General features: G+C 43.4%; 1 protein-coding gene across 2 annotated transcripts; it reads right to left on the bottom strand.

Annotated features, from left to right (window-relative positions):
• Nucleotides 1–23,841: 23,841 nt before the first annotated feature.
• On the bottom strand, nt 23,842–78,510 carry LRIG2 (leucine rich repeats and immunoglobulin like domains 2). 2 transcript variants are annotated; one of them, XM_056867532.1, is made up of 18 exons: nt 78,382–78,510; nt 50,603–50,674; nt 48,357–48,431; nt 47,557–47,691; nt 46,482–46,625; nt 45,483–45,626; nt 44,299–44,442; nt 43,913–44,056; nt 40,528–40,608; nt 39,836–39,907; nt 39,628–39,696; nt 36,669–36,832; nt 34,769–35,089; nt 33,547–33,828; nt 31,600–32,049; nt 30,417–30,567; nt 24,954–25,231; nt 23,842–24,319 (listed from the first exon to the last, which is right to left on the bottom strand). In XM_056867532.1, exons 3-18 carry the CDS (start codon nt 48,425–48,427, stop codon nt 24,090–24,092), a joined length of 2,880 nt encoding a protein of 959 aa, XP_056723510.1. In that variant the 5' UTR covers nt 48,428–48,431; nt 50,603–50,674; nt 78,382–78,510; the 3' UTR covers nt 23,842–24,089. The 2 variants fall into 2 exon arrangements, with proteins under 2 accessions (XP_056723510.1, XP_056723509.1); XM_056867531.1 differs by having other exon boundaries at nt 24,954–25,238; nt 30,418–30,567.
• Between the last annotated feature and the right edge of the window lie 65,669 nt (nt 78,511–144,179).

Below are 144,179 nucleotides of genomic sequence, written 5' to 3'. Positions count from 1 at the left end.
CTTTTTCAGAGCAGTTCTTTAGTGGTAGGAGTTAGGAACATTAACATACTTGCCCAGTTTCTCTCTCAAAATGGCCTGGGATCACTCGATTCACAAGAGATATCTACCATTAAACTCTTAGGAATCACTCTATAAACTTTAGAGCTATTTTCCCTAGAGAGCTGGTTATGGATCCTCTCCTGATCCCAAACCCCAAAATGTGTTCCTTTTCATTTCCGAGGAGACATCTTCTGCCAGGCAGCTCACGCAGCTGTTTCCAAGCTCTGCCTGTTAACCTCTCTCTCAGTCAATCAATGTTGGTTCTTAATTGTCAGGGTTCTAACTGATATCCTCAGAGTTCTATTTGAGCTCCCTGTCAATCACAGGGGTTCTATGACTGCGACAACTCCCTAGAATGCAGCTGTCCATCACACATGCTCTCTCAGCATAATCTACCTCACATGTGAGGTGGTTTATAAATAACGTAAATTAATAAAATGGAGGGCGGGAGAATGATATAAGGCACTTTGGGTCCCCATTGGGGAGAAAGATGGTGTACAAATAAAGTAAATAAATGTCAAAAGTTTGTTGTTGCTCTGGCTTTCCCATGACTCTTCTCAATGTACTAGCTGGAGATCTCCTGCTGTTACAACTGATCTCCAGCCGACAGAGATGAGTTCACCTGGAGAAAATGGCTGTTTTGGCGATTGGACTCTATGGCATTGAAGTCCCTCCCCTCCCCAAACCCCTCCCTCCTCAGTCTCCACCCTAAAAACCTCCCGCCGGTGGTGAAGAGGGACCTGGCAACCCTAGCCATTGCATGTTGCATGGGAAGTTGAGTTGCCATTTAGCCAGCCTGGTCAACCAGTTCCCTGCTTTATGCCAGGAACTGCACAAAACACAATTTTATAGTCCTGGGAATTTAAGGTCTGTGAGAGCAGACAACAGGAAGCAGTGGGCATGAACTGCAATGGGAAGCATCCAAGGCTAGCACTGCACGTCAGTATATATTACAGACTTTATTAGGCCCAGGAACTTGACATAAACCAAGGTTGAAGTGTCTGCAGTAAATATAGATGATTTGGTGCTTGTGAGAAAAACCCTGCTCCTGTGTGGTCTTGGGACTGGTACAACTGCTGGTATTGTTCACAAAGTGTCTAAGCATGTTGTAGCTGGGGAAGTAAATAGCACATTTAAAGAGGCCTTCTGGCATCTCTCCTTGGCAGGGATGGTGTTACTCAGTATTGTTCAGCAATGACAACAAAACATGCCTTTGCTGCTGGAGAGATTTAAGGGCAAAGGTCAGAATTTACTTTCCTGAAGCATCAAAGTCCTATAAAAAGCATTAAGGATTTGATTTTTTGCAATTCCAGCCACTGAGTGTGCAAGCACATGTAAAATCAAGGAATATGATGTTGGGCATGGAATAAGAGAGATTCAGCTTTCAGGGAAAGTAAAATATCCAGCCTTTGGGGAACACAGAGGCTTGAAAGTATCGGGTACTGTAGTTTCCAAAACAAGGAACATGGAGGGACAGTAGTTTTCCAGTGGGTGTGAGATTAGTGCCCTGTCTTCTGATTGACAAAGCACAATCAATAATGCAAAAATAGTTATAGGTCACAGAATCCAGCTTTTTTGGAGCACTATTTCAATATCTTTCCTCCTTCTAAATGGGAGAATTCCTCCATCTAAATGGGAGCAACCCTAGTTTCATGCATGTTTGACAATAATGAATAAAGAAAGTACTGGCTTCTTGCAACAGTGAGTGGAAGTGTGGATGATGGATTCGAAGTGGCCTCTTAACTTCTGCATTCTCATTTTACTTCAAGGTACCACACACATGCAGGGGATCCAAACGCTCACTCACAAGGGCACTTGCTGCTGTCTGAATGGAGTCAGTCCCCCTCAGGGATTTGGTGCTGACTCCTCCTCCATAATATGTTATTTCCCAGCTTGTCTGTTTGTGTGCATTTTGTGGCACATTGCTTCTGGGTAAATATTTCAAAATTTTGATTCTATTTTGTGGTATAGATAGGCTGGAGAAAAGGTTATGCTCAATACCCTTCATAGGTAGGGTTGCCAGGTCCCTCTTCACCACCGGCGGGAGGTTTTTGGGGCAGAGCCTGAGGAGGGAAGGGTTTGGGGAGGGGAGGGACTTCAGTGCCATAGAGGCCAATTGCCAAAGCAGCCGTTTTCTCCAGGGGAACTGATCTCTATCGGCTGGAGATCAGTTGTAATAGCAGGAGATCTCCAGCTAGTACCTGGAGGTTGGCCACCCTATTCATAGGACTCTTTGAGAGAGGGTGTGTGGCTGAATAGCACAACATCTACTTTACATGCAGAAGGTGCTGTTCAATCTCAGCAGGATTTCCAGCTAAAAGCATTAGGGAATGGGTGTTGTGAAAGGCCTCCACCAGAGAGCCACTGGCAGCTGGAGGAGACCCTTTGACAGAGCAGTGCCAGGACACAGTGGAAAGCAGCTTCATGGAATCAAGAATGCAGTAATGACTAGAAAAGAAGCATTTGCATAATTCTGACCATGCAGTAATGAAAGTGATTGGTTGATGCTTTGTAAACAGTCAGTGTGGTGTAGTAGTTTAAAACTAGGATTTATAAGATCCCTATTTCAGTCCCAGCTCTGGGCCAAACTAGATGACACAACATCCCCAGGTTTGGCCTGGCCATTTGCTGCATTGTTGAAGAGTGAGTTCCCACAGGGGAACTCCTTTGAACAGTGCTACAGGGGCCTGATTCCAGTCAGGACCACCGTGACATGGGGGAGCAGGGGCTCCTGCCTTCCCTGAACTGTTTTTCTGACTTGAAACAGCATTGGTGGGCATGCTGAACACCATCAGTACCATTCTGTGTCAGACAAACAGCTGGGACAGGGAAGGCAGAACTCTCCCTTGCAACAATGGTGCTGACCAGAACCGGCCCCCTGTGGCACGGTTAGAGTTCCCCAGTGGGAACTCTCTCTACAAAATGATGGCATGTCCCTGGAGTGAACTCAGGGATGCTGTCTTGTCAAGCTGGCTTTCAGGCAGGAAGCTTACTGAGTGACTTTGGGCCAGTTACTCTCTTTGACCTTAACCTACCTGACAGGGTTGTTGTGAAGATAAATGTACACTGACTTGCACTCCTCAGAAGAAAAAGGGGGTGAAACTGTGACAGGCAGATTTAAGATTTAGGTATTTTATTGTACTGTAATGCCCTATCTTCTAAAACCAACCAGCCACCACCACATGCACAGGGCTACCAGATCTGACATCATAAACAGTGTTAATCCCCTTTCAAAAACAATACCTTATTCTATATTTGTAGTACACAGACGTGTGCTCCAAGGCAATACATAGTGGAGTGGTTGTTTATCTAGAATTGGGTAAGTATGAGCCAACAGATTAATTGTGAATGCAATGCATTTTACAATACCACTAGAACAAAACACTGGTGTTTATGGGCACACACACACACATTTCCGGCTAGACTATTTTACAACACTAAAAATTATCTTACATAAGCTTGGTTATGCAATCTCCATTTGGCATCAGTTAGACAAATGGCCATTTCTCCATATGTGTAGAGAGATGTTTAACGAAAACCATACCTCTGAGACAACTTAGGTCCCATATTACTTGAGTAGGAATGGACTGGAAAGATTAAGCTTGAGTGTGGTACCAACAAGAATGTCAACTAAACATGCTTGTTTGGGAGTTTACATTTTACATGAAATGTAGAATAGGGCAGGAATCCTGTCTCCCCAGATTGACCAATATTAGGGATTTCCTTTCTAGGACTCTACGTAGGACGACACCGTGACCTGGATAGCCCAAGCTAGCCCGATCTCATGAGATGTCAGAACCTAAGGAGGGTCAGCTCTGGCCAGTATTTGTATGGGAGACCACCATGGAAGTTCAGGGTCACTATGCAGAGGCAAGCAATAGCAAACCACCTCTGAGTGTCTTTCGCCTTGAAAACTCTACAGGGTCGGCATAAGTCCTCCGCAGCTTGACAGTGAAAATAAATGAGATGTCATATTGATGTATGGTTAGAAAACTGAAGTAAGGAAGGACATACACAGAACTGTCTGTGGGGTAAATTGTTGAGAGAAAGCAATTATCTTCAATACATAGTGGATGGGCCTTTAACTCCTTGTTTGGGATATGCAAAAGTTCTCTGGTCCCAGGAAAGGTTTTGGGCATGTTACTTGCAGAGAAAATAATTTGTAATGAATGGCATATACACTAGTTAAGCTAACTCCCTAGTCCCTTCCCCTTTGATATTAAAGTGTGACATAAGAAACAGAATATATAATTATATACAATATTGGTCAGAGAAGTTATTCTCCTTTCCCATACAAAATATATCTCTGTCTTGGCCATTGTGTATAAATATGTGAAGATGCAGGGCAGTTTCCACTGTAGTGTTCCTGAGGTTTTGGCTGTATTCAGATGCCACAAGAGATGTCTGTGATGAGGATGAGCTAGAAATCCTTTGGTTTGCATGATCCCTTCTTCCCCCATCCCCACGTTGTGCCAAGACTGAGGTTGAACTAATTTCTTCAGTTTTCAAACCAGGAAGACTTCGAACCAGGCTTAAACCATAGTTTAGATTCTTGGTTTGTAGCAAAGACACAAACCGCAGTTTGTTGAGGCATCTGAATTCCAGTGTCACAACAAACTGTGGTTAGTTATATTGTCGAAGGCTTTCACGGTCAGAGTTCATTGGTTCTTGTAGGTTATCCGGGCTGTGTAACCGTGGTCTTGGAATTTTCTTTCCTGACGTTTCGTCAGCAACTGTGGCAGGCATCTTCAGAGTAGTAACACTGAAGGACAGTGTCTCTCAGTGTCAAGGGTGTAGGAAGAGTAATATATAGTCAGAAAGGGGTTGGGTTTGAGCTGAGTATTGTCCTGCAAAAGTATTGTCCTGTAAGTATCAAGATAATGTGCTAATGAGGGTATGGTATGTTAATATGGAACCATTGTATCCTGAAGTGATCTGTTAATGTGTGTAATCCAAAGCTAATCTGTATGGCTATTGTTGAATGTTGTCTTTGTCTGGAGGTTTTTCAGGGCAGGAAGCCAAGCCTTATTCATTCTTAAACTCTCCTCTTTTCTGTTAAAGTTGTGCTGATGTTTATGAATTTCAATGGCTTCTCTGTGCAATCTGACAAAATAGTTGGTAGAATTGTCCAGTCTTTCAGTGTCTTGGAATAAGACCCTGTGTCCTGTTTGTGTCAGTCCATGTTCAGCCACTGCTGATTTCTCAGGTTGGCCAAGTCTGCAGTATCTTTCATGTTCTTTTATCCTTGTTTGTATGCTGCGTTTTGTGGTCCCGATGTAAACTTCTCCACAGCTGCAAGGTATACGATATACTCCTGCAGAGGTGAGGGGGTCTCTTTTGTCTTTTGCTGATCGTAGCATTTGTTGTATTTTCTTGGTGGGTTTAAACACTGTTTGTAGGTTATGTTTTTTCAAAAGTTTCTCCATCCTATCAGTGACTCCTTTAATAAATGGCAAGAATACCTTTCCTATGGGAGACTGTTTTTCTTGAGTTTTCTGATTTTTGTTTGGTTTAATGGCCCTTCTGATTTCATTCTTGGAGTAGCCGTTTGCTAGCAGTGCGTGATTTAGATGATTAGTTTCTTCCTTGAGAAACTGTGGTTCACAGATCCGTCTTGCACGGTCCATTAATGTTTTGATTATTCCTCTTTTCTGTCGGGGGTGGTGGTTGGAGTTTTTGTGTAAGTAGCGATCTGTGTGAGTTGGTTTCCGGTAGACCTTGTGACCTAACTGAAGGTTTGTTTTACGGATGACAAGGGTATCAAGAAATGGGAGTTTACCCTCAATTTCCTTTTCCATGGTAAACTGAATGTTTGGATGGATATTATTAAGATGGTTTAGAAAGTCCATTAATTTTTCTTCACCATGGCTCCAAATGGTAAATGTATCATCTATGAACCTGAACCAGACTGTAGGTTTGTAAGGTGCTGATTCTAATGCTGTCTTTTCAAAATATTCCATGTAAAAGTTTGCTATTACTGGACTGAGTGGACTTCCCATAGCTACTCCATCAATCTGTTCATAAAATTCTTGATCCCATAGGAAATAACTTGTTGTCAAACAATGGTGAAATAAGGCTGTTATATCTTCTGGAAAAATCTGGTTAATCAATGAGATTGTGTCTTTTACTGGAACCTTGGTAAAGAGGGATACAACATCAAAACTGATTAATATATCCTTTGGATTGAGTCTTAACGGACTGATTTTGTTGATGAAGTGAGTTGAATCTTTGATGTAAGCAGTGGTTTTTCCAATGTGGTCCTGTAGGAGGGTGGTCAAATATTTAGCTAATTCATATGTTGGGGAACCAATGGCACTCACGATGGGTCGGAGTGGAACGGAATCCTTATGAATTTTAGGTAGTCCATATAATCGTGGTGGTTGTGCTTCAGTCTTGCATAGTTTTCTGTGTGTGTCGGGATGAAGAGTGGAATTCTTGATCAGAATGCTAGTTTTCCTGGTAATTTTGCAAGTTGGATCTCGTTTTAGTTTTTTGTATGTGGCAGGGTCCAGAAGTTCCTCAATCTTCTTTTTGTATTCTTCTGTTTTCATGATCACTGTGGCATTGCCTTTGTCAGCTGGTAGAATAATGATTTCTGGATCTGCATTGAGGGTCTTGATGGCGTTTCTCTCCTTGCGTGTTATATTGCTAGCAGGGGGCTTTGCTTTTCGTAGAATTCTTGCTGTCTCTCCTCTTATTTCCTCAGCATCTTCTTCAGGTAGATTACGAATGGCAGATTCTACATTTGCAATGATGTCTTCCACTTTAAAACTTCACGAGCTAACCGCATTTATGACCATCTAGAACGGGCTCTCTTACGAGAGAGAATTCACACTACCCGCAGAGAACTTGCTGCCACAGACAAGGAGTTGTTTTCCTTACATATCAATACTAGCCACAAAATGAGAAGCCATGATTGGGACAAGATTGATAATCTCACCTACAGAAAAATGGAACAGGGGTTAACCAGCCATACTTCCAGACAGAAGCAAAAGTTTAACAAATTACAGGAAAGAAGACAGAACAGTCCAAAATTTGACAACAAACGGATTATCTTCAATCTGACAGACCGACAACTCTCACCTGAAGAAACTTCCATCTTAGCTAAGGGAGGAAACTTTGCAGTCACTCCCACCCAAATTCCAGTGGAAGACATCATTGCAAATGTAGAATCTGCCATTCGTAATCTACCTGAAGAAGATGCTGAGGAAATAAGAGGAGAGACAGCAAGAATTCTACGAAAAGCAAAGCCCCCTGCTAGCAATATAACACGCAAGGAGAGAAACGCCATCAAGACCCTCAATGCAGATCCAGAAATCATTATTCTACCAGCTGACAAAGGCAATGCCACAGTGATCATGAAAACAGAAGAATACAAAAAGAAGATTGAGGAACTTCTGGACCCTGCCACATACAAAAAACTAAAACGAGATCCAACTTGCAAAATTACCAGGAAAACTAGCATTCTGATCAAGAATTCCACTCTTCATCCCGACACACACAGAAAACTATGCAAGACTGAAGCACAACCACCACGATTATATGGACTACCTAAAATTCATAAGGATTCCGTTCCACTCCGACCCATCGTGAGTGCCATTGGTTCCCCAACATATGAATTAGCTAAATATTTGACCACCCTCCTACAGGACCACATTGGAAAAACCACTGCTTACATCAAAGATTCAACTCACTTCATCAACAAAATCAGTCCGTTAAGACTCAATCCAAAGGATATATTAATCAGTTTTGATGTTGTATCCCTCTTTACCAAGGTTCCAGTAAAAGACACAATCTCATTGATTAACCAGATTTTTCCAGAAGATATAACAGCCTTATTTCACCATTGTTTGACAACAAGTTATTTCCTATGGGATCAAGAATTTTATGAACAGATTGATGGAGTAGCTATGGGAAGTCCACTCAGTCCAGTAATAGCAAACTTTTACATGGAATATTTTGAAAAGACAGCATTAGAATCAGCACCTTACAAACCTACAGTCTGGTTCAGGTTCGTAGATGATACATTTACCATTTGGAGCCATGGTGAAGAAAAATTAATGGACTTTCTAAACCATCTTAATAATATCCATCCAAACATTCAGTTTACCATGGAAAAGGAAATTGAGGGTAAACTCCCATTTCTTGATACCCTTGTCATCCGTAAAACAAACCTTCAGTTAGGTCACAAGGTCTACCGGAAACCAACTCACACAGATCGCTACTTACACAAAAACTCCAACCACCACCCCCGACAGAAAAGAGGAATAATCAAAACATTAATGGACCGTGCAAGACGGATCTGTGAACCACAGTTTCTCAAGGAAGAAACTAATCATCTAAATCACGCACTGCTAGCAAACGGCTACTCCAAGAATGAAATCAGAAGGGCCATTAAACCAAACAAAAATCAGAAAACTCAAGAAAAACAGTCTCCCATAGGAAAGGTATTCTTGCCATTTATTAAAGGAGTCACTGATAGGATGGAGAAATTTTTGAAAAAACATAACCTACAAACAGTGTTTAAACCCACCAAGAAAATACAACAAATGCTACGATCAGCAAAAGACAAAAGAGACCCCCTCACCTCTGCAGGAGTATATCGTATACCTTGCAGCTGTGGAGAAGTTTACATCGGGACCACAAAACGCAGCATACAAACAAGGATAAAAGAACATGAAAGATACTGCAGACTTGGCCAACCTGAGAAATCAGCAGTGGCTGAACATGGACTGACACAAACAGGACACAGGGTCTTATTCCAAGACACTGAAAGACTGGACAATTCTACCAACTATTTTGTCAGATTGCACAGAGAAGCCATTGAAATTCATAAACATCAGCACAACTTTAACAGAAAAGAGGAGAGTTTAAGAATGAATAAGGCTTGGCTTCCTGCCCTGAAAAACCTCCAGACAAAGACAACATTCAACAATAGCCATACAGATTAGCTTTGGATTACACACATTAACAGATCACTTCAGGATACAATGGTTCCATATTAACATACCATACCCTCATTAGCACATTATCTTGATACTTACAGGACAATACTTTTGCAGGACAATACTCAGCTCAAACCCAACCCCTTTCTGACTATATATTACTCTTCCTACACCCTTGACACTGAGAGACACTGTCCTTCAGTGTTACTACTCTGAAGATGCCTGCCACAGTTGCTGGCGAAACGTCAGGAAAGAAAATTCCAAGACCACGGTTACACAGCCCGGATAACCTACAAGAACCAATGTGGTTAGTTACTTTCTAAACCAGTTAGATTCGAGTCCAGTAGCACCTTAAAATCCAACAAGATTTTCAAGGTATAAGCTTTTGAGAGTCAAACTCCCTTGGGAAGCTGCTGGACTCAAATCTAACTGTTCTCCTGTAGACCAACATGGCTACCCCTGAAATTTTCTAAACCAGGAGGAGTCTTAGCGCAACACACAGCAGGATGAGAGAGGAAACCAAAGAAACCTGATGAGTTCTGATTTATTCAGACATTCCATTATTGCAAATTATTTTGTCTACAAAATAACCCAAAACTTTGAGTGAATACAACATTTGTCTGCACAAATCCATGTTAATTAATTGCATTCCCTAGCCCTGTTCAGATCACCCACCCACACGTTGGCTGATTGTGCAGGGAAGGAGAGTGGACATGAGTGGGCTAGCCCTGCTCCCTCACCCTTATGAGCAATTCCCAAGTGGTCTGTATAACGTGAATGCACAGCAATGTTACACCAATTAGAGGGGTCTCCTTTTATGGGGGAAATTAGCTGATAGAGCTTTGCAAAAGGTTGGTATGGGGAATCTTTCAACCTATTTTTATGGGGATGAGTGCACCAGTGGAAAAAGTTCCCAATAAAGAAGCTTTTATAAATTTTAAGGGTTTTATTAAAAATAATCAAATTTGTATACACACTCAGAAAAACACACACATCCCGATACAGACAGAAATAGGAAAATAAAGGTAGGAGGAGGTGGACACAAGGATTAGAGGTTCCTAGGGGAAAGTACTTTTACTGATCTGGAAACTGGGGCCAGATAGAGGAAGCTGCATGGATCCAAGTAACGACCAGCGTTTCTTCTTCCCAGGAAAGTAAAGGAAAACTGTACAAAAGGGAAAACACTAGCAATTTGCCATGGCAAACGGGGAGATATTTATACCCTAAAGAGGAGTTGGAGGTATGGTTTCACTGCGCCTGGCAATATCTGGTAATAGCCTGTCATTGCCAGTGGACAAAAGGTCTGATTGCTCTTGGTGAGTTTAGGAGAAGGATGGAGAAAAGAACAGGAGGTGAGGTGGATCAGAAACAATGCCTAGATACTTTGGACTAAGTACCCCTGAGCATTGGCTATAGATTTTTAGATAAAGGTGAGGTCTGGGAAACTATCTGTCAGGGTGAGTCAGAGGGCTTCGCTAGCAACTTGATGAGTTTATTTGTGTCCTTCCCTATTTTCTGAATGGAGTTCTGTCTCTGATGAGATTAGTGAGGTGTGCCTTATCTGCTGCAGGAGAGAACTAAACAAATGCTGAAGAGGTCTGTCTTTTGTCCCTTTTGTTTCCACATTACACCTGATGTCCTCCCAAGGGGAAACAAGCAAACAACCTGAACTTGCCCAGTCAGCTATGTAGCTTGGCACCCAAGATGGATGCCAGGAGACCCCTTTTGTCTCTGGCTATACAGCAGTGTTCCATCCCAGCACTCTTGCTCCAGTCCTGTACATTTTGCCTGGTGTACCAGGGTAGCCTGAGGCTGTCAAGATGCCACAACAGCAGAAGTAGCTGCGCTTATAGTCCATCTCCATGATCAGTGATGCGAGGGAGTGTATGCATGGACACTTCCTTCATATGTTCTTACTGTGAAGACCACTGGGCAGCCATGCAGAAGCAGTGGTGGGGGCAGTGTGTTCATGCCTACTGTCCCTACTCATGCGATCAGTCAATGTGCAGATGGTTGCCTGTACGGGACTACTCTTTAGCCTTATTCAGATGGCTTGGGAAATCTGAGCATTCTCCCTAGCACTAGACTTGTGCTAACCTTGATACAGCCTATGGTATTCCACCCAGGATTATGTTTTCCTTCCATCACTAACAGGAGATGTGTACTCCAGTGGTAGAGAAGGAGCACCTGCATTCAAGGAATTCAAAGTAAGAGATCATCACTAAGGCCATTTATGCTTTGAAGGGTTTGCTGCTCTGCAGGCGCACAGTTTTCTGATCCCAATCTTAAAAGCCCAATGCATGGGGGCTTATTGCACTGAAGAAATCCCAGGAGTAGGAGGAGTAAATTTCATCAATGAAGAAACCCAGCAAAAATGCGGACCATCAGAATTCCTCCCCCCTGTATATGCTACACTTTTTAATTGACTGCCAAGAGGTGCTGACGGCTGGCACCCCTTGTCTGCCCTTGTCTGCCCCATGGACAACAGAGAGGACACCTATGAGGCGGGGAAGGGGGAAAAGGCAGTGGTGGCAACCATGGGGCAGAAAGTCTCTAGTGGAAAGTCTCTAGGGGGGAGCCGCAGCGTTTTTTGTACTTTTTTAACGGTTCTGTTTTAATGCTAAAATATTAATAAATTAAGTGCTTTATCATTAAAACAGCACCGTAAAACAAAACAAAAAATGCTGAGGCTCCCCGCTGGAGACTTCCCACCCCATGGCTAATGCTGCTGCATCCCTAGCCTAGCAGCAGGATGCTTACATTTGATCATCTCTATTCCCAGAGATGTTAACATCCTGCTGGAACTGACCAGAGAAGGCGCCTATGGAGAGGGGGAAGCCAACTCCTTTCTCGACATCTTTACACCAATGGCAAAAATGGCTTCCCTGGGAGGGCTTGGATGAGAACGGGACAAGCAAGAATGGGCAGGGGAAGAAAAACACGAAGTTGAGAGTATTCATGGAAATTGCGTCGATTAGCTTCACTTTGGGATTGAGTCAAAATGAAAATTTGTGATAAAAGAGGTTCCTGAAACCACAGGACAAGTGCAGGGCAGCTGCTCAGTGACCTCTGAAGGACAGAAACATTATAAATAACTCAAAAGAAGACCCGGGGCAGTTCTGTGGGGATCGCGTGGATAATAACTACGTATAAATGGCCTAAGGCAGGAAGAGAAACTTTCAGTAGTGCAGCAAGCCTAATTAGCTTCAGAGAAGTTCTGTATTCCAATGGCCATCATTATCTGAATCTTCTCCAGATGGGTCAATCTTTAGCAAGTATTTAACATCAGCATTTTGCATCAGGGGTTTTATAGCCAACATCAATATTTTACTGTATTTGGCAGCTGGCTTGCAATAGCATTTAGTAAATTTTGCACCAATTCCAGCTGCTGTTTAACTAATCTAGAAATGCCCTCTTGAGTAAGACACTTGACACATTTCAGTCGTGAAACTGAAATATTAAATTATCAGGAGAAATTGGATCCCAAAAGGCTCTCACCCCCTGATTTTTCCAAATTTTAACTGCACTTCCTTGCAAGTGTGTGACATTTTTTTCTCCTTTTAAAAACAGAACTACACAAATGCTCTCTGCATAAATAGTACGGTGAAGTTTATGGCCTTTAAATTAGCCCCTAGCAGTCATAAAAGCCCCAAAATGGTGAGAGGGAGGGAGAAAGAAGATGCTGCCTGTCCCGATTCATGTCACAGTTTCTATTCATCAGGTGTATTTGGTAGCTGAATGAATACATTCTATGTGTCAATTGTGTAAGCGTTGTTTATATTTGCGGGGGGGGGGGGAATCCACTAATGGAAACATGCCTTTGAGAAAAGGTGTCAATCGGTGAGTAGAAATTGCATTTTTACTGTACTAAAAGCTGAAGAGGCAAACAGGCTGAAGGAAAGATGACACTGAAATTCTGCAGACAGGTGGAGGGCATATTCATTGGTTAGCATCAAATCAGTCACAGGCCGTCGAGGGAGGCCGCAAAGTCTCTGTTGGATGCTTGCAATGATCAGAATCCTAGGAAATACGGAAATAAGACTGCTCCAATCCAAGATCTCATCAGCAGTGGCAATCATTCCCATCCTCTGAAAATGCCCTACTGGGTGTTAAATGTATTTTTGTTCTCCTGTTGTTTTACCCCCATGCTGCACTTACCAAAGATGGATGCAAGCTGTTACATAAGCATGGCCATCAGAATCCATCTAGCCCTTTGACAGCTGTATCTATAGTGCGAGTGCGCCATCTAGGGTCACCAGGCTGCACAGGGAGTATTTGCATTCCATAGAAGGGGGTGCCATTCTTACATGTAACAATCCACACATCAAGAGAAGGAGCCTGTTGCTGTCAGACAGTCCCTGCCACCTGTAGAGACTCATTAATGCCAGAGCATTGCTGTTCAGATAAGTTTGCAAAGAGGCCACATGCTGTTTAGGGAGACAACATTAAGCTCCAGCAGCCAGAAATTAAGGACAAGAGAAATGGGCTCTAATGTAGTATCTAATTATCTTCCAGCCACCAAAGAATTAAGGCAAGGATTAGATAAAAACAAAACCACTAAAAGAGGCAAGCTATTAGGGAACTCTGGTTGAGGAAGTAATTTTTTCACTGTGCTGTCCCTCCCTCTCAGAAGGCCCAGATCTTTCATCTCGGTCACACTAGGATGTTAATGTTTAAATATGCTTGGCTAACTGAGGCTGTTAAGTAAGCATGGCCTTATTTTCAACAGGTTTGGGTTTCCTTTTTTAGCCTCATCAGTAGCTGAACAATATATATTTTATTTAGATTTATAGGCTTTATTGTCTGTCCTGTTCAGTGAGGGGCAGACCAAAGTACTCAGTGCTTGATTCACATGACATTTTGAAAACCCCGGTTTACATATTATTATTATTATTAGTAGTAGTAGTATTTGTGTAGTGCTTTCAGTGTTCACAAATCTTCACATACATCTTGTAATACAAAAGGTTGTAACTCAAGGATCAAATTAGCCTTCTCTTGGAAAAGTACTTGAGAGAATGGTGGCTTATTGTTGGGAAATCGAGGCTATGGATCGTTTGATTATGGCTATGTGAAAGTCAATTAAGGCACACTCACACAATGAACAGACAAAGTCCTTTGTCTTAATAAAACAAACTTTACTCACTATGAAAATAGGGTAGGGAAACTGGAAGTTAAAACAATAAATCTTTACTACATTTCTAGTTTCCTAAACTTGCCATAAAAGCTGGCAGGAATCTAAACTTAATCACATGGCATCTCTAAGAGACAGAAATGCTCCATCCTCTCTGTATGAGATCCGAAAAGTAACTGGTACTGCTCTTTCTACTTAGAGTAATGATATGCAAATTATTAGTACGTGACCAAAAGCATGTTTACAATTGATTCTCACTGACCAATAGCTAATTGACACATTGGAGATTACATTACCTTCTTGAACTGGTTAACATCAATACAATCAATTTAACCCTTGGCTGTCTGACATATAACGAAGCTTGCTATACCAAACACTTATCAACTACAAACATTTCTTGATGGAACTGTCTCTAGATTCTTTTCAGTTTGGTTTCTTACCTAGGTATGGGACAGAAACTGCCTGCCTGTCCCAATGAATGATCTTTGGCGGGAAGGTAACAGTAGATGTAAAATAAAATAGGAATACAGGAGGACCTTAGAGACTAACAAAAACACAGCATAAATTTTCATGAGTCAGAATTTAATTCATCATATGAGGCCTCCCCTAGCATTGAATTTGATGAAGTGAGCTCTGACTCACAAAAGCTTATGCTGGAATAAATTTTGTTACTATTTTTTTGTTTAATTTTGCTGCTACAGACTGACATTAGTTACTCATCAGGAATTATTAGCAGTGGGAGTGTGTCCCTGTTGATTCTTCAATGGCTTTTGGTACCATTGAACGTTGTAGCTTCCTGTGCTACCTGGATGAGATGGGCTTGGGAGGCATTCATTCATGCATGCATGCATGCATGCATTTTCTTCAGTTTCTTACTCCCCCCACTCCCGGTAAAACCAGGCTCAGGGCAAATTACAGCATTAAAACAATACAATCAATAAATCTAAAAACCTTTAAAACAATACATCTTCAGCCTAAAAACACAGCAACATTTGATGGCACTAAATACAAGCTCACCAATAAAGCAGATATAGGCCAGCATTGTGTTGGAAGGATAGGTCACAGCAGCTGGGAGTCAAACTGAACTAGCCCAAAATCCAGTGCAGAGAGGGTTTCCCCCCCCCATAAACCAGAACTGAACCCAAATCTAAAATCTCTTCGGTGCCTTGAAATAGAATCAAGCCTCTAAATACAGATAAAAAATAGGGAAGCTCTGAATCGGAATCAGTAAAAGGCTTGACGTGGGAAAAATACACTACATCTTAATCCAGACTCGATAGATGTGTTATGGATTAAGACTAAAACTGACTCAGGAATAAGTACACAGTCTGTTGGGCATAGTACTTCCCTTGAAAGAGCAGGAGCACAATCTGGATGGTGCTCCTCGATTCTTCAGGTGACAGATGGTGACCAGGAATAGTTTTACCAGTTCAGCTGAGGCTGTTCTTGGAAAAAGCAAACCTGATCATAGATGTACATGCATTGGTAACACATAGCCTGATTACTGCTATGTGCAAAGCATGAGGTTGCCCTTCCTTTGGTGCAAAATGCAGCAGCTACGATGCTAACTGAAATCTAGCAGAACAAACTTAGAAGTTAAGTGCTTTACCAACTGCACTGGCATTCAGTTTGCTTTTGATAGAGTTATACTGAACAAAGGTTACCTGACATTTTGAGTACTCCCTCCCCCTTAGTACTTGTGGGGCCTAGAAACATGTAACTTCTAATTCCTATGGGGAAAAACTTCAAGAAAAGCTATACTCCATTATTGTGTTACAAATTACTCATAGAACCTAAATTTCGTACTTGTTCCGCCTATTATCTTTGATACTCTTAAAGGTTTCCGTCTTCAGCTGATTGATCAAAACACAGGACCTCATTCTCATATCATTCATTTTATTAGTCATTTTTGCTGGATTGATGGTTTTGACTTGTCACATGCGTTGGGTCTTTGCAAATAGAAAGGCAGAGTAAAAAGGGGGAAAGCCTCCTAAATAAATAATAAAGGCTGTCCTGCAAAAGAGGGTCAGTATTATTATTTTATCTGAGAGAAGCCTCCTAGATGAATTTGTTGCAGAGGTAAGAACTGAATGGCAGCTGGGGGTGGTGGTGGCGGGGGGACGGACAGCCACAGTTACACCAGTTTCTAAAGCATAAAACCCATTTTCACAAGTAGACACATTTTTCTAAATCACATTATACAAATACACTCCCCTAATTCTCTATACTTCAGCATAACTGAGATCTATTTTGCCAGACAAAGATGCACTTTTGGCAGCGAACTTCAGAAACAAAAGGAAACAGGGACAACAGTTACTTATTGATAAATTGCTTCAATCTGCTCGAGGTTCAATTTGTGTATTTTGTAATGAGAATTAGATCACAATTCACACACACATGGTGATTATGAGTTCCAAATGCTTGAAAAGAGAACCTTTTTTTTAATTGACAAAAGTCCAGGTGCGGCAGGTGAGCTCTGTGTGGCTTTGGTTTCAAATAAAATTTGGGTTTGATTCCTATTGTCTTCTGCATGGATAAAGCACATGGAGGCTGGAAGGATGCTACTACCTGTCTGCAAAAAGCTCTTAGCAAGTGAGGCTGCAGCCAGCTTCTAGTGAGGGGAGGTTGGTATGACATTTGGCAGCAGAGGCCTATGCCCTACAGGAAAAGCACCATTCTGACTATGGGTGCTGCCACAAAACCTTTCCGTGGGTGGCCTCGAGACTCAGCTCTGCACAAGCAGCAAAAAAACCAGGAGGTACATGCCCAGATGCCTCTTCTCTTTTTTACAAGCAACACCCGGCAAAGTGAGCGAAAAACACTCACACATAAACCGTTGCTCCCTGCAGCTATGCAGTCCTGCATTTCCAGAGCTTGTACAGACACAACCTGCCACTTTATAAGGCAGGAAAGAAAGATGGGATTTTACTCAAGGGTTAGGGCAGAAAAAGCTAGAAGAGGTCATAGCAGAAGAGCGTTAACCCAGTAGAATGAGAAAAGTGAGAGGGAAGAGTGCTTATCATAATGCATTCTGAACCACTGCAGTCCTACTGGCATGGGGCAGGTAACAGCTTTTACTTCTGCTGTTGTAAAATACTGAGGAGTCTCTTGTTCAAAGAACATCATATCACTTATACCCCAAGGTCGACTCAGCCTTCCATCCTTCTGAGGTTGGTAAAATGAGTACCCAGCTTGCTGGGGGTAAAGGGGAGATGACTGGGGAAGGCACTGGCAAACCGCCCCATAAACAAAGTCTGCCTAGGAAACGTTGGGATGTGATGTCACCCAATGGGTCAGGAATGACCCGGTGCTTGCACAGGGGACTTTTACCTTTACTTTCCTCCAAAGGCATTCAGGGTGGCCTACATGAATTATGGATGATTATTAGTTATCCGTTGGAAACCACAAGGAATGTAGATGGGCAAGTATACTCTGTTATTGGATGACCTTAAAACATATTTAAAAAACTTAAGACAAGTTCTTAGTAAACAAGCAGATTAATTCTATGCCTATCCTATTCACAGCCTCAGTTCAAAAGGTGGCAGACATGGATGTACAACTCAGAAACATCTGATGATTTGGACGCATGTAAGTGAACCATGAATATCTGGGTTGTAGGGCCTGCACTTGTTAGTCTAGGGGGTTTACTGTCTTTGCAAATAAGTGTTCTCACTGTTATCAGCTGAAAAGGTCCAAAACATTATTATTCCCTAGATATAAAGCACACACATTTTAAAAATGAGTGACTAAAGGTGTATCAGCTTGAATTTGACAGAAAGTAATTTGTTGTTCCAGATGGAATACAGAGGAGGGAATAAAGCTGTGGTAAATAAATACTCAATTATCAAATTCTGAATGCCTACCACAGCTTACGCATGCATGCAGTTAGCATAATCAGAAATGGAATCATTCTGCTTTGAATTGTGAAGCATCCTCCCAATGCTCGCCCAGCAGTCTTTTTATCCTCTTTCATGAAGAGTAACCCCAAGTACGTTTTAAACTTAGTATGTTGTTTGCATGGATCTCGTTGCCGGCTATTACTGAAGCCCTACAGCAATGCTGTCTTGTCCATGCCTTCTCACACTCTTCTCAGAAAAACCCAGGACCTTTGCAACAGCATACTTACATTTGATTCTTTGGAGACCCATAGGTAACTCCCTTGGTGACTGGGTATGTGTGTGTGTGTGATCTGCACTGCTACTTGCAGCAGGGTTGGATTAAAAGGGCGTCCACAGCTTCACCATGAACTGATAATTCTGGACCCAGGACAGCTGTCTGAGTTGGTTGGCTCTGGTGAAGACAGAAACTAGAACTGAAAGTTCACCTTTCCCTTGCTTCCAGGAGGTAAAGGTGCTGAGGGGTCTGTACTAGGGCATGTGCAGCAAGCTCACTAGCAGCAACTTATTCCAGCTAAAAGCAAAGATGTTTATTTGGATACAAAAAAGTATGAAGGGACAGGTGTGTGCATGTTGGAATAAGTGGAGATCTAATTAGGAGGTCAAAAAGGACTCAAAACCTATAAATGTAAAAATGAAAGCATGAAGTTCCTTGGACACATTCCCTAGCAATGTAAAATGCCTTGTTGCGGGTGAATGAACTAGCCCCCGCTTTGCTCTTTCAGTTAACCTTCAGGAACAGAAAAAGAAGAATAGCTTCAGATCTCTATTTGCAGATCTAAGAACTGGCACCCTGTCGTCCATTGGCATAATTCCCATGGGGAACTAGTGGAAGGTCTTCCCCTCACCTGGTTAGGTAAGGATTCAGGGACCAGCCTAAAGGTGTGGTGGAAACCATTCACAGGTCATTCTGCTAGGTCACCCGGTTATATGTACAAGCAGACAAGCAGACCTCTCACACATCAGGACATCTGTGACCCTCTTCCCTGGATGTGATACCTACATCCCCACTGAACATTCCTGCCAGATGGCAGCAACACCCTGGGGGCAGTTTCATTTTAGATAAAGAAAAGGATGGGGGGGGGGGTGACAGGTTAGTCACTGCAGATATTTTGCTACCCTCTTAACAGCCCAGGTGGTCTCTCCCTTGATGTAACTTGCTAACATTTAACATGGAGAAAAAGGTCACTTCAGTATTCAGCAATTAAGGACTGTTTTGTGATCTGCACATTCATTAACCTTATGATGTGTATCAAGAACTTTTTTATATAGCTAGTGGCTACAGGTGATCATTCTGCAGAACATGGTGAACCAACGAGCCCATGCCCATTGTAACAAGTGGTTAAATTTGGTAATTAGTCCTGGATGAAGTTTGGTAGGCTATGGTTGAAAGAAGGCTAATTAGCAAGCAAAACTAATGCAAAGCAGAGGCTACTTGTAAATCACAACTCTGCTATACCTGCAGGCAACACACAAGATGTTTTAGTTGCATGGCAGTCAGCTTTTCCCCTGCAATCCTGTTCCACTTGAGTAGGAAATTCAGGGCAGAATATGACCTTGCACAGTGACATCAATAGTGTTGGTTGCTTTCTTGATATTGAGTTTCACTGCATCACACAGCACATTACAACATCTATGTGCTGCAAGCCAATACATTCTTTAATAGTCACCCAGTTGGCAGGATTCATACAACTGCATTACAATAAAGAGAAGCCTTTGCCATAGACCCCAACATTCGTATAAAGAACTCCTAGATGTAAAGTAAAAGCACATGATGCACTTGTTTCCCTATCATGCAGATTATGAACTCAGATTCAGATACCCATTCTGGGACCTCACTTTATTTAGAACACTATCCAGAGTTTAGCACTCACTGATATATAAGCTTGCAGAACCACATGTGGACTATTCCTCTCTGCATATGCCAGAACATCAGGCACAGATGAGTAAGCTACTCTCATCCTTCTAATACAGGTGCAAGGCTGCAATGTCAATGATCAATACCCAAAGGTTCTTTTGCTTTTATTTGGAAGCAGCTCACTGCCAAGCCAGTGGGCTTCCTAGAGGCACTTGGCTGGCCACTGTGTGAACAGACTGCTGGACTTGATGGGCCTTCGTCTGATCCAGCGTGGTTTTTCTTATGTTCTTAAGGATAAGAATCCTTCACATTCAGTCTCTTTCCAGTTACTCAGCAAGCTGAAGGCAGCCACTTAACACAAATCCAAAGGAACTGGAGGAAAGGGTGATAAGCGTTGTGCATATTCACACTGGACTCAACCAATGGTAGCTGTAGCTCAACAGAACCTGAGCTACGTGTCTTCTTTCTCTTCTTCAGAATACTCCCCCCCATCTCTCTCTCTCTCTCTGTGTGTGTGTATGTGTGTATATATATATATATATATAAACCCAAACAAGTTGACTGTGTGTAATTTTATTGACTGAAGGCATATTACAGTAGACAAACATATTACTCATGCTATACAAAATATACATTCTGATAATTGAGAAAATATAAAAACATACAAGGAAAGGACAGCTGCAAGCAAGGAACCATTGATTTGCACTGGCCTAGAAATGTCCAACTACACTTACTTTGGCATTGTCAAAAAGAGGAGCATCTGTGAAATAACTTCCCTCCCTATGAGCTAAGACACAGATTTCTTGGAGGAGAGAGAGAAAGAGAGAGATGACGTATATTTCAAAATAGGTGCTCTTGCTCCAATTCCAAAGAAAATTCCTTACAGGGCCTTTAGTCTGGGAGGAGGTGCTCACCTATAAGTCCAGGTGGCCTTCCAATGCACATCTGAATGCCACATTTCATAATCAGTAAACCTTTCCTCTGCAACTCACCTCCTCATGAACATGAATGTAACCCCAATCCCACAATATGTCTAAAGGTCTTGCCAAATTGACAAATCCATTCCTTCCTCTAAACCAGGGATGTCAAACATAAGGCCTGCAGGCCGGATCTGGCCCCTTGAGAGATCTTATGCGGCCCGCAAGGCAACCACACTCCCCCCTCAATCTGGGCTGGCGAGGCATGACCCAACCAAGTGACATTTATGTCATATCCAGTGTTGAGTTATGTCAGTGTTTGAATTATGTCATATCCAGGGGTGTTGAGTTTGACACCCCTGCTCTAAACCTTTGTGAATTATTTCACATGATGACCTCTCAGCTACAGCTGGGAAAGAAAACACAGTGACAGGGATTTGGGCTGGCATGTTTGTATTCATCCATGTTTGTATTATTTCCGTGTATTCATCCATGTTTGTATGATTTCCATTTTTAGAGTGAGCATTCCACCCCCATTCATGGAATGGGCAATCTAGATCCTGATATAGTTAACTCTGGTAGTGCACACAAATGCAAGATAAAACTCTCCCTCTGGATTTTCCATGGGTAGCTCTAACTTGAGGCTTTTTCCTCCACCAAGAGCTCATGTACAAGAGCAGCTTTACATTAGGAATGTTTTAACTGTCCTAGAGGCATGCACTGCTGAACATGCAGAATCAGCAACATGAGATTAGCACTGCAGAGTCCTCCTCCCTGGCTGTGTGATTTCTAACCACAGAATGACATTCTTTTCACTTAGATTACAAAATACTGATTAATACTACACTGCCTTCTCCCCAAAGACACGAGGCAGGTCAGTTTTAGTTACTGCCTTAAAGTACTTAGTATTTTACAACAGATAGCACAATCCCTTCTTCTGCACAGCTCGATCGCCTTGAGTCGAACATCTGAAGCTGAAGTGCCTGCACTATCTGGACGACAGGTTGGTTCTTCCCTCTCCTCCCCAATATTGCAAATTCAGTATTTTCACTTGTTCTGCCTTAGATCAGACACAGGCTGTCACATACAATACAGCAGCAAGCAGCTGGGAGGGAAGGTAGTGAGCAGCAAAAATACATTCAGTGCTTTGAAGCTAACACCTGACAGAGATGAAGGAAGAAGCCTAACCCCCACCCCCATCTCACCATGCAAAAAAGAAGTTGGGTTTCTTGGGGACTGCAAGCTGATTTTGATTTGGAAGTTTCAGATACCCCTGAAGGCCTCTGCTTGAAACGGGGGAAAGACCTGTACGACGTTTGGCTCCAGTATCTAACAGGACTAAGCGGCATGCAGGTTGGCATCTTCCACTGCTCCCCCCTCCCCCAAGGCAACTGGGAACCACAAAAGGAGTTTTCATCTATATAAGCTTTGGTACCTGCCTGGCTGCTCAGAGTAACTGGGACAAGTCCACTGGGAAATTGAGCATTCATAGGTAAAATAATACCATTGTTTCCAGCCAGAACTTTCTGCTTCATGTAACAAGACACATACAGCCATAAGAGAACACCCAGCTCAAAAAAGAAACTCGCTATTACAATCAGCCAAGCCTGATTGAGTCAGCTGTATGCAAATTCCTCCAAATGACTGGAATCACAATTTCCCTGGCAGGTCCTTCCGTGTCCACGTCTTCTTAGTGTAAAATGATATGGTTCAGATGATGTCTGTTACTGGACTGCATGGAAAAGCCTTTGAGCTACACAGAACTCAGGATGTGGCTAATTTGCATACACATACACATATATATGGCAGTTTTCACAGATTTTGCTGGAAGATCGCAAATGGCTAATAAAAATGCCTGTGATGCTGTATTTACAGCTTCTGGGATGTCTTCATGCTGCTGTCCAGAACACTCAAGTGTCACATCAGCAACAACTAATAGTCTAGCCTCTCTTCTTTAACCTGAGATTAGTCTTCCTTTATCTGCTGCCGTTTATCTGCTGCCTTGGTTAGGATTTTGGGCCATGGCTATTTCACTTTGGGACACAACAGCATGCTATAAAGTGTGACAAATTCCATTCTGCTGCTGCTGTGCCACCTGGGATGATCAGGAGATTCTCTATGGCTAATCCCAGATGTTCAGCCAATCAATTCTTAGGACCATTTCAGACATACTTACTCATCCCTTGATTTCTCAGAGCTGCAAGTGCAAACAGACCCCATTGAAAAGCACTGTTTTCGAGGCACCTGCCAACCTGTGATGGCATGCACACACACCCACACACTATATCTTCAGTTCAACAAATGATCAACATGTATGGGTGGACCAGCATTAGCCACAATGCAAACTGCAGGATCTTTACCTGCCTTCTAGGCATCAGCCTCAAAGACAGGGCTGTCACCCTGCAACTATGATGTTTAGGAAATGACCTCTCAGCCTCAGAATTCCAACGAGCCATACAGGTAACCTCCCAAGCCATGCATGGCCCACAGCTGCCGTACACCTGACCCTGTTTAGAGCCGAAGGGCTGATGATTCATCATGTGTAACCTCCTCTTTCCACTAAGTTTCTGTCCATACTCATGACTAACAACATGCAGACACCCATGAAGAATACTGAAGAGGATACTGTGATAAAGCATATTCACGGTATGCAAAACATGATGGTACGAACTGGCTCATTACGCCTTTAAATCCTGGGAAGCTGAATTATTTCCAGTCTCCTGCAGAGTGGTTGGCAGATGCCAGACTGTAATTTTTGGCCTAACAGAAATTTTACATTTCAGCCTGACAATTGTGTGTAGTGTATACAAAATATTTATATTATGCAAATGTATTTACAGCTGAAGTCCTTTCGCCAGAGAACGAGTAAATAAATTTTGTGACTGTACACAATGAGGCAAGTTCCTGTTCATGGTCAGAAGGACCAGAAGGTTTATGCTTATGATTGTTGAGGGACTTTGCAAGGAGGCTCTTTAAAGGTGGTTTCTTTGGCAGGAAAGAGAACGCGAAGCTTTCATGGGACTGTTCCCCATGCAACAAAGGCACCTTGCATTAGCAATTCCTCCCCTCAGAGTAGTATTTGTTCTTTTCTGTCCACCATTCAGTTTGCCATGACAGCTGAGCCTTACAGAAGAAAGGACTTCCATTATTACACTCTTTGCTTGGGGCACTAGTCACTGGGCTGGTCTGCTCAGACTCTGTTGCAAGCACGGAGCATCTTTGGCCATGAGGCAGATCCTGAGGTAGTGAAGACATTGTCAACTGCTTCAGACTTGCTGCTAAGGCTTCCTATTTGGATGCCACTTATGTCGTTTCATGATATTCCTGTATGTTCCGAGTCCTGTTAAAATCAAAGTTATGTTCATGCGGCCTGTGGTGAGGTCGGGGGGAAATAACCGGCTCGTGGTCATTCTCTGCGATGCCCTCATTTTGCAGAGCTTGTGGCACCTCGTGGGTCTTGGGCTGAGGGGAGAAATGGGGGTGTGGCATCCCAAGATCGTTATTGATGCCCCATAACGGCAGCTGAAAAGGATCTGGAAAGAAATTAAACGAGGTCTGAATTTATGACAAAAGCAGTGACACCAAGGTTCTCCATGATTGGCAAGATTTTTGGCAGCATCACACATTCTTAAGACAAACGGCCTCTACTGAAGGTACACCTCATATAACAAACTACTATCATAACCAGTGTACATGTGAGAATAGTCATTCCACAGACATTACATCAGGGGTCCCCAACCTTTTTGAGCCTGTGGGCACCTTTGAAATTCTGACAGTGTGGGGGGTGCAGCCACAAAATGGCTACCATAAAATGGCTGCCATAGGAGGTGGAGCCAGCCACAAAATGGCTGCCGCAGCTTAGGTAACATTCCCCCAGCTTCTCTCTTTGGCTTTAAGCCTTATGACTGGCAAATGGAATTTGGCTGCTTAGACACTGAAATCCACTGAGGGACTTGGCTGCTTAGACACTTAGACACTGAGGGACTTGGAATGAAATAAAATGGGCTGTTCTTAATCAGGAAAGTTAACAGACCTGCTCAGTAGGCCCTGTGCTAGACAACCCCTCAGAGACTGGATTCGTTTTATCTGTGGTATAGCACACCCAGGAGAAAATGGAAATAATTTTAGCATTAAGATATAAGAGCGGTAGAATAGCACAGCACTTACCGGTGTTACAGGGTTGGGGGCAGGGTTTCCTCTCATGCATTCTGTCATGATTGGTAAGGAAGACAGACATGTCTCTGTCAGCTGAGATACTGTCCATAGCAGGGGCTTCATGCTGCGTGCACATCGAGTAGGGCTCTTTGGACATCTGCACCATTAGGCTGGACAGCGTTTGATCAAGTGGGTCTTCATCAGTGATGTATGCATAAGGACAATATTCTCTGGTTCTGGAGTAAATGTTGGCATTGTCATAGCAGTCTGAACAGATCACCAATGGCCCTGTGCCTCCTAGGGGAAGAACAACAGAGGTTATGTTAGGATGCTATGAGGGAACACTCGTCACTACAGAAGCCCCTGCAAGCTGCAGGAGTGCAAATATCAGCATTAATATCAGTAGACTGGAACTAGATGCTTGGAAACCAACTCTGCAGGCATAAAAGAATATCAGCGACAAGGTGTAGTGGAAAAGTTAAGAAACCAGGTAAGTAGGCACTTGTATGAGCAGCAATGGTAGAGGAGGCCAGACAAATAAAGTCCCTTCTTACTATCACAGCACGCTTAATACTCAGCCTCACAACACAGGGCTTGGCTTTTAAAAGTGAAAACATACAAAAATACTTAGAAAGCTAGGAAAATACCCAAAGAATGGAGAGCAGGGGAAATTCAGTATTTTACAATGAATGTCACATGTGCAACTGCTTGCCCACTGTGCTGATATCTTAATGCTGTAAGTTCACTTGAAGCTCAGGAAGCAGAGATGGAGAAGCTTTAAGGATGTGGCAGAAAAGTCCCCTTTTTCTACTCGCAGGTACTTTGATGTTACAGGGAAGGACTATGTTAGGGCAGAAGGGCAACATGTCAAAGAAGAGGAAAAATATCCTTTATGACCTTTATTTTTAAGAAATAAATGGACAGTACTCACAATGGATGGAAGTAAGCAGTGGGGTCCCACAAGGATCTGAATTGGGGCTGGTACTATTTAATTGGTTCATAAATGATCTGGAACTAGGGGTGAATAGTGTAGTGGCCAAGTTTGCAAGTGACACAAAATTATTCAGGATGGTAGAAACCAAGGATGACTTGAAGAGCTCCAGGAGGATCACCACAAACTGGGTGAGTAGGCAATTATGTGTTAAATGAAATTCAATGTAGTAAGGGTAAGGGATACACATTGGGACAAAAAATCCCAACTTCAAGTATAGGCTAATGGGGCCTGAACTTGCTGAGACTGAGAGGGGGAAAGCTCTTGGGGTCGTAGTAGATAACTCAATGAAAGTGTCAACCAAGTGTGCTGCAGTAGTAAAAAAGGCAAACTCTATGTTGGGGATTATGAGGAAAGGGACTGAAAATAAAACGGCTTATATTATAATGCCCCTATACAAATCTATGGTGCTGCCTCAATTGGAATACTGTGTGCAGTTCTGGTCACCGTATCTCAAAAACGACATCGCAGAGCTGGAAAAAGTACAGAAGAGTGCTACCAAGATGACTAGGTGGTTGGAGCATCTTCCCTATGAGGAAAGGTTGAAGAGTCTGGGACTTTTCAGTTTAGAAAAGAGATGATTAAGAGGGGATATGATAGAGGAATAGGAGCCCCGTGGCACAGAGTGGTAAGCTGCAGTACTGCAGTCCAAGCTCTGCTCACGACGTGTGTTCGATCCCGACAGAAGTCGGTTTCAGGTCGCCGGCTCAAGGTTGACTCAGCCTTCCATCTTTCCGAGGTTGGTGAAATGAGTACCCAGCTTGCTGGGGGTAAAGGAAAGATGACTGGGGAAGGCACTGGCAAACCACCCCGTAAACAAAGTCTGCCTAGTAAACATCGGGATGTGACGTCACCCCATGGGTCAGGAATGACCCGATGCTTGCACAGGGGACCTTTACCTTTTACCTTTATGATAGAGGAATATAAAATTATATATGGGGTGGAGAGAGTTGACAAAAGAACTTTTTCTCCCTCTTCCCAAATTCAAGAACTTGAGGGCATCCAATTAAGCTGATGGGTAGGAGACTCAGGGCAGACAGAAGGAAATACTTCTTTACACAGCGAGTGATTAAAATGTGGAATTTCTTGCAAGAGGATGTAGTGATGTAGTGAGGCCACAGGCATAGACAGTTTTAAAAGGGGATTAGATAGATTCAGGGAGGATAGATCTACCGGTTGCTACTAGCAATAGTGACTAAAGGGAACCTCCACATTCAGACCAGTAAGCCTCTGAATCACTTGTCAGGCATTTGCTTTTGTTTTTCTTTTTGCCTATGGCTGTTAGGGCTGCTCCTCCCCCTTCTTTGTCAGAGAACATGCAGATCAGCAACTACTTATATAAAAAACGTTACAAAGCTGCTCTTAGAGGGACTTCTGGGGGACAGGCGACAAGAGCTGGAGAGCATCTGGTTTAGCCCAACTTAAGGGTGACAGTCCAAATGTTTCTAATTCTCAAAAGTAGGGATGGACAGAACTTGGCAAAAAACGAGTTATTTGAAGAGACTGAAGAGCCATAGGAAAAAATGTATATGAAAAGGTCATTTGGAGAAAGATGCAATGTGTAGGCGTTTATATGCTAATGCCAAGAGCCCCTGAGCTAACATTGCTGAGGTAACCAGGTCAGTTTTTCACTGTTTTAATATGCTGCATGGGTAGTTTCCATGCTATCGTATTCCCTACTACTATGTATGGGTGTGAAAGCTGGACATTGAAGAAAACTGACAGGAAGAAAGTAGAATCCTTTGAAATGTGGTGTTGGAGTGTTATGGATACTGTGGACTGCCAAAAAAACAGATCAATGGGTTATAGATCAAATCAAGCCTGAACTGACCCTAGAAGCTAAAATGACTAAACTGAGGCTATCGTATTTTGGTCACATTATGAGAAGACAAGAGTCACTGGAAAAGACAGTCATGCTAGGGAAAGTTGAGGGCAGCAGGAAAAAAGGAAGACCCTATAAGAAATTGATTAACTCAATAAAGGAAGCCGCAGCCCTCAATTTGCAAGATCTGAGCAAGGCTGTCAAAGATTAGGACATTTTGGAGGACTTTGATTCATAGGGTCGCCATGAGTCGGAAGCGACTTGATGGCACTTAACACACATGGGTAGTTTCATTGCCTGCCAGCCCAGTGCAGCAAAACTGGTTGTGTCATAACAGGTCAACACTTTCCTCTTCCTTCCACCTTTCCAAGTAGGGCTTCATTTCCCTCACTCTGAATGATGGAAGGAAGAGGAAATGGTTCCCCTTTGCCTGAACAATCACACTTCCAGTGCAATACATCAAAGAGAGTGGCTGGAAAGTGCTTCCTCTCCCTGAACAGATGAGTTCATACCAACTCCCTTGAGTACCTCAGGGAAAAAGGGAGGGGACCTTTTCAGGGGACATTAAAGTGTTTAAGAAACAGCTCTGATTTAGCACCAGTACAAAGGTAATAGTAGCAAAGTTAATGAATAACACAGGGAAGCTATCAAAAGGCAAGAAGGATTCTTTTAAAAAGTGGGGGTCTTGTCCAAAAACAGGTGCACAAACTTTCATAAGACATTGGTAAGATAAGAATTTAAGGAGCATATTGGTAAAAACAAAACCTCCCCACAGTGTTTCTTTACTGCATCACAAGCAGGAAACCAGTTTGGGAGGTGACTGGATCATGTTTGCTCCACTGGATTTTATCCTCTAGGGTTCCATTTGTAGTTTAACAAATGGCTGTTAGGCAGCTGGGAGAAGCTACCCAGGGATTTGAGGAACCATCACTGTGCTGATGACATCCAGCTTTATTTGTCCTTTCTGGCAGATCCAGGAGTTTCAGCAGATTCTGTTAAGTGTCTGAAATCAGTGACTGAAGCTCAGTGCACATAAAACAGAGATTAACCAAATTAATAAGCAAGTCTGTGCTTTTCCTGCTCTACATTGGGTCAAACCCTCCCCTCCAGGCTTAGGTATGCAGTTTCAAACACTGCCCTGCACATGGGCCTGCTTCTGAATATTCAAATAGTAAGTGTCCATGCCAGCTGCAGTAAGAAAACCAGTTTTGCTATTGTCATACGTGCCTTTGTAACTAGACTACAGTGACTGTGCTCTATGTGGGGTTATTCTGGAAGTCAGTCAGAAATTTCAGTTGGTCCAAAACATGGCAACATGCTAATTAGTTGGTATCACCTTCACATTATATCAGTGTTTACAGGGGCATAAGCTCCCAGTTACTCCCAGTCCAAGTTCAAGGGGCCCTACAAGAGTTGGGACCAGAGCACCTTAGAAAAGGCCTCTTCTCATCAAATGAACATTCCTAGACTCCTAAATCATCTAATGGCTCAGGGCGTCTTATTTAGCTGAAACAGTGTTGGCATCCAGAGGGAACAGGGCCGTTCAGTTGTGAAGTTCCACCGCCAAGTCCTGCATGGCTCACTCCCATTTAGGAAGCACGTGAAGACCTTTTGTTTCATTATGGGCGAAAACGCATGGTCACTTTATCCTCCTTTAATCCCTGTTTCAGTCAGGATTCAGCCAGGATCGAATGCATGCGTTTCGCCTAATGTGCGTTCAATCCTGGCTAAAACAGGGATTAAAGGAGGATAAAGGGACCTTGCGTTTTCGCCCTATGTCTTCAGTTGTGTTCTGGATCTCAAACTGATTTATCATTTTAAATGTGAGTTTTTGTGGAGTTTATATAGTAGTTAGCCACCTCGAGGATCCAGAAAGGGATGGAAGGCGGTTAGACTCATTCATAGAAAATGGCACATTCCAGTTCAGCGGCAGTATGCTAGTAAACATCACCTGAAGGTGGAAAACCAGGGGAGTTTAGATACCTTCATGACCTGTTTGTGGGCCTTCTGGGAGCACCTGCTAGTCACTATGAGATACAGAACATAGGACTAGATGAACCTTTGGGCCTGATCTAGCAGGGATCTTTATCTAGCAGAAACATGATGAACACAGAAGGGTCATCGAGGAAAATAGGCATAAGCAGGGGACTGCAAAGAGTGGTACTGAACAGGGAAACTGAAGCTCAATACACATAAAGCAGAGATTAACTGAAGTCTGTGCTTTTCATGCACTAGATTGGGTCAAACTCCCTCTCCTCAAAGCTTCTCTCTTTTTAGGGAGACAAGTAATATCAACTGCCTTAACTGGGGGTTAGACTTGCCACTTAATGGAATGAAAGCTTTGTAGAGTACAGTGGTTGGCCACTGTGCGAACAGACTGCTGGATTTGATGGGCCTTGGTCTGATCCAACGTGGCTACTCTTCTGTTCGGATCCACCGCAGGATCTTTTCAAAGCTACGGCATAAGTAATCTGTGTTAAAAGATTCTATACACATTCTTGCTCAAGAAGTGTCTTACTGGAACAGAGGAAGGTCCATCTAGTTCAGAATTCTTTGGAAGATTCCCAGCAACCAGCAGGCACTGAGTGAACTGCCAGAAACTGGCCAGTGGACAGATAGTAGAAAGCAGCCATTGACCCTCTAGCGAAGGGATCCAGACTTACCCTCTGTGCCTTTGTGTGCATAACCACTGGCAGGAGGCATCAGCTGCTGATTGCTTCCTGCCTCAGAATTGCTGTAGCCTTCCTGTGGCTCAGACAGAGTCCCTTGGGAGGATAAGTAACTAGGAATATCAGCAGGCAAATTTACCTCCTCTGAAAGAGAAATAAACAACCACCAAACAATAGCAGTATACCACAAACATCACTATGGCAACAAAGCTATCAAGGTAATAGATGTCCATCAAGATGATGATAACAGGGTATATTGCCAAGGGAAGTAATCTTGCAGAATACAAAGGAGAGAGAGGCTACCCAGTTAGGACAGAAAAACAAATTTTTGGCAGTATTTTCTACTACTACATTTTATGGCATCAAAAATGGCTACAATTACCCACTCAATTCAACACCCCTTTTGTTCAACCATAATAAAAGCAATAGTCTGCAGAATTGTACCTCCACCATTACAGAACACCGATAAAAGCTGCAAGATACAAGCTACCAGACCGCATCTTGCCTATGCTTATTCACTGATCTGCGGTGTTCTCCAGTCACACCCTTTCCTGCACTTTGCTCACTTGGGTGTTTACATGGTAAATGTTTGGAGCAGAGGTTACCTATGCCTGCATTTAATACAGAGGTTTTGGCATTTGCATATCACAATGTAACACGGAGAAGAAGAACAGTTGGTTTTTATATGCCGACTTTTTCTACCACTTAAGGAAGAATCAAACCAGCTTACAATCACCTTTCCTTCCCCTCCCCACAACAGACACCCTGTGAGGTAGGTGGGGCTGAGAGAGCTCTAAGAGGGCAGTGACTAGCCCAAGGTCACTCAGCTGGCTTCATGTGTAAGAGGGGGAAACAAATCCAGTTCACCAGATTAGCATCTGCCACTCATGTGGAGTGGGGAATCAAACCTGGTTCTCCAGATTAGAGTCCATCGCTCCAAACCATGGCTCTTAACCACCACACCACGCTGGCTCCACAAGAAACTAGCTTTACTCAGGTGCCAGACTTTATATCAAACCAAGCAGTTATGAAAAACATCCTCCCATACCGAGGAGTCTCCCATGCTGCTGTGTGCTCTTTCCACCTACCCGTGGCCTGAATGATGCAGACTTATCAAAACAAAATACATTGATGCTAATTAAACAACGAACAAATCTAAGTCTGAAGGCTCCCAACCTGTGTTAGTTATGCTGTAGTCTTCACTCTTCCTCCTCATATGATAGATAACAATAACCCATACCAGAGAGGTGCCCACAACACAGCAAACCACAACAATAATCACAATGCCAACTGTTGTCCAGCCATCATCTTCAATTCCAATGCCATTCTGGGTTGAGTCGCAGTTTGGCGGGGATATGACATGCAGGTAGATGTGACCACGCTCTGTGCCAAGCGTATTGGATATAATACAGGTATATTTCCCAGCATCCTCTAAGCCAGCATCTACAATGATAAGCAGCTGGTTGGCGGCAGCAAAGAAATGCCGCTCTGTTACGGTCAGGGGCCCGTCATCTTTGGTCCAGTTTACACGAGGGGCAGGGCTGCCACCAGCAATACACTGCAACACAGCCGTTTCTCCTCGGGCCACAGTCCTGTCCTCCAGGGGCCTGACAAACGAAGGTGTTTCTGACAGAAAGAGGAGACAAGTTTAAAGTTGTTTAATCACACAAACACACAATGAAGCAGCATCAACACATATGGCAGACTGTGATTTTTGAAGTCTGACTTCACAGAATATAGATCATGATGGGTAGCTGTGTTAAGTCTGTCAATACCAGTGGCAAAGAGCAAGAGTCTAGTAGCACCTTAAAGACTAACAACATTTCTGGCAGGATAAGAGCTTTCGTGAGCCACATCTGAAGAAGTGAGCTGTGGCTCACGAAAGCTCGTACCCTGCCAGAAATTTTGTTAGTCTTTAAGGTACTACTGGACTCTTGTTCTTTTCTACTGCTATTAACAGAATACAGATCATGGACAAAAGTGAGGTGCTTTTGCTTTAAAATCCTTTGCACTGTACGTAACTGGGCAGGGGTATTCTGTTAAATTTAACTGGACAAAGCTGAGAGGAAGGAACCAAAGCTAGCAGGTACTGGATAGAACTACAAGGAAAAGAGTCACACCCAGGAAAAAAATTCCTTTAAAGAACGTTTTTCAGGGGGCATTTTACCAATTCTACTATTTTATTTCTTACTGGTCCTTTGCATTGCCTTCAAGAAAATGCTCTAAAGCCCTCCATTGTTTTCCGTGTCGTTTTTTCTGGTCAAAGCAATTACATAAAGCTCCATACGCATCACTGCCTGATGGGAGATGCAAGCACCAGCTTTGTTCTTTCAGCAGTGAAGCACAATAGAGACAGCAAAAAACCAGACATTTTTCAAATTGTCCAAGATAAAGTAGGTCAGCAGTAGGCAACGCTCTAAAAGTATTTGCCATAGGAACATCATAACTTTTTGGGGAAATATTAGACTAGCTTCTTCCTACACTGCAACTCTAAGTAAAAAAGAAAAGCTTTTTAAAAATGAAGCAGTTAATATTCATTGGCATGCTTGTTTAGAAACCTACCAAAAACAGTTCATTGTTAACTCAATTCAACGAATTATGAAGGCTGTTCAACTACTCCCCCCATTATTTATTTATTTACTTTATTTACAGCCCACCTTTCTTGCTGAGACTCAAGGAAGATTGCACAATATAAACAATGTAATCAGACTGCATAAGTCATCCAATAAAGAATGCAGTAGGACTAGGACTGCAAAAGTGAAAAAAACAGTACAAAAAGGAAAAAGGTTTCAGAATTTGAGAACCGATCTCAGGCTTCCCCTCACTGTGTGCACAAGGAAACACCTAAAACAATTACATCCTGTAGTTATCTGAAAGTTAGATCTCCTTAAATCTCAACTGAAACCACTAAAGGAAAAAAAATAATATCCAGGGGTGATTCCACGTTTTGGTTTGGTCTCACATTCTACATAGGTGAATTAAACTGGGTACAAGGTACATGAACTTGAGGCCTGCTTCTGATTTCACTGCACATAGAAGACAGAAAGTAATATCCAAGCAGGCAACACCACTGGCAAAAAAGCTATTCTAAGCACTTTATGAAGCCTCTTATACTCCGGTTACCTAACACGGTCAAGGTTGCATTTGCCGATAGACCTCCGGCCACGTTTTGGGCCATGCAGCTGTAGATCCCCATGTCTTCCATTTTCACATTTGCAATGAAGAAGACATCATCTTCCGGCATCACATGCATGCGCCTTTCACGAGCAGCAGGGAAGTCCGTGCCTCCATCTTTCTGCCAGGAAATCTGAGGCGGGGGGTGGCCTTCTGCAGCACACTCCAATTTAGCCATGGCTCGAGTCCGGATAGTTAGATCCATAGGGGTTTTCACAAAAGACGGTAGCTCTGAATGAAGAGACATGTTAGAATTAGCAAGCTGTACAACAATTCCTGCTGATGGGAATGGGTACACAAGCTTACTCATTTAAGGCTGTTTCAATGAGGTGTGTTTCTGAAAAAAAATCAGGTCTCTATACCAAGCTACCATAATTCCACCACTTTTTAAAAAATTACTTCAGACAAACTGTTTTAAAAAGCACAATCAGGTTGCAGCAAGCTTGCAAATCCTCACTGAAAGATAAATATGTTTGTCTTCTTGGACCATCCCAATCCAACCCTCAAGAACTCTCTGTCTGCCCAGCTAACATTCTTTAATGCTGGTTAGAATGGAGTATGATAATGAAGGTATCTTCTTTCAGGCAAAACGAAAGTCAAAACATGCCACAGCCTAGACAACCTCACTGGGCAGATGTGGTTAGGTTAAGGCATGCCGGTCTTCTTTATGAGAACCCTGCTGTGATACTTCCAAATACACAAGGGAATAATTAGGATCCTGGTTTACTTTTCGTAAACGCACAGGAGAGTCTGACCCAATATAGCACAATAAAATGGCTGAAGATGTTTCTTTGACACAGTCCCAATTCCAAAGAGGTCTTTGTGAGGGAGTTTTGGCAACACAAGCAAATGGATTGCAGCTGGTTCAAGCATTTCCATTTCCCAAAGGAAAAATACTCTTTGGGGAAATGCTGCTGTTTGACCAGCAACTGATCACAAAGTACCTCGGAGGACTCTCGACCAAGAATATTTACAAAGGGTTTCTACACCAGCTATCAAAGCTCTACGTTTAAAACCGCTCTCTAGAACAGTATATTCCAAAGAGGGAAAAAGTCTTGGAGCTTTCTCCACTTGGAAGATGAGCATTCACTGCAAGGGTTTGTACAAACTAATTTCCAAATCTTTAACCTTTTTCCTGAACGGAAACAAAAACGAAAACATCACTGCATACCATTGACAGTCAGCTTGGCCTTGTTGGAATAATTGGATCCAAAGTGGTTGGAGATGATACACTGATACTGTCCTTCATCCGTAAAGTTCACATTGAAAACATGCAGGACAGTCGTGTACTCCAGAACTTCGCCATCTTGTTGCTGGTACCTGGCAAAATTCTGTATGTCCGCATCATATAGAATTTCACTGTCCTTCCTCCAGGTGGTGGATATAGGCGAATCACTGCTGCTCACTGCCTTGCAAGTCAGGGTAACATTGGTGCCTCTAAGTGCAATGGTACTCTCAGGGTGTACTTGGATCTGCGGCTTGGGAAAGTCATCTGTGAAAAAGAGATCAAGATTAGACTGGCTCTCTCCTTCAGCCTGTGATGCAACTGGAGTAACAAGTACTGCCTGGGACGAACTGTAATGCTATTCAGTTGTGTTCAACTTGTTCTCACTGCTAGTTCCTCAAACTGCTTTCACACCAGATCTGGCTTATGTGGGTATGAAGCTGTGAAGCAGGACTATGTGAATGTTAGAGCATAAAAAGCAGCAAGAAACATGTTCTAAGAGGATGATGGGACTTTGGCAGAGATCCTTTTATCTCATCTTTGTGGAATGTGATAAAGAACAAATTCACTGGAGCACAGTTATGCAAAGTTCTCTACGGCTTGAAGCTTTAGCCCCAGTTTAGAAAAAGGGTAGATAATCATACATAGCTTCTTCTTTCTTGCCAGTGGTTGGTAACTTACTATATGAATAATAATCTTCAACAAGCATGACATACTGCCCTGGGCAATATGAATTCTCTTGCCCAATGACAATTTAGGTTTCTACACGTCTTCCTTTCTTCCTTCCTTCCTTTCTGCAAGCATTATGTATTGTGTGTATGCACTTTTTTGACAGAAATACTGGAAGAAAGAAACTTGAAAATAAAAGCCTTCATGATGCTGGAGGTACCTGATTCTGTCCACTTAAAGACAACTCATGTCCTCAACAATTCTTATGCTACCATCTCATTCCATGAAATAGCCAAGAAATATCGAAGTAAACCTCTGCAGCAATTGCACAATTTGACTCGATGGTTACAAACAAAAATGAGAGCACTACAAACTATAGATAGAGGCTTCAGCACTGCATGAATTAAGTTCAAAAGGGGGGATTTACAGTAGGCTAGTTAGGTAATCTTTTTGGACTGAGTGCCCAAGATCTGCAAATTCCACCTGTGAAGACTGGGTGGGGAAGAGAACTGCAGACAGAGAAACATCAACAAAGACTCTGGTTTGAAACCACCAAGGCTGTGCCAAACAGGACTACGGAATGCTCTTCCTCACCCAAGATGTTTATACTTCTGAGGGAGCTGTAATTTCCAACACGTATGGCCAAACGGCAGGATGCTGGACAATTCAGTTTTTCCAGACAGTGCTGATTCTCCACTCAAGGGAAAGAGGGAAGCTCTTTTCAGGTAGCACCACTAAGACTTAACTTGCTTCCTATGTTTCTGGACCATAAAACCCTCTTCTGCCCCCTCACACACCCCTTTTGTTTGCCAGAATAAGAACTTCGGACACTTTCCCACATATTACAGAGTGACTACCATGACCCCACAGTTTTCATGGTCCTTGTAAAATCCTGGCTGGCTATGTCACTGAAACTTGAAAGGGCATTCCAAGTTAATCCATGGAATCTGAGTATGATTTCTAATATACACGAATGATGAGCATGAATATTTCTTACAGCAGAAAGGTCGTATCCATGTGCTACATGAACTGCTAGGCATCATAAGCCACAGAAGAAAAATCCATTCAACATTCAGCTAGCAAATCAAGAAAATCCCATCCCTTTTTTCTGACTTCCTCACATAACCATTTTCAGACGAGGGATCCATCATATTTTAAAAGCCACTAAAGCACACACCGCAAACTAAGTCTTCGGGGTCCACGTTGAGGATGTTCTGTCCAGCTAGCCATTCTGGGTGAGAGCAAGCCACACTGACAGCATCCTGTAAATGGTGCTGGGTCAGCCATGGGACCAGCCACTTCAGCTGGCAGTCACACAGTAAGCTGCTGGTGTTCAATCCCCTGAGAATATAAAAGCGAAAGGAAAATTAGTTGCCGGAACAACTTATCTCATTTGCAATCACCAAGCTTCTCCATTGCCCTGGCCAGTATACCTGCTAAAGTGTTTAGCCCACCTAAAAGAAATCCAATGTCCTCAAAAAATCTCAAGCTAACATCTCAATAATGTATCTTTGATCTGCACCGTGAAATATCCCAGTTATATTTTGAGTAGCTCTGGTGTCCACTGATTACAGCACATCTCCCTTACGTTCTTCTCATTTCACTGTGTTCACAAACCGTGGATGGTGCCAGATAAGCAACAGCGGCTTGGTAAGATTTGCTTGAAAGTCATTTTATATCATTTTCTAAAAGTATATAGCAGAATCATACTTTCTCCCAGTGGTATTATACCAGGAACAGTAGTTTCATACCAAAAACAAGCAAGAGAGGACAGAAAGCTATGCACCAAGGAAAAGGGACATGCTTCATTCTGTTGGGATCACAACATTATATTATAATCTAATGATCTTATCTAGGGTGCCAAATAAGGAGACCACAGCCTTGTAAGATCAAATACAGCATAAATATATGATAAAAATAGACTCCAGATCCACATTACTTCTAGTTACAGCCTCACGTCCATTAATCTTAAAATTACGTTTAATATTAGTTTAAGATTTACAATATAGCAAAACATGAAGTTGTGACTAATTTGACCTTTTGTCTGTCTTGTCTTAGATGTGATACCTCAGAGAGCGCACAAATGCCCTGTGATGCATCATGCACATGTCTTTGGTCAGTTGTACAATGAATTCACAAAACCTCAAAACAAGAATTCTTTGGTGGTGATGAAATGCAGACTAATCAAAAATCTGAAGCTGCCATAAAATTTGAAGATTTTTAGAAATGGCTTCTGTTTTGAGACTCATTTTCAGAATAAGTGGTAAAAAGCCACAGCAGGCCATTTTAGTCTCTGGTCCCAGGATGACTTCTCTTATGTAACAGACTTCTCTTATGTAATAAACCCAAGAGACAGTGAAAAAAAATCCTTCAAGTGATTAATACCTGAAGGAGGTGTTGGATACTCAATCCCTTTCAGAGATGAGCTTTTAAAAAAAATTCTTCCCCCCCCCCACCTTTCTGAATACATTTGGGAAGAATCAATTAATTGAATAACTGTTTTAACCAATTACAATATTAAAACACTTCATTTTACAGAGTTCTGATAGGATTCTGTTTGTGAAGGAAATAAAAGCTACGGTTCTGTAGATCACGAAGTAGAAAACTTTGCCTATCTCCCAATCACATAAGAACTTAAGAAAGGCCATGCTGGATCAGACCAAGGCCCAGCAATCTGTTCACACAGTGGCCAACCAGGTGCCTCTAGGAAGCCCACAAACAAGACAACCGCAGCAGTATTCTCCTGCCTGTGTTCCAAAGCACCTACTATAATAGGCATGCTGCTCGGATCCTGGAGAGATCCACATAAGGCTTTATATGATCCTGGGGATTCACATAAGGTTTTATATGAGAAAATATTATAGAACTATTATCCACAAGAAATTGATAGGTTTAGTAGCACTCAATTAGACCACACTCCCTTCTTAACTGCACAGAAAGCACTGTGACCTCTGTCATCCTGTAATACACAAGGTAATCTCTCATTCTCTTGCAATGCTAGAACTCCTTGTTTTTCTTTTCTGAGCCTGTCATTTTTGACTGCCGTGTTTTGCTTTTCCCATTCATGCATTATTGTCAGGAATGAGTGCCACAAAACCTATGAACAGGCTTACTAGACACCCTACTAGCTCATCACAATAAAGATCCACAGTGTTCAAAAAGAAGGCCTGCTGTGCATGCGATAAACTTATTCCTGAGTCTGAGTACTACTGTCTGAAAGCATGTTGAGGTAAACTAAAGAAAGTTGTATGGATCAGCATTTGGAGTGCAAGGGCCTCGAGAAGGGCTGATGTTCTGTATTTGGGCAGAAATTGACACGTTTGAGGATCTTCAACTATGATAAACTGTTGTTCAGTCACCATGCTTGAATATGGAATTCAGGGTGGAATATGGAACTGTTAAGAACCACAAATTTTTCAAGGAGTGATTTTCTCCCCTGCCCCATCTTGAATTCATCTATTCTCAACTTAAAGGTTGAGGCTATGCCATTAATCAAGACTGCAATATAAAGTAAAATGTCCAAACCCAATTTTATTAAACCAGGAAAATCCTGACTCCTGTTGCTGTAGAATAAGTGTAGCTTGAGCAGTCAAACTGCTGCTTTAGACAGAAAAAACCCCCTAATCTAGACCACTAGAAATCACAACCAGGTTTTGCATAGTTTATGGTACTAATGAGAGGTGAAGGTTTAAACAGCACTTTTTTGGGACAACAGCCTCAATTATAGTTGCTCCAAAGTATTAGTTATGGAAATATATAAAAAAATGAAACTGAAGGACAAAACCTTTATACTGATATTAGTATTTTTCTAATTGAACATTTGAGACAGGTGAAATGTTTCATAGCATCTTGGACTCCATTAGTGGCCAGCTACTCTGCAACTTAGCAGAAAGAGTGGGAAAGCATGTGAGGCCCTTCCCAACTCCCTCACCCATATGCTACCTGCCCCTCCACCAATACCTAGCCCCTATGAAGAAGAGGGAGGGAGCAACTGATGAATTGTCTACTTTCATCACAGTTTGCATTTAACGCTTGACTATTTTTGATTTATTGTTAGCCACTTTAACTATTATCAAATAGAAAAGCAGGGTAAATATAAATAAACACAGGATCAATAGGTAAGACTATGTACTTACAGCTCCTTAAGAAGAGGCTGGTCAAAGGCATGTTCTTGAATAGACATTATTGCATTGTTGTTCAAATCTCTGCAAGTTAAACAAGAGTTATGCCTGCATGAGAGTTCATTTTAGACAGCACCTTTGAGAATTAGGACATTTCTGCATTTTTGGGGGTGGGGTAGGGGGAAATGTCACTAATAGAGAAAAGGATGTAAAAAATACTTACAGGCATTCAAGAGCCTGAAGACCAGAAAATGCTTTTTTTGTGATGGTCTTAATCTGGTTTCCTTGAAGAATCCTAAAACACAATCCAAAGTAAGCCTTAACATTGAAACAAGTCACAAATGTTCCCAAGCAAAACAATATCAGGTAGCATGAATAATAAATGTGCAAGTAGCTTTTCTAGGTGGATGTATCATCCTTTTGGAAGTCAGCTTCTCATTCTTCCATTCCTCTCTTTACATTAAAGGACAGGGAGAAAGAGTAGTGCATACACAGCTACCAATTAAAGACCAGAAAAATATGTGGGAAAGGAAACGACACAGAAGGCCCTCTTCAATCCTTTCTTATCACATCTGATTACAGGACATTTCCCCTATAAATTCAAAGCCAAAAGCCTTTAGAGCAGTGTCTAAAAAAGCAGTTAAACCATTCCTGACAGCCTTACCTCATTAGGTAAGAATGAGCCTGATTTTGTACCTTATTTAAAGAATTTCTTTAAATAAGACATCCATTACTGAAATTTGTGCAGGCTCAGCTTCAACATTTCTTAATGAAAGGATGATGTGAAATGTTACTAGAACTGCTTTCAATTCAGACTGTCACATCAGTTTTCAAAGATTTTCCTATCAACACACATGCATTGTGAAGACTTTCCATTCTAGCAGACATGTCAATCCTATCGCTTGTAAAGCTTACAATTTATTGAGTCTGTCAAGTCCTACAAATGCTTCATTTGTGTCTTCTATGGCCCAGGAGATCTCATTATTTCTCAGATCTCTAAAAAATAAAACAAAAAATACAATGAGTATGAAAACTTAAAAAAAATACATAAGCAGAACTGTAGCACCAGATAACTTCTTTTGCCTTTGCAAGATTTGACATTTTTATAGAGCTTTTTGAAATCTGAAGTCTCACAGTTGCAAAATCCGTACACACATACACACAAACTATTTTACCCAATTGGAAAGCTGAGTGCTGCTTCATGGGTTCCAGCTAGCATATGAATCCTGGCCAAAAAATAATAATCCCATGTGACAATGCTCCTCACAGGGGCTGTAACAATTAGGCATATCAGGATACATGCTGGCCAAGTTACGTAGGATGTGGGGGAGGTAGTTGTGAATTTCCTGCATTGTGCAAGGGGTTGGACTAGATGATCCTGGTGGTCCCTACCAACTCTATGAGTCTATGTAGTAGTTTTGGTCTGTGCTCACATAGCGTTGTTAAAATATGAAGTGGCTCTAAGGTACACAGAAAGGTACTGGAATGAAACTGGTCACAGAAAGCCAGAGACATGCTAAGGAACCTGAGGCAGCAATATTTCCTTCCTGACTGTGGAACATTGGTCAGTCTAAGTGAACAAACGACAAAATGGGACAGCCTCCTAAATTGACTTATGAATTGAGTTAATATTGTTAGCAGACTGTTTAATCTTCTTGAGTTGCAAGCTTGGAATAATGTTAGCATAGTACGAGATTATGTGTAGGCTGGGTGAAGAATCGCTGGGCACAAAAGAGTAGTTTTTCAGAGTGAAGTGTGGGTGGTTCTGCTCACAAATCCTGTTATCACTAATGGGATTTCTGTTTGACCTCTGCATTACACTTCAGCTCTTAGTATACAAGAGAACGATGCTGCTAAACTAAATTCAGCAAGTCCTTGTCCAGGAAGAGGAAGATACTTCATTAAGGTATAATAGATTCAGCAGTGCATTTCCTTTACACAACAGGTCATGAATTTATCAGAACAACAATTCTCACTTGCTTTTTATAGCTGAGTGAACACAGGAATTTAAAGCTTAGCCAGCGTTTTATCAGCAAGAGTGCACATATAAAACAATCAATAGAATGTTTTAAAATAAAGGAGAGTGGCACTCTGACACTATCCATAGGCAATGGATCATACTTCCCCAAAGCAGAGAACAACATGCCACACTATTAAACAACAACTCCCATTTGTTGCATTAATGCTGTAAAATCAAATGAGAGTTTGGCTTTGAAAGATCTGCAGTGCTAGAGACACGATCACACTAACTACACAGAAATCTGTGGAGCCCAACGCCTGGCCCAATGGCTAGCTCATGATGGGCTCCAGATACTGTTCAGTAAGTCCTCCAATGTTTAATCATTATGGCTTAATGCTCAAGCCCCACTGAACTATGGAGAAAAGTTAAGACCCTCTGGCATCACTGCCCTGTAGTAGAGACTAAATCTCCCATATCTATGTTTGTACTTCTCATTTTAAAAGATTTACTTCTATCCCACTTCTCTGCCTGAAACCAGCCCCCCCTCCCCCAAGGTAGCTTATGTTGCAGAGCCACAGAAATACAAACATTCCATAAAATGACCACCTGTCTGGACTTTGAAACCATTGCACTCCTGTATCATTTGGCACTAACAGAGCAAGAAACAATTAATTCCGAAAACCTAAAGGAGAACTTTATTGGGTAGGCCTGTGGAGCTTGCTCTTTGTACTTGGTCAGATGTGAGTGCTTACAATCATATGAATCTAGGAAATCTAGCAATGCTAAACTAAGGAAAAAATCTAGGAAACAAGCAATGCTAAACTAAGAAGTACGGCTATGAACTGCCCAACACCAGTTAAGATCCCAAAGGCCACTAATTTACTTTTCCTTTCTGTGATATTTTATGCCTAGAAGGTTAGCATCAAGCAATTCATTTCAAGTTTGTGCGAAGATTAACAGAAATGATTGCTTACATAGTTTTCTATGAAGACAATGACTATTTGGGCATGTTCTAAACGAATCAACAGATTAAGGTTACAAATGCTAAGACAATTTAAAAGAACAGTCAAGTTTGCAAAGAAAATAGAAACATTCTACGGTAACTGTTTTGTTCACTCCAAATTGTACAGCACACACTCTGCTCCCCACACATATTAACGGGTCATTTAGCACTCACTCAGCTTATCCATTCAAACTATTTCCAACGAAGTCTTTGCTGTTTGATTCAAAGCTACAACACAATATCCAATCCACTACACATAATAGAGTGAGCTGAAAATGACTAGGCCAGGGGTCCCCAATGTGGTGCCCATGGGTGCCACAGCACCCGTTGACACCTTTCTTGGCACCCATCAAGTGTTTTTACTAAACAGATGGGGCAATGTGGGGCTCTTGCCTGGCAGGGCTTCTGATTGGCCTCTGAATATCTTACTGGTTGTGCAGATTAAAATGTTATTTCAGCTGCAGCGGCCACCAGTGTGTTGATTTTATTCTCTCTCATTCAACTTCTGAAAATTACCCCTTTTCTTTGGCTTTTTGTGTGCGCTGCTCCACCTACTATGGCAACCCCCTTCTGGCTGGTTTCTGCACCACCTCCTGTGGCAGCCACTAATTTGCGTCCACGTGTCAGAATTCAAAAGTTCCCACAGGTGCAAAAAGGTTAGGGATCTCTAGAATAGGCCTAAGGTGGAACTTACAAATGCTCCTTCTCAGTTTTTCCAGTGTCACTATTACCTTAAAGCAAAGTTCTTACAGATACAAAACGTATAAAGGCATGTCCTGCCTTGAGAACCACCTGTTACAGGTCTCATGAGAGTAGGCTGTTTTCAGGCCAAGTATTGATTGTAAAGTTACAGAATGGTGAACACAGAAAGGTGGGGAATTGTGTTCCTGCTCAATGTCAATGCACAACACAATGTCAATCGACAACACAAACATATGAGATCACAAAGCAAATTTAAACTACAATTACTCTGCTATCAAGAAGGAAAAATGTTGTATTTCATAGTAGCCGCACATTACTTTTTATGTACTAAGAAACTCAAAAAATAACCTTCTCAGACAGAAGTATCGCTCTTGTACAAGAAAAAAGCAACTGTGCATTTGAAACACTATAAAACTGGGCAATTGGAAAATAATAGTAATTTCTCAGCAAAACTGCCTTGCTATCTCTCACATAAAGTTAGTACCTTATGCTTGGACCATTTTAAATAAGTGGTAATAAGGCAGAACCCTTTCTTAACACCACAAGAATACGGCAGCTCTCTACTGAGAGACAGAAATTATAATTTCACTAAGTGATTTTTTTCCCATTTTGTCCTTTAAATGATGTGCACTTACAAAGTTTGCAGGTTTGAAAGTCCCTTAAAAACACCATCCGCAATGTGACTGACTCTGTTATCACTCAAGTTTAATCTCTCCAATAAATTTAGGCCAATGAAAGCAGATTCATCCAGGCGGGTCAGCTGGTTGTATGAGAGATCTCTGAAATGAAACATGCACAATAAAGAGAAAACATTCCAATACAATCAGAATGTGGAAATGCAAGAAAAATCAGGTTCATTCTAGACGAAGAAAAATAAATTTGTTCAAGATATTAAATATATAATAACCCCTAACCAGGCTTCAGAAAAATCATTCTTGCTACTAATTTTACTTCAGTTCATTATGGGGGGGGGGGGGGGGAAACAGTCCAGTTAGGAGGGGAAAGAAAGCCTAGTACTCACAGTTCAGAAAGCCTTTGGCAGAACTCCCATGCATCTGGACTGATCTTGTTAATGGCATTCTGGCTGACATAGAGCTGTTGTAATGCCCTCAAGCCATACAGCCAACCCTTGTTTACTTCAGTCAGGTTATTGTGCTCCAGATCTCTGGAGAAACAAAAGAAATATGTTATGACACTTCCAATGAACACTACATTTTAAAGCACCTTCTTGATGAGGAACGCAACACAATTTTACAAATATTAAGACATTTAACTCAAAAGCCACATACATTACAGTTGACAAAAGAATTAAATGGCTGACTTGAAGAGCAACAAACTTGGAGAAGATGACCTAATAAGTATTTGGCAACTCAGTTCTATTTCGTCGTTCTAGGTGTTCGAGAACCCAAGTCTCAGTTCTATGAAAATTCCAAGGTATGTAACAGAGAATGAAGTGGTAAATATAATTACTGTCTCCAGCAAAACAAAAGGCGAGAATGGTCCGATATAATTATGGTCTAGACACTTATGAACAAATCCCAAATCAGTCATGATCAGCGCTATTCATATTTTTCGGTCTTGTTTCTATAAACGGAAAGTACCAGCAACCAACTTTATAACACAGTTTGGAGAATGAATAAGGTAAGGACAATAAGGCACCAGTCTTGTACTTATGGAATTCCACTTTCTGCATTGTTTACAATACATCGTGATTTATAGTGCACTGTTTTTACTTCTTGTAATCCTAGTCCTATTGCATTGTTTACTGGATGTCTATTTGACTTCATTGTTTTATACTGTGCAATCCACCTTAACTCTCAGCAAAGCAGACAGGCTATAAAGAAAAAAATAATTAAGAAAAGAGCTTACTGCTATCCAAAAACTTAAAACTCCCATGTTCCTCTTGTAGATGTATGAACGAAATATTGACACATTCTTGTTACAGTAAATGCTAGTACCAACTGCTAAAATAGTGACATTAACTTATTCTGGGATGGGAACCAGCAGAAGGGGATCACCAGAGGTCTCTTGTGTGCCTTTTTGTTTGCATTGTATTGCTAGCTTTCTAATATAATGTGAAGACAAAACCTTCAATGAAGTTATGAGGAATCATAACTACAGTTCTTATACAACTCAATTTCATCAGTCTCTGAAGCACTGTATTATCCAGGATCTCTAATGAGATCAAAACAAATGAGTACTTACAGTTCTTCCATATTATCCAATCCAAATAAAGCACCATCCATCAGCCTGCTAATTCCATTGCGCTGCATTTTTAATGACTTTAAGGAGTCCAAGCCTTGGAAGGTAAGGCTCTCAACTACTTTAATTCGGTTTCTTTTGAGCTCCCTTAAAAAAAAAAAAATTAAACACCAGTTGGGTTTATCAAGAGATCGTCAGTATTTCCTGTATGCTGCTTCTTCTAAGGGACAAATACTATTCTGGCCTAATGCGAAGGATGTCATAATCAGCTATTTAATAAAGGCAATGTAACAACTGAACAAAGGCCAGATACAAGTGACATCAAAGACCTATTCCCTATTGAAAGATAGACATTTCTTCAGAGATAGCACAACATAAATCTCTGATGAACATGTAATACCAAACATTTGACCTCAAATGACTGTATACCTGTTGTCCAGGGGTATACCTGTATACTAGGGTGTCTGTTGTGGGGAGGGGAAGGGAAGGTGATTGTAAGCCGGTTTGATTCTCCCTTAAGTGGCAGAGAAAGTCGGCATATAAAAACCAACTCTTCTTCTTCTACCTAGTGTGATCAGTTTTGTTTTCTCCTCATAAGAATCTTGTGAGGTGCAACTCGTACTGAAGACAGTAAGGGTTTCCTAAAGGTTTTTGCATCATTGTCTTAAACGACACCAAGCCATACTCAAGAAAATATTCAATGTGGGGTTTCTAATTTAAATCTTTTTATACCTTGGTTTTAAAGATTATTCAACTCAAAAAATGTATCATCACCCTGTACATATAACATTTTTTTTGAAGGGAATGCTCTGAACACCTCTATCTGAAGAGCAACTCTCCATATGTGAAACACTGCTCTCATTGTATTTCTATACTACTAGTTGGCCCAATTAAAGCTCCCTTACTTGGTCTGTTGATACAAATAATACATCAACTCTCATGCTGTCTGCAATTGACATATTCGGCATCAAGGTTTTGAATTGATGGGGTATTGCTACTTACAAGAGTTGCACATGAGGCAGCCTGAAAGTCTTTGATGGAATCATGCTGATTCGGTTTCTGTTTAGTTTTACGACAATGAGTGAGCTGGATATATTATCAAAGCAGCCTGCTTCCAGAGTTGTTATTCTATTGTTGCTCAGATTCCTGTAACAACAGAATGCTTTTTTAAAATCTTCAAGTGCTAAAATTTGTATTTGACAAATTACAGAAGAACTTTAAAGGAGCCAATTAAATTTGGCTTCACAGCTTTTTTCCTTGCCTCAAGGAAAGACAGTTCAGTTTCAGAACACAGAAATGTTATCAGCAATTGTGGTAAGAAAAGAAATGAAAGTGTGTGTCCACAGCCTGCTTGATGGCCCTTAAGCAAGGATGCCAAATCTTTGCCTGCTGACAGAAGTGAATGTTAGCAGTTATAATGATATTGTAAAAAGAATCAATGATAGCATAAGATGACCTAAATCAGACCAATTCCTCAGGGGAAAAAAAGAAAATTTCAAGTTTGTACCACAGAACTAAGTAAGCAGTGACAATGCCCTAATGTCTGGTTGCAAGGTCTTGGCTCACTAAAACTTTAGAATATGGCACCCGAAAGTGCCATGGTACATGCTGACACCTTTCCTGATGCACACCAAATATTTTTTTAGAAGGTGGGCGGGGCCAGGTGGGGAAGTTGCCCAGATAGGCTTCTGGCTGGCCACCTCAGATCTGATCGACTGTGCAGATTTTTAACAAGTTCTGTTGGCAGCAGCTGCCAACCCAGCACAAAGAATCTGTGTGATTGAAGGGAAGCAGTATGTATGGAAGAAAATATTTTTAAACACTGTGTTCATTTAAAAAGACATCCTGTTAAACAGAGCTTCCTCTGTCTTTGACATTTTGTGGTTAGCCCTGCCTCTTGTGGCAGACATTTTGTGATTATACCCACCACCTCGTGTCAAAGGTGCCCACAGGCTTAAAAAAAAGGGGGGACCCCGGTTTTAGAATCAGGACAGATTTATAGCCATTTAACTAACAGTCACATGCATTGTTAAGAACGGATTGCAGATGGAACATGGTGCATAATTCTCCTACTTACAGGTACTTCAACTGCATTCGTGGGAATGCAGAGGCTTTGATTTCATATATTAAGTTAGAGCTGAGGTCAAGGTTCTCCAAGGAAACATAAAGCTGAAGCTGTTCAGGGATGATCTCTGGGATTCTATTATGTACTCTAAAAACAGAAGAGAAAGAACCATAACTGCTATAACTAACTAAAGTTCAGTTGCATAATGAGGTAACATTACCATTTCTTGTGCTGCCATACAAAACATGTGTTCATAGTTAGTTAATAATTTTCATCCCATCCATCATGGAACTCAAGACTGCTTACAGAGGATTCCTAGAAGGTCTCCCATCTCAGCTACTGATCAGACCCAGATCTCATTTAGCTTCACAAAGGTTGCTGTATCATGTGGCCTCTTACCATACTCTACTTTAATTTCATGTTGATAGTAATCTGCTCTAAAAATGAAGTTTGAAAACGGAACCTCATTCTATGGTTGAGACTACCGTAAACTGTCCAGGGGTGGAATTATTCCATTTAGGAAATGAGGTTTCAGAATAAGCGTCCCCACTGGATGTGTGGGCTGTTGCCTTGATGGCATGGCAGAAATCAGTCATCGAAAGGTAATTTAAAGCAATTCTGAACACTACCCTTTACTAACCAATCTCTCTTGTGTTGCCCAGAGGTATTTAATAATCCATATGAAGAATTGCACATAGTTTCAAATATTAATTCATACTTCAGTTTCCTTTAACAACTTCCTCACTAGAAGACTTTTCCTTACATTATTTAAGCTCAACAGCATTAAAAAACCCTGCTAAATATTTACATACAGTGAGAGAAGTGTGATGTTAGATGTCAATTCACCAAAGAAGGGAATGTCAGTTAGCTCGTTGTAATTCATCCTCCTGAAAAAGAGATTTCTTTACTAGCACTATGAAAATACAAAAGGTCAATGAGACAAGTAGAACATTTCACTTGTATTTAATGAATATTTCAGCTTAGAAAATGACACATGCAATAAACAAAGCGGACATATTTCTCAAAAGCTAACTCTAACAGCAGTCTAAAGAGTCACAAAATTCTAAAGAAACAGATAAGTGAAATGAGCAATACCAGACCTTTTGGTCATGCTAGCTAGATGAGAAACTCAGCTAGCAAGAGAAGATTGAGACAAGGAACAGTAATGATATGATGCTCTCATAAAGAATATGAGGATGAAGCTAAAAGGTTATTATTTGAATTTGTTGCCTTTCACAATGATAATTCCAGATGGGTAGCGAATACATAAGCAAAATAAAACAGGAGTTGAGTGGAACCTTGAAGACTACCATTTATTCCAGCATAAGCTTTGATGTGTCAGAACTCACTTCATTTATCTGATGAAGAGAGAGCTCTGACTCATGAAAGCTTATACTGAAATAACTTATGGTAGTCTTCAAGGTGCCACAGGAGTGCTGTTTTATTTTTAATTTAGATGAGAGATGGTGAGGAAATAGAGGTAAGCACAGGATCTCCAACTACTGGAATTCTCCTGTTCTCTGGAAAGACAGGTACATAAAGTCATTTGGAGTCTTTATCTACAAACGTTTAGATTTCTGATTCTTAAAGTCTAAATTAACCAAGAATTATTTCTAAAACCATATAAGCCAGGGGTGTCAAACATAAGGCCCATGGGCCGGATCCAGCCGCATGAGAGCTCTTATTCAGCCCACAAGCCAGCCAAGGCAGCAGCTGCCACACCACCACCCCCACTCTCAATCTGGGCTGGTGAGGCATGGACCAGCCCAACCAAGTGACATCCGGCCCTCGTAACAATTGATTCGACACCCTTGATCTAAGCCCTGCTACTGCTCAAGCTCTGTAACTGGAAATTAAGCAACAAGAGTGCAAATTCTCAGCTATGGCCGGTAAGTATCATAGCACTGAATCATAACTGTTTACATACATACATTGTGACACTTTAACTCAGGGGTCAACTATCTTTTATAATTAAATAGCCAAACTACATCAAAACACAGAGCAAGGTATCAGCAAAGAACCAGTACAAGAAACCCAATTCCCTGCTTCCTAAGCAGTGCTTAAATTGGTGGTTTTCATCTCTCATACATACTGTATTTTAACTAAGTTTTTGTTTTAATGATGCATGTCTGGGGTGTGTGATTTTAATGGTTTTAAAATATGGTTTTATCATGTATATGTTTTAAATTGTTAGCCGCCTTGGTGGCTCTCGTAAGGGCAGAAAGGCAGGGTACAGATTTTGTAAATAAATAAATAAAAATAAATTTGGCTTATTGAAACTACACAACATGATAACTGATCTATTAATGGTCCATTATGTTTCTGCCCTGTGGCGAAGGGTGCTAAGCTGCAGTAGTGCAATCAAAAGCTCTGCTAATGACCTCAGTTCGATCCCGACGGAAGTCGATTTCAGGTCGCTGGCTCAAGGTTGACTCAGCCTTCCATCCTTCCGAGGTCAGTAAAATGAGTACCCAGCTTGCTGGGGGTAAAGTATAGATGACTGGGGAAGGCAATGGCAAACCACCCCGTAAACACAGTCTGCCTAGTAAACGTCAGGATGTGACATCACCCCATGGGTCAGGAATGACCCGGTGCTTGCACAGGGGACTACCTTTACCTTTAAGGTTCTGCAGCCTAAATGCTAGCTTTTGCAAGTGCTTCATTAGGAAGTGGTACACCTGAGGTCTCAATAAGTAATATTAGAACATCCTGCATTATAAGAATATAATTAAAAGACTATAGTCAAAGATTTTGTTTGCTATTTCCTGTTAATATGTGAAGTACAGCGTTTCTCACTGTAGCTCCTGACCACATGCACTGCCTCCCTGATCAGTCCATTTACAAGGTTTTCTTTTCATCCCATAAGTCTTCCTTTGGACCATATCCCCTGCCAACCTACAGTCCTTTTTCCTAAGTTCCTGCTTTTTTTGACTTGATTTCCAAGTACTTCTAATCCTTTTGTCATATTTAGGCAGCTCAGCTAATCACTGCCTAACGTTACATTACTGTCACCCCAAAATCCCTTGGCACATAAGACATAGAGCTCAGAATAACTTACACTTCTTGTAGTGCTTGAGCTGATGAACCAACGCTCCAGTTAGAGGATAACAAATGATTATGACTTAAGTCTCTGCAGAATAAACAGAAAACAACAAGTTATTTTGAAAGTCTAAAGAGTTCAGTATGTTTAAATTTTGACTAAGAAGCCCCCATTGAAAACAGCTATTTGTAAGTTGGCAACATATAATGTTGCAGAGAGCCTGTTCAGGCTTGCAATTGGCTTCTAAATCAGATACAATTCTGAATCAATATAATATTGTTCCACATCATCTCACCCTTGTTCGGTACTTACTACAGATTTACTATAAGCATGCGTTAAAAGGTTGGGGAAAAGGCACCTTTGCTTACAGAAGGCATTCCAGTGTGCAGAACAAAACTTCTTTGCCTCTCCTGCTGTAGCCCCAAGTGCCCCCCCCCCAAAAAAAATGCTGCTTCTCAGGAACAGCATAAGGTAGAAGTTGGAGGTCTGCAGCAACAGGAGGAAATCAGTAAAAATCACCCTTCCTCCTGGGCAGCAGAAGTTCTCATCTGGATCCAACCCTTGGTTTGTCTTCAAAATATGGGGTAGGATTCTAACATGGGGATTGAGTCTAGCAAGTGACCAAAGACATGAAGAACGTAAGATACGCAGTCCTTGATATCTGAATTAGTCTAAAATTGAAGATGAGGCCATCATGCATAACTGAAGTTATGTTCTGGAACACTATTTACATTGTGCACAACTACCTTAATTAAGCTACACACACACACACACACACACACACACAAAAAAAAACCAAGGCTTTTTCAGTGGTGGCACCTTGCCTGTGGAATGTTCTTCCTCTGGAGGCTCACTACCCTACTGTCTTTTAGGCATCAAGGCCAAACTTTCCATTTAACCTAGGCTTTTAAGTAATTGGCTGATCTTTTAGCATTTGTAGCAGTCTGTTTCTAGCCTGGGAAGTGTTTTATGAGACATATCTTAAGATGCACAATGTTTTATGCTGTGAGTTTTTAATGGTTTGTTAATTACTCTTCTGCTGTTTCATATTTTTGTCATGTTTCTTTTGTCAGTTCTGTAGATAAACAGATGGGCTGCGGTGATCGGCACCAACTGCGATACCCAGATTAACAAATACCACCATAACTGAAGCATTTTACAGTATCAATTTATCAGAAAGCAGTGCTCAAAGACCACCCCAAAACATCAAGAGAAAATTTCTGCCTGGAGGTTAGTATCCTTGCTTGACACAGACCTCTCATATGCAGCCTGAAAGGGCACTGGGAACTGAATGAGAGGGTTTTTCCATGAGTTTATCCCAATTTCTGCATGCATGTTTGCATCTTTAGCTTTCACTTTGGATTTTTTTTTGTGTGTGTTGTTATTCCCCAGGTTTTTTTTTCTGGTTCTTTTGAAACTACTTTTTCTGGAAGCTGATTCTGAGTTGGCTTTTTCCTTGTATATAATATTTGTGCTGGTTTTCTTTATCCCGCCCACCTCCAGTCCACTTTTCAATGACTGGACTGTTGTCATTGTCGAAGCACTCTGTCTCTTCCCTGCCCAGAAGATGAGGGGTTACAGATTTTTTTTTAATAGCCGTAAGATATTGATGTAGTGTTGTAAAAGGCATTTCTCTGAGAGGGAAGGGGATAGAGACTTTTTTGTAACGAAACTTGGGAATTTAGAGAACCCGCTTACACTATCGTTACAACACTAAATCAATATATTGATACCTTAGGGCTATTTTTTTTAAAGTAAGGCGGGTACTGTGATGCCACTGATGATGACAGTACCCTCCCTTGAAAATCCGGATTATTGAAGACATGCACAGAAGAAAATAACTGACTTCACAACTGTGAAAATGCAAAGGGAGGGCAGACTTGCAAAACAACCGTGCCCAAACCAATTCCAACACTGGTGGATCAACTGCCAAGAAAACAAGGAGTAAGTTGGATGTGCGGAAAAGGTCAAAGACAGAGAAGCACCGGGAAGATTCATAAACCCCAGCTTCTATATTATGAAAGGGACGCTGATGCAGAAAGGCACTAACAATGCAAATCGTCAGGGGCATCACAAGAGGAAAATGAAGGGTCATCATTATCTTAAGGATGGAGAAATTTTTTTGGGATTTTTAAAAAATATCAGCTGTAAAAAAAAATTTAAACTATTTTTTGAAATCAGAAATTTGGGGAAAACTTTCCCAATTTTTCTCCCTGATAATCTTTTTTCAATTTTTCTGATAAAAAATGGAAACACTACTAAAAAAAACTACTATGAAATATGTTATCTTTTAGAATGAGTGAACTACTTAAGGAGAGGATTTTTCACATGTAAAATGCATAGTATTAAAGAAGTCAGAGACTTTATTCCAATTTTTGTAAATGGAAAATTGGGGGATTTGGAAAAACCTGCACTGTGGGGGTGAGTCTGGCCTACCGGGATCAGGTTTCTTTCCCTCCCAATCTCACCAAGTTCAGGCCCCTTTATCATATAATTGAAGCTGGGATTCTTTGTGCCAATGTACATCGCCTTACACTTACCTACACAGAACTTCATTTGCTACACTGTTGGCCCACTCAGCCAGTAGCACATTTTTATCACACTTTTTCTTTACTAAGACTCAAAGTGCTTTACAATAAAGGAAGCTTTTTGTCTATAAAGGACTCTCAAAGTCTAGTTTCCTAACAACCGCAGTTACCTGCATTCACCAAAATCCAGATGTTCTGTAACACGAGTCCTGTGATAATGGACTGAATCTAACAAAGCATAACTGCTGGGGGGGGGGCTGACATCTCCAGATCTTTCCTGCCCTGACCCAGTTTCCTCAATGACCCTGAAATCTCAATAAAGCTGATGTTGGAGACCATAGGATCAAAATTCAATGGACCCAGGAGGATGCTGTGAGAAGGGAATGGAGCAGCCCTTATTTTTTTTTCTCTTCTAGCAGCTTCCACTGGCATTTATTTTATTAGATTTTGATTCTGCCCTATCAAGTATGCTCAGGGCAGCTTACATCAATATATGAAGACACTGTCCAGTTAGAGCTACATCATAACAATAAAACATATAAAAATAATTTAAAAACTGTAATACAATATAATTTAAGCAATTTAAAACCAAAAAATCTAAGATCAAGATGGCTCTGACAACGCCTCCATATCGGCAGTATTAGTGAACACTGAAGTAGGGAAGCAGACGGGTGTAAATAATCAATAAACCAGGATGGAATAAAACAAAGCCGGAGCCAGGAGGCCAGCTAAAGATGGAACCATTAATGCCTTCAACCATAGGCCTGGCAGAACATCTCCATCTGACAGGCCTTGCGGAATTGAGCTAAGTCCCACAGGGCCCTGGTCTCACTCGACAGAGCGTTCAACCAGGCTAGGGCTAGAGCCAAAAAAGCTCTGGCCTTGGTTGAGGACAGCCGGATATTTCTCGGGTCAGGGACCACCAATAAGTTGTTATTTGATTAGCGTAAAGCTCTCTGAGGGGTGTACCAGGAGAAGTGCTCCCGCAAATACGATGCTCCCAGACCGTTTAGGGCCTTGAAGGTTAATACTAAAACCTTAAACCTAATCCGGTATTGAATCTGGAGCCAGTGCAGCTGGTGGAGCACCAGTTGAATATGTGCTTTCCATGGGGTCCCCATGAGTACCCTTGCTGCTGCGTTCTGGACCAGATGAAGCTTCTTGAGCAGCCTCAAGAGTAGTCCTGCATAGAATGAGTTGCAGTAGTCCAACCTGGAGGTGACCGTTGCATAGCTAAGTCAAGGCGGGACAGGTAGGGCACCAGCTGCTTACCCTGGCGGAGATGGAAGAACACCATTTTGGCTATGTTCACGACCTGGGCCTCCATTAATAAGGAAGCATCCAACATCATGCCCAAACTCTTCACAATAGGTGCCAATGTTAACTGCACCCACCAAGAGTTGGAAGCAGGTGCTCCATCTCTGACCCCACCCACAGGACTTCCACCTTCGATGGGTTTAATTTCAGCTGACGTTGCTTCAACCACCTCACCATGACCTCCAGACACCTGACCAAAATATCTGGGACGGTATCTGGCCAATGGGCCATCAGCAGATATAGCTGGGTGTAATTCGCATACTGATGACCACCCAACCCGAAACTCCGGACAAGGGAGCACATGTAGAGAACATTGGGGAGAGAACTGCCCCCTGAGGGACAACACATACCAAAGGGTGTTGTGGTGAGACTCTCTCCCCTAGTGCCACCCTCTGTCCCCAGTCTTGGAGAAATGAGAGCAGCCATTGAAGGGCTGTCCCACGAACCCCAATATTGTCAAGGCAATAGGTCAACAGATCATAGTCGACTGTGTCGAATGCTGCTGTCAGATATAATAATAGCAGTGCCCAATCCAGCTTCCTGTGGAGATTGTATGTGAGGACGACCAAAGCCGTCTCTGTCCCATGTCCAGGACAAAGCTGGTCAATGTATCCTCTAGGAAGGCCTGAAGCTGCTCCTGCTCTCTCAACTACCTTACCCAGGAACGACAAGCTGGACATGGGGCGGTACTTGGCAAGATCTTTTTAAGAGCGGTCTCACCACTGCCTCCCTGGAAAGATCTCTGTACTCAAGGGCAGATTGATGATGTCCATCGGGGAAGCCCATACCACATCACCGCTGGCTTTAACCAGCCATGAAGGGCATGGTTCTAGGAGGCCGCCTGACGGCACCCAGGATCCTATCAACATTGGTCTGGGAAAATGAGATATCCCTGGTGTAAAAGCAAGGTAGAAGGGCATTTCACTCAGCTCCCCTGGATTTAGTACATATTCATGACCTTTAGGAGCAGGGTTTTGTTTTTGTTTTTTTTGAGGGGCTGATCAGTGAGCTGCTGGTGGAAGGGATAGTGGGAAAAATCTGGATAGGCAACCATGTTGACTGGCACCCTGGGTTCATAACTGGAGCTTCTAGAACAATCACAAGCACATCAAGCTCCATGCAGACTCCCTCCCCCCTCCGTTAATGTATCTGGCTCTCCTCCAGAAGGGAGATGAAATACATGATACTTGTACTGACAGCTCAAGCACAGTATGTGAGAGTAGGGCTGGCACCTAGAGCAAGTTTATGAAACAGTCCAGATAGCAGAGACGGCAAGCAGTTTATCTTGTCATAGTGAGCAAACTGCTGATTGATGCTTGCGTGTTTGAACAATGTCTCCATTAAAACAGAAAATTCTGCCTCAGCTAGCTGAAGTCATACCTATCTATCAGTGAAGTATTCCCAATGCTGTTTCCAGTTTTGTCCCAGTTCTCAGAATTTAGCTGATGTCTGCAACAGCTGCTTACCTTTTATGGCATTTTTCTTATAAACAAAATATTTATTCCTTGCTAAAATTGAGGTGCCACACCAACTGCGGTTTTTCATTCAAGATGGGAGGCAGGCATACCAAACATGAAGTCTCATCTTTTTAAAAAGAAAATCTGATTTGAATAGTTTAAGGACAGCAGGTTCAATTTGATATGTATAAAGCGGGTATTACAAACCTTTTATAAAGGGAATAGGATTGTAGTGTACCACACTATTTATTGCACATCATATTTTACTCCTACTACAACGTCTTCCATTTTTGTAATCTATTCTATGTGCTGTTAATGGCATGCGATATCTTATACTGTTCTTTTGCTCTGTTTTCTGATTTTGTAACCCTAGTACAATTGCATTGTTTATTGGGTGTGTGTCATCAGAGAGCATCGTTTTAATGTTTTGTAATCTGCCTTCAGTCTCAGTGAGAAAGGCTATAAATAAATTAATGGCCCAGTGGACAACCAGATACCATTTTGGCTAAGGTTAGGGATGAAATCCATTGAGTGTTTATTTCCTCCTCAAAACTATTATACAAACTCCGGGGTGATCTGCTTCACATTCTGAATTACATTCTATATGTAAAACCTGCTTGGGTGCTATGACATGATAGTATTACGCCCGGCATAAAATCAACTGAACAGATCTTCCAAAGATTACCTTCCCTACTGGTAATATAATAGCAAAATACACTGGGCCTTGGGTCGGGGAGAGTAGGATAGTAACTTGAAATAATAAAAATAAATAAATGCCTAATGAATCCAGAATTGCAGCTGCTTGCAACCCCTTTTGATTTTCAATTCTGAACGCATTTGTATTTTTGAAAAATGTACATCCAGCCATTTCATTTCCAGCAGCTTACAAACAGTATTAAGGAAAAAATCAACCCCCAAGACAACGAAAAAGCCATACAAATGCAACAGTAGCACAATATTTTTTTTTTTTAAAAAAATACTATTAGTATTAAGAGCCTATGTGAACCAGACAGACTGAACCTGGGCCTAGGAGACAGTAATGATGGTATGAGGCAAGTGTTCCTAGAGTGAGAGTTTGAAAGCGGGGTTACCACTACCATAAAGGCTACCAAACCTAGCTTTAGAAGTACTTGGCATAGGGCCTCGGAGGAAGATGTAAATTTTTGGGCAAGTTCTTGTGGGAGGAGACCTTCAGACCATTTTGGGCTCTATTGGTCAAACACAAAATCTTGAATTTTGTCCAAATGAGACACCTGAGAGCTGCTGCCAGTCTGAGTAGATGATACTGATCTTGATGGTCCAATGGTCAAATTCAGTATAAGGCAGTGACATGTGAGCATCTTTCAATAGTGGAGTGATATGATCACTATAGCACCAGCAACCCTCAGTCAACAATCTGGCCACCACAGTTTGAATCAGATGAAATTCTCAAACACTTTCAAGGGCTGTCTCACATAGAGCACACTGCAATAATTACACAGATGTCACCGTATAAATGTGACCAGAAAAGTTCAAAATGTAATTGTAGAGGTATTGTTAGCAACAGCTTTAACAAAAATACAAAGTAGTTGAACCTGAAACTACTAGAAAAGAATGGTAATTAAGGACGCGGAGTTGTTTTTAGAAGAAAGATGTCTAGTTGTCTATCAATACCTGTTACTGAGAACAAATTGACAACCATATTCAAAACATGTCAAAGCTTCCAAAAATCATGCTAGGACAAGTGTTAGAATTCCCAGTAAGCCCGGGGGGGGGGGGGGGGAGAGAGAAGCTAACCATGGTTTTGCAAGTTCACTATTATTTAATCAAAGTACTTCATCAGATGTTCACTAAGAGCTAACTGTATAATCAAGCAAACATATACTGAGTCTGTGCTACAGTAAATGGTACTCAAACACTACACAGAATGCAGGGGGAACTATCATATTAAAATCTAGCTCCATATCTTCACAATGGGTAGGCAGAAAAAGCTGTGAAAGAAAAAAAATCAACCAATCACACCCTGACAATGTCTTCTTTCCTAAGGAGAATGCTGCTTCTCAGTCACAAACAGCTTTTATTACACAGAAAACAAACTTTAGAGAAAGGAAACCAAAATCTGCTATTGTTTAATGGAAATTTGACAGTATTTGGCACACAAAAGTTAGCATAGACTGTTTTGATATTCTGACTATGCTTGGACATAGTCTAACTGTTCCAAGTCAGTTTCTCTCTTCCTGAAGAAACTCTGATCAAATTCCCTTTTAAGGTACTAGTATAAGGTTATATTAACAGTCCTGTTAAAACTTGTCTTCACTCTTTGGTTTTCAGATATCTCATTCCAATGTGTTTAGAATATTATTGAAAAAATCATATGCTGGTTGCAGTAGAGGAAGATGAAATAGTCTTACTACAGTTATAAACCCAGCATCCACATATGCTAGTCTACAGGGATTCTGCTGTAATAACCAATGAATTATTAAAAATACCAGGATCATATAGGCAGAGGTGCTGTTTATGTAGCTTTTCACTGCCACAAGGCTCTAAATAATTCACTGCAGATATGAAGAATCATAGCATGTTTATGAACAAGAACTTAGTCCTGAAACTTAGGGCCAAACTACATGAAAAAAGGGAAGGTTGGCTCTACTGTCTTTTAAAGAAGTTATACAAGACAATTTGCCCCAAAAGCAGACAACTGTGCATTATATTGTTTCCCTGCCTGGCAAAGCAAAGATGAAGCAAGAAATCTCCACTAGGGTTGGCACATTTGGAGCATTAATTGCATGTTAGTGGCTCCGTTAAAATATTTTTGCAGAGAGGCTCCTATTACAATGCAACATTGTCACTGAAACTGTCCCTTCCTTCTATTTTATACACCAAGCAAAGAGCACAGCAGACAACTAAGGACATATTCACACTAGAACATCTCCGAGACAATGAAGCAGGAAAGAACTGTCAATATTAATTCATATTAATTTATTATTAATTTTCCGCATTGTTTACCTTGCCTTAGATAGTCTGGTGTTTGCATTGCTCTCCTAATCTGTAATCCTATTCCTATTCCATTGTTCATTTGTGGTTTTATGATGTTTTATTGCACTGTTCTATATCCTGTAACCAGTCTTGAATCTCAGCAGGAAAGGCAAACTAAATAAAATAAATTTTTAAAAAATATTACATTGGAGGGTGAGCAAGTGAATGAGCCTAAGATGTCACAGGTTACATCATTAACAGGCCCTGTGATTGTACTGCTTGAGTGTATATGAGGACAAAGCAGGCATTTAAATTTGTTGCAGTGCCTGACTGCTGTTTCTCTCCATTAGGTGGTCCATTGTTGCAGGAGAGAATACTAGAACACGTTATCAGCAAAACAGGAAAGCCAGCAATAAAACTGCCCTGAAATTACCTGTTAATTTTATAGCAGTAAAATTGATAAAATGTAGGAACATCTCTATCAGTCAATAAGCTTACTCTGTGGTGGTGATGGCAGCAAAGAAACATTTCTACCGCTGCACCTGCACAGAGTAGACCTGGGGGGCTCTTTTGGGTGTTCGGGGGCCTAATGGGTTCTGGATGACAGGATGCAGAGGACTGCTCTGCAACCCGCTGTGATCATTAATAAATAGGGTAACAGAGATCATCTTGGTCACAGGGAAATCCAAACTGCCTTGCCAATTTCCTGTTGCCAGCAGATAGTAAACCGGTTAGTGGATTCCGCTGCCTGATAGCAAAATCTACTCCTTCACAACCATTACCACAGGTTTTTAACATTAACAGCCAGCCAGAGATAGCAAAGCATCCTGCCTGACGTATGACATTAGATTAGACCTAACGTCAATAGCTTTCATTTCCAGACCTAAAATAAATGACTTTCTAATAACACATTTTCAAGCCAGCAAATGCTGTAGTTGCCACAGAGATGTTATTTGACTATAAAGGGGGCAGGACTTTGAGATAATCTTATTAAGGAGCTGTCTACATTATGAAGGCTGAGAAATTCTGTTATACAGCATTCATTACTTGGCCTGTTTGCTCACAAACAATATTTTTCCTTATTGTCGAAGGCTTTCACGGTCAGAGTTCATTAGTTCTTGTACGTTATCCAGGCTGTGTAACCGTGGTCTTGGAATTTTCTTTCCTGACGTTTCGCCAACCCCTTTCTGACTATATATTACTCTTCCTACACCCTTGACACTGAGAGACACTGTCCTTCAGTGTTACTACTCTGAAGATGCCTGCCACAGTTGCTGGCGAAACGTCAGGAAAGAAAATTCCAAGACCACGGTTACACAGCCCGGATAACGTACAAGAACCAATATTTTTCCTTGTTCCCCTGACCTGCTGTGTTATTCTTGCTGCTGACAAAGGAATGAGAATGGAGAGTCATGGACCCAGGATAGATATCTTTCATATACCTAGAGATTCATGTGCTACTGGAGGAATGCAGGCTAATTCCAGTTTACAGTCGAACATGTTTTTGTGGCAATTTTCTCACGCTCTGGTGATGCAAAACTACCATAAAATGGGTGCTCCTCACGGTTTCTTTTTATTAAGCTGTTTGCAGTATTTAAACTTTCACATTCTACTTTTGTGTTTTATGTTCTATATTACTTATATTGTGTGTTTTACTCTATTGTAACCCACCCTGAGCCCTCTGACAGGGGAGGGTGCTACATAAAATTATTATTATTACCACCCACACACCTTTTATTCTGATACTAGGAGAATTCATTTTGTATTTATTTAAAACTGTGCTAGAGGTAGTCACAAAGACTGATAAAAAGTACTAAAGAAAATGGGCATCAGTTTAAGTATGTTAAATATTCCACTGTACAGCCTCAATCTTTGCTTTTCTTAGCTGTTGGGACAAACTACCCCCATGGCAGTAGCTAACTTGCTGTTCTGAGGACTGAAACATTCATCATTCATGGCCAAAAAATGCCCGTGTATCTTTCAAAATTGCCAGCAGAACTGCCAACAAAATCCCTTGCCGCTTTGTTCTGCAAGTTAAGAACTAATGGAAAGATATGTCAAGGGCAAAAACAGCACTTACAACAAAAGCTATACTGAGAAGCAAAACATCTGGAAACTAATTTTAGTCTTTCAAAACCTAGTATCTGCAGTTCAATTAATTAAATATTAATGCTTTGCATACTGTAGCTGGCTATCTGGATGCAGACCATGCATGATAGCAATCATAAAGGAGGTTGCCTGCACCTCACACAGACACTGTGTGCCATAATCCTGCACAGCCACAGAGAACATATGTATGTAATTATTGTTTACAGTACTCATGAGATTGCACAACACTGCAAAGCCATTGCGTCCCACAGTAATAGCTGCCAAGCAGCTCTACGCACACTTCTCTTCTTCACCTTGGATAGAGGTTCTTTGGGAACTGAAAAACCTGCAAGTCATTATGCAAGGCAAAGAAAGCTTATTGTTTTGTTTTCCTGTAAAACACTTCAATTATTCTTCAAGAGGGAGCAATTATGCATGGCATAACCTTACCCATACTTTGAAAGAGATACAAAAGGGTTGTGTGTGTGTGTGTCATAAATGTCTAGATAGTTAACATAATTTGTGTACTGGAATGAAGTAGGGGTATGTACGCCCTCTTATTGACATCAAGTCTGTTATTTTTTGCAGGTTTGTATTGTGTGCATAGAGAGAGACCGTGAGGGGCCGGGGCCGTGTGGCAGCGTGTGTGTGTGTGGGGGGGAGGAGGGTTGCAGCTGCTGACAGGCAGGTGGTGGTGGTGTGATTCCCAGTGTATTTTTTAGAATGCAGTTCATCCTCCAGCCTGCGGGGTGGTTCATGAGCCTATGTTATGCATACCAACTTCAGGGCTGGAGATTCTACCAAAAATAAGTTTTTTTGGGGGGGGGGGGCAGGAGGCTTTTAAGACGCTGTGGTGCTTATTAGAGGTGTGGGTTAAGCCCCTTCAGATACAAGCTAACGAATACACACACCTTTATGTGTGAATAATTTGTTTCATTATAAGAATAATCCCTTTGTGGTTGTAGTATGTAGTATATATACCCAGCCCCCTGTAATTTGATATGTACATACATAAGTGCTGATTTATGGTAAGCCCACCACAAAGCTTTCAAGGCGTGTGAGAAGCAGAGGCAGTTTGCCATTGCCTTCCTCTGCAGAATCAGTGTGTTGCATACTATGAACACTTTCATACCCCCCCCCCAGTTTCATTAACCGTTCGCATCCTGTAGGACAGTGGTTCTCAACCTAGAGGTCGGGACCCCCAAGGGGGTTGCGAAGGGTTTTCTGGGGGGTCACCGCCACTGTCCTGGGACAGCCCCCATCCTGGGCTGTCCAGGACTAACCCAGACGCCCTGTAACCCTGATCGGTCCGCGAGGGCAAGGAAGACCCCAAGCAGAGAGGTGAGGAACTGGCCGGCCGACAGCCAGAAGGAGCTGGGCTGTAGAGACGCGGCGGCATGCCGCCGCACACCAGCTGTAGCCCCGCTGCCCAGCTGAGAGGTGGGCGGGCCAGCCCTGGGCGCGGTCGCACCTGCACTGGGCGGATGATGCGGCAGGATGTGTGGGAGGCCGAGGAAGCTCCCCTGGCTCGGCCAGTTCAGGTCTCGGAGGAGAAGAGGGCGGTCCCCCTTGAGGCCGCTACAGCCACGTTTTTACTTTTAGCCGCGCTCGGGTGGGGCGGGAGCTTCACCCTGGAATCCAAGTGCGCATGTCTGTAGTGTGGCTTAGCTTTTCTGCCCTGAGTCATCAGTTCCGCTCTGCCCTGAGTCATCAGTTCAGCTCTGGCAAGGCCAAGGGGGAGAGTCGAGGTGCAGTTCGGGATTTCCCCCTCGAGCGCGCAGGTTCGGTGAGGCGCAGAATGAGCGGTGACTGGTGGAGGGGAGAAAAAGGCACGACAAGTCCGAGCGGGATAAGCGGCCCTCGGCTTTTTCCTGGCCCTTCGCTCTCGTGAGGTTATTAAACGGAGCTCCGCTTTGAGGGATAACTGCAGTTCTGTGCACAAGCAGTGTCCCAGTCACAAGAGAGGGGGTTTCCTCGCGAGAGCCCCGGCCTGCTTGGAAGAGTTTTTGGGGAGAGATGGGAGGACAAGGAACGCAGTGCATGCTCAGAGGCACTCTTTCCTCTGTGCCAGGAAAGATTGCCGCGCCACACAGTCACAGCCGCTGCACAACAGGTGGTAGTACCGTTTGCTTGTTTGTTTTAAACTTTAAAATTTAAAGTAATTATATATATGGATACCCTGGACTGCCAAAAAAACAAATGTGTTTTCTTTATCCTATTGAAAATGTCCTTTATGCAAATTTATGCAAATGTGACGAGGGTTGCAGGTTACTTGGCAATTGTAAAAGGGGGTCGCGACTCGAAAAAGGTTGAGAACCACTGCTGTAGGAGCTTAGCACGCTCTGTGAGCTTACCACCTCTCATGGAAGCCTGTTCCACTGAGGAACCGCTGTAACTGCGGTTAGAAAATTCTTCCTAACATCTAGACGGAAAATCTTTTGGTTTAATTTCAACCCAATGTTTTTGTTCCGGCCTTCTGGAGCGCCAGAAAACAACACGGCACCCTCCTCTATATGACAGCCCCTCAAGTACTTGACCAGGGTTATCCTATCCCTTCTCGGTCTTCTCCTCTTCAGGCTAAACATACCCAGCTCCTTCAACCTTTCCTCATAGGACTTGGTCTCCAGACCCCTCACCATCTTTATTGCCCTCCTCTGGACAAGTTCCAGCTTGTCTACATCTTTCTTAAAATGTGGTGCCCTAAACTGAACATGGTACTCTAGATGAGGTCTAAAACAGAGCAGCGCTTAGCACCACATGTATTAAAAACAGAAAAGACTGGTGCAATATGCGCTCTCACATACCACCTCTGCATTTGAGATCCTTATCGACAATGATTCACTTCTGACACTGTTAAACACCAATCGTGGGGGTGGTGGGCCAGAAGACATCTTGGTTGTTGACATCCCTGCTCTCGGGGTGAAACACCCCTGAAGGTTAGGAAAGAGTTATCAATCTCATAGTGGCTACAGAAGCAACTTCACAGTCCAGATCACCTTGTGTTTATAGCCTCACATGGCAGCTATTGCACCCTTGTCAATCTATAGTCATTCAAGGCCATGGGATTCTGCAGATGCAGGTGTGATTTGCCTACAAAGCTGTATCCTGCATATTCAGTTTGGTGCTCGATACCAATGACACCCCTTCAGAAACTATATATATTGCAGAGGGACCTCTACAGCTAGACTCCGGCAGTACCTGGCTTGAATAAAATCCTTCCATTATATGGAAGCTATTCACTTCTTTAAAAAATGATTAGGGGACTAGAGCAACTGTCCTATGGGGAGCGGTTAGGACGCTTAGGGCTGTTTTAGCTCAAACAGCGGGCTAGACAACTTTACAGAGAGTTAACCAAACACCTTGTGCACTCATCGAATTCTACATGTATCCCTGTGTGTATACTCTGTGGAAGCCGTAGATTTCACCCAGACAGATCACTCTTTAGATGAGTTACCCAAAAGCATCATTTAATTTTGACCTATTACACTGAGGGGATCTGTGCTGTCAGCGACAGACCAAGAAAGGGATCTTGGGGGTGGTAGTGGATAGCTCAATGAAGATGGTCAACCCTGTGTGCGGCTGCTTTAAAAAAGGCAAATTCCATGCTGACCATAATTAGACGAGGAATAGAGAATAAAACTGCCGATATCCTACTGCCTTTGTACAAATCTATGGTGAGACCACACTTGGAATACTGTGTACAGTTCTGGTCACCACACCTAAAAAAGGATATTACAGAGCTTAAGAAGGTGCAGAAAAGAGCAACCAAAATGATTAGGGGACTAGAGCAACTGTCCTATGGAGAGCGGTTAGGACGCTTAGGGCTGTTTTAGCTTGGAAAGAAGGCGGCTAAGGGGAGGCAGGTTAGAGGTCTATAAAATTATGCATGGTTTGGAGAGAGTGGAGAGGGAGAAGTTTTTCTCCCTCTCCCATGATACTAGAACACGGGGTCATCTGCTAAAGCTGGGGGCGAGAGATTCAAAACAGATAAAAGGAAATATTTTTTCACACAACGCCTAGTTAAATTGTGGAACTCCCTGCCCCAGGATGTTGTGATGGCAGCCTGCTTTGAGGGCTTTAAGAGGGGAGTGGACATATTCATGGAGGAGAGGGGTATTCATGGCTATTAGTTAGAACGGATACTAGTCATAGTACATACCTATTCTCTCTCTAGTATCAGAGGAGCATGCCTATTATTTTGGGTGCGGTGGAACACAGGCTAGATGGTGCTGCTGCAGTCGTCTTGTTTGTGGTTTCCTAGAGGCACCTGGTTGGCCACTGTGTGAACAAACTGCTGGACTTGATGGGCCTTGGTCTGATCCAGCAGGGCCTCTCTTATGTTCTTAAAGATGGTCCTTAGAAGGCATTTTACCGGCCTCATAGAACAGGTTTGGGCAATTTTTTCCCCTGTGCCTAATAAAGTGCAACATCTAGCTGTCAGGAGGGTCATTTTGCGCCCCCATTCCTCCGTGCCACCCCGCGAACCCTTGCTTTTTTCCTCCAACCTTTAGAAATGTCATGCTTTTAAGATTGTGTGTTTATCTAGAAAGTCAGCCCTGCAGGCTCGGCGTTAAGGGCTAAAAAACAGTCTCTCTCAGGGGCTGGGTGGCGGGTGTCGGTGTGCCTTGAGAAAAAAAGCTGCCTGTGGGGTGTTTCAGAACCTTTTCTTTGTGTTTTTTTTTTACTTTCACGGGGCCAGCTAAGCAAACAGCAGTCTGAGAGCCCTCCCTCATTCAGCCCCCGTAGAACCAGCTGTATCTCACTGGAAGGTCGGGTTGACATCCTTCATTTTTTCCATTCTCAATTCAACTCCCCCTTTCTACACCTTATAGGAATTTATTTATTTAAAACATTTCTACTCCCCATTCCTCCCCATGAAGCCTGGGGAGTGACCTTGAGCTAGTCACAGATCTCTCTGGACTCTCTCAGCCCCCTCTCCCCCCACCCTGCTGCTGCTATGCCCTAGGGCCTAGTTCAACCACTTAAAAAAAAATAGAAGGCTCCTCCGACCATCTTGTGCCCCCCCCCTCGGGACCTGTCAATCCACAAACTATCTGTTCTGGGGGTGCTGACGTTGTGTCTCTGATGTAAAGTTTCACCATTGAACGCATTGTTTCCCCCTCCCCCGTGCAAGCTTGCTATAAAGCTCAAAAGCCCTGTCCTTTGGGGGGGCCGTCACTGTCTCTGAGGCAAAGTTTCAAAAACCTCGTGTTTGATAAAGATTGGGGAAAGCTAGAAGCTGTGTGACGTGCTTGCCCTGTCGTTCATACTGCTGAGACCATTTTTTGCAGAGAGCTGTTTGGTAAAAGATAAGGAGAGAAGCCACCCCCTCCTCTCCCCCCTTTCTCCCTCAACCCTCCCCCTCCCTCCCTGGGGGTTGGTGGCTGCAAACAGCCTGTCAAATTCTTAAAGCCAGATCAGGTGGGTAGGAAATGAAGGCGTTTCCTTGTATAGACGGCTGGAGCACAGCTTTTAACTTACTTTTGCTACACTTCTCTGCTTGGGGTAAGATCTGGTTGAACACTAGCACACCTTAAAACTGGGTGGGGGTGTGGTGGGTTCACAGTCCCCCTGCCTTTGTCTTACAAATTATATCTCTCTCTCTCTCTCTCTGCATAAAGCTGTGTGTCTAAACCCCTCACCACCCTGCCTGTTTTCTCAGGAAACTCTCTCTCTCTCAACCTTTCTTTTCTCTCTCTTTTCCCCCCCTCTCTCAGTCTCTCACTCTCTGTTGCTCTGTAAAAGTTCCCCTCCTCCCCTCCCCCTCAGAAAGACCTGCCGCTCCTCTCTACCTGTTCAGGAACGGAATGAGTGGGGCTAGGAATCAGCTCCGTTCTGCATTAAAAAAAATACCGTTTGCAGTCACCCCCACCCTCTGCCTATCTCTTCAGTTTTGTTTTTTGCAAGGAGGGGCTGTAGATTTTGAGCTGTCTTGGCTGTAAAGTGGGAAAGAAAAAAACTTAAAAAAAAAACAGGGGCTTTGGGGCTGCAGGGCTTGTTTGAGGGGAGAAGGGAGGGCGTTTTCTCTGTCCACAGCAGACTTATTGTGCAAAAATCTGCTTTTCTCAAATGTTCCTGCAAGGAACTTGCGTTTGGCGGGGCTGGGGGAGGGTCTGCTGTACAAGCACTCCTGTGCCCTACGAGCCAGAACTTTAAAAAGCACGCGGCTTGGGGGCTGCAGGGGTTTTGTGTATTGGAGAATTTTAACATAACTGGTCTGACGAGTCTTGAAAGACCCCTGATGCCTATGCAGCAAGCTGTCTGCTGGAAAGCCTGCGTGTTTTGTAAGGCTACAACCAATCAGAGGCTTGCGGGCATCTAGCCTCTCCCCCTCCCTCTCATCCCTCAACCCACCCCCTTCCTAGAGGCGTTTCCTCCGTTTGTATAGACATCGCCAGCCCCCCCTGCTTTCTTTCACTCAACAGACCTCATGGCGGTAAGACCGGTTAAAAAGCACAACCCAGCCCCGCTTCATACAGAGTTTATGAAACCTTCGATTCTCTCCCTCTCCCTCTCTTGGCATTCGTTTTTGCATCTTTAAAAACTTTAAAAAGCATCCTTCTTGGGGCTGTCTGCTTGCCTGCCTGCCTGACAGCTTCTCTTAGAGCTCTGAAAACTTTTTGCCCTCCTGGGCTAAAAACAGTTCTTTTTTCGGCAGGGGGGAGGTTTGTGGATTCACAGCCATTCTTTTACTGGGGAACCGTGTGGCTGTTTAAAATGTATAAGGCTTTGCCTGTAGGGCGACTGCCTGCTGTTTACAGTCTTTTCTAAAAAAAAAAAAGCTTGGCTATAATCTATTTGAGTCTGCAGCCTATCTGCCTGCCTGCTTCTGTCTCTAGAGCTCTGTAAGCTTTTTGCCCTATGCTGTCGGGATTTTGTGTGAAAAAGGCTGTGTTTTGCATAAGCACCACAGCGTCTTAAAAGCCTCCTGCCCCCCCCCCCCAAAAAAACTTATTTTTGGTGGAATCTCCAGTCCCGAAGTTGGTATGCATAACAGAGGCTCATGAACCACCCCGCAGGCTGGAGGATGAACTGCGTTTTAAAAAATACACTGGGAATCACACCACCACCTGCCTGTCAGCAGCTGCAACCCTCCTCCCCCCGCCACACACACACGCTGCCACATAGCCCCGCCCCCTCACGGTCTCTCTATGTACACAATACAAACCTGCAAAAAATGACAGACCTGATGACAATAAGAGGGCGTATATACCCCTACTAATGATGCCATACTTGACTTCGGTGTTTTAAAGTTTTTTAATACCACCTTTCCACTGTTTATCATACAGGAGGATATCATCTTGCTAGTGTGTGATGAACGGCAGGAAAGTCTGACTTTTATAACATAAGTCTGGAAGACAGTGTTTTTTCCCTGAAGCTACAGTTTTACATCTCCTGTACTGAATTTCCTGCAGCTTCTGTACTGAGAATGATTCCAAACGTGGAAACATCTGAGTACTGCGGTAAAACCTTTTCCGTATGGTTTTTGGAGGCTTACAAATAAACTGCTATAGGTAATCATGTCTTTGTCAAATAACTGTTTGTAAATATACCAGACTAGATCTTGAAAAGCACTTAGAGCAATTAATATAACTCTTTCACAAATTCAGGACTGAGTCTGGGCCAATCTTCCTGCCTTATAAAGTAACAAGTAATGGTAGGCCATCTTGCTAAACATAGCCTACACATAGGGCAAGTTGACTTCCATTAGGAATGACATTTCCTTTTTGAATGATTATGTGTTCAATAGCCAAAGGATGCTTTAGCTTAGTACTGAGGCAATAAACCCGTGTCAGGATGAACCACTTTAGGCTCCAGGTAGGGGCTCACATCATTCAGTGCTCCCCTGCACAAAACTTTCCCTCTACACAGAAAACCATGTGACAGTATACAGGGTTTAAGGCTAGCCTTCTCCTTGACGCATGTTATATATGGAGATGTGTTAAATAACAGACCCCATTTATAGTCTGAAGCCATGAACTCCATCACGTTTTCCGCCACAGGGCCAAACTACACATGACACTTGAGTTCCATGAATTAAAAAAACAAAAACAAAACCTCCTGACATGCTATTTTGTCCTAAAAATCAGTCACTGGGATGGGTAGGGGTAGAAGAGAAATCTGGATTAGGATTGTGGTAGCCAGTCTTTCCCCCCAAGTTTAAATAAATCTTGGAAGAAGGGGGAACATTATTTTCGGTCAGAGAAATGGTATAAGGTTATCAAAAGAGCCCTGCTGAACTAGACCAGTGGTCCATTGAGTCCAGCACCCTATTACTCACAGAGGCCAACTAGTGTCACGGAGGGCCAATCAGGGCAAAGAGGCCTCCTCCCTATATTGGCCCCTGACCCTGGGGTTCAAAGATTTACTACCTCTGAACATGGAGGTTCCTTTTAGTCACCATGGCTAGCTAGCAGCCATTGAGGAATCTATCCTTCATGAATCTGTCTAATCCCCATAAATGTTAACCTCCCCTCCTCAACACTGTAGCCTCCATCCAGATTGCCACAGGTCCTTTTCTACTTGTCATGGGTTCTAATCATCACTGAGAACTAGGCTGCAGACTGCCTGTGATTCTCAGGTGCTTATACTGGACCCTTAAACAAGCTTGTACAATCTTAAAATGTCTCATTCATGGGTGACCGAGATAAACAGCACAAATGTTCATTAAGACCTGGCCACAGTGATACATGCCACGGTCACCTCCAGGATGGACTATTGCAACTTGCTCTATGCAGGGATACCCTCGAGGGTGCTTCGGAAACAATTATTATACAGAATGTGGCTGCTAGGCTTCTGACCAATACATCATGATCATCTCAAATTCAGCCTGTACTCAAGCACTGGTTGCCTATTGGTTTCTGAGTCAAGTTCAATGTGCTGGTTCTTACCTTTAAAGCCCTAAATAGTCTGAGACCAACTCTCCCTATATGTCTGGGACCGCCTCTCCCTAAATGTCCCCCCAAAAAAATTTTGTTCTCCTTCATGTGGTCCACAGGTGACTTGGCTGTCAGGGCAAGAGCATTTTCATTAGTGGCCCCTGCCTGGTGGAGCTCCCTAACAGATGACATCCAGGCCCTGCGGGATCTTTCTAGATTCCGTAAGGCCTGTAAGATAGAGTTATTCCGCCAGGCATTCCACTGAGGACGGTTGAGGCCAATTTTCTACTTTATCGGCAGTGCTGGCTGGTTTTGACAGCAGTCTTGGATGTAGGTTGCCGGGTGCCAATTGATCAAGTTTTAATTTGATGTTTGTTAAGAGAATATTTTACTATCTTGCATTTTTAAGATTTTGAATGTTTTATCATTGCTCACTGATTGTTCATTGAACTACTGTGAGCCTCCCTGAGCCCTCTGACCCAGGGGAGGGGCAGGATGTAAGTTTAAAATAAAAGTAAGGTGAGAATCAATGGTAACACACAAATCTCCCTTCTCATGTAATTTGGCATCCTATTCCCATCCTGAAGAGGGAAAAGGATTAATTACACAGCACTAAAAACAAAATAATGCTTCTACTGAACAATGCCTAACACTTTAATGCTGAATAATGCTTTACTAGCCAGTGGAATTCAAAATTCAAGCTGACTTATATCCATTTTTACCATGTCTTTTCACCCAAAAGGGTCTCAGAGTCTTTCAGCTAAGGGCTCCAAAAGTACCGAACAAGTGAACAGTGTTACAATCCCAAACAAGTGGGAATCACAATGGACAAAGGAGTTGTCCTTGGAAGTAGGAATATGCACTATGGGGGGAAATTGGCATTTTTTGGATCTGGATATCAGGAGCACTGAAAAATATTGTTATTCCCAGTTATTTGGGTTCCAAATACCTGGATCCAGGTGTGGTTTTTTTTCAGGATTCCGATATTATTTAAATTTATTATTCCTTATGGGAAATCTTTCCAGAGAGCTGGAGGGGCTGTTTTATCAGCAAATGGCACCAAAACTGCAGTGGAGCTGGTAATACCTGTCCACTAAATAACGCCCAGAGAACCTGCTTTGTGATCTATTAATCTTGCTGTCTATTTAGACAAGTCATGTCTGATGAAAGGCGCTCAGAGTCTCAAGTTCACAAGGTTGGAAGAGAGGAATGGAGGGAATTAAGCAGTGAGGTCCCACAAGGATTGGTAATAGGGCCAGTACTATTTAATTTGTTCATAAATGCTCTGGAACTAATGGTGAGTAGTGTAGTGGCCAGGTTTGTAGACGACATAAAATTATTCAGGGTGGTGAAAACCAATGATGACTGTGAAGAGCTCCAGGAGGATCTCCACAAACTGGATGAGTAGGCATCAAATGTAACAAATGCAGTTCTGTGTTGGTAAACATAAGGTGATGCACGCTGGAACAAAAAATCTCAACTTCAAGTATAGGCTAACGGGGTCTGAACTTGCTGAGACTGAGAGGGAAAAAGATATTGGGGTCGTAGTAGGTAGCTGAATGAAAGTGACAACCCAGTGAGCTGCAGTAGTGAAAAAGGCAAATCATGTTGGGGATTATGAGGAAAGGGACTGAAAATAAAACAGCCAATATCATAATGCCCCTGTATAGATCTATGGTGAGGCTTCATTTGGAAAACTCGTGTGCAGTTCTGGTCACCGCATCTCAAAAAGGACAACGCCGAGCTTGAAAAAGTGAAGAGGACAACTAAGATGATTAGGGGGTTGGAACATCTTCCCTATGAGGAAAGGCTGAAGAGTCTGGGACTTTTCAGTTTAGAAAAGAGACACCTAAGAGGGGATATGACAGGAAGTTTATAACATTATGCATGGGGTGGATAATACTAGAATACAAGAACTTGAGGGCATCCAATAAAGCTGATGAGCAGTAATTTCAGGACGGATAAATACTTCTTTACACAGTAATTAAAATGTGGAATTTGCTGCCAGAGGATGTAGCGATGGCCACAGGCATAGACAGCTTTAAAAGGTGATTAGACAGATTCATGGAGAATAGGTTTATCAGTGGCTACTAACCACAGTGACTAAAGGGAGCCTCCATGTTCAGAGACAGTCTCTGAGTGCCAGTCCCAGGAAGCAACATCACTGGTCTGATTCAGCAGGGCATTTCTTATGTTCTTATTTAAGCGTCAGAGAACAGGTCCTCTTATGGATGGGTAACAGCTTAAAGAATTAGAACCAGTAGAAAATAATTATCACCTGTGTGTTCGCAACACGATGACTGATTAAAAAAAAATTTCAACAGTTATTGTTACAGTTCCTCCAAAACCAGTACATACTACCACTGAAGCAGCCATCCTCGGGGTATCCAGCCATGAAGGAAAAGAAATATCACCACATTAAATAAAGGGACAGCTGGTAAGAGATTAAAAAAACACAAACACACACACACGTAACAGAAGCAGCATATAGCTCTGAGAATCTTACAGCATCCATATGACAGCAACTGAACAGAAGACTTCAAATAAGAGAACAAAATGACACTCAAAAGTTTAATTGCATACAGAGATACAAAATAATTTGACATCAGAAATTAATATGTTCCAAAAGGACAAAAGTATTTATGTCTAGTAAAACATCTGAAAAAAGCTATACCTAGGCAATCTTTCTGCTCATGTTCTGGTAATATGATTAAACAAATAAAATAGATTACATCTTAATATGTACCACAGTAGGTACAACCACGTGTATCTATACAGAAGCAAATTCTGCTTTGTTCAGTGAGGCTTACTCACAAGTCAATATACACAGGATTTGCAGCTTTAGACTAAAAAGAAACTTTACTTTGCTATGTGGAACCCGTTCCACAATATTACCTCCCATTCAAATTAACACTGCAATCCTATGGAGAGTTAGTCTATTTTAAATTCACTGCATTCAACAGTAACAATGCAAGTGATTTGTTTGTTTATTTTATTTACAAGGTTTTTATGCCACCTTTCCACCCAATCAGTGTCCCCAAGGCAGCACACGTAAAACATTAAAACATCTGAACAATTACATTAAAAATTGTAAAATAATGTAATAAAAGCACATAAACGAACAATACCAGAACCAGGGAGGAGGGCCGATAACCATTATTAGGGTAGGCCAAATTAAACAAAAAAGTCTCCATCCACCGGTGCAAGACATCAATAGGGAGGGACAGGCAAATCTTCCTGGGGTGGGAGTTCCAAAGCTTTGGTGCCATGACTGAGAAAGCCCTTTCTCGGGTCGCCATCCATCTAGCCTCATATGTATGGGGCATCTGAAGATGACTGGAGTGTACAGGTGGGTTCATATGGGAGAAGGGGGTCCTTAATGTTTGCTGGTCCCAGGCCATAAGAGGCTTTAAAAGTCAATACCAGCACCTTGAATTGAGCCCAGAAGTAAACTGGAAGCAAGTGTAGATGGAACAAGACTGGAGTGATATGATCCCTATGACCCATTCCAGTCAACACTCTGGCTGCAGCATTCTATACCAACTGCTGCTTCTGGACAGTCTTCAAGGACAGCCTCATGTAGAGAACACTGTGGTAATCTAATCTAGATGTTACCAGGGCATGCCTCAGAGTGGCAAGATCTTTTCTGCCCAGGAAGGGCTGCAGATGACTCAACAGCCAAAGCTGGTGAAAGGCATCCCTGGTCACTGCGGCCACACGCTTATCCAACAGCAGGCTTGGGTCCAGGAGTACCTCCAAGCTATGAACCTGCTCCTTGAGGGGGCTGCAACCCCATCCAGAACAGGAGATAACCCATTTCCTGGGTCAAACCGTACTCCTACCAGTAGCGCCTGTTTTTTTTCAGGATTCAGTTTTAGTTTAACCCTCATCCACCACAAAACTGCCTCCAGGCACCCATTCATGCTTTCCACAGCCTCTGTGGGATTTGCGGGTAGCATGGAATAGATATGAGTGTCACCTGCATATTGGTGACAACTCAGCCCAAATCTCTGGGTGACCTCTCCTAGCGCCTTTACATAGGTGTTGAAAGACATGGGGGATGAACAGGAACCTTGGGCAATCTTGTAGTCAAGGGGCAGGGCAGCAGTCCCCCAGCACCACACGCTAAAGCCTATCCTTGAGGTAGGACCAGAACCACTGCAGAACAGTGTCTCCCAGTCCCGAAAGGCCATCCAGAAGGATACCATAATTGATGGTATCAAAACCCTCCAGGAGAATTAACAAGGTCACATTTCCCCATCCATCTTCCAGCATGGGTCATCCATCAGGGTGACCAAGGCTGTTTCAGTCCCATAACCAGGCCTGAAACCAGACTGGAATGAATCCAAACAATTTGTTTTATTCAGGAATCTCTGAAGTTGACCAGTTACTACTTGTTCAACCACATTGCTCAAGAATGGTATATTTGAGACTGGATGGTAGCTATTCAACTCTCTTGGGTCCAGAGTAGGAGCACCACTGCCTGCTTCAAGGCAGGAGCAACTTTGACTCCTGAATGGAGTCCACCAGCCCCCCCCCCAAGTATATTTAAGCAGCTAGGAGGGGCAAGGGTCATACAAGCAGATAACAGGTCTCAGATGTCCAAGAATCCTGCCCACATCCTCAGACTGCACAAGCTGAAAGGTATCCCACACAACTGGACCAATCGGCACCCTGGGGCCATCTGACCCTACTGCTGCTAATACAGGTTTCACGTTGGGACAGATGCAAGAGATTTTATCTGCAAAATGCTTAGCAAATTATCACAGTGGGCAGAGCAGTCCACCTCCTCCTGTGAGCCAAAACCCAACAGGCCCCTGACCACACAGAAGAGTTCTGCACGTCTGCACTGTGCAGCTGTAACGGTGATGGAGAAATATTGTTTATTCGCTGCCATCAGCACCACAAAATAGGCTTTGAAATGAGCTCTAGCCCTAGAGGATTGCACGGCCATGTTTTCTAAAGATGTCGGCTTGGATCGGATCTTACTGAACACTTCTGTTGATGCAACAGCAGCTCCTTCAATAGAACAACGTTTCCATTTTCTGAGGAAAGGTGGGCGATTTTTGCTGATTCCCAAAAATATTCCTTCAGAAAATGGGGGGGGGGGGAAGAAGGGTGCAGTGAAAGGGGGAAGACATAGAAGGTACTTTTCTCTAGCATCTCTGCCCAAGATGCTTAGGATCTAAGCCATAGTATCAAATAGTCTCGAAATGAGCAATCATACACAATATAACAATCACAATTTTTATAAAGCTATTTGGAATGCAAAATGGCATCTGATGTGACTTCCTTATCTTGATTAAATAAAACCTACACTTAGTAGCACAGCATTTTTTTGAAAGAGGAATCATAAGCAACGATGGCATTTTAGAAGCAAAAGCCATTTTTCCAATTACATTTAAAGGACAGCTAACAGCTGTTCAACAGATTTACTCAATCAAACAGGGCAGAAAGTATTTATCATGCTGTGCACTTATGGCTGCAATTCTATGCACTCTTCCATTGGAACCATTTCCACTGAGCTCAGTGGGACTTTCTTCTAAGTAAACACACACCAGAACAGGCTGCAAATACCCTATTCAAAGCATCAACATGGTAGATTTAAACTTAAGACACAGTCATGTATAACTTTCGGTAAGCATTGTCTATGAATTAAAGTAATCAGTATTTAAACCCTTATTGGTAATCAGGATCTACTTCTAAAGGAAATGTTATCTCCAAGTGAGCAAATATGGATACAGAGGTAAAAATAATAAATCGTGAGGCCAAAAGGAAATAAAAGTCTTTTCATGCAAAGTATATATATCTGAGATCAGCATAGAAATGTCATATCCTTATGCTTAAGTCACCTGAAAGAGTTTTAAGGCATTTCAAGATAAAATGTAAGAATTGAATTTTGAACGGCTACTTATTTCAACGACTGCTATTTAAATTCTTTATAAATATTTTATAATCTCAGAAGGTAGTTATAACGAGATAACTAACTGAAATATTGAGAATATGGTATGTCTAAGTTACTAGAAAGATTTTGAAGGTGTTTTAGGCCATAGTATATGAATTGAAATTTTGACAAATCTGTTATTTGTTATTTTTTACTACCAGTATAGTTTTGTTAAGGCTCAGAAGATATAATTTGTTTTACTTTGTCTTTTCCCCTATCCCTTCTCTTTCATCTGTATCCTTAAATCTTGCAAAAAATAAATAAATTAAAATGTCATATCCCTCTTTCATTTCTTGGCTTCTTTGTCCAGCTGTTTACCATTCCCCAACAACAACATGCATACGATATGACAAGAGGATGTGACATAGGATGTGCAACAGTTAAACAAGAATTGTTATTCTTTAAAGTGATACTTTTTAATTTAGGGGGATACTTTATCCTACCCTCTGTTCCTCGATTATGTTCACAGGCACGATAAACGCACAGTCAATTGGTTTGACTAATATTCCCAGGGTATATGAGATTTATCCCATGTCCTTCAACTAGCAACTATCTTCTTCAGTTAGTGGCAGGAGAAGAAACACTATTAGGCATCAGTTTCATAATTTAAGCATTTTATATCACTCGGCATATGTGAAACTATTAATTAAAGCTGAGTATAAAAAGTCAGGAGTCTGTAACATTGACATAGAGAGCAAGACAGTCAGTCAGTGTAATATAAGGGTTAAGAGTGTTGGAATAGGATCTAGAAGACCCGGGTTTGAATTCCCACTCATGCCATGGAAGCTCTGGGAGACCTTGGGCCAGTCACACTCTCTCAGCCTAACCTACCTGATATGGTTGTTCTGAGGATAAAATGGAGGAAAGGAGAATGATGTAAGCTGCTTTTGGCCACCACTGGGGAGAAAGGTGAGGTATAACTGAAGTAAGTAAATAAATAAAATAAACAAACATAGATGTATCACCAGGACAGAGAATTGACAAACAGCGGTCTGCAGAAAGAAGTAGGAATACCCACAAGTGTCACAATATAAACAGATTTCATGCTTCTATGGTGAGCAGATACAAATACACTAATCCACACCAACACTATTATTATTCAACGGTACCTAGTGCATGGTTCTTTTAACCACCAATGAGACCTCTACATTATTCACAAAATAAATGCATAGTACACACAAAACTCTGGGCACATACCCATTTAACAGTCATTTCCTTCCCTCCAGGGAACCCTGGGAACAGTAGTTTTGTGAAGGGGGGTAGGGATTAAACAGACAATTAATAACACCTTTACCATGCTACAATTCCCAGGATTCTCCGGGGAAAACTTTGACAGCATAAAATGCTAACATGACAAATAACTTGGATATTTGTTTGAAAAGAAATACAGAAGGAATGTTTCTTTGAGAAAATGCTTTAAAGCTTGCCTTTCAGCAACTAGAAATCAAAAATGGTGTTGAACTGGAACCACACAGGTAGAAGCACTCAGTACAAAATGAGGCTCAGATTTTTTGAAAAGGAGAAAAAAGACCTCCAATGTCCAGTTCAGACATCCTAGGTCTTCAGCACCAGTAACTGATGGACTATCTAATCTGTATACCAAGACCTGCAACAGACAAGAGTGGTCTACAGTATTTCAAGAGGGTTCAAATCCCCACTCTGCCAGTCACAGACTCTCTCAACCTTCCACAACCACTTAGGGTTGCTACAAAAATAAACATGCGACCATCCTCAGCTTCTTGGACAAAGGGCAGAACTATTTAGGACATTTCTATGCTGAAGGTGGTTACAAACAAAAGAACAAGTCAACCATGCACTGATCTACTCCATGAAAAATACCATCATATCAATTTAATTCATTATCCAGCCTCAGATGACCGAATACACTTAAAAGAAGCAACCTTAGTGACATTCGGTTACAAATACACGATTTGTTCCGATCCCTTGTCCTTGACAATACTCCCACTGAGTAGCCTTGAAGTACCACTGACAGCCTTGAAGCCCCCGAGCAGCCAATATTCTACCACTTTGCAACCCCCCAGAAAAGAACTGCACGTTTAATTTTCGAATACTTTTAGCGCACCTCTCCGTCTTTGCCAGCAAGCCCATAAAAACTTGTAGGGGTCCGAAAGGTCCTGAAGACCAACGACAGACGCCACAACACGACCAGCCGGGTTGTTGCAACACATCTAAAGAGTGCTGGATCGCGGGCCTCTTTCAGGGAACCGAGTTCCCTTCACAGCACCATTTGGTGCAGGAAAACAAAACAACAGCCAAGCTCCCTTCCACACCCACTGAGGGGGGGGGGAATAAAACAGATCCCATCCTCTGGCAGGCAGTTGTCCCCTAGCCCTTGCTAGCCTACCCCCGACACCCCGAGGCTTATCCACACAACCGCCCACCCGCCGTGCAGTGTTTACGTACGCCTGTACGTGTGAAAACACATACACGCACCCGCTTTTGCCCCCCCCCCCAAGGGAAGAAACCAACAAGAGCCGGGACATTATTTCACAGACCGCGACTCCGCTGGGCTCGGGCAAGGCACCTGCCATGTGGGTGCCGCCGCCGCCGCCTCCTCGACGCAGCCCCCCAGCGCTGGAGCCGCAGCCGAGCAGGGAAAGGTACTCACAGCGCGGTCGTGCCGCGGGGCAAGGGCGCAAGCAGGCCCGGCTCCAGGCTCCGGCCCGGCGGACGGAGGCGGCTGCAATCCAAGAGCCCTCGCCGGCAAGGGCAGGGCGAGGCGGTGGCGCAGGGCTCCCCGGCCGCCTCCCCGAGGACGAGGAGGAGGAGAAGCAGCAGCAGCGGCGGCGGCGGCACGGGCGCCCCCAGGCCGAGCCCCCAGCCCCGCCGCATCGTCCCGCTGGCTTCCCCCGCACCGAAGGCCCGACCAGGCCGCCCCGCCGCGAGCTCCGCTTCGGCCCCCGCCCCCCTGCCTCTGCGCAGAGCGAGCGAGCGCGGAGAGGCTCTGCGCAGGCGCCGCCGGGAAACCGTGGACGGAAGGAAGGCGAGGTTGAGGGCGAGGGGTTGGAAGGCGGCGCCTGGGGAAAGGGGGCGGGGCAAGGCGGAGAGGGGCGGGGCGTGGAGGAGGAGGAGGAGGAGGATGTCCTCTGCAGTGGGAAGTATGAGCCAAGGCGAGGGAGGGGCGCGGCGCCTTGTAGGTGGCTCTTCCTACTCGGGAGTAAAGTAGCCGTTTTCTTTCTTTCTTTCTTTTTTTAGCAGGGCAGAACTCTTTATCGACATCACACCAAAGTTTCAAAAAGTTAATACATTTAAAAGTGATGAAATACAACAGCGAATCTCTTGGGCCGCGAAAGCTCGCTCTCTGAGCCTTTCCTACCTCACAGGGTGGTTGTGAGGATAAAATGGAGAGGAAAACGATGTAAGATGCTTTGGGCACCCGTTGGGGAGAAAGGCGGGGTACAAATGAATTAAATAAATGAATGAACATTAGGAACTTGGTTTCGTTTTGATTATTTTCAAAAAGAAAACTTTAAAAAAGCTGGGTACAGGTATACAACATGTCCTCACAGGACCATCCCCTTTTTCACATGCTAATAGGATAGCATTCCTACAAGTCACTCCCATGTCTGAATACAGATAACTAGTTGAGGGAAAGTAGCCCTTTTCGAGGACCCTGACTTCATTAAAGCGCGCAGAGGACTGCGGCCTTATTTACCCATTTCCTCTGATCACGTATTATGTTGGTGGATTCCCATAGCCCACCTAGGGTTGCCAGGTCCCTCTTTGCCACCGGCGGGAGATTTTTGAATTAGCAGGGGATCTCCTACTACCTGGCAGTTATACCAAAAAATCAGCACGAGGGCTCTGCTTTTAAACATAAGATTATATTCACCAATTGCCAGTTTCCCTTATTTAAGTAACACTATATACATTGAAATCAAAATAAATATTTAAACAAGATAATACAAAGTGTTCGGTCACACCATTCAATTTCAGAATCAGTTACTCAAGTGTTAAGCTTTAAAAGAGTCCGTTACTCAAGTGTAAGCTGCTAGAGAGTCCAAATGAAATTCAAAAACAAACCCAGGTATAAATCATGCTGTGGCTGTCTTCTTGCAGCCAAAAGTCAAACCAAGGTGTAACTGATTCTGAAATTGAATGGTGTGATTGAACACTTTGTATTATCTTGTTTAAATGTTTATTTTGATTTCAGTGTATATAGTGTTACTTAAATAAGGGAAACTGGCAATTGGTGAATATAATCTTATGTTTAAAAGCAGAGCCCTCGTGCTGATTTTTTGGTATAACTGTGGTTAATACAGCATAGATCCATTGTTTACATTAAACTACCTGGCAGTTGGCAACCTTAAGTCCACAGCCTTTGGACCTTTGTTGCAACCCTAAGTCCACAGCCTCCTCCCACCTTTGTGTTGCGCACGACAACTGCTCTAAAGTTGCTCTGTTCTGGAGGCACCTGGTTGGCCACTGTGTGAACAGGCTGCTGGACTCGATGATCCAGCAGGGCTTTCCTTATGCTATCTTTTCGACGGGCACGGGAGGATGGGCTCGGAGCTGCAGTGCGCAGGTTTGTTCTTTAGCCTGAAGAAGTTCTGAAGAAGTGAGCTGTGGCTCACGAAAGCTCATACCCTACCAGAAAATATTTTTGTTAATCTTTAAGGTGCTACTGGACTCTTGCCCTTTTTGACTACTTGCAAACAGACTAACACGGCTACCCACTGTGAATTAGCCTGAGAATAGGTAGGGAAGTAATAGAATTGGGTCTACGTGCTGAGAGGAAATAGTCGTTGCCCAGCATGGGGTTCTCAGAGTGGACCGTGTTCCTCTTTTGATGCAAAACCATGGAGACGTGTGACAAATCTGGTACAAACCAAGAGGAAAAACTTTTCATAGCCCAGAACCCCAAAAAGCTTATAGTGCAATAAATTTGAGATTCTGCAAGATGCTGTTATTTTTACTTGAGATTAAATCCAATGGAGTTCTGTTTTTTTTTTAAATAATAATAATAATACTTATACTCTTCTCCCCAGAACTGTTTACATCGTTCTCCGTTTCTCCGTTTTATCCTCGCAACAACCACCCTGTGAGGTAGATTAGGCTGAGAGAGTGTGACTGGCCCAAGCTTCCATGGCAGAGTAGGGATTCAAACCTGGATCTCCCAGATACTGGTCTGACACTAACCACTACACTACACTAGCTCTCTGAGTAAACATGTGTAGAAGCAGGCTGTTGGAATCAGCCTGCACTGCCTGCCTCAGCCATACTTCACAGACAAGCTGCTGACCCTAGTGCTTGAGACAGAGAAATTGCTATTTAGTTAAGTTGCATTACAGCAAACAAAGCATGTGTGCGGGGTACGCTGGTATCCCTTGCCTGCCAATCTGAAACAAAACCTGTTGGCTTGCTGTACTGATGATATGTAAGAGTACTAGATGAGATGTAGCCAATATTTTGCTAAAATCTATAGTAGCTTGAAATTGTGCATGTTTCCTTTAAAAAAGATGTTTGGACAGCAGTGTTGTACCTGTGGGGTTTTCACTGTTATTTGCAGAAGAACAAAGTTTGTAGGTTTAAACAAATATTGTTATTATACTCTGCAGCTGGTGAGAAACTGAGTATACAACAGGAAACATGGGTAGCCGGTCATTGTCCCCTATTCCAAATATATAATCAGTACAGATTCCTGGGGATGTGATGGTAACTAAACCTCATCCATACATCTGTTGGGAAGGTGTTGTTTCTTTGATAAAACCTGTTTGTGATACAAGAAGCTGGGAGTGAGTAGTGGCCAAACATGCATGTGTTTTAACAGGGCTGGCCAGTGAGGAAGCAGCCTTGCACAGAAATGTCTTGCTTGCTGCCTGTGCTCTGGCTACTATCTGTATCCACCAGATATTTCTGTGGAAGGGATTTTAAGTCATGGATGGAGTGGGAATTCTCCTCCTCCTTCTCCCACTGCAGCCCAGTATACCCGCAAAACTGCTACTCCAGGGTGAAAATTGACTCCCTGGAAAAAACATGAGGTCTGCAATTGGGCGGGGTGGGCAAAAATCACTCCTTTCCACGGTGAAAATGCAAGGGGGTTATGAGGAGTTCCAAAAGGACCTCCCCAAACTGGATGTACAGGCAATTAAATGGCACATATTAGTAACATCAGGGCCCTGTGGAACCTTAAAGAGTTCCGCAGGGCCTGGAAGACAGAGCTTTTCTGCCAGGACTATAGTTGAGGACAGCTGCAGGTATTATATCTGCTCCCCACCCCTTGTTATATGTCTGTTAGTTCGATATAAAGGGGTGGCCTGCGTGTCTGTCTCAGTCAATCTGATTTAAATTTGGGCGCCATCCTGGGATTTTGTTGATTTTAATTGGGATTTTATTATTTTAGTATTGGTTTGATGAATGTTACTGTTTTTAGTACTGTTGATATATATTTTAAATGATGTTACCCACCTTGAGCCTGGTTTTGGTCAGGAGGGTGGGCTACAAATTGAATGAATGAATAAATATAAATAAGTAAGTGCAAAGAGATGTACAATAAGCAAAAATCCCAGTTTCACATAAATGCAGGTAGGGGCTGAACTAATGGTGACAGATCAAGAAAAAGACCTTGGGGTTCTGGCGGATATCTTTATTAAAAAGTTGACTTAATATGCAGTGGCAAAAAAATAAAAATAAAAGCAAATTCCATGCAAGGGATCACCAAAAAAGGGGTTGAGAATAACACTGCCAGTATGGCAATGCCTTTATGAAAGACATGGCCAGATTTAGAACAGTGCACATTGTTCTGGTTACGACATCTCAAAAAGAATATTGAGGAGCTGGAAAAAAGGCCGCCAAAACGATGATAGGGTTGGAACTTATATCCTCTGAGGCAAGGCTACACCATCTGGGACTTTTTAATATTGTCAAAGGCTTTCACGGTCAGAGTTCATTGGTTCTTGTAAGTTATCCGGGCTGTGTAACCATGGTCTTGGTATTTTCTTTCCTGACGTCAGCTAGCGAAACGTCAGGAAAGAAAATACCAAGACCATGGTTACACAGCCCGGATAACTTACAAGAACCAATGGGACTTTTTAGTTTAGAAAAAGAGTGAATGAAGGCTGACATGATAGAGGTCTACAAAATTATACATGGTGCAGAGAGAGTGGATAGCTAGAAACTTTTCTCCCTCTCCCCTATTAGTAGAACTTGGGGTCACCCTAAGGAAGCATATTGTAGATTCAAGACAAGCAAAGAGAACTACTGTTTCGTGCAATAGGTGGTTGACTTGTGGAACTCACCGCCATGAGATGTGATCGCCACTGACAGAGATGGCTTTAAAAGCACTGGATACATTGTTGGAGGATTTATCTTTGGCTATTAGCCATGATAGCTGAATGGGACCTTCTGTTTCAGAGGCAGGACCCTGATTGCAAGATGCTGGGGAACAGTTAGCAGATACAGGCATTGTCTGCGGGCTCTGCTCATGGGCTTCCCTGTAGCATCTGACTGGCCACTGATGAAAAAGGATCCTGGACTAGAAGAACCATTGGTCTGACCCAGCAGGGCTACTCATGTTCTTTTCCAGGATGCCCTGGGAAAGTAGCATATTAGGTGGCTCTAGTCTTTTCAAAAGGACAGTAGCATCAGCATGCAAAATAACTTCCTTATTAAATCAGGAAAAGAGAATGATGTGATGCAAAGCTAGGAAGTAATCTGAAAGGTGTGGCCTCATTTAATATTTCAGCTGCATCTGTGTAACTTCTTGTAATACAAGTGTGATGGAATGAATTCACACTGGAACATATCTGATAAACTTTGAGTTTGGTTTTAAGCCATTGGATCCAAGAACTATTTAAAAAAGAAAGGCTATATTTTAAGTGGTGAGAGAATTATCATCTTCCAGCGGACAAAACCCATACTAAGAGTTTGCAGGGCTCACATACCTTTAACGGTTGCATGGCACATAGAAACGTAGCAGATGACATTCCCCATTACAGCACCCCTGTGCTTGAATTTGTTATAGCTGTCTTTGTTAAAGGCACAGGAGCCCTACCAGGAAAATAAAATGGCAGCCATCATGATTACAATAGTTGAGGATTTATAAGTAGCTAAAACCGAGCTGATAATTAATAATAGCTATAATCAACCTACTCACTCAAAGTTGAGCACTGCTACGTCCTGTTGACTTCAGTGGAAGAAAATAAAATTCATAGCTTTTTTTATGAAATCAAGTGATTTGCTTTTGTTAGATCATGTTCAGTGATGATTATAGGAAAACCTGTAGGTATGCTTTTGGACATGAAAATCTAGCTTTGGGGTCACAACTATGATGTCAGGGGTGGAGCCTGAACTACGGTAATACTTACTTTGAGAGAATGCAAATTCTCCAGGTGTATTTAAGTATCCTCTGTTTATTTTCAACAGAAGCTGCTCTTGGCTTTATTTTCTTACTGAGCAATGATGCATTACATTTTACTCTTAGAGTGTGACTTTTAGCAGGCATACAGTTGTCACTTTGTTGGGCAAGTGTTTTCTGACAGGTTTGTTCTCATAGTGGTTCCTTTGCAACTAAATCAGCTCTTTTCCTCATTTGTCAAGTTTCTTTGTTTTTCCCTTTCATATCTAAATTAGGGCCTATTGTGATTTCCTGTGTTAAAACTGTAACAGATGTGTTTACTAACAAAGAAACAGTACAAAAGGTACTACAGTTTTTTTCATGGAAGAACTCTGCCATCTGCATTGGATATAAATGTTTGGTATTTAACCTAGCAATTTCATTAGGGTTGTGTTTTCACAAGTGTTCAGTATGTCCTCAAATTCATGATCCAACAATTCAAAGCAATAACATTTGATTAAAATATTACTGTATAATTTTTTTCAGTAAAAATGTCTTAAAGCAGTTTAGGGGTCATATCACAATGAAAAACCAACATAAGGAAACACAGTACTAAAATGATGGTGCAAAAAATATCATGGCAGAGCAGTCAGTAACAGACAAACCAGCTTAGAAGACCAAAGGTCAAAACATAACACAACTGAAGAACCATCCAACCCAAAGCCTAGAACGGGGGTGGGGAACCTTTTTTCTGCCGAGGGCCATTTGGATATTTTTAACATCATTCACAGGCCATACAAAATTATCAACTTAAAAATTAGCCTGCTATATTTGGTCAAACATTTAGCCAAGAGGCCCGACCGGAGACGGCTTCGAGTGTCTGCCACATAGAGCGACTCGCTTTGGAGCTCTGCTGTCCCCAGCTGGGCCCAAGAGATTCAGGCAGGGCAGCATCCTTCCATGCTAGAGATCTGCCAGGAACCATGAAGGGCCAGACCAAACGATATTGCGGGCCTTATACGGCCCCCGGGCCTGACGTTCCCCACCCCTGGCCCAGAACAAACTATAACTGAGGAATTAGCCAAAAGCATTTGTTAAAAAGTAGCTTAAGGGTCAATGCTGGAGGACAGTGCCAGTCAGACCTCTCTAGGGCAGGAATTTCTACAGTGCAGAACCACAGCAGAAAAGGCCCTGCCTCTGATTACAGCTGGCTTATCTGTAATGCTGGACTGGAACGGTGGTGGTACAGAAAAGAGCCTGTGATGAAGATCAAGGTTAATGAGAAGGTTCAGATGGCGAGAGTTCCTTCAGACACCCTAGGCCCAGGCCATTAAGAGCTATAGGCTAAAGCCAGCGCTTTGAGTTGTGTTTGAGGACAAACTGGGATTCAGTGTAGTTTTTGCAAAGTGGACATCATCTGTTTACAGTGTTGTGTCTGTCTTAACAGTCTCTTCACTTGCATTTTATACTGACTGACCTTTCCAAGTAGCCCTCAAAGTTCCGTGATCCAGCCCTTATCTCAAGTTACAGCGAGATTGGGCATCTTCGTTCAGGAATGCACAGCTCGGGTAAACATCAGCGTACCCGGAGCATAAGATTGCACTACAAATGGTTAGCGCTCTGTTTGGGCTATGGTCCTAAAAATCCTAGACATTTCATTTCGGGACTTACAAGTTTCATGTTTGTAATTGCATGCATTATTGCCCTATTGTTTCATCCATTTTGTGGATAATATACTTACCAGTTAGCCATCAGTGCTTGTTTTGCTTTTTTGGTAACTTCCAGGTGGTGGCAGGAGATCTCTTGCTATTACAACTGATCTCCAGCTGATAGAGATCAGTTCACCTGAAGAAAATGGCTTTGGCTTTGGCAATTGGGCTCTATGGCATTCAAGTCTCTCCTCTCCCCAAACCCTGCCCTCCTCAGGCTCCGCCCCAAAACTTCCCGCCGGTGATGAAGAGGGACTTGGCCACCCTACACCCAGAATGCATCCCCAAGCCCAGAAGGGGGGGGGGTGCTCCAGAGAAGCATAAACCAGCCCTAACCACTTGGGCCAAAAGAATACATAGAAAGTGCGAACAGTATTTTTTATAACATTTTCAAACTCTTAATACATGCTGGGAATACAAGTGCGCTAACCCCCATAATCATTTTAAACTTTACTCCACTGGCATTTGTTGTCCCAGACATGTCATCATCCCAAGGTTCCCAATATATCATGGGACAAACTGGGCTTTGTTCAGCAGGAAAAGTGCTAGGATAAATGGGCCTGACCATCAAGGTCATTTCCCTGTTCTAGGAATTGACTTGGGCTTCAAAAGAATGATTCACTGTGTCATGCAGAGACTCTTCAGAGGCCACTGAGGACCTTCTGGATCCTTCCCCAGCGGACTATCCTCAGTGCCACAGAGGATGTATGCATTGAGGATCACGACCCATATAGAATTTATAATTTAATGCAAATATTTCAAGTCATTTGAGAGATGATTGCTTGTGTCAGTTTTTGGATATATGTACAGGTTAGGTCCAAGAACCCCAAGACAGTGCAAGTAATGGATATTCCATAATTTTACCTTGAATTTTTTGTTAAATTTTACCTCGAAGGTAAGCTGGGTTAACTTTTTAGGCTTGCAGGTCCCACATCATGCATGTCCCTTCCCTCACATGAATTCTCCCCTTTCTTCCATGACCACAAATCTCAGTTAGCTTTAATCTCTATACCAATCTAAAGCTAACTCATGGAAGGAAGGAGAGAAATCACATGGGAGAGAGTGAGAAAGGGGATGAGGAAGGGACCTGTGAACCTGCTATGATTAGGAAATTAGAGAGCCAGTATGGTGTAGTGGTTAACAGTGTTGGACTAGTGTCTAGAAGACCCGGGTTCTAGTCTCCCCTTGGGCCATGAAAGCTCGCTCTCTGAGCCTAACCTACCTCACAGGGTTGTTGTGAGGATAAAATGGAGAGGAAAACAATGTAAGATGCTTTGGGCACCCATTGGGGAGAAAGGCGGGGTACAAATGAATTAAATAAATGAATAAACATTAGGAACTTGGTTTCGTTTGATTATTTTCTAAAAGGAAACTTAAAAAACTGGATACAGGTATACAACATGTCCTCACAGGACCATTCCCTTTTTCACATGCTGATAGGATAGCATTCCTACAAGTCACTCCCATGTCTGAATACAGATAACTAGTTGAGGGAAAGATGCTGGTATGTCACTGTGGGGGATAGGATCTGCCTGTTGTGCTGACCTAATTTCTTGTGTTCCTTGTTTCCATGATTGTTTTTCGAACAAAGGAAGGATTTAATGTGTGTATCTATGTGTCATCACCATTTCCTCTTCCTGTAGAATGGGTGGCACTCATCCCTAGAGTAGCAAAGCAGGGCTGCCTAGAAGCAGGAAGGAGGTTTCTGCATATATGGAGGAAGTCACAAAAGCATGAAGCTGCCATTGACCGAGTCAGCTCACTGGTCCATCAGATTCAGTACTGTCTACTCTGACTGGCAGTGGCTCTCCAGGGTTTTAAGCAGAGGTCTTTCTCATCACCTGCAACTTGATCCTTTACACTGGAGGTGCTGGAGATTGGAATAGGGACCTTCTGCATGCAAAGCAGATGCTCTGCTACTGAGCCATGGCTCCATCCCAGGTAGACTGAAAAGAACATGGCGTTCCTTCTTCACCCTTACAAGAGGGAGGAATGCAGAACAAAAACAGGAAGACTGGGGACTGCATGTGTGTGCTACAGGGTTGCCAGGTCCCTCCTGCAGGTGGCAGGAGGTTTTTAGGGCGGAGCCTGAGGAGGACGGGGTTTGGCCATTTTCTCCAGGTGAATTGATCTCTATCGGCTGGAGATCAGTTGTAATTGCGGGAAATCTCCAGCTAGTACCTGGAGGTTGGCAACCCTAGTGTCCTACCATCATGCTGCCACGGAGCTCTGGCAACACGAAGGGGTGGAGGTGGAGCTGCAGGGCTGGTGGACCGTGACTCTTCTCACTCACAACCCTAAGCCTTCAGAAGAGGCTGGGGCTGAGTGGGCGGGTGTCAGATGGAGGAGAGCAATGCCAGAGAGAATGAAGGGTGTTGCTGCTCTTCAGTATCCTCTATGAAGATCAGTGAAAAGTCCTCCCTGTTGCCCACAGGAAGGATAGTTAGCCATTCCAGGATTCCTCCAGCATTCAAGCCTGATCAGGAACTTCCCAGGCAACATTCCATGCAGTTCCCTACAAGTGTTGGTTGGCAAGACAAGCTAGACAGGTGTTGCCAAAACACAGGAAAAGACCAACCCCCCCTTAGGTCCTCTCAGGGGTGGGAGGAACCCAACCAGGATGTGACTGCTCCCTCTGTTTGATCCCCTGCCTCCAGTGTTGTTATGATTATGACTAGTACAAATCCTTTTCTACCATCTGATTTCTTTCTCTCTCTTTTTATTCTGGGTCAGCCTCAATTTTCCTTCCTCGTTTTTCAGTAAGGCATCTTTTGTATGTCTTCATAAAGACTTCCTTGAACCTTGCATTTTCTGAATTGCTGAGGAAGAAAAAGCATTCTTTGGATATTCCTGAAAATAGGTTTTGGCTTCTTGTTTTCCTTTATTCAGATTTTATATTTAAGTCAAAACTTTTCATTTTTGAAGATCCAATGCGAACTACAGAATATAACTAAAATAAAAATAAGATTGGACCCCAAATACTTTCTACTAAGTGTAACACCACCTGATTTACCCATGAAATTCAGAGATGTGTTCAAATATGCCACAACAGCTGCAAGAGTAGTACTGGCAAGAACCTGGAAGCAACTGTCTATACCTGACATATAAGAATGGAAAGACAAAATGCTGGACTATGCAAATTTGGCCAGAATGACTTTTATGATGAACTCTACCTATAATGAGTCAATAGATCAGTTTAATGAGAAATGGCAATCAGTTTATACTTATATTTTAGAGAATCAATAGATAAACATATTATGAGAAATTAGAATATACAATTAGATAAATATACATATACTAGATTAATGAAAATACTTGATAATTAACAGCTTGAAAATGTAAAATGCTTTTGAATTTATGGAACCTAAACTGTGCTTGTCTCCATGAGACGGACGTATTTCATCCCCTCCCTTTTTTCCTTTTTGTATCCCGTATTCGAATTAAAAACCAATAAAAACTATTAAAAAAAACTTTTCATTTTTGTTCAGCATTTTTGCTCTTTGGATATTGTGTGGGGGAGGAACAGTAGGCAACTAGGGTTGTCAGCTCCAGGGTGGAAAATTCCTGGAAATTTGGGGGGGGGTACCTTGACATGGTGGGGTTTGGGGAGAGGAAGGACCTCTGTGGGGTATAATATCTTAGAGGCCTTCTTCCAAAGCAACCATTTTTTCGAGGGGAACTGATCTCTGTTGCCTCTGTTGGTTAGTAATAATCCTGGGAGATCTGTAGGCCCCATCTGGAGTTTGGCAACTGTCGAGGCAACACTTTCTGCTGAGCAGTTTGGGCTATAACTATAAATATCAGTGATGTTCTGTCCATTTGGGGGGCTCCTATGGAGAATGAAGGGAGCTAAAAAGTGTATGTTGGGTCCTGGGGTGATCTAAGTGCATAAGCCATTTCTGACAAGCAGGCTTCGTATTTCCCCTCTCCACTAAATTAAAGGCATGTTGACATGTTAAAAGCTTGCTAATAATACAGGGTTTTTTCCTCCCCAGGCTATGATAAGGTCTGATAAATTACTGGAATCAAAGAAGTACAGCTCCTCCCTGTCCTGCCGCATTCCTTGCTAATCTGCTTCCACCAAGCCTGTGAACCTATTTATGGAAACCACTCAATTTCTATCAGTACCCATAAGCCTTTGGGCTTGTTCTCTTGTAATGACTGATGGAATGGGTTTTTTTTCTTTTTTTTTTTGCTGATAACCCAAACTTTGTATTCCTCTTCTGATGTCTATGGATCATTTTTTCACACACAGGACGTGCAGATGTCTGTTGCAGTTTACGGGCATACGTAGTTGCAGAGCAGACCTTTAGTGGGACATATCTTAGTGCTCTGGTCATTGGTCCTTTTGACTAACATTACCACCCTAAGCAGAGTTACATCCTTCTAAGATCATTGATTTTAATGGACTTAGAAGGGTGTAACTCTGCTTAGGATGACACTAGATCACCTTAGACCACTGCAGTCATGAAGAGGTGGCAGCTTCTGGATCATCTTGAGTATGGTAGTCAAACATATGGCCCGTAGGCCGGATCCGGCCCCTTGAGAGCTCTTATCTGGCCCCCAAGGCAGCCGAGGCAGCACCCCCCACTTTGATCTGGACTGGTGAGGTATGGCCTTGCCCAACCAAGTGACATTTATGTCATATTTGGCCCTTGTAACAAATTAGTTTGACACCACTGATCTTGAGTGCTGGGTGGGGTGAGGACTTTTGCTAGCTTTATTCCCTTCCCCCCATCAGTGCCAAGAAAAAAAAAACTGTTAGGGTTGCTTTGGGAATGTGACCTAGGAGAGGAGAAACCGTACCTCTCAGTGACTGTTAACACCCATCATTGACGTTGCTCAGCAATTACTACTGCAGGAAGGGATATATTAACCAGGCTCACTAAAGATCCTCAGATACATCAGCTGCAACACCAGCCAGTTCATCTGAAGGCTGGGGTGAGGGTGTTGGTTAACTTTGAAGCAAAGCAATGTGGCCTCGTCAATTTTTTAAAAAGTAATTATTTTGTTTTAAACTTCTTGTAGTTTTGTAAGTTCCTTTGGTTGCTAATATTGGTTGAAAGGTAGGAAATAACTGCTTTAAATAAAGATTTGTAAGCAAGGGTGCTCTGTGTTGCACCTTTCTCTTTCCCTGTTTGTCTTGTTCTTTTTGTTGATATATCAGATATCAAGATTACAAGTCTGTCAGTTAGTTTGACAGGTGCAGGTTAGATCAGAGAGATCTAAGGATGATGTAATCAGCCTGGAAAGTACCTGGGGAGCTAGAGAAAGCTGGCCTGATCCAGCTAGAGCCAGGTGTCTGATGCAATGCAGTAGCAATACCAGGATAATTGGATGTCTACTGTGATTGGTGGTTGCAACCACCAGGTGTATATAATGAAGTGAAACCGCAGTTCTATGCAGGATGTTATGAGTGGAGAGTGTGAAAGGAGTATCTGTATATATTTCTGCACTGTAAAATAAACACACTTTTTCTATGTGGCCGTGGACTTTCTGATGGGTATCCTGGACAAGACTGCTAATCCGCTTGGCTTCCGCGTCAGTCTGCTGGCTCCCTATTTAACTGCCTCCTCCTCTCATTTCTCTCTCCTTTCTTGTTTCTCGCCTAAGGTTTCCCCATCTCTATTTCTTCATTCTCTTATGTGACCTTCTGCAAGATGCATTTCTACAGCAAAGCTTTTCCTGCTTTTCCTTCCTCACTTGAGCCTCACCTTTCTTGGGGAGTGGCTGTGGCTTCGTGGTATACAGAAGGTCCTGGGTTCTAACCCTGACATCAACAGTCCAAGAATCTGGAAGTAGATGATGTGAAGAGACTCTGCCTAAGACCCTAGAGAGCTGCTGCCAGTCTGTGGTGACTGTGATGGATGAAGGGTCTGACTCTGTATAAGGCAGCTTCATGTGTGTTCTCTTCCTCTCCTCTTATTCTCCTCTCCTGTAGCTGGTGTTCATTGTGGGCCCTCTGAACAAGGACTGTGGTAGAAGAAGAAGAGTTGGTTTTTATGTCGACTTTCTCTACCACTTAAGGGAGACTCAAGCTGGCTTACAATCACCTCCCCTTCCCCTCCCCACAACAGACACCCTGTGAGGTAGGTGGGGCTGAGAGAGTGTGACTTGCCCAAGGTCACCCAGCTGGCTTCGTGTGTAGGAGTGGGGAAACAAATCCAGTTCACCAGATTAGCCTCTGCCGCTCATGTGGAGGAGTGGGGAATCAAATCCGGTTCACCAGATCAGACTCCACCGCTCCAAACCACCGCTCTTAACCACTACCCCATGCTGGTGACATGTTTTTGCTCTGTATACTGCTGTTAGTACTGAATAAGTATTACATGAAGTTTGGGTTTATTTTTTTGCTGACATGGATACAACTTTTACCATTCAGATGTGATGTTGAGTGACTGATATATTAAGACCCAGGCCATAAGGATCTGCAACACTGATTTCCAATTGCTATTGTGCGTGGAACAGTTGTGTGACAGCAGGTAACTAGTGCTGGTGATTCTTCTGCTAGCATAAACTGCATTGTTCACACATTTGATGTAAACACATCACCTCCAAAATTGTGAGCAGATTCCATGCTAGACGAGTCTTCTCTTATATTTGCAAAAGAAGCTTCAGCCTAGCACAGCAGTAACTGTTGGCCATAGTGTTGTGCTCTCCCTATTTGAACTTTATACCGCTTTAAAGGGCAGCATGTGTGGTTTGGTTCCCTTTGGAAGAAGAGAGCGAGCGCTGTGTTTTTGTGGTGTTTGCTTTATTTACAAATGTCCAAGTAGAGCAAGTGTTGAGGCAAACAAGCACACCTGCAGGCCAGCAAGGCTGCTACTTTACATCCGATCCCGAGAGAGAGTTCTACCACTCCAAGGTTCTTCAGGCAATTTACAGTACTCTGCTTTTCTCCCTTCCAACTGCAAAGCCAGATGCACCCTCCCCGCGCCCCCCCCCCCCACTTCTCCGCTTTTCTGTTCCCTTCAACTGGCCATGGTCATCTTCTCCAGGCTCGCATAGATACTTGAATTGAGGGACCATCTCCAATGAGTATGGAGGAAATGTCAGCTGACTGTTCTCATCCATTAACCTCCCAAAGGCTATGAAATGTGCACCCTGATGCATGTTTTACACAGAGGTAGGTTCTGCTGAATTCAATGCATTTTACTCCCTAACAAGTGTACACAGTATAGCAGCCTTAGGCCTAATTTTTACTGACCTGATAAAGCTGAACAGGTATATGGGCTATACCATTCAGACTGCAAGGGGAAGGAAACCATACACATAGAAAATCCGTACATTAAGAGAAAGCTACAGTGATTCCTTCTCCCTGATACCTAGTTGCCTAAGTGTGTGGGTGGGGGGATGCTTAATATGGAGGAAAGCATGGAATCATGATTCTCTTCTCCACATTTAGCTTGAAGTTGTGCAGTCCAAAGCTGAGAATTAGGCCTTATCTACCAGTGAGGGATATCTGGGTCTCTCCTGCCACCCAGTGGACTATGTTACCATTTACAACCTGCAAATACGTTTAACTTCTTTTGACAATCAGAGCAGCATCAGATCAATGACTGGTTCTCTCTGGGCTTATTTTACAAGGTAAAAGCAGATAGTAGGGGCGGGTAGATGGGGGCAATTCTCTACCTCTGCACCATATTCCAGATTTAAATTGTTCCTGCTGGGACTGCTATGTCAATGAGAGAAGACATAGAAGTATCACATAGGTGCCTGTATGTCCCTGTGGGACAAACAGCAGGTCTGTGTGTGTGTGTGTGTGTGTGTGTGTGGAGGTTGAGATGAAATCAGGAAGAATGCACAGGGAAAGGAATAACTCCCCCCTCTCCCAGCACCACTACCCCAGTCTGATTTTGGCCCTTCCTGTGGTGGTTAAAAACACAACAGGAAGAGATCAAATTACATATCTCCATCTTGCCTAGATGTCCTTCAGTTACTTAATAGACTGATAATTTTGCGGGTACTGTAAAGAACACAGAAGTCTGTGCTGTCACAGAAGAATGGAAATTCTTTTGGGGTCCTGCAGTGCGCACACACCAAAATTTTGTGATCCTTATCTGGAGAGTCCTGTGGGTTTGCCTGATGACTAGAAATGCCTGAATGGGGATGTCTTCTTTCAACGAGAGGTTTGTTCCTAAAGTATACTTTATCCCTAGAACAGAAATGCTGTGGCTGGTCTCTACTACCTTTGCAGAGTATCTGCTTCCATATCATCCCTTTGCTCCTGCGCAGGATGAAAAGAGTGACATGATTGGTAGTCAGTCAGACCCCATCTGTGATGGCTCTAATGACAAAAACACAGAGAGATTCAGAAGAAAGCACCTTTCATCTGGGTGACGTGGCGTTTGTTTTTCTGTGAGCAAATCTCATTATTTCCCCAGTGAGCCCCCTATCATACAGAAGAAGGAGAGTTGGTTTTTATATGTCGACTTTCTCTACCACTTAAGGGAGACTCAAACCAACTTACAATCACCTTCCCTTCCCCTCCCCACAACAGACACCCTGTAAGGTAGACGAGGCTGAGAGAGAGTGACTAGCCCAAGTTCACCCAGCTGGCTTCATGGGTAGGAGTGGGGAAACAAATCCAGTTCACCAGATTAGCCTCCACTGCTCATGTGGAGGAGTGGGGAATCAAACCCTGTTCTCCAGATCAGAGTCCACCGCTCCAAACCACTTCTCTTAACCACTACACCACACTGGCTCACCCTTCCTCCAATGTGCTCTGGGTGGTGTACATACATGGAAAAATCCCATTTCTTTTCTCACGACAACCTTGTGAGGTAGATGGTGCTCACGTAAAGTGGTCCCAGGTTACTCAGAGATGTTCATGGCCATTAATTTACACAAAGAGAACACAAAGGCATGTACAAAAACAATAGTTCTCTCTCCCATAATGGCAGAAGACAAATGGATAAGAAGTCATAAAATAAATGAAAATCCTAATGTATAATAACAGACATATCTTGGTTCAAGAATAAAACAATTTCAGACAATAATCCCAGAGCGCAGAAAAGGGGATATAGCAAACTTCCATTTGTATTATTCACCCAGTATTAGAAGATAATGAGGATGATAGGTAGGTGCACAGTTTGAACTCTACCTGTGGAAAATTTACATGTGAATCTTTTAGGTAGATGGGGTCAATTGCCAAACAACCCAGATTTGGAAACTCTCTATAAATGTGTATGTAAAGTGCCGTCAAGCCACAGCTGACTCAATGGCGACCCCGTAGGGTTTTCAAGGCAAGAGACATTCAGAGGTAGTTTGGCACTGAGAGAGTTCTGAGAGAACTGTGAGTGGCCCAAGGTTACCCTGCAGGCTTCATGTGCAGGAGTGGGGAATCAAACCTGGTTCTCCAGATTAGAGTCGGCCACTCTTAATTACTATACCACACAGTCTCTCTCTATAAATAGGTTGATTCAAATAAATGAGAAAAAAAGGTGTGAGCAGCTGTTGAAGCCAGTTCTTTTTAGTTGGAGGGTATATCCCTCCAGTTGGGACTTGGTGAATCCCTTCTTTTAAAAAACCCCTTATGCTTGATCCTCATCAACCCACTGAATGGTTGGTCAGGCCAGGTTGGCTCCAATTACACAACCCTGACTTCAAAAGGGCCCCAACTATGGGACCCTAACAAAACCAGTCAAAAAAAGATAGAAAAAAATGGAAGAAAGCACAGAGCTGTGCATCTGAGCAAAGGTGAATAGCCAAAACCTGAAAAAGGTGAATAAATTAAATTAAATCTTTATTTAACGGTCATTTGACCAAAAATAGAACACATCTAATCAAGAGTAACATAAATTTGTAATAAAACAGTATCAGTCAATCAAAAAGCCCACAAAATAAAATATATCAATAAAATCCTATATCTAAAAAAGTAAGTAAGCTAGCTTCTAAAACGTTTATCTATCGAATTGTACCTATTTGTACATTACATCCTTTCAGGCATTATATATAGCAGCACAACATTTGGCCACACATCTCGAAGTTTGTGTGTTACCGTATATACCCATGTATAAGCCGACCCGCGTATAAGCCGAGGTGCCTAATTTCTCCCCAAAAATGGGGGAAAATTAGGCACCCGCGTATAAGCCGAGGGTCGGCTTATAACCCCTCCCCCCCCCCCGCAGGCTTACCTGACAGGGCTCCTGGCGAAGGCGGTGGTGGCGGCGGCGGGCCCCCCACAGGAGGCTTCCAGGGCGGGGGGAGGCAGGAGCGCCCGGCTGCCGGCTTCCCCCGGCCCTTCCAGGGCGGGGGGAGGCAGGAGCGCCCGGCTGCCGGCTTCCCCCGGCCCTTCCAGGGCGGGGGGAGGCAGGAGCGCCCGGCTGCCGGCTTCCCCCGGCCCTTCCAGGGCGGGGGGAGCCAGGTGCGCCCGGCGGCGGCGGCTGCGCGGCCTTGCAGCGGCCGCAGGAGGCCCTCACAGGGCGCTCCTGGCCGGGGGAAGCCGCATGGGCCCGGCAGCGATGGCGGCGGTAAGTTGCTCCCTCCCTCCTCCCTCCTCCCTCCTCCCCCCTCCCCTACCCTACCGTATTGACCCGCGTATAAGCCGAGGCCGGCTTTTTCAGCCCTTTTTTTGGGCTGAAAAACTCGGCTTATACGCGAGTATATACGGTACTATCTTCCAGTAGTTGTTGGATACAAATTTTATGAAAAGGTGAATAAATAAATAGTGAATCGCCTAATTGGCTTCGGGGAGATCCCCAGGCTTTGGTGTTCGGTAAACCCGAAACCCGAGTATTGCTAATTTTGGGTTTATTTTTGATTCGGGTTTATCGGTATTACAGTGTTACAGTCTCTGAGGAAATGACAACCACTGCTGAACTAGATGTCTAGGCCCTGAAAGGTAATTATGATCCCTTTCAAACTGCCATTATAATTTGTTTTAGCAGCTGGTTGCTGACAGATTTTGTGTGTCATTTTACACCCAACTATTTTGGCTCCTGGCTGCTAATGAATTTTTTTTTTAACCATTTCAGACAAAGCCACTTGTGTCCCCTTGGCATCCTGGGGCTGAATGTTTTAAAATGAAAACTGCTTTCTCCCGTTTTCGGTTTTTCCTTGTGATTCTGAATCGCTGCAGTGTGTTGTTTAAAATGTCTGGAGAGCTTCTGAAAGGACTGCTTCCCCCACCCCCAAGCTGCCTTTTTCCACAATGCATTATTTTCCAGCTTTTTTAAAAACCAGGGGTGGGGAACGTCAGGCCCGGGGGCAGTTTAAGGCCCGAAAAATCATTTGGTCTTGCCCTTCGTGGGTCCTGGCAGATCTCTAGCTCAGAAGGATCTAAGGCTGGTGATCCGCTCCCTCCCGCGAACAGGAATAGCCTCTATTCAAGGCAGATGTGAGTTTGATTTGCTGAGAAAAGGAACCTTTTTTCCCCCTTGCAGAAGAGTCATTAGCTATGGAGCTGCTAGGACAGCCCAAGAAACTGTGTTAACCCTTTCCCACCCAGGCTGTGGAGAAACATATTTCCTCTGTACTACAAGAGGGCTGGGGGCGGAAGTGGCAACAATGGAGGGGTTAAATGGGGCAGGGCCAGAATGTGCGTGGGGTTCATAGCCAGTGTGTCCTCATTTCATCCCTGCAGGCGAAGGTAGAAAGAGCCAGCTGTAGAATCCGGCTCCAACCGTACGGAGCAGGAGCAACTCTGGCGTGCGGCTGGATGGCTACACCCAGTTGGTGCAACAGACCATCCTGTGCCACCAGGTGGGTGAGTGTGCCACTGTTTGGATGCCTGCCTGCTTGCCATGCCGGGGGTGGTGGTGGTGTCAACTGGGGCAGCTGCCTGCTTGGGGCCTGGTTGGCTAATTTTTAAGTTGATAATTTTGTTTGGCCCGCAAATGATGTTATAAATATCCAAATGCATCCCAATTTGCTATAGCTCTGTAGTACCAGAGCAACACAATGCATCCCAATGCTGGTGATATTGCAATTCAGTTCTGCTCTGGGGCTATAGCGAAAATCTCAGAAGGTTTAAAAAAAAGCAAAAAAGAATGTGCCACAGAAAAAGGCAGGGGTGGGCAGAGCAGTGCTGTTTGAAATGGCCAGAGCACTTCAGAGCACTTTAGAGACAGCTCATAGATGGATTGAAATGAGCTGTATGAAACACCCATTTCTGTATTGCTTTATTTGGAAACAGGCCAACAACAGATGACATCCGGTTTAGAATAGTAATCTGAAAAGGGCCTCAATGTATTGCAACAGAACTGGATATGAGAGTAACTTGAAAGGAGTTTTCATATCAGTCCCCAAAACAGACAGAGTGGCCCCAAATTTTCATATTATTGTGATACATAACTTTTATATACACTGGGAAACTAAAAAATTAATGTGACTCGCTTTATTGCGATATTTGCTTTATTTCAGTGGTCTGGAACCGAATCTGCAATCTCTCCAAGATATGCTTGTAGTTTGATTCCTCTAGGCACCAATAGAGGGCATTAGAGGATTTGATATCAGGGCTGACAGGGCTGTCTACTGAAAAGTTTCTTGTGTGTGTGTGTAAAGTGCAGTCAAGTCACAGCCGACTTATGGCGACCCCTTTTGGGGTTTTCATGCCAAGAGACTAACAGAGGTGGTTTGCCAGTGCCTTCCTCTGCACAGCAATCCTGGACTTCCTTGGTGGTCTCCCATCCAAATACTAACCAGGGCATTTTCAAAAATTGCTCTCTCTCAGAGACTGGCTAGAGAATGAGCTGCAATCAAAGGCCCGTAGTCTGAATCTTGCCTTTACTATGAACCCCTAGTTAGCCTTAAGCAAGCTATTCTCTTTGAACCCCCTGCTTGCAACATGGTAATAATTCTAGCCAAATTTACAAGGCTGTTGTAAGGGTCAGAAGATAACCTATATGAAGTGTTTTGAACAATGGAAGAGCTACATAAATGCTAAGTAATAATAATGAGCCTCCCCAACCCAGCACAGATAATCTGTTCCACTGTGACTGTCCATAGATCTTTGCACACAGAGGCCTCAGCTGTTTGGGATCCTAACTGGAATACTGAGATTTGATGGGAATACCAACAGGCTTGAAGAAAAATGTTCTGTCCCTTTAATAGAGGATTAGTGTGTGGAAATGGGCAGCTGAATATTTTCACCATGACCTCGAGGTAAATAATATCACCTGGTTAAAAATATTCCATTAAGACTATTTTTTTTGACAGGACATTTTTTGCTCTGGGCAGCTGATGTACTAGTATGTCTGTTCCACCCCACCTCCCACCCAGGTTGCTGAAAATTCACTAAAGTGCTTTCTATTATTTGGCAGTGTTGGGGGAGAGGGGAAACAGTCTCCCTTTTGCATATAATCAATGCATGACACCTGTGTAGAAAAGACAAAATGAATCTGAGAAAATGCCTCTCCCCCCTCTGGATTTTTTTTCAGATGTTTTAAAAGCAAGCTTACTTTTTCACATTGACTGTTTTCTCTTGAGTTGAGCACTTCATATGATCAGTGTAAAATATGAGCAATGTAAAATAACCAGTGTTTTGAATATTTACATTTGCACAGTATCAGCATTCAATATGGGCAACTGCAAAGTTACAAAGTCACATTTTTATTCCACTGAGGATCTCAAGGAGCTCAGGGCAGCGCACACACTTCTCTTCTCCACCATTTTATCTTCTCAGCAGCCCAGTGAGGTAGGTTAGGCTAAAAGAGTGACTTCCCCAAGGTCATCCGGTCACCTTCATGATTGAATGGAAATTTGAACCTGTCTTTTCTAGGGCTATGTATGCACAGGGACATCTTGGGAAAACACACATTTTGTGCCTGAAAAGCCTTAATCGGTTGGTGACATTTATCATGTTGTTGCATATTCAGTTTACTGGACTGAAAAAGGGTTCCTCGGTGGCAGTGCAAGAATGTGCCTCCAGACTAACAAAGACTATAGTCAACAATAGCCATGCAGATTAGCTTTGGATTTCACACATTAACAGATCACTTCAGGATACAATGGTTCCATATTAACATACCACACCCTCATTAGCACATTATCTTGATACTTACAGGACAATGGTTAGCACATTACCTTTGTTATTTTTTGCAGGACAATGATTCAGCTCAAACCCAACCCCTTTCTGACTATATATTACTCTTCCTACACACTTGACACTGAGAGACACTGTCCTTCAGTGTTACTCCTCTGAAGATGCCGGCCACAGCTGCTGGCGAAACGTCAGGAAAGAAAATACCAAGACCACGGTTACACAGCCCGGATAACCTCCGAGAACCAATGAACTCTGACCGTGAAAGCCTTCGACAATAATGTGCAAAGTATTTGTGATCCAATATACAACACTTGAGTAACACCTGGCTTTGGAAGTCAGGCAGACAAAATGGGCATGGCTAGAGTATTATAGCCCCCCCCCAAGCAGGTTTGAAAAGGGAAGCACTTTTTTAAATAAATTGATAAATTTATGTAGATGGTGTTGACAGTGGATGGTGACTAGGGAAAGAATACAGAGATCACTGTGGGAAAGCAGTTCAAGAATGCATGTGAACATTTGCAATACAATTTAGACAAATTTTGAGCATTAAAAAAATGAACCTTTTTAGCATTTGTGGCTACTGATCATAATAAAACATAAGGGGGCAGTGTATTTTATTTTTGTACCAATTCAGTATTCTCCCAGAGATCTTACAGGGGAGAATTTATACTGTAGCTATTTCTCACAAAATGCCAACTACACATAGAAAATCTGCACCAGAGAGGCATAGAACAAGCTGTGTGGGGTTTTTTTTGTTTTTTTTTTGGTGGTGGTTTTTCATTTTGCAAGCAAACGTCATGTGCCTTTGAAGTCAAGGCAGTAATCCAACTGGGGTACAGGGTAGACGTGTGGAAGCTGGCAGGGACAGAGAAAGGTAAGGTCAGTCCCTTCAGTTTAACAGATTCCCGAAGCTCTAACAAGATCCCAAGGCCACAGACTTAAAAGCTGGGACAAAGTTCAGCCAAACATAGGATACAGGGTTGGCACAAGCTAGATGCAGAACTGATGACGGTTTCATTGGAGTTCAAATTTCCCCGTCACATGAGAAAACAATTGCAAAGTACTCAGCATTGACCCTAAGACAAAACAAGCCGGTCCTGAAGCTTTTCCACTGGCTTTAGTTGAATGCTCCTTTCCCGCTGGACCAGAGTGTGACCAAACTTTGCTTATCAGAGTCCAAATGCTAAATGTTATACAAGTTGCACTAGCAAGTTGACCTTTGGGCTTTACCTTTTCCTTCCTCAACATCAGCAAGTCCACACTAATGTGTTCGGGACAATGTTTGCAATAACAAACTCCCTATTAACAACAACAAAAAGTGATACAACTGAAAGATCAACCAGGAGTGGGAAACCTTAAGCATCCTGTAAAGAGCATGGGGCCTCTATTCATTTGGCTTCCTGCTTTGAATTAACCCCCATTCCTAGGGTTGCCAACCCCCCAGGTACTATCTGGAAATCTCCTGCTATTACAACTTATCTCCAGCCGATAGAGTTCAGTTCACTTGGAGAAAATGGCCACTTTGGCAATTGGACTTTATGGCATTAAAGTCCATCCCCTCCCCAAGCCCCCGCCCCAAACCTCCCTCCAATAGTGAAGAGGGACCTGGCAACCCTATCCATTCTTCTGTGTAGACTGTAGAACATTAAGGAACCCAGAGTAGGACAAAGTTACCTGCACTGGATTACAAGTGTAATTGGGGTTTGAGGGAGGAAATCACACACTCTTGTTTTTGCATAAAACTGACTTTCTGTCATTTAGTGCTATCACTATTGATGAGCAGTTTGATATCTGATTATCAGGAAATTGAAATGTTGTCCATTTTTAACTTTGCCTTAAGCATTGTTGAAGGTTTGCTCACTAGTTTCTGTGAGCACTGACTGGAAAGGCACTTTGGTTTGGTATGACGAAAAATGGGACCTGTGGCAAAAGGATGGTCCTTTATGGCCATAGACATTTCCTCAATGGAAGTCATGAGAAAGTCTCCAAAGAACTCTCTTGTTCAAGGACCCCTCAGAACTCAATGATACTCCAGCCTTGTTCCTTCTCCCTTCATTGCTGCCTTTTGCCCAAGAAATCTGCCTGAGAAGGTTTTGGTGAATGGTTTTCCCTTAGGGTCAGACATGGGCAGTACTTGGATGGGAGACCACCAAGGAAGACGGGTTGCTATGCAGAGGAAGGCAATGGCAAACCACTTCTGCTCATCTCTTGACTGCAATGCCCTGTGGGTGGGGTTGCCATGAGTCAGTGGCAACTTGATGGCATATTCCTCTTCTTCTTTCTCTTAGGCTTGCATTGTAAGATGGGCAAACCATTTAAGCAGGCAGGGGTCATGGGTGTCTGTGGCACAGAGGCAGCAGTGGAAACCAGAGGAGGCCGAAGAACTGGGCCAAAGGCAGCAGCTCCTGCAAAACAGGGCAGGGCACTGTTTGGGAAGGCAGTAGCAGCATGATTTCCCCAGTAGACGTGTGTCACCTGCAGGAGTGTATCCCTTCCCCCAAGTAGTTGCTGAGCACAGCAGCAGGGGCAGGAGGTTTGCCAGGCCAGGGCATTGGCTGGGGGTACAGTTGGCATGAATCTACCGGTAGGTGGCAAGATTGGTCAAATCTTTGGGAAGATGCTGGATTTCAGAGACAGAATATCAACTTGAGTGGGCTGTAGTCTGGAGAGTCCCAGAGGTTAGTAGGATGTATGGCTTGTCTATATTTTTCCAGGGTGTAGGTTAGGTAGGTATGCTTCGGTTATTGGGCCAGTGCTATTTGAGGTTAGCATCCAAGACATCATTGCTTACTGCTCCACCTATCTCCATGCACTTGTGTGGCACGGCGAGGCTATGAGTCCCCCCAACACCTTTCAAGTCCTGCCCTGAGATGAACCACAACCCAGCAGGCCTTTTGTGTATATGTGTGCGTGTGTATGATCTCGAAGGGAAGTCGAGTCCAAGACACTGTCTTGCATGGGGCTTTGTGCACCCCGTCAGTAATAATATCAGCTTGTCCTGCCAGCTTCTCTCCAATGAGCCAGTGACAAGCGGTGTGTGTGATTTATTCTACTAAAGAGGCAGCAATAAATAATCATGACCTGAGAGAATCCCGGCCCTACAATTCTAGTCCTGGTTGGGCCCATGGTGAGAGATGAAAGCCTTCCCTCTAATTCCCTAGTGTGACCTGGAATCCCCCTGACTTGATCTGCCAAAGCCTTTGGCTGCTGTCGAGCCCTACATTTGATTGCCTTGACAGAAGCAGCTTATTAATTGCGCTAATGAGGGGCTCAGCAATAAGGAGCAAGGCAGAAAGATGGAGAGACTCCAGTGTGGCTAATAAAACGTTCAAAGCCCAGCAGAGCACAAGGTCACCTGTTGCCAAGTTACTAGTTAAGCTGCCTGTTGCACCAAACTGAGGACCAGTTAGTGATTCTGGGAAAAATGCATATTGTTACCAGGATAAGTGATACATTATTTTCCCAGAGTGGGTGTACAACACTGTAATAATGGCTGGGATGATGTCGAAATCATCCATCTCTGATGTCAGCAGGGAAACAGTAAGGGTGGTCCTCTAGTTTTGAGGACCATTTGTGAATCAGAGTTGACTGGGCCTTCATTTTTTTAAATTAAAGAAAAGGTTGTTTGTCAGGTTGTTTCAACGTAAACTATGTTGTCTTAGAAGTTCTATCGCCATCCCCAAGGATAATCTGAGTATGTGTGAAGCCTGTCTGTATGGTATTTGAGCAATGGAGCTGCTCTTGAAATGCACTTTCTCGGTTCTTGCCAGACAAATAAGGTTGACCTCACAAAAAAAAAATGGTTCTTCAAGGTTCCTCAGTCACTAAAACAGGCGGTCCTCCACCCACTTAAAAAAAATCTTCACTAGAGAAAAACCATGTGGTCAATTATTTCCTAGTCTCTAATTTGCCCTTCCTTAGCAAGATGATAGACAGCGCAGTGGCAGAACAACTCCAGGTCTTCTTGAATAACTCATCTGCTTTAGACCCTTTTTCAGTCTGGCTTCAGCATGGGCTATGGTTAGGGCTGCCAGCTCTGGGTTGGGAATATCTGGAGATTTTGGGGGTGAAGCCTCAGGAGGGTGGGGTTTGGGAAGCGGGGGATTTCAGTGGGGTACAATGCTGTAGAGTCCACCTTCCAAAGCAGATCTCTGTCGCCTGAAGATCAGTTGTAATAGTGGGAGATCTTACTGCTCTGGGTAAATGGCTAAGGGTGAATAAGTTGAAACTGTAACAAGATGGAGGTAATGCTGGTTCAGAAGGCAGAAGTCTTGAGGGACGTTGTGCTCCCCACCTTTAAAGGGAGGTTTTTGGGGCAGAGCCTGAGGAGGGCAGGGGTTGGGGAGGGGAGGGACTTCAATGCCATAGAGTCCAATTGCCAAAGCAGCCATGTTTTCCAGGTGAACTGACCTCTATCGGCTGGAGATCAGTTGTAATAGCAGGAGATCTCCTGGCACCACCTGGAGGCTAGTAATCAAAATTGTGGCTAGTGCTGACAAAAATGGGCGTACTACAAAGAACAGCACTAATGACTGAACATGTAATTATAGACAAATCAGTATTGAGTTTTTATAGTTGTATTATGCAATAGTGCTATTATAATATTCACTAATAAATTACAACAAATACAAGGCTTTTCCCATTGCAAACAGTGCACCAGTAATACATAGGAAACCATGATGACAGCACAAAAGTCCAGAAGTGAAGGACTAGTAAGGCAAAATTTGCCAATTTCAAAATTCCAACAGTCAATAAAGTGCACCGAAGATGCCACTGGACTCCATGAGATGGGGTTCCGGTATTCCACCCATTTCACCTATGCAGGTTTCATCAATCAGAAGGAAATCCTTGTGTGGCTGTTACACAAACACCTGTCCAAAGCATGAGAAGTGTGCCTCTGCTTTAGATGGATGATATGCTGAGCAGAGAGGCACACTCCTCATGTCTTGAACAGGCGTTTGTGTAACAGCCACACAACAGCATTTGTGTAACAGCTTATTCTTGCTTCAAAGGTTTTTGATGTTCTAAAGATGAACGTCTGGAGTGCTAGCCCATAATTCTTCGGCAATGTGCTCTTTGAGAAACTGTGGCTCAGAGATGGTGCACTTTGTTTGCATACAGAAGGTCTCAGGTTCAATCCCTAGTATTGCTAGTTAATGATCTAGTTGTAGTTGATAGGCGACTCACACTGGTGTCGGGGAGGGGCAGAGCAGTACAGGGAGGGGCCGTGGCTCAGTGGTAGATCATTGGGAATTGGAATCCTCCCATGTCCCCCTCTATCTCATCAAGTAGAGTGGCTGCTTGTTCTACAGTTTTCAGTTTTTTGTCCCTCAGAAACCAACTGAATTGTGAGGCAACGGGCTTGTAGAACTGTTCTAAGCCCACAAGATTTTTCAGTTCTTCAAAGGTCTGCACTCTGCTTCCCTCAGTCCACCTGTTTAAAGCTCTATCAATTCAGAATCCCAACTGAGCATAGGTTTCACTGGGCTTCCTTTTTATCTCTCTAAAGGCTCAGTGGTAGAGCATCTGCTTGGCACGCAGAAGGTCCCAGGTTCAATCCCTGGCATCTCCAGTTAAAGGGACTAGGCAAGTAGGTGATGTGAAAGACCTCTGCCTGAGACCCTGGAGAGCCGCTGCTGGTCTGAGTAGACAATACTGGATGGGCACATGGGAGATCAGTTGTAATAGCAGGAGATCTCCAGCTACTACCTGGAGGCTGGCAACCCTACCTTTCTGTCCAGTGGATACATCTGACTTAAGGTGATCCCTGGTGGGGTTTTCAAGGCAACAGACATTCAGTGGTGGTTTGCCATTACCTGCTTCTGCATCACAACCCTGGTATTCCTTGGAGGGCTCCCATCAAAATACTTTCCAGGGTCAACCCTGCTTAGCTTCTGAATTCTGACAAGATTAGGCTAGCCTGGGCTATCCAGGTCAAGGGGCTTTAATATTAGGAACTGCTTTAGAGGCTTTCCTGTGCATTATGGAGACTAGGTGGGCCTTCTTTGTGTTGATATCACAGTTTTGGAGCTTCCTAGACACTGTCTAGGCTTCCCAGGCCCTGCTGCTCCACCAGCAGGAGCTTTGCGGGACTGTGGCAGATGTGCGTGGTGCATGCGCGCACCTGCCGTGGCATGCACAAGCACCCTGCGCAACGCACCTGCGTCACTTCAGGGTCTAGCCAGAAGCAACGCGGATGCTCTAGCAATCCCGGCCGAAACTATTAATGGTTACAGCCTCCATATAATCTTTAGTCAGATCTTCTCTGACCCTCCAGACCTGCAAGACTTTAGCTGGTCTTTCAGACTGACTAGCTTCATCTTGGTCAGGATTATTGGTCTGCTCTGTAACCTGGTCTGCCCTCTTAACAATCTTGACAGACTTGGCAGTTGTTGATGTTCTGTCTTTGTTTAACTTAGGACAATTATACCTTTGATGTCCCTCTTCCTGGCAGTTTAACATGTCATCCCTCCCCGCCTTCTTTGTGGTGGAGAGTTCTGCCTCGCAGGGTTGGCTCTGGGTGGTTCTTGTCTCTCTGAGGGGCCCCACACTCTACTCCTTTTGCTGGGCACATGAAGTTCCAAGGAACCACATAGGGCCTTGCTATCAGCCCCTGACTTTGATGGACCAAGGGTCTGTTTCAGTATAAGGCAGCTTCATGTGTGTTCATGTGTGAAAGGCCATTTTCTGCCATTCTTATCTGAAGAGAGATTTGACTCTTGAAATCTCCTACCCTGAAAATCTTGTCGGTCTCTAAGGTATCACTGGACTCTTATCTAGCTGTTCTTCTGCCAGGCATCTTAGAGAGTTGCTAGTAGTCAGAGTAGACAGTAAAGAGATAGATGAATCAATGGTCTGACTTGTTATAAGGCATCTTCATGGGTTTATATGGCTGCTCTTCTGTGGTGGTAAGTGTAGATTCTTTGACATTGCATTGTGTAGGGGGTTGGACTAGATGATCCTAATGGTCCCTTCCAACTCTATGATCTATGACAATATCAGCTTCTAGGTAGGCTATTTCTATAAAGCTGCCGGTGTGTATGAGCACTTCCCATTCTCTAATGCCAGCAAAACATTCCTTTCTTTTAGTGTCAAGATAACCCTTTCATTAGTCTCATCTAAATCCAAAGGAGGGGGAGAAATTGGGTAATTTTTTGGAATGTTGAGAAAGACAGGGGTTAGATGGTAAGACTATCAATCATTGGACCTTTATGTAGGCTGGTTGACAGACCTGGGAATCGTCAACAGTTTGTTCATTAATTGTGCTCAATTTCAGGAACTGTTATTTAAGAATGTTACTTAATGGCATCCTAGGGTGTGCTGTCTACTATAATATTTTAAGTGAATAAACTATTGAGACATGCTAGGGCTGCATAGTTCATAGGGTTGCCAACCTCCAAGTAGTAGCTGGAGATCTCCTGCTATTACAACTGATTTCCAGCCGATAGAGATCAGTTCACCAGGAGAATATGGCTGCTTTGTCAATTGGACTCTATGGCATTGAAGTCCCTCCCCCTCCCCCATGTCACTCTGGTCCTTGACAAAGCAGGCCCATGGACTACATTCATAGGGTTGCCAGGACCTTCTTCACCACTGGCGGGACATTTTTGGGGCGGAGCTTGAAGAGGGCGGGGTTTGGAGAGGGGAGGGACTTCAATGCCATAGAATCCAATTGTCAAAGTCATCATTTTCTCTAGGTGAACTGATCTTTATTGTCCGGAAATCACTTGTAATAGCAGGAGATCTCCAGCTAGTACCTGGAGGTTGGCAACCCTATACATTCACAAAAGTTTTTTTTAAAGTGTTAAACATGTACCTCAAAGAAAACCTAATAAGTAGTTGGCCCCTAAGCATGCCATTGTCCTGAAGTAACAGAGATCTTTGTTTATATGGTGTAATAGTGGTCAGATACTGAACTGTATCTGACCACATAGAGTCCAATTGCCAAAATTCAGCTAGGTTACACAACAACATATACTCTGAGACTAGATGCCAGGACTCTCACCTGGAATAGAAATAGATTCAGAAAGCAGCAGAACATTCTCAGAGCTCTTTGGCTTTTTGACAATCCTTTTATCTTATTTTTCCTACTTTGTAGATAGAATGGCCAAGTATTGCAAGAACATTTTCAGAGATCTAACGGAATTTAAACTGGGTCTCAGTTTATGAAGGGTGGTTTTTCTCCTCCGCATGTGCAGGGTTATTTTAGGTTACGTGAATAGGTATATTTGAAATAGAAGTGAATACAAACAACAACAGTAATAAAGTTAAGCCCTTGCACATTTTGGAATCCATGTTCTACAAAGGTATCATGGTAGAACTGCTGTAGGGTGGTTTGTCTCATGGCCATCTTCCCACCCCCTCCCTCAACATACAACATGGTCTAAAACGCACGGTCACTTACTCCGGTTTCTGCCCAGTTTCCTCCCTGTTTATTCCCTGTTTCACCCAGGATCAAATCCTCGCAAACAAACGGCACCTAACTTGCTGCTGGCTGAGCGATGTGTCGACCCAAAACGAACCTGGTTTTGCAATCAAGGAGCCAAACCGTTATCCCTGGCTCGTCTCAGAGTCTTCCCGCATCACAACGGCCTGCCCGCCTCCAAACCCCTTCCCTCGCAAGGCTGTCATTGGTCAGTGTGAATCGACCAATCACCAGGGGGAGGGGGCGTTGCTGAACGACCAGAAAGTGTGTGTCTCCCGCATTTTCTGTTTTAACGAACGGATCAGCACACAGTTTTGCCACGGATCAACAAAGGTAATGCGTACAGATTCTCCCCCAGCCTGGGTTCATTTAATCCTGGATGGAACGGGGAGGAAACTAGGCAGAAACCGGAGAAAGTGACCGTGCGTTTTAGACCCATGAATCTGTAGAGCTAGTACCTCAGGAACTGTTCTTCTTTAATGGGTCAACATAAGACTGGCAGTCCAGATGTCGTTATTAACTGATTTCAGACCTTGCTTCAAATTTCTGGCTTCCTATCAAGGCCTTGCCCTGCTCCTATACCAGCATTGCTTTTCCTCAGCCTTAACTTGGTAACATCTTTCCTTCCTTGGTCTTGTTTGTTCTTTGGCTTGTCTGATCTCAAATTTGAGGGTCGTTTTCCTTGCCTTTGATCCTACATTATTGCAAATATTATCTAGTGATTGGCTTTGGTGATCTTTAGATCAGACTCCTGCTTCTAATAAGCCCTTGCTCTGAACTGACCTCATGACTGTCATGATTTTCTATAATCACTGCCTCCAGCCCAGACGCCAGTAGTCTTCCGACAAGAAGAGAATGAATAAAAACCTTATAAATTTCAGGTTATTTCTTGAAAAACTAAAACATCCACTTACAAAAAAACCCACAACTCAACCTTTCCTGTGAATAATGAGTTCTTCTGAAAATCCAGCCTCACTTCTCAGGTGTACAACAGAATTCTAAACATTTTAGTCAGCACTGCAAGATTGTGTTCATCATTTCTCACTCGTTCCATTCCTAAAAGCCAACATCCCTATCATTTTTACATCTGCATGTCTATACTATTATATGGGGGAATGGCTGTGAAGAATATAAGAAGAGCACACCCTGTTGATTCTGACCAGTGATCCATCAAAGTGTAGCATCATGTTTTACACAGTGACCAACCAGTTCCTTGGGGTGGGACAAACAGGACACAGAGTCCACGGCCTTCTCCCAATTTTCCTTCCTAGTGCTGGTTTTCAGAGGTGTACTGCCTCTGCATATAGCGGTTCCCTTGAGTCACCATGGCTAATAGCCATCAATAGACCTATCTTCCCTGAATCCCTCTAATTTAGGGTTGCCAGGCCCCTCTTTGCCACCGGTGAGAGGTTTTCGGGGTGGAGCCTAAGGAGGGTGGGGTTTGGGGAGGGGAGGGTCTTCAATGCCATAGAGTCCAAATGCCAAAGCAGCCATTTTATCCAGGTGAACTGATCTCTATCGGCTGGAGATCAGTTGTAAAAGCAGGAGATCTCCAGCTACTACCTGGAGGTTGGCAACCCTACCTTTCTGTCCAGTGGATACATCTGACTTAAGGTGATCCCTGGTGGGGTTTTCAAGGCAACAAACATTCAGTGGTGGTTTGCCATTACCTGCTTCTGCATCGCAACCCTGGTATTCCTTGGAGGGCTCCCATCAAAATACTTGCCAGGGTCAACCCTGCTTAGCTTCTGAATTCTGACAAGATCAGGCTAGCCTGGGCTATCCAGGTCAAGGGGCTTTAATATTAGGAACTGCCTTAGAGGCTTTCCTGTGCATCATGGAGTCTAGGTAGGCCTTCTTTGTGTTGGTTTTACAGTTTTGGAGCTTCCTAGACACTGTCTAGGCTTCCCAGGCCCTGCAGCTCCACCAGCGGGAGCTTTGCAGGGCTATGGCAGATGTGCGTGGTGCACACACGTGCCTGCCGTGGCATGCACACGCACCCCGCGCAACGCACCTGCGTCACTTCCGGGTCTAGCCGGAAGCAACGCGGATGCTCTAGCAATCCCGGCCGAAACTCTATGGCTTCCATAGAGTTTCAGCCAAGGTTGCCAGAGCGTCCGTGTCCTTTGGCCCTCAGCTCGCTGGCGGGCAACCTAGTGGATTGACGGGATTTTACCCGCCACCACCGGGCACCTGGCAACCCTACTAGACACCTTGTGCTAGGGTTGCTTAGTTCTGGTTGGAAAATACCTGCAGATTGTGGGGGTAGAGCCTGGGGAGGGCAGGGTTTGGGGGAGGGACTTTTGCCATAGGGTGGGGTTTTGGGAGGGGAGGGACTTCAATGCCATAGAGTCCAATTGCCAGAGTGGCCATTTTCTCCAGGTGAACTGATCTCTATCGGCTGGAGATCAGTTGTAATAGCACGAGATCTCCAGCTGGTACCTGGAGGTTGGAAACCCTAATTACAACTGATCTCCAGACTATAGAGATCAGTTCCCCTATATGAAAGGCAACTTTAAAGGATGAATTGTAAGGAATCAGTTCCCTGCTAAGCACCTTCCCCTCACCAAAATCTGCCTTCTCCGGTCACCCCTCCACCCAAATCTCCAGGAGTTTCTCAAGTCACAGTTAGCAAGCCTAGCTGGTAAGTAAGTTCTTGATTGAGGTTGCATTTAAACTAGGGACTTCATGGCTCACAGCTCACATTATAAGCCAGTATTTTCTACCAAGTATCATTCATCCACATTTTGCTAGAAATAACAGAGTGCCTTTGTAGAAAACATGCAAGGCAAATAATAGAAAATGCAACTTCCCAAAATTCTTCTCTGCCTACTGTATACTACGGCGAAAGAATGGCTTACAAAAGACTTCAGTGAGTCAGAAGCATAACAACTCTCCAAAGAAGTACTGTATCAGCTTTTCCTCCAACAGGAGGAAAACTCTATAGCCAAGACCTTGTCTTCTTGAGCCTGGAGTATAATGTTCCAGCCTTGACCCGTGGGGGCTAACACTCATTCATTGTTTAAGGCCTGTTTAAACAAAGGTTTTACAAATAAAAAAGTTTCATTGTTGTCCATTCAGTGATTTGGAGGCATTCCTAATCTCAGTCAGCGAGGCTGGACTGAAATAATAATGAATTAATTTCTAAATCCATGTGCATTTGAAATTGTACTATTAGCCTGCTTGATAGTGGCATAAATATATGGTAGGGTTGCCAGGTCCGGGTTGGGAAATACCTGAAGATCTTGGGGGCAGAGCCTGAGGGGGGGCAGGGTTTGGGGAGGGGAGGGACTTCAATGCCATAGAGTCCAATTGCCAAAATGGCCATTTTCTCCAGGTGAACTGATCTGTATTGGCTGGAGATCAGTTGTAATAGTGGGAGATCTCCAGCTAGTACCTGGAGGTTGGCAACCCTAATAAATGTAACCTGGACATTTCTGCATCACAGACTTCAGTTGATTTAAGAGTCCTTCCCCTTCTCAATAGAAAATGTTTTTTGGGACCATACGTAAGGGCAAGGGATCTCTAACAGAATTCCAGGATCTTCACCAAACTATATTTCCCAGGATTCTTTGGGGTAAGCCATTGCATTTGATTATTTATTTACTTCATTCATAGTCCAACTTTCTCACTGATACTCAAGGTAGAATACAATTAGGGTTGCCAACTCCTGGTTGGGAAATTCCTGGAGATGTAGGGGTTAGGGGAGGGAAGGGGCTTTAGCAGGGTATAATGCCATACAGTCCACCCTCCAAAACAGCCATTTTCTGCAGGGGAAGTGATCTCTGCAGTCTGGAGATCAGTTGTAATTGCAGGAGATCTCCAGGTCTGACCTGGAGTTTGGCAACCTTAATTACAACAAACAAATGCAGTAAGAACAGTTAGTGAATACAACCAACAAGTATTCTATAATAATTGTAAACAGAAGAACTGGTTTTAGACCACTGTGTCCATTCATTTAGATGTATGTGCTATAGAGGTGAGTTTTATCCCCTCTCATTAAAGTAGCTGCTAGAAGCTCTGGGGAGAAAGCTAAACCATGAAGACATCCTCTAAAAACTCTTACAAACAACATTCTAACATGGTAACCTCCAAAGGTAACAGAGACAGTGCATATCCAAACATAAGGACTGCCTTTGGTAAACAGAGACAATTGGAGCATTGGTGATGAGTGAATGCCTGTGTGGCAGCACATGCCTCGGATTAGATAGCAAAGGGGAAAGAAGAGATCAACTTTAGACCTTTGGAAAAAAGATCTGCTAAAGTTTTCTCTGGGCTTCCATATTTTATGAGTTTACCATGTGTCACTGCTGAACTGGAGCTGGTTAGCCAACTGCTGACCAACCAAAAACATATGGGAAGTAGTGTAGGAATCACCAAAAGCTGTGTATACATGGTTCATGCCAACCCACCTTGAAGAGAGAGGGGCAAGTGGTCTTCCTTAAAACTGTCAATTTAATAAATATAGAGTTGGAAACAGAGGCAGATTGGCCATTAAGGCCACTGGGAAGAGTCCTGGTGGGCAAAAGTCTTGGTGAGCTCCCACCCCTGCTGGGGCCACCCTGTACCTGGAGCCACCTCCTACCAAGGCCACTCCAGTCCAAGGAATGGGGTGGGTGCAAGCTGGAGGCACATTGTAAGGGATGCACCAGCCCAGCCCAGCAAGTTGAGGGATGGGATGAGGTCTTCCAGCCCTGCTGTGGTAAAGAATGGGATGTGCCTGGCTTCACCACAGTGAGGAACAGGACAGACCCACCTGGTCTCACTAGGGTTGCCAACTGCCAGGTAGTAGCAGGAGATGTCCTGCTAATTTAACTGATCTCCAGCCGATAGAGATCAGATTACCTGGAGAAAAATGTCCGCTTTGGCAATTGAACTCTATGGCATTGAAGTCCCTCCCCTCCTCCAACCTCTCCCTCCTCAGGCTCCACCCCAAAAATCTCCCGCTGGTGGTGAAGAGGGACCTGGCAACCCTATGTCTCACCCTGCCTGGCTGCCCAGCTCAGGGCTGGCTAGGCAGGCTGTCCCTCCCTACTTCATGGTGTAGCAGTAGGGTTGCCAGGTCCCTCTTCACCACTGGCAGGAGGTTTTTGGGGCAGAGCGTGAGGAGGGCTGCGTTTGGGGAGGGGAAGGGCTTCAATACTATAGAGTCCAATTGCCAAAGTGGCCGTTTTCTCCAGGTGAACTGACCTCTATCAGCTGGAGATCAGTTGTAATAGTGGTAAGGCCAAGGTGTTGGCAGCAAGGCCCTTTCCCAGGGCTAGTGCTCCCCTCCCCAGAAACCTGAGTGAAAGTTAAACGTAGCCATTGTCAAGCACTCAGGCTGAGGGTATGCAAGTACTTCAAATGCAAGTGAGATACAGGCAGATGTAGGCTGCAAGTAAACAGTTGGTCTTCCTCTGCCTCCAGGATCAATTGGTTACACAAATCAGAGAGGCTTTATGTCTCTTTAAATACCTCCAGCACCACCCATCATGGACTGCTATCTCAAAATCCTAGCTGAAATGGCCTGTAGTCCTATCCTCCAACCAAAAGCCCCAATAGCATAGGCAACCCACAGGCACCTGGTTTGAGCCATATAGGGCCTAACAGGCCATTAAGGTTACTGTGAGTTGTTCTATTGTCCCTGCTCTGCTTTTTGCCATTCTGTTTGGCAGAAAAGGTGACTGAATACCAGCATCAAATTATCTGCTGTGGTGTATCAGCATTTAAGGGGTATGTGCAAGACAGGTTGGGCCCCCCCCCCAGTACTTTCCTTTGGCAAAGAGTGTAGCATACAGCTGGAATCAGCATCTGTCCTAACATCCTGAAGAACCTGCAGCAAGGCCCAATCCAGAAAGCACCAGTGGTTTCCCATAACTGAAAGTACAAGTGAATCATAGAATCATACAGTTGGAAGGGGCCATACAGGCCATCTAGTCCAATCCCCTGCTCAATGCAGGATCAGCCTAGAGCATTCCTGACAAGTGTTCATCCAGCTGCTGCTTGTAGACTGCTGGAGTCGAGGAACTCATCACCTCCCCAGGCATCCGATTCTAAGTGTATTGTGAATGAATTCCTATAATGTTTGCTGTCTTCCTTTTTCAGTGAGAAAGCCTAGCTATACCATAAAAATAAAGCTGAAATTAGAAGCAGCTGGCCATACTTAAATGTGGCTCTTTAAAGTAATAAAAAACTTCTGCAGGGAAAGTTTAGGTGCTTGGAATCTATGACTAGAAAGCTGCTTTGGAATTGTTTATAAGTAGCATCACATACCTTGCAACATTTCGCAGATGAAAATAGGGATACTGTGTATACTTGCACTACTCCCTCTTCTGTTTTACACGTTGCTGAATACTCTTCTCGTATTGTAAATAGTATTTGTGTACTCTGAAATAGTCTGTCCTACACAAGTTTCAGAAGCAGGCTGTATTAGTGAACTGAAAAGCAAATAACATTTAGTAGAATAAATCCTTCCAGGTTATTTTTTGGCATATTTATACAGAAATGTGTGCATAGCATCATAGCATTTGACAAAATGAAGTGTTGTTGCCTCCATAGGACACACCCCCATCTCTTTGCATCTCAAGATCCTCTGTCCTTTTGACCTCAGAGGTGCAGATTAATCCATCCATTTTGATATCAAGGTAGGATATCTTGATTAATGCTTGTATCTCTCTCCAGGTACTTTCAAAACAAAGTAGCTTGGTTGCCTGAGAATTCCAGGGACACATTAATCAAGGATCTTTTGTGTGGTCCTCCAAAACTCCTCACACACATGGCCATAAGTAATGACCCATATTTGCAAGACAATAACCGAGGCTCTCAGAATCTCCCTCACAATGTAGACTTCCCTGGTAGCTCAATCAAAAAACCCAGGAAGGGATATTAGCCCATGTTCTGGCCATTGTTAGCAGATCTGAGTCATCCCTGCCATCGAAGCTATTTCTATCACCTGCAACTGGACACATCTCCCTTCCCCATACATCATCAATGCAATATTCTCTGGTACCCCTCTACAATAGAAAGTTGAACTGGCCTATGTCAGCCCAGATCCTGGCCCTTGCACCAATGCAAGCTCAGATCCTAAAGTTGTACTAATCACAGTGCCCCTCAAATTCTGTTACTGGGTAGCCGGATCCTGAGGTTATGACTGAATGCCATTACAGATCCTAGTTCTGCACTGGTTTTGACAAATGGCACTGCTTCCCCATTTGTGCACAGGTAAATCCAGGTGCAGAAGGGTATTCCAAGCCCTTCATTGTTGCCTTTGACTCTGCTCCCCAAAGGTCTTCCATCACTACTGACACTGAATTCACTGGACCTCATCGTGAACACAGGAAGAGTATACTTTTTGTCGAAGGCTTTCACGGTCAGAGTTCATTGGTTCTTGTAGGTTATCCGGGCTGTGTAACCGTGGTCTTGGAATTTTCTTTCCTGACGTTTCGCCAGCAACTGTGGCAGGCATCTTCAGAGTAGTAACACTGAAGGACAGTGTCTCTCAGTGTCAAGGGTGTAGGAAGAGTAATATATAGTCAGAAAGGGGTTGGGTTTGAGCTGAGTATTGTCCTGCAAAAGTATTGTCCTGTAAGTATCAAGATAATGTGCTAATGAGGGTATGGTATGTTAATATGGAACCATTGTATCCTGAAGTGATCTGTTAATGTGTGTAATCCAAAGCTAATCTGTATGGCTATTGTTGAATGTTGTCTTTGTCTGGAGGTTTTTCAGGGCAGGAAGCCAAGCCTTATTCATTCTTAAACTCTCCTCTTTTCTGTTAAAGTTGTGCTGATATTTATGAATTTCAATGGCTTCTCTGTGCAATCTGACAAAATAGTTGGTAGAATTGTCCAGTCTTTCAGTGTCTTGGAATAAGACCCTGTGTCCTGTTTGTGTCAGTCCATGTTCAGCCACTGCTGATTTCTCAGGTTGGCCAAGTCTGCAGTATCTTTCATGTTCTTTTATCCTTGTTTGTATGCTGCGTTTACATCGGGACCACAAAACGCAGCATACAAACAAGGATAAAAGAACATGAAAGATACTGCAGACTTGGCCAACCTGAGAAATCAGCAGTGGCTGAACATGGACTGACACAAACAGGACACAGGGTCTTATTCCAAGACACTGAAAGACTGGACAATTCTACCAACTATTTTGTCAGATTGCACAGAGAAGCCATTGAAATTCATAAACATCAGCACAACTTTAACAGAAAAGAGGAGAGTTTAAGAATGAATAAGGCTTGGCTTCCTGCCCTGAAAAACCTCCAGACAAAGACAACATTCAACAATAGCCATACAGATTAGCTTTGGATTACACACATTAACAGATCACTTCAGGATACAATGGTTCCATATTAACATACCATACCCTCATTAGCACATTATCTTGATACTTACAGGACAATACTTTTGCAGGACAATACTCAGCTCAAACCCAACCCCTTTCTGACTATATATTACTCTTCCTACACCCTTGACACTGAGAGACACTGTCCTTCAGTGTTACTACTCTGAAGATGCCTGCCACAGTTGCTGGCGAAACGTCAGGAAAGAAAATTCCAAGACCACGGTTACACAGCCCGGATAACCTACAAGAACCAGTATACTTTTTGTCCATCCTGTCCTGCTTCCCTTTCCTGAATTGAATTTTTGTATCTACCTATCTGCTCCCCCATCTCTTAACTTCTCTCTTCCTGATCTCAACCAGCCAGCCATACAGCCAACCGGCCCACCCCCCATAGCATACTCACCTAGCTAGGCACCCCTTTCCTCATTTTCTGAAAATCCTTCCCCATTTATCCCACTGCACCTTTTGGCCCCCTTTTGGGCAACCCCTCAACTATCTCTTCTCTCTGGGTTGGCTTCCCTGGACAAGCCATGTGAGAAGACCATAATTTGGATTAAAGATAACCTTTATTGGGCACGAGCTTTCCCTAAAGTAATATAACTGAACACTAGGGTGGTGCAAATGGAATTTAAAAAAAAATGGATTGGCACAAATACATTGCTTTGATTTGTTGCCATTGAATAGTTCAGTTTCACCATCTTGACTACAACCACTTCCTTCTTTCTATTCTGTATCCTGGATAAGGCAAATGAAGTTGTGTGTGTGTGTTAAGTGCCGTCAAGTCGCTTCCGACTCATGGCGACCCTATGAATTAAAGTCCTCCAAAATGTCCTATCTTTGACAGCCTTGCTCAGATCTTGCAAATTGAAGGCTGTGGCTTCCTTTATTGAGTCAATCCATCTCTTGTTGGGTCTTCCTCTTTTACTGCTGTCCTCAACTTTTCCTAGCATGACTGTCTTTTCCTGTGACTCTTGTCGTCTCATGACGTGACCAAATGAAGTTACCTGCTGGTTAAGTATCTGTCTCCCTTCCATTTTCTCCTTTTCTTTGTGAGAATTATTGAAGCAACCTGGAAACTGTGCATGCTGCAGACTCAAACAATCCTTTTTAGCCAAGAACTCATGTTCTAGTTCTACACATGTAGAGGACCTGCCTCCTCTGACATGGGGACCAGTTTGGATGACAGCCTCATCCCTTTTTCATCCTAGAATAAGTAGCCGTGGCTGCTATGATAAGTCTTATCGGAATCAGTGGATTTACATTTCTCCCCGAAGCTACAAGATTATCAGAGCTGGTTCCAGATATTTTGTCAACCCAGGCAAGGTATATCGGAGATGCTCAGAAGAAAGGGAGGCATACGGATATTTTAAATTAATAAAGACACCCCTCACCTGCTCCTGTGCTACTGCCAGCTGGGAGCAACCCAAGCACCAGTGGCTGACTGGAACCCTCCTCTTTGTGCTGGCCTAAGAACTGGCCCTGGGGACAATATTTGACCAGGGACTGGCAGCAGAAACTAGGGGCCGTTCTGGGTGAATAGCAACATCTGGAGCATCAACATATCTTAAGAGTTAAGACGTGTTTACCTTGTGTTAGTATAAGGATTATTATATCCAAGTGGATCATTTAAAGTTGTAATATTCCATTTGGAGAGGGGTTAAAGGGGAATATTGATGGAGCAAAGAATGTATGAAAGGGTGAGAGCGATACAACAGCTTGCTCCCTTCTTTGGAGGAGTTCAGCAGACCTTCCTAGTGTGATAACCTCCTGGCACATACTAGCATACTATTTTTTTAAAAAAAATTAGTAGAATTTTAGCTAGATATAGAAGGGAGCAAATAACTTTGATAACGAAAGGTATTTGGATGTCCCATCTTGAATTTAAAAAACACTGAATGATTTCGAACCAGTTGCTGAGAAATTTAACACAAACAAGACTGCCAGCCAAGGTTACCTTTGTTGAACTCCTCCCCTACATGTGAATCAAGCCCCTTTGCTGTTGGTATTCACCTCCAATGCTGTGATGAGCAGTTTTGTATCTGCTCAGTGCTACAGGGTTATGGCTGGGTCATACCCTGTTAAATAAACCACATTTGTAACCTACATGTTGCAGCTTGCAGCTGCTTTTGCACCTGTGCAGTCAGTGAACTATATCTTGTCAGCCACCAGAGAAGAAGGCACATATCTCTGAGGGCTATAGTCAGCTCATTAAAGACATCTACTTGTTAAGTACAGACTCACTTGCACTGACCCTAGGGTTGCCAGGTCCCTCTTCGCTACTGGCGGGAGATTTTGGGGGTGGAGCCTGAGTAGAGTGGGGTTTGGGGAGGAGTGGGACTTCAATGCCATAGAGTCCAGTTGCCAAAGCTGCCATTTTCTCCAGATGAACTGATCTCTATTGGCTGGAGATCAGCTGTAATAGCAGGAGATCTCCAGCTAGTACCTGGAGGTTGGCAACCCTAACTGACCCCCTCCCCTTTGTGCCCATGCAATCAAGTGCATGCATTACATGACAAACATTGGATACACAGCAATTAATTTATTTCCAGTTAGAATTAGTTTCCTTCTAATTGTCAATGCAGGTGCACAAACCAGGGCAGAAATACTACACTGAAAATGCAACAAGCCCTGTGACACATCTCTCTTATTTATGTAAACATTTTAAAGCAAAGCTATTTGCATTTGCTTGGTGGAAAAGCGACAATCCCTATGGAAGTGTGGAAGAATGCACGTGTGTGGATTGACCTAGCTCTCAACACCTCAGCAAGCCATTGATAGGCATTAAGTAAATGAGTAATGCTGTCACAAGGCACACAGAGACACCAATAGGAAGTCTCAACTAAAAAGGTCAAAAACATTTTTATTTAAATTACATGTCTTGAAGTTGTAGGTGGTGACAGGTGCACTGGGGAGGCAGCTTCACAGATCACTAAGCAATTGTGCAAAGTTGTCTTTATTCCCCAGTTAGATGCCAATTTAACAGTGTGTCAAACATTCGGCTCCCATTATCACTGCCTGTGAGAAGGAGTCAAGCCAAACTGATGAGTAATCAAACATCCCTGGTTAAAACTGTAATGAGTGGCTGGATAACAATGATAAATGAATCCATCTGGATTTTATCATCATGCACCTCTGCTATTTGCAAATTGAATTTTTATTTATTCATTTTAAACAATTGCAATCCTACCTTTCTCCCAGGAGACTCAGATCCAAGGCTGGCAACAGAATAAAAATGATATGAATCACAAAGACTTTAAAACATGAACTTTAATAAACTCCCCCCCCCCAAAAAAAACCCATAAGAGATCATTGCCCTCAAAAACCAACAAGCTCCAAAGGCTCTCCTAAAAAGTGTGATCTTACTGCCCGTATAAAATTGCAGAAGAGATGGAGACTTCCTAAAGCTTTCTGGGAGACCGTCCCACAGAGCTGGAGTGGTTAATAAGAAAGCCAGTGAGTAGGCAACAGCAGCATGCACCCCCAGCAGGCTTAGGATAACTGGCAGGTGCTGCTACATGGCTCAGATCAGAAGAGACAATCGGGCCTCTGGCTGTCAAGGTCTTTAAAGGGAAGCACCAGTTCCTTGTGTAGGGGTGTGCATTTGAGTATACCTGAGCTGAAAATACACCTGATAGCTTCTGGGCAGGGAAGGAGAAAATAGGTTGTTTGTTCACAGCTATTTGGTAGTACCTGGTCACTTTGAATTTTAAAGGGTTATTATTTTCTTTGAAAGTTAGAACAGATCTCCTCTTATGGTGGTGGTGAAAAGTACTGTCAAGTCACAGCCGACGAATGGCGATTCCATATGGTTGTCAAGGCAAGAGATGCTCAGAGGTGGTTTACCATTGCTGTACCACACAGAACATGGTACGGTCGCTGAAGCTGTAAGATACTGTTGCATGGTTCAGCAGGACCACATTGGCAGCCTCCAGATAGGGAGAAAGCTCATAGGCTTAACGTAAATGGAGAAATTCATTTTTTTTCACTGCAATAGGTACTTGCGTCTCTAACTTCCAAAATCTGAGTTGAACTCCACCCAATATAGGGAGCACATCTCCCTCCAAAAGAGGTGCCTTACCGACCAACACCTCTGTCCTGTCAGGATTAAATTTAAGTTTATTCTTCCTTATCTACTTGAGCAGCAGCACACAGCCATTTACTGACCTAGGACAGGGAGAGCAGCATCTGGAAACTTAGCTGAGTTGTATAACTGAGTGTCATCAGCATACTAATGACAGCCAACTTTGTAGCTTCAGCCAGTCTCACTAAGGAGTCTCATATATATGTTAAATAACAGGGGGGAGAACAGGGAGCCCTGTGGGATTCTTCACAACAGGTTCTACCCAGCAGATTCCTTATCTTCCACCATCGCCTGCTGTGTTCAGCCATTTGGCAAAGACTCAGACCATTTCAGGTCCACAATTTGCACTCCTCCAGGTCTTAAACGCCCCAAGAATATATAGCAGAGGCAATGAATAGATCTAAAAGGACCAGAAATGAGGCATTTCCCTTACCAAGCTGTAAACACAGATCATTCCCCAGACCAATACTCAGACTGGAAAGCATCAAAAGCAAATGTGTCATCCACATGCCTCTGACCACAGAGCTTCCTGTGTAGGGTTGTCAACCTCCAGGTAGTAGCTGGAGATCTCCTGCTATTACAACTGATCTCCAGCCGACAGAGATCAGTTCCCCTGGAGAAAATGGCCGCTTTGGCAATTGGACTCTATGGCATTGAAGTCCCTCCCTTCCCCAAACCCCACCCTCCTCAGGCTCCACCCCAAAAACCTCCTGCAGGTGGCAAAGAGGGATCTGGCAACCCTATTTCTGTGGCATGTCTAGGCCCTTAGCCAGGAAGCTTATTAGGTGGCCTTGGGCCTAACCCATCTCACAAGACTGTTGTAAGGATAAAACAAGGGAGGCATGCATGCTACCTTGAGCTGTTTGGAGGAAAGACAGACTTTTAAAAAATGTAACCAAAATGTAATAATAAACAATTCTGAATCTGCTCTGTTGGATCTGTGAAAAAAAGTTGATTTTAATTATTTTTCTTCTACTCATCTCTCTGTGCTTGAATTCCTTAATCCATCTCTTCCTCACTTGCTTTCTGCTGTGATATCTCATCCCTCACATTTTTCTCTTCAGAGCATCCCAGAATTACCTGCCCTGAACCTATTACATAATTCTCTATCATGTAGTCGCTGAAGGGCTAGAGCTGATTTTGCACAACAAACGAGGAGTTGGGGTGGGGCTTCTTTAGGAATAATATCCACATTGAAGTTGGTTGCATTAAGAAATAAATGGATGTTCTTTATTGTTGCGGAAACCCATACTGTGATAGGAAAGCCTCAATGAGCATTCCACCTGTCTTTCTGACTAGAGGATGGAGAGAGATGCTGGCAGCACATTTTCCCCCTCATGGAAGACAGAGAGAACAAAGAGAAGGAAGAGAAGGAGGCAGCAGAGTAGGCCTGAGGGTTTTGGCACCCCCCATAGAGAACTACTCCCACCAGACTGCCCTCCTCTTCCCCAAGCTGTGGTGACACCCAGGGCTGCTTGCCCACAGACAGGCACTGTTGAAGGCAGGCGGGCTGACTGCAGTAGTGGTGGCAGCACAATCTCAGATTTGGAGGGGAAAACAGGCCGAGAAAAGGCTGCACCGCCCCAGCACACACTCCCTGCCCCACATCTCCAAAGGAGGAAGGGTGAACCAGCTCACTCACTGAGCCATCCTGCATGGAAATGGCATACTTTGGTCTATAATTATAATTGCACGTAAAACCAAATTATATATGTGCACAATACAATGGAATCTACAACACCAGTGAAAAAAAACTGAGATCCAAAATTATTAATGAAAATATAAATTAATATAAGAAGAAACAAAATCTGGGACATTTGCTCATCCCTATCTCGGTGCCTCTATGTGAGGTTGTATTTAGTTTTTACTAGCTGTGACAACATGAAGGCACAAGAGAAAGAGTGCTCCCCTTCCTTGTGTGTGGGGTGTGTGTCTTGTGTTATAGACATGATAGACAGAGCATATCCTTCCAAACATAAGCATGTTTCCCACTCCTGCTTTGCTGTGACACAGAAAGGAACAGTTGGAATTGTGGAAATGAATATGAAAATATGATATACAGATACATTTATCTAAGCCCTCGCCAGGCATGCCTGAGCATCTGCTGGTTCATCTCATTGGCCCGAGTCTCCTGTGGGGAGGGAGTATGGGGGTATAAAATGAATGAATGAAGAAATAAATAAATCTCATGTCCTGCTCGTGAGTTGTGAGCACAGAGCTGATTGTTTGGTGAGCTGTTTGAATGCATCCAAATGAATTCAGATGCATCAATTTCCACAACGGCACTATTTTCTTGCACAACTAGATTTTCTTGCTCCTGCCCCCTTCCCCCAACATGTCTGCTGCTTCCAAAGTTTAAAAGATTGCACAGGATTTTTTTTTTTTTAAGTTTGAGATTTTTTGAGTTGACACTTACTACTTATCCTCTTGGTTACGAACCCCACACATCTTCAGTCAGTTCTCACAATCACAACTTGAATCTCTTTGATGTTGGTTGGATGTGTCTGACAGTACAAGTGCAAAGAGAGAATGAGCAGCAAGTGATTCTGTGCTTCATGTAGGTCAGTCAATTTAATGACTTGAATAATGGCCTGGGGGGTGCGGGTGGCAGTGCCTCTTCTTCAGCAAATGAGATGATTTAGTTCTTCACCTCCTAGGCAAAAGCAGCTGCAAGCACCAAGCGGCTACTGCTTAGGAGCAAACCTGATCTGCATAGTACTGTGGTTATGATAAACATCACCAAAGAACATCAAGTTTAATTGATCACTAGCTTGCCTTGTATGTAATCGAGGGAGCATGAACAAAGTGTGTTCATCTGGTGAGCATGCTCACTGCAAACTCGCCAGCATGGCCCAGGTTCTGCAGACCTTCCCTTTGATCTCTTACTCTGAAGGCTATATGGTAAAATTTTGAGCTCCTGGTACAGCCAGACCAGATGGAAGAGGTCCTGGGAAGGAAGAAGAAATGGCAACAACACGTGAGATAACATTCACAATGGTTAAGATGTATTATCAAAAAGCAATCCGGTGGTGTCTTTGCTCTAGAACAACAGAAACTGAAGCAACAGCATTGTGTCCTGCTATCAAGTTAGCAAATACACTCCAAGGAACAAAGGAGATTAGCTCCCTTCACGATAATAAAGCCCATTCTGAAAGTACCTCCCTATACTATCAAAGGAACTTTGGCAAAACTGGGATGGCTTGCCTTGCTCAAAAAGAGAGTTGAATGAACGTTTCATGTTAGATTTGTTTATATTTTCCAGTGTGTTTGGTTCTATGAGCGTCCTCGTTCATTTTGCAGGAACGTTTATAATGTGTAAGCATCAGTTATAAGCATCTCTTATAGCATTTACACATATGATGTACATCATTCTCACACACACACACTATAATGCTGATTTATCGACACACAAATATTGTTGATAAATGCATACATTTTATGGAGGAAATCAGTGTAAGAAAATAGAGTGTGGAGCGACAATAAAGATTTGTGAGTTTGGTTCACTCAAGGGAGAAGGCAAAATCAAAACAAGGCTTCTTGAGTCAAAGCAGTAGGGAAAAGACATTTGAAACTATCCTTATTGCTGAATTGAACTGATGCTGTAATTTTAAAATTAGTCTTTTACCCCCAGCTTATTTCACTGAACTGGCTGGAGATTAGTTTGAACTGAACTGAGTTTTAGATGGTATGCCGTAATTGTTTCTGGCTGGCTCAATATCACCAACACAGTACTCCAGACAGATTACTAATTGGTGCTAATGTTGCATGTCAAAGGTGTCCAGAGATGCAGAGAGGCTCATAAGTCTCTCTCTGCAGCTGTTATCCAACATCAGTCTTGCCAAGTGCATGGTGTCTCCAGGGCCTGCTTGAGCAGGATACTGGGCTGATGCCTCAGTTCCCACCTCACAAACCAGTTATCATTATACATGCCATGGCTTTGGGAGTCCAGATTTCCCAAAACGAGCAAGAATAGCTTTCCCCTGGCTTCTGTAGTCCATAGAATTCATTTCAGGAAGTCCCAATTCCCCACTGCACAGCCTTGCCAGATGCTCATTTTAAATGTACTTGGAAAAAAGCCATCCAGCTTTACCCAGGAAATTTTTTTTAAAGCCTCTAATAGTCCATTGTACATGAGTATATAAAAAAAGGGTTGGATTCAGAGTGAAGTAATTGGTTGTTTTAAAAGCTTGTCAGATTCTGTAATATTGGCATTAAAGCTCATCGTTATATTTAAAAAACCAATGTGACTCCATTGGTTGCAATGGGGATCACGTTTCTGGACAGAACTCCCACAGTGAGATGAAATTCCCAGGGATTGTAGCCTTCAACCAAGGGATCCCCTCCCCAATTTCAGGCAGGTTAGAAAAAGTGTCCCCATTCTACTGCAATTAAAATTATCATTTGCAGAGCAGGTACTGTACAGGCAGATATGATTTTGCATGTGGCCATACATCTCCAGTTAAAGGAACCAGGCAAGTAGGTGATGTGAAAGACTTCTAGCTGAGACCCTGGAGAGCTGCTGCCGGTCTGAGTAGACAATACTGACTTGATGGACCAAGGGTCTGATTCAGTATAAGGCAGCTTCGTGTGTTCATGTGATCACACCTTTTCCTGCCTGTTGATAGGCAAGAAGGATTAGTAGGGAGGGGCTGTGGCTCAGTGGCAGAGGATGTGCTCTGTGTGCAGAAGGTCCTAGGTTCAATACCTGGCATCCTCAGTTGAAAGGATCAGTGTGGTGTAGTGGTTAAGTGCAGTGGACTCTAATCTGGAGAACCGGGTTTGTTTCCCCACTCCTCCACATGAAGCCTCTTTTCCTGCTGCCTTCAACTTATCCTAGCGTTATTGACTTTTCCAGTGACTCTTGTCTTCTCATAATGTGACCAAAGTACGATAGCCTCAGTTTAGCCATTTAGCTTCTAGGGAAAATTCAGGCTTGATTTGATCTAGAACCCACTTATGTGTCTTTTTGGTGGTCCATGGTATTTGTAAAACTCCAACACCACATTTCAAAGGAATCAACTTTCTTCCTGTCAGCTTTCTTTACTGTCCAACTTTCACACCCTTACACCCATACATAGTAATGGGGAATACTATGGCATGAATTAACTTGATCTTGGATATGCCAAAAATATACAGGTGCAATTTCCATGAGTGACAAAACACACACATTCTTCATGTGGGAAAAACTGATATGGGTCTTAATCATTCTGTGCTCTCCAGCCACTGTTTTGGAGCTCTGTGTATCATTTGCAAACCCAGGATTAATTACATACAGCGGGGCAGGAGAAGCTAAAGTCCATGAGGCTCTTCCAGTTCTTCTAGTAAAAGGGAAAGAATGCAGACCTCTTGGCATAGGACTGTGGCTGATTCAGTGCATGTAGGAAATGCAAGCTTTTATTACTAAGCAGAGTGTTCCTAGAGTCATTCAGAGGACAGGGTGTCCAGGAGTCATTGGACCTCGCTCTGGTATGTACAGATGCTAATTTTTCAAAGGAGGTGGTGGGGCAGCACTAGTTTTGCGCTATTTGGGCAAATGTGCTACATTTTAAACAATCTATTTAGTTCCAAATTTTCAAACATTCTAAACAGTAGCTTAGTTAACAATGAACTCTGGTCAAATTGATTTTGTGGGGTTTTGAAGCACTTTTTAGTACTTGGGAAGCAAAAAGTACTTGGGAGAGCCAAGGTAGTTTAGTGGTAGAGTGTCAGCCTAAGACTGGGGAGACCTGGATTAAAATCCCCATTAATGAAGCTTATGTCAAAGAATGTGGCAGAGTGGCCGCCATTGTGTGTGTGTGTGTGTGTCAAGTGAGCCAGTGTGATGTAGTGGTTAAAGTTGTATTAGGCATGGAGCTACACAGGCTTGGATTTACTGCAGATTTCCACAGATGGAAAGGATTTCTGTCTGCAGAGCAGGTCCTCCCCACTTCCCTGCTGCAGCCCAAAATGCCCACTTACACCTGACAGAAATGGAGAGTATACAGTACTTTCTTGTGACCCATGGAAGATCAGGTCCGAAGTACGGCATGCTGAGCTTCTGAAATCTTTAACAATAATAGCTCATAATTGGACTGGCTTAAGGCCAGAAGACCGAGGGACTTAAGCATTATCCTTGACCACTTGAAAATCTGAATAATTATTCTGGCCTGGGTATGGTACTTTACTTTGGGCCTATGTATACCTTTTGATTTGCATTTCACTTTTGCTTGTATACCAGAATCTTAGTAAGTCCTTGTTGGTCCCTGTTGGCCCAGTTCCAGTCACTAAGTCAACTGAGCTACTGCCAACACCACCTAAACCTTTAATTCCAAGGCAGCAGGAGGAGACCCTAGGACAGTTTGGGATGGTTTTGTAGGATGAAGTTTCTCTTGCCTAGATGACAGTCAACCTATGTGGACTAGGCTAGTCTTTTGGTACCTTTCTAATATCCCATGTCTGTGCCTGTGTAGCTTAAATTAACAACCCTGGGGGAAAAACCCTAAAATTGCAGATTCATCAAACAAATAGAAACCGAAAGAGTGACACTACCTTATCTAAAATGTTTTATTTAAGGTACACAGTGAAAATGGAAGAGTCAGTCCCCAAAAATCTTGTTTAAGTAATATGTATGTATATATGTATATATAAAATCATATATGACAGAAACTTTCATATTGATAAATCCAGGTGGGAGACCTGACATTTTTGGGGATTAGGGTTACCAGACCCCTGCTGGGGGTGGAGGATCCCCCAATTTGGGTCCCCTCCTCCCTGCACTATCCAGTAGGCTGGTGGGGCTCTTACTGGGCTTAAAATGAGGCCTCAGCCCTGTCAGCAAGATGATGTCACTTCCAGAAGTGACATCATCACATCAGCACTGTTGACGGAGACACTCTGGTGTTTGAGCAAAACTCTATGGTAAAAACAGCCTCTACTTTCCCCCTCAAATACCAAAGCGTCTCCCTCAGCATCACTGACGTGATAACTTTATGTTCAGAAGTGACAATGGTACATCAGCGCCAGCCTCCCTCTGCAGCTGGTAAGTCCCCACGCACCCACCCCCATACTCCACCAGTTGCCAAAGGGGTCAACCTTAAAGTTTTTGGGGTCAACCTCAAACTTTTTGTTTGGTGAGGGGGTATGACCAGGGCAAAGGTCCTGCTTATTTCTATGCATAATCTTTATGCCTGGCTGGAGTTTGTGAAGAGCAGGTAACAATCAATTAGGACCCATGAAACTGCAGCAGCATTATCCTACCTGTGTTCCAAAGTACCTAATATAATAGGAATGCTCCTCTTATCCTGGAGAGAATAGGAACACATCATGATTAGTATCTATTTTTACTAGTAGCCACGAATAGCCCTCTCCTTCATGAACATGTCCACTCACTTCTTAAAGCCTTCCAAGTTGGCAGCCATCACCACATCCTGGGGCAGGGAATTCCACAATTTAACTATGCGTTGTGTGAAGAAATATTTCTGTTTATCTATTTTGAATCTCTCACCCTCCAGCTTCAGCAGATGACCCCACGTTCTAGTATAATGAGAGAGGCCTGTCCACTCTCTCCATATCATGCATAATTTTAAAGACCTCTATCATGGCACCCTTAACCGCCTTCTTTCTAAGCTCAACAGCCCTAAGCGTTTTAACCACTCCCCATAGGGCAGCTGCTCTAGTGCCCTGATCATTTTGGTTGCTCTTTTCTGCACCTTCTCAAGCTCTGCAATATCTTTTTTTAGGTGTCGTGACCAGAATTGTACAGAGTTCCAAGTGTGATCTCACCATAGATTTGTACAAGGGCAATACGATAGCAGCAGTTTTATTCTCTATTCCTTGTCTAATTAGCATTGAATTTGCCTTTTTTACAGCAGCCGCACACACTGGGTTGACATCTTCATCGAGCGATCCACTACCACCCCAAGATCCCTTTCTTGGTCTGTTGCTGCCATCTCAGATCCCATCAGTGTGTATGTGAAGTTGGGATTTTTTGCCCCAATATGCATCACTCTACGCTTCTTCACATTGAATTTCATTTGCCATTTTAATGCCCGTTCCTCCAGTTGGAAGAGATCCTTTCGGAGCTCTTCACAGTCCGATTTTATTTTAACCACCCAAAATATTTTGGTGTCATCTGCAAACTTGGCCACCTTGCTGTGACTTGTTTGCCTGTGACCTACAGTCCTTGACTCTCCACTGGTCTGGTAAAACTGCTTGAATTCTTCACATACAAGCACACAAGCTACGGTAAGTGTTGATAGGAAGGAAAAATCCAAACATGTTGAGTTACATATAATCATAATTCTAAGTGGCAGCTTCTGTTTTCAGGGATACAAGTGAAAGAATGAACTGATAGCCCAAAGAGTATCCTGGATTCCAGCTTTATCACTCAGGGCTATTCTCGGCTGTAACTATCCACACGGCTCAGCTAAAGGGACTGAAAGAGGAAATGAAAAACAGCCCCTGAAATGGTTTTCCTGTATGCAGAGGTTGAGTAAGCAAGTCTGAACATTTGTTCACTGCTCGAGCATCATGGGGTCTCATAAGAGAGGTGCCTGCTGAGGAGGCTTTTCGTCCCAGCATGGAGGTGGCAATATATGAAGACTTTCTGAAACAAAAAACTGAGATAAATAAAAATGACAGTGAGAAACGAGATGCAATACAGTCCTCAAAGACATACAGCCTATTCCTAAAGAGGGGGGTAGTTAGGCTGCAGCTGGGAACCGCACAGCCACGCTGCCTCCTGAGAAGCTTCCCTGCTGGAAAAAAAGAAATTAAAAATGCATTTAAAAAGAAACCCTGTGAAACTCTCCCATTGAGCTTCATGGGGTTGCACCAGCTATTTTGCAGGCATAACTGGATGTCTGCAAAATGGCGCATTCCTGGGGCGAAAAGTGTTTGGAATCCGGTGCGAGCTCTCATGCTGGAGAAACGCTGCCACAGAGGCAGCGTCAGCTTGCGAGGCTCACGTGAACATATGAAGCTGCCTTATACTGAATCAGACCCTTGGTCCATCAAAGTCAGTTTTGTCTACTCAGACTGGCAGCGGCTCTCCAGGGTCTCAGGCCTGATGTCTCCAGGGTCTCAGGACAGATGTCTTTCACATCACGTACTTGCCTAGTCCCTTTAACTGGAGATGCCGGGGATTGAACCTGGGATCTTCTGCATGCCAAGCAAATGCTCTACCCCTGAGGCACAGCCCCTCCCTGTACCGCTCTGCCCCTTCCCGACACCAGTGTGAGTCGCCTGTGCCGGCATCCATGCCACTCTGGATGGTCCAGAGTGGCACTTACTCAGTATGGTAAAGTTTATTGTTTGTGGCCAAAGGCCATTACAATCTGTCATACAATACCCAGTCATAAATAACAACATTAAAACATTCTGACCAAAAATGCTCATCATAAAATACATTAAATGCCCTGATTAAATACAGCTTTGTGTGTGTGTGTGTGGTGTGTGTGAAGTGCCGTCAAGTTGCTTCCGACTCATGGCGACCCTATGAATCAATGTCCTCCAAAATGTCCTATCTTTGACAGCCTTGCTTAGGTCTTGCAAATTGAGGGCTGTGACTTCCTTTATTTGGGCTAAATACAGCTTTAGCCCAAATTTTCTTGGCTGCTACAGCAAAGAGTGACTCTCTTTAGGAGACAGCTGGATTGGTGTCTGTGAGGAGAAAGAGCAGCTTCTCAGAATGTGAAAAGAGGTTTAGGTTATTTAGAAGCTCTGTAAAATTTTTAGTTCTGGGCTGTGTATAAAGAGGACAGAATAAAATATAATGCATTAAGTCCTCTGGAACTGCGTCTCCACAAATGCATAGAGGTACATGGTGTTTGGGAGTCATGTCCAGCTAGCAAAGCCGTTGGCATGGTTTGAAACCGGATTGAGGTAAAAGCTATTCTGAGATTGTGGAAGGGGATACTGACCAGATGTGAAGCTCTGACATGATCCCTTTTGAACTGTTTAAACCATGGGGAGAATTTGGACTGGGAGATTGATTGCCTGTATGATGCAGCGTCACACTTAAACACCCAATCATGAATGTTGGTACCTGCTATGGGGACACCCTGGGTGTCATCCGATATGGAGAAGCAATGCAGGATGTTGTTATAGCAGGCTAACTGGGCAGCATCATTTTGCAGCAACATGTTAAACATTGCCTGCGATGTAAATTGTCATATCATTGCTTTGTTTTTTCCAACATCTTAACACGGGCCCTAATTGAGGGCAAACCGAGTTCTGCTCACATCAAAGCTACAGGGGTGCCTCTGGGTAAAGCTAGAATTTTCTTTAAAAGGGATTTTGGATAGATTCCAATTTTGTGGCCAGACTATCTTTCCAACCCCAAACCTCTACCCCATATAAAAGTTGGGGAACAACCTTACTTTGATATAGTTTCAGAGCTGGATCGATCAGGAAACCTCCTCTGGTGCAGTAAAATTTCAGAATAACCCCTATATATCTTAAGACTATGGCTCTAGTAATTGGCAAATGAGCTCTCCAGGTTAAAGTTTCACTGAACATTACCCCTAGATATTTGAAGGTGCTGCATTGCTCTATAGAGATTCCATCTATAGACCACTTCCAACTTGTGAGGACTTTTCCTAAAGACCATCACTTTTGTCTTGGTATAACTGGACAGTCCAGAGTGGAACTTATGCCAGCGTAGGGGACACGCCGGCTCCTGAGAAGCTTCGCCCCCTTCAGGATTGCACAGATAGGATTGCACACAATGTGGATCTGCCTTCATCAATAAGGAACTGGCGACTGTTTCAGCTATACCTTTTACTGATTACTATTGTGTCATTCAGGGGTCACTATGCTTTCCTTTGGAAATATTAAAACAACCCACCAGAGGCAACAATCCTACATTGTTTACATGATCAATTGTTACGAAAACAAGACTGACAATTTCCTTGTAGCTCTTTACAACCTCTGATTTACGCCTAAAGTAACAGTATGGTTGATTGTATAAACAGGTCCCAGGGCTGACAACAGAGCACAGAAAAAGACTGAGGGATAAAGAATGTGGTCAAATGCAATTATATTTTGCACAGTGCATGTTGAGATCAAATATATATGAGAATGCAGGAGAGGAGACCCTTTCCTTGCTTATATGGTAATGGTTCTTGTGCATCTTGGGTGAAATCTATGAAATCCGAATGATTAGTTTCACAAATCTTAGTCACTGACATTCATGGATCTCACTTAGGGTTGTGCAAAAAAATAAATAAAAAAAATAAAATAAAAAAAAAACCCCAGTACATTTCACGTTTACTGGGCCTGATTTTTTTTAATTTTTTGGTAAACCCGGAATAAGCCAAATAGCATACCGGTAAAGGTGTATTTCAGCTTTATTTCTGGGTTTGCAAAAAAAACAACAACCATTGGGCCCATTATAGTCTATGGGGATTTTTTCCCGAAGCTCCTGGGGGGGGGGGGGCATTTTTGGAAGTAGAGTTCCCAAATTTTCCGGGTAGCTTCCAGGGACTCTCCTTGTATGAACCCCAAAGTTTAGTGAAGATTGAGTCAGGGGGTCCGATTTTATGGGGTCTGGAAGGGGGGCCAACATCCTTCAAAGAGCAACATGGTAAAGTTTACAATGCTTCCCAATGGAGGGGGTCGACCCCTTCGGGTCCCCATAAAATCGGACCCCCTGTCCCAAACTTTACCAAACTTTGGGGTTCATGCAAGGAGAGTCCCTTGCAGCTATGTGGTGAATTTGGTAACTCTACCTCGACAAATGCCCCCCCTGGATAATTTTAAAAGTACTTACTTTTCATACTCTGTAATGGCCACAACTACACCAATAATTGTATGCAAAGTCAAATTGGCTTATTATAATGTGCTACAGAAGTATTCAGATTCCAGCTGAAACAGTAGTTTGCAGAGCACAGTCAGAGAAAGCTGAGCCCCCACCTTAGATAACTGCAATTTGAGATCAAGGCAATTAATACCCACACAGTGACTCATTATAGCTACAGTTTGGTTCCTCTTGACCAAAATAGTTCTATCAGAAACTGAAAGGCAAAGAAAGTCCTTTCTCCCTTGATAGATTTTTTTCTTTTCCTTTTTAATAAAAAGGAACTGAGATAAAAGTAGAATGTATGGGACCCTTCTGAATGGCATTTGATGTCACACAAGACTCTCATTTGGACTAAAACAAGGGCAGACAAGTTATTAGGCAGCTTTCCATGGGCCACCATTCAGAATGTGATATAGGGGGGTGGGGGAAGTTACTTTTTGTCAAGATATCCCAGCACCATGCTTAAAATCTATGCCCTCCCTGGATTTCTCCGAAGAAGGCACCATCCATAATGCAAATTCCAGCTGATAATGGCCAAAAGCAAAGTAATTTGATTTGTTCCCCCAGTTACTGACCGCCTGTCATGCCTACCATCCAGCTGCTAGCTCCAGTTTTCCCAGCTGAAAACTACTGTGTTTCTCGTGCATAGCCATTATTCACAGAGAAAGGTGGAATGCCTCTTGCCTAGAATTGCTATATACATGGCCAAGTTCTGTATGGAGTAGGAGTCATAGAACTCCCACTCCAGAGTTGACATTGGGAGGTAATTCCAATGCAGTGTTTTCCTCTGTGGGAGCAACTCTGGAATTAATTTCATTTCAAAATAGATGTGGGATTTCCTGGAAAGATCCATGAATGGGGTACCATAGGCCTGCTGGCTTCCATCTATGGGTCTCTCCATTGTGGAATGCATTTGTATTTTCACACCTGACCTACCATTTTCTTCTTGTATTTCTCCCTGGGAATAGTGCCAGCACCATTCATGAGGAGGGAAACGTCATGTCATAATTGGCTTAAAGTGTTATATATTTCCTATGGCAGCTCTGCCAGCATAGAGACACTGGTAACACCTGCTGCCAGTCCTTTCAATAAGGCTCCTTTTGGCAAAAAATATTGCAAACACAATATGTTTGTGCGTAGGAAGACAGAGTTGGCATAATCAGAGTCATACTCAGGATGCCAGTTCCTTTGTATGCCATAAGGAAAGGAGGCGGCAGAAGGAGTTGCAGCATTGGTTAATATGTAGTGATCTCTCATGTACCTACTGTTAAGGGAAATGTATGTACCTACTCTCATGTACCTACTGTTAAGGGAAATTTGCTGATGGGACACAACAAAAGGAATTGCTTATGATGTCCCAGTCTCATTTTTGTGCCCCAGAAAAGGACCTGATCTCTTTGAGATCGCTAATAGATTATTTATTTAAGCATTCCTATCCTGCCTTTCCACTTGGTACAATAATAATTAAAACATCCTCATGGAAAATCAAAGACAAAACAACAAGCCCCCAAATCCCTCCCCCTCTTAAAAGATGCCTGCTATTCAAATCCCCTCAAAAGCCCTGGCAAACAGACAAGCCTTGCAGCACCTCCTGAAGATCTCCAAGGAGGAGGCCCCCTCCCCTCTCCACGGAGCCCATTCCAGAGCTGGAATCATAATGGAAAAGGCCCAGGCTCTGGTCAATGCCCGATGGCCCACCCTAAATGGTGGGAGAGCCAACAGATGGCTGCCTGATTACTGTAGCTGGGACATAGGGATGTATGGAAGGAGTTGGCCCTTCAAGTACCGGTATGTGGGTCCTAGGTTGTGAAGGGCTTTAAAGGTCATAACCAGTACCTTGAATTGAACATTTGAAATTTTCAAATATTTCATGCAACCTGTGGTTAGTAATATGCAGGAAGATATTATTGCAACAACTACTATCAATTAACATTTATTCAAGGGAGCACAGGCAGGAGTCCCACCTTTTTTTGTACTCAGTTACTGGCCAGGACCAAATATGTTTAGCTGAGCTTAACACCCTAAACAGAGGAAAGAAGGAACATTCTTTAGATGTAGCCTCCAACTATCTTTACTTGACAAAAGGCCTCACCGTCCAAACGTGCTGACCATCCATTGTTTAGATCCATTCCAATCTGGTTTCAGGCCTGCTAACAGGATTGAAATGGCCCTTGGTTGCCCAGGTGGATGACACACGCCAGGAGATGGACAGGGGGAGTGTGACCATGTTAATTCTCCTGTACCTCTTGGCAGCTTTTGATATCGTTGATCATGGTAACCTTCTGGATCGCCTTTCGCGATTAGGAGGCACTGTTCTGTGGTGGTTCTGGTCCTACCTCAAGGGTAGACTTCAGAGTGTGGTGCTGGGGGACTACTGCTCAGCCATTGGCTTTTGGCATACAGGGTTACCCAAGGCTCCATCTTGTCCCCCCATTGTTTTCAACATCTATGTAAAGCTGCTGGGAGAGGTCATGCAAAGATATGGGCTGAGTTGCCACCAATATGCAGATGACACTCAGCTCTATCTCACACTAACAGCAGATCCCAGGGAGGCTGTGGAAACTGTAAGGTGCCTAGAGACAGTTTTGGAATGGATGCGGGCTAACAAGCTAAAACTTTAGCCTGACATAACAAAGTTGCTATTGGTGGGGGAGGGCCTTGATCCAGGAAATTAATTATCCCCTGTTCTGGGTGGGTTTGCACTCCCCTTAAAGGAGAAGGTTCACAGCTTGCAGGTGCTTCTGGACCCAGGCCTCCTGTTGATTGAACAGGTGGCAGTGGTACCCCTCAGCAACTTTGGCTGGCGAGCCAATTGTGGCCTTTCCTGGGCAGAAAAGCTCTTGCCACTCTGGTGCATGCCCAAGTAACATCTAGATTAGAATGGGCTTAGGAGGTACCTAAGGACTCCTACGCCCGTGCTACTTGTGCTGTGCAAACTGGTATGGATGCCAGTGTAGTGTCACTTGCGCCGGCCCCCCTGAACTGCTGTAGCAGATCGGCCCTCGGACACCAGCTCAGCCTCCCGCCAGTGTCCTGCCAGCACTAGTCATTGCGCCAGTGTTCGGGTGGGGGGGAGCTTCCAGTAGGCAGCTTCCTAACCCCTTTCAGCCCTGGAACGTCCCCATTAGCAACAGCAGTGCTGCACCAGCTTTTTGTTGGTGCAGCATTGAAAATAGCAATGGGGCTTTCCCTCCTTTTCTTATTTTTATTTTTTAAAACACCCTCCCCCACCCCCACCCCCACCCCCCACTGCAGCGGCCAAACCTCTTTGGAGGCCACGCTGTCCCCGGCCGCTGCAGCTCTCAGAAATGCACTGCAAGTCATTAATGACATGTGTCCATCCAAGGCAAATGAACAAGGAGAAGAGAGCTTCCTTCTTGTGTCTGAAAATTCATAATCTCGCTTTCGACAGTCCATCCACCTCTGGGGTTGTTCTGGTCTTCCTGTTGAGAGAAAGAAATTACAAATAGCCTTTTATGCCCCTTTTGTGTGACAGCCCAGCAAGGTGTGAGATGTTAAGTCTTTTGTTTCACTCCAGCCAGGTCTGTCTGCATAACTAAGCACTGAAGTGCTTGGTGCTTGGGAGAGAGATGGCTCATGTCCTGTTTTCCTTTTGTCAGTCTTTTTCTAGCATTGAAACCCAGAGCATGTGCAGAGGGTAAGCCCAGTAAGATATGGGGTAGTTTCCACTGAGAACTTTCACTGTAAGTTAAATGGCCAGTCTGCTCCTGCGAACACTTTTCAGTGATAGCCCCATTGCAGTAATGCAGCCTGATTTTACAAATGTATGAATAGCCATGACAAGGCTATCCTTTTGGGAGGTGGAGGATTTAGATGGCACAATTAAAGTAACCAAGCTAAGCATGTCACTTGTGCTTCCAAATATAGCTCCATATAGAACAGGGTGGATATCAACTACATATTCAGCTGAACTGCTTTCAATATCTCCATCCAGTTTGGACAGTTTCCATTTATTAGCCCTCACCTAGACCATTAAGCACTCCAGGCTACATATTCAGCTGAAGTGCTATCAGTATCTCCATCCTGTTTGGACTGAGTTTCCATTTATTAGACCTGACCTAGACCATTAAGCACTCCAGGCATCAGTCTATTTATTTAATTTATTTATTTACATTATTTGTAGTCCGCCTTTCTCACTCGGACTCAAGGCGGAATACAAAGAGTGAGTCAATACAATCAACAAGATGGGACATTCAATAAACAATGAAATAGGATTAGGTTTGTAGAACCAACCAGAAGTCTAAAAACAGAACTGAGGCAAAGCATAAGTATTAACATGACACATTAAATAATGCAAAATTTCATAGTAGGCTCCTAGTTTCCGTCTACACATCGCCACATCTGGAATAGAAGAAAACAAGAAACAGAGTGGGATGTTATCAGAATCTTGATAATACTTTCCCCAAATCCTTAGAAAACCTTTCTCAGAGACTTCATGTAGTTTTTAAATGGCATCGAAGATGATATACCTTAACAAACCCCTTGAAAATAGAGATAGAACTAAAGACTAAAATACAGTAATCACCACAAGTTTATCAAATTATATCAACTTCAGCCTTACCACCCCACAAAACAAAGTCTGCCTAGTAATTGTTGGGATGTGACGTCACCCCATGGGTTAGGAATGACCTGGTGTTTGCACAGGGGACCTTTATAATGATCTACATCTAAAACCTAACTAAATCCAATAGAGAATCCAATAGAGAAATTCCAAATGTAGCCAACATTCTGTAGTGGTTAGAGGGTCATACTAGAACCTGGAGAGGCTGGTTTGAATCTCTACTCGGCCAGGGAAGCTTGCTGGGTGGCTTTGGGCCAGTCATACACTCTCAGCCTAACCTGCCCCACAGGGTTATTGATAAAATGGAGAAGTGGTAAGCCACTTTAGTCTCCACTGGGGCAAAAAGTGGCGTGTAAATGAAGTAAAACAATAAAATAAATGTAACCAATATTACAAGCAATAGCAAAATCAAATCCTTAGAAATCATCTTATTCCAATATCAAAGGCCAAATTCAGCTTGCATCCAAATGCTGTCTGGATGAACATCTAGATCAAGATGTCATCGATCCACACTGTGTTATTTTCAAATGCACATTCTCATTCACATTCTGTGCCTAACAAGCACGTTAAGAAGCACTGGCACCAGGACCATAGTCCATCTCCTTACCCACACCTTGCATTGCATGAACAATTTTGTACCTTTTTTGCAAGGGGATGTGGAAAAATCCAGAAAAGGGATAATCATTTCCAAAGAGGCAAACATTTTCACAAACCATGCCACCCTTTAGGTCAGCACTAGCCTAAGCTGTAGTTTTTTGGGGTTTTTTTTGTTGTTGTCACTGATTCCTTTTGTTGACAGAGAAGATATATGAGGAGCATCAAAAAGAAGATGGATTTCTTGGGGCTGGATGAACTTTTTGTTTTTCAAGTTAATGTTTTTTCTTAATCTTTCCTTCTGTGTTTTACTTGGCTCACCTACGTGCAAAGAATTTGAATTATGAACGAGCTATCCACTGGACATTCAATCTTATCAGCTTGAAGGGATGATACAAACAGCTTTGTTTCGCTGTCCAGGCTGTCATAGAGGTAGCTGATAAAAGCTGATAAAGGAAGAGACATCAGGATGTGGAGCCAAAGATTTAAGGTCATTTTGTGATTAGATCAAAGACTGGCTTCCTCCTGAGGAAGAAATGTTTATAAAGGTGATGGTAAGTGGAGCACACAATGCAAAAAGAGCCTGGGCCCTTAAGTATAAATTAGACTAATTAAAGCAGCACTTAGAAGGGACATGATGAACTCCTAATATATAAGGATCTCTTTGTTAATCATTAAATGACACTTTCTTTTAATGGTGTGTTTCTGAGCAACCAAGCAAGTTTATTACCCTGCAGTTAACTTGGTAGGATAATTTTATGAGTAAAAAAAACACAAGTTACTCCAAGGTTTCTACCGGAACTGCCATAAAATAATAAAATAACAGTTTTGGTACAGCTGGTTTGTTTTCTTCATGGCACGGGCCGCTGCTTCCATAGCTCTGTTTATAATGGCTGCAGTAGGTACACTCCTTTTCAAGCTGATCTTCTCTCTGGCATCAACAAATTTTGGTCACCTTCTTGACACTTTGCTGCTTTCAAGAACTGAGCATCTCTCGGGCATCCTGTACTTTCCCTTGGATTTTGAACCTGGCATCTTTCTGAAGCAGTTTCTCCTGGGCATCTTTCACACCAATTTTCTGTCGGGTGTCGGTAACACCAATCTTTTGACGTGCATGAAATGTCCGTTGGAAACCAACACTTGATGCTGGCCTGCCAAGAAAAGTTTGTTGGACTCAAATTCGGATCTGAGACCACCAAATACTGGCCTGATATTCAACCTCCCCTTCAGGTTTACATTGACACCACGCTTCCTGATCAGCTCGTCAGAGATAAGTCAGCCATGTTGTTGCTAGGCCTGGAGACAAGTCGCAGCGCGTTTTGGTACAGCAAGATATTGAAAGTTTTGAAATTGCAACTGACTTTTAACTGAGCTACTGTCTGACCCTCCCCCCCCCCATTTCCAGGCCTGAAAACAGTTGAATGTTTTAAAGAACTACGTTTCCTATTTGTGGTCTCCCTCTGAGATTCTTCACATTTATACAGCATACCAACATCCTGTGCAGCAAGCATGTAAATTGTGGAGTGCAGAAGCATCGTCCTAAATATTCAGCACCTGTGTCAGGAAAACTAGATCCTGATCATCTCCACTGCTTGTGTAAGAATGTATATCTGCTTTTACACTCCACAGGTTTGTTGTACAGAATAACATTAGTGCATCAGTGGCATGTACACAATTGCTGCACAAAATGTAGGCATCTTTTTGCAGGCAAGACAAGCAGAGTGATAGGAAATACATGGCCTAAACTTTCACAGTTGTTGCAACAATGAGTCTTACTAGAAACGGAAGTTAAATGAATTATAGGGTAGCAAATGCACTCACAGCATGAGTCTGCACTCACCTCCCATTCTCTTCTGAGAGCAGAAGGGTTCCACTGCGCATGATATGATTAAGTAGGGATGCCAAGTGCCTGGAGGAAAAAAGTCCTGTGCCTTTAATAGAGGCTGGATGGTATGTTATTTACCAGGTGATGTTATTTATCTCCATGCCATGAAAACCTTCAGCTGCGGGCACATGAAGCCTCTGTTAAAGGGTGAGACATTCTTCTCCAGGCCTGTTTGCAACTGTAGTTGTTCAATGACCAGTAAACACATACAAGCAAGGCTGCTTTAATCACTTCCTTTAAAGGCCACTTTGTTGCCCAAATTTGTCTGAAACTTCCTATTTTCCCTCAAAAAGAAAAAAAAATCCTCAAGGAATTAAAATTGAATTCATGTTTTGGAAAAGGCCAGGGTCCTGAATGGCTTAAATTCATGTTAAAATTTTAAAATAAACTTGATCAACCAACCTGTTTTTATGTTAGTCTTATTTAAAGTAGTTGAATGAAAAATAGATTAGAGTAATTGTGCTACTGCCTAAGATAGAAAGGCACTGTTTTGAATTCTCAGCGGCACTAAGTGCCTTAACATTTATGAAAGTCATCTTCAGTGATCATGCTTGCTGTGGTGATGACTTCTCCCTTTGATCTCCCATCTGTTCAGTGTCACTGGTTAGCTGGTTATGCTCCCTGTTTCTCATCTGAAGCAAATTATTCAGTATTAAGCATTTAGCCCTAGAAAAAAAGCAAAATGAGTCTGCGTAGCTTAATTTTAGGTTACACTGACAGGTGATTCCCAAATGAAGAGAGAACACATCGCCACCAGACTTTAATGATCACTGTAATTCATCCCAAAATGTGTTTCACTCTGGGTTTCTTGCAGTACCCTCCTAAGTAGAATGACACCAATCTAAGTCCACTGAAGTCAACAGGTGTCACTCTGCTTAGGGTGGCACTGTTAGATACACAGTGCTTTAACCTAAAGTCCTACTGCAAACATCTTGGGTTTGGATCCTATGACAGCATTTCACATGTGCTTCACTCTGACTGCAGCAGAGCTCGATCCCTCTGTCTCTAGCACTCCTGTTTGTGCAAGGGCTCACTGGAAACCACCGGTCATGTGCAAGTGGAAACACTAGCAGCAGAGGAAGTGAGCTGCGCTGAAGCTAGAGTGAAGCGTGTGCAAAATGTGGTCTTAGGGTCCAAGCCAAGATCCTTGCAGTAGGACTAGGGAGGCTAAAGCATTATGCATCGAACTGTGCCATCCTCGTTGGGCAACACCTGAAGGCCAAAGTAGAAGTGACGATATCCATAAGTCTGACCTGTGGATGCTGCCACCATTTTAAAGAGATTTAAAAATGCTGCAAGGACAATTTGATGGACTGAGGAGCTCTTGTTCCCTCTCCCCATCTTTTCAAGTTCAGAAATGACCTCCCCCCAGCCCACTGCTGTTTCAGTACTTGAAACGGTGTTGGGGGGGGGGGGGCAAGAGTGCCTCAGCTCTCCATACTGCAGGCCTGAGGTTATGGTTTTTTTCAGGGAATTGAAAGAGGAAATAGTGGGGGAAATGAGGTGCTCCCCTCAAGTCCTTTCAGGACTGTGCAATTGAGTCTGACCTGGCAGCCAGCACCATGCAACTGCCACTTTCCCCAGATATAGGCAGCCAGAGGAAAAGCTGAAAATTTGGGGAGGGGAGATAAATGTAGGATGGCTGGTGGGTGGGAAGCAGAGAAAGAAGCAGAAAAAGGAGCTATGGGTGATTTCAGAGAAAGAGGCAATAATGGGGGAAGGGGGAAATGGGGAGGGGCTGTGGCTCAGTGGTAGAGCTTCTGCTTGGCATGCAGAAGGTCCCAGGTTCAATCCCCGGCGTCTCCAGTTAAAGGGACTAGGCAAGTAGGTGATGTGAAAGACCCCTGCCTGAGACCCTGGAAAGCTGCTGCTGGTCTGAGTAGGCAATACTGACTTTGATGGACTGAAGGTCTGATTCAGTCGAAGGCAGCTTCATGTGTTCATGTGATCCATCAGGGTGGGCTCCATCTGTCCAACAACATGAAAGAGTACCTCATTGCTGGATTTTAGATGCAAGACAAGTACACTGAATTTGAGTCAGAGACTATCTTAGGAAGATATTTTAATGCTAAAAATGGCTCCTGGGGCATTACAAATAATAAAAAAGGAGCGGGGCGACTCTCTTGTCACTTAAAAATAAATGATAGCCAGGACACTGTCTAATTAGGACAGAGAGGGCAAAAACTCAAGGTCGCTTTATCCTCCTTTAATCCCTGTTTGAGCTAGGATTCAGCCAGGATTGAACGCATGCGTTTCGCCAAATGTACGTTCGATCCTGGCTGAAACAGGGATTAAAGGAGGATAAAGCGACCATGTGTTTAGAGCACTGGTTCCCAACCAGGGGTCCATGGACCCCCAGGGGTCCGCGAGAACTAAATTAAGGTCCGCAAAACAAAGTTCTAAACCCATAATAAATTAATATTTTCAATTAAAAGTTCTCTATTATAAATATATATATATATTCAAATATTATTCTAAGTTTAATGTTTAACTAACAGTTATGATTAAAGTTTATTTTCAAATTCTCGGAATTTTTATTTTGAACCTTGGGGTCCCTGCACCGAACAAAAAAGTCCTAGTGGTCCCTGGTCAAAAAAAGGTTGGGAACCACTGGTTTAGAGTGTGGGTGGTCGATCTTCCAAGGGCGAAAACGCATGGTCACTTTATCCTCCTTTAATCCCTGTTTCAGCCAGGATCGAACGCATGCGTTTCGCCTAATGTGCGTTCGATCCTGGCTAAAACAGGGATTAAAGGAGAATAAAGCGACCATGCGTTTAGAGTGTGGGCGGTCGATCTTCCAAGCGAAACGCATGGGTTCGATCCTGGCTGAAACAGGCATTAAAGGAGGGTAAAGGGACCGCGCGTTTTCGCCCCTAGTAGGCTGCAGGCCCGGATCCTCTTCTTCCAGGAGGAGCCTTTGCCATCGGATGGCCTGAAGCACAGAGACCCGCCGGTCGATTTCCCCTCAGAAACCGCAACATCTCGCGCCCCTTCCCCCCCCCCGCCTCCCTCCGGCCTCCTTCCCGCCTCTGCGCCTCCCACCAAGCTCCCCTCAGGGCCCGAGCCGCCGTACTCTCGCGTCTCCTCTCCCTCCCCAATAGGGGCTCCCTGGCCGCGCGGGGCGAAAGCCTCCCGCTTCACAAATGCCCATGGACTCGAAGGCCCTCCCTCCTCCCCGCCTCCCCCCCCTCCCCAGCAGCCCGTTATAGTGCGTGAGGGGGCGGGAACAGCGGGGACTTGGCCGGCGAGCGAGGAGAGAGGGAAGACGCGGAGGAGCCGCGGCCCAGGTTAGCCGCGGGCCGCGGGGGGTCGCGGTTGGTTTCCCGGGCCCGGAGGCTGGCGGAGCGGCGGCGGCCGCCGGGGCTCCACGTGGCGGGCGAGGACAGGGCGGCGGCGGGGGGCGGAGAAAGCGAGCTGAGGGGGGCACGCGGGGCTGCCGCTGAGTCCCGGGATGGGGCCGCGAGGAAGGAGAGGCGCGCGTGGGGCCGACGGCGGGAAAGGGGATATAGGGACTGGACGTGAGAGGGACAACGGTTATTCAACGGTTATTCAACGGACAACGGTTGGATATGGGGGGGGGCGGCGAGGCATGGGGTTTTGGCTAGCGATGTGCCTAGGAGGCGTAGAGCAGAGCGCGTGGAGGCGGTCGGGAGACGTGTTCGGCCGGCCGCCCTGCTAGGGTGGCCGTTGGAAGGACCCCCCCCCACCCCTCTTTTTTAATTTTTTTATTTTTCAAACTAGTTCACATTCTATTATATCATTCCATTCATATAGTACATGCTAGAAACAATTTCTATCTTATCACTAAACAATTATATATCGTTGACTTCCCCTCTTCCCCCCCCCCCGTCCATTTGGTATTCTTATTTCTCTCTTTGTATTTAGTGTCTAATTCATTGTAATACACCACCTTAATCATTATCTTAAACTCTACTTTTTAACGGTAGTATCTTAATTACTTCCAAAAATTTGAATTAGATCAAAACATATCCCTTAATGTTTCCCAAATTGAGTTCATTCACACAGTATATTGTCCATGCCTCCCATTCTTCCACAAATTCAGCATTTTCTTTTTGATTTATTAATGCGGTAAGTTTTGCCAACCTTATGTGAGTTTGGGGGGAGTTTGGTTGCTGCCAGTATCGGCCAGGAAAGGTTTGCTTTGCCCAGGGGTTGGGAGGAAGGCATGTGGGCTCTCATGCTTGAACACGTGGGACTAGGTGGTACGGTGGTTTAAAGGGTACACCGTCAACAGGGTTAGAGTTGGACGTGAGTGGTTTGTGCTCTGTGTGTGAAAGAGAGTGAGCTTGTTTCTTATCGTTTTATTGTCCGATTTGAGCATGTTTGTGCTGAGACAGATTTATCTCTGTGGATAGCTTATCTGGAAGGCGGTGGATAACTCCCATCAGTGCTCTCACAGCTCTGCGGCACACCATTCCTCTCAGCACATGTATATAGGCAAAGTCGGGACTGGCTTCTGGTGGTGGAAATTGGTTCACATGTGGCTCGATTCACACGTGCATTTCGTTGGTGGACTCACAACTGAATGCATGAACGGTCACCATTTTAAAAGAGTGTTTGGGGCACTGCAAGGTAGCATGCACGGTGTATTTGTGCTGTTTGAACGGTGATGGCTCTGTGTCTTTTTATTTGATGTCGCAGCCAGGAAGCGGTAATGAGATCTGCGTGCACAAATGTGGTGCAGGCTCTGTGTGATGTGGATGGGGTAAAGTGTTAACAAGACCAAGGGATAACTGTGGTTCC

Source organism: Euleptes europaea, chromosome 2, assembly GCF_029931775.1.
Source record: "Euleptes europaea isolate rEulEur1 chromosome 2, rEulEur1.hap1, whole genome shotgun sequence".
Lineage (NCBI taxonomy): Eukaryota > Metazoa > Chordata > Lepidosauria > Squamata > Sphaerodactylidae > Euleptes > Euleptes europaea.
This window is presented reverse-complemented; position numbering and strand designations above follow the sequence as displayed.

Bases quoted from the DNA above. Each gene is read 5' to 3' on its own strand.
- LRIG2 (XM_056867531.1), bottom strand. From the start codon at position 48,427: ATGAATTACAACGAGCTAACTGACATTCCCTTCTTTGGTGAATTGACA. The intron at 35,090-36,668 runs GTGTGTGCTTTA...TCTTTTTCACAG, and splicing joins CCCCGAAGACTTAGTTTGCG to ATGACTTTCCCAAGCCGCAG. The intron at 25,239-30,417 runs GTAAGTCTGGAT...TTCTTCCCCTAG, and splicing joins TGCACACAAAGGCACAGAGG to GAGGCACAGGGCCATTGGTG.